We start from the raw sequence: 125887 nt of genomic DNA, 5'->3' as shown, positions 1-125887 counted from the left end.
CTACACCCAGACTTCATTAACCAAATTGTTAGTAAGGAAAGAAAAAAACATAATGTTGAAATCAACAAAAATATAAAGACTTATCATGTACAAAGATCATCAACATCATCAATACCTAATTTCTCAGCAGAATCATAAACAACTGAGGGTAGTTGCATGATATATTCAAAATACAAAACAAATGACCAAGAATTCTGTATTCCACAAGGACTGACTTTCGAAAATACAGCAGAACTTAACCTCGTCTCAAAATTTAAAAATAAAATAAAGGGTTGGGAATGTGGCTTCATGACTAAGCCCCCCTGGGTTCAACTCCTGGTACCTAAAAACGAAGAAAGAAAGCATCAATTAAAACATTTCTAGATGAACCAAAGCTGAGAGAATTGGCTGGTGGTACACTTTCCATACAATAAATGCTAAAGGAAATCTTGCAAATTAGGATGAAAAAACACTAAACAATAACTCAAACCCACATGAAGAAATAAAGAGCACCAATTAACTACTTAGTTAATAAGAAAGACAGTATCAATGCATTTTTTCCTTATTCTTTTCTTTCTTTTGAAAGACAATGATTTAAAATCATTGCAAATTATCATATTGACCTGCATATGATAAATAAAGATGTTATTCATCTGACAACAATAGTAATGGGAGTGGGAAGGAAATAGATCTATATAGTAACATTTTTTGAACTATGAAATTATTTTCATTAATCTGAACAAAACTTTTATGTTAATATTTTACAAGTAAATTATAGTCCCATTGCAACTATTAAAAATAATAAAAAATTATTGTAAAATAAACAAAGGAATTAAAATGGTACACTAGAAAATATCTACTTAACACAAATTAACTCAGTAATAGACTCAACAACCCAGAGACATACAACTCAAACAACAAACAGCAGAAAAATAAACATGTATCCTAACTTAGTAATTACATTAACTATAAATAGTTTAAATACTCTCATCAAAAACTGGTTAAATAGGATATAGGCATATGCTATCTATAAAAGATATATTTTATATTCAAAGAGATGAAGAAGTTGAAAGTAAAGATTGTGTATACACACACACACACACACACACAAACAAACAAACAAGTGTATACATTACCCAAACAGTAACCACAAGAGCTGAAATAACTACATTAAAATCAAACAAAACATATTTTATACTTCCTAGAAACAAGGAAGGATATTTAACATTTATAAGAGAATTGAATAAGCAAGAATATTTAACAATTATAAACAACATGCACCTGAAAAAAAGAGCCCTCAAATATGAAACAAAACAGGAAATATTTGAAGAATCTGAGAAAACAGGCAATTCAAAAATATCAATTGGAGATTTCTATGCCCTACTTTCAAAAATGAATATAATAATAATTATTAGAAGATAAAAGGAAAAGAAGACTTGAAAACTTGAAAAAATATTAGAAAAGGATTGAAATAATATAAAGGGTATTCTCTGACTAAAATAGATTAAAACTAGAAAACAAAAAAATTGGAAATTTTTTTAAAATATGAAAATTAAATGATCAATGGGTCAAAGCATAAGTCACAAGGAAACCTAGGAAGTATGTTTTATGAGAAGGAAAAATAATGTACAACATATTAAATGGGATATGTGCTTCAAGGGAAATTTTTTTAATTTTTATTATTGGTTATTCAAAACATTATATAGTTCTTGACAAATCATATTTCATACATTTGATACAAGTGGGTTATAAACTCCCATTTTTACTCCGTATACAGATTGCAGAATCACATCGATTACACATCCATGTTTTTACATATTGCCATACTAGTGTCTGATGTGTTCTGCTGCCTTTCCTATCCTCTACTATCCCCCCTCCCCTCCCCTCCCCTCCCATCTTCTCTCTCTAACCCCAACTACTGTAATTCATTTCTGTCTCTTGTTTTTTTCCCTTTTCCCCTCACATCCTCTTATATGTAATTTTGTATAACAATGAGGGTCTCCTTCCATTTCCATGCAATTTACCTTCTCTCTCCCTTTCCCTCCCACCTCTTGTCCCTGTTTAATGTTAATCTTCTTCTCATGCTCTTCCTCCCTGCTCTGTTCTTAGTTGTTCTCCTTATATCAAAGAAGACATTTGGCATTTGTTTTTTAGGGATTGGCTAGCTTCACTTAGCATAATCTGCTCTAATGCCATCCATTTCCCTGCAAATTCCATGATTTTGTGCAGAGTAATACTCCATTGTGTATAAATGCCACATTTTTTTTATCCATTCATCTATTGAAGGGCATCTAGTTTGGTTCCACAGTCTAGCTATTGTGAATTGTGCTGCTATGAACATCAATGTAGCAGTATCTCTGTAGTATGCTCTTTTTAGGTCTTTAGGGAATAGACCGAGAATGAGAATAGCTGGGTCAAATGGTGGTTCCATTCCCAGCTTTCCAAAGAATATCCATACTGCTTCCCAAATTGGCCACACCAATTTGCAGTCCCACCAGCAATATACAAGTGTACACTTTTCCCCACATCCTCGCCATCACTTGTTGTTGTTTGACTTCATAATGGCTGCCAATCTTACTGGAGTGAGATGGTATCTTAGGGTGGTTTTGATTTGCATTTCTCTGACTGCTAGAGATGGTGAGCGTTTTTCTATGTACTTGTTGATTGATTGTATGCCCTCCTCTGAGAAGTGTCTGTTCAGATCCTTGGCCCATTTGTTGATTGGGTTATTTGTTTTCATATTGCTTAATTTTTTGAGTTCTTTGTATACTCTTGATATTAGGGCTCTATCTGAAGAGAGAGGAGTAAAGATTTGTTCCCAGGATGTAGGCTCCCTATTTACCTCTCTTATTGTTTCTCTTGCTGAGAAAAATCTTTTTAGTTTGAGTAAGTCCCATTTGTTGATTCTTGTTATTAACTCTTGTGCCTTGGGTGTCCTATTAAGGAATTTAGAGCCCGACCCCACAATATGTAGATGGTAGCCAACTTTTTCTTCTATCAGACGCAGAGTCTCTGATTTGATATCAAGCTCTTTGATTCATTTTGAGTTAACTTTTGTGCATGGCGAGAGAAAGGGATTTGTTGCATATGGATTTCCAGTTTTCCCAGCACCATTTGTTGAAGATGCTATTCTTCCTCCATTACATGCTTTTAGCACCTTTATCAAATATAAGATAGTTGTAATTTTGTGGATTTGTCTCTGTGGTCCACCCCCCTGTTTTGGTACCAGCACCATGCTGTTTTTGTTACTATTGCTCTGTAGTATAGTTTGAAGTCTGGTATCGCTATACCGTTTGATTCACCTTTTCTGCTTAGAATTTTTTTTTTGGTATTCTGGGTCTTTTATTTTTCCATATGAATTTCATAATTGCTTTATCTATTTCTACAAGAAATGTCGTTGGGATTCTGATTGGCATTGCATTAAACCTGTAGAGAACTTTTGGTAATATTGCCATTTTGATGATGTTAGTTCTGCCTATCCATGAACAGGGTATATTTTTCCATCTTCTAAGATCTTCTTCTATTTCTCTATTTAGGGTTCTGTAGTTTTCATTGTATAAGTCTTTCACCTCTTTTGTTAGGTTGATTTCCAAGTATTTTGGTTTTTTTTGAGGATATTGTGAATGGGGTGGTTGTCCTCATTTCCATTTCAGAAGATTTGTCACTGATATACAGGAATGCCTTTGATTTATGCATGTTGATTTTATATTCTACCACTTTGCTGAATTCATTTATTAGCTCTAGTAGTTTCTTTGTAGACCCTTTTGGATCTGCTAGGTATAGAATCATGTCATCAGCAAATAGTGATAATTTAAGTTCTTCTTTTCCTATTTTTATGCCTTTAATTTCTTATAATTAAAATCAAAGCTGAAATCAGTGAAATTGAAACAAAAGAAACAATTGAAAAAATTGACAAAATTAAAAGTTGGTTCTTTGAAAAAATAAATAAGATTGACAGACCCTTAGCCATGCTAACAGAGAGAAGAAGAGAGAGAACTAGCATACAGGATAAAAAAGGTAATATCACAACAGACACTTCAGAAATACAGAAGATAATTAGAAATTATTTTGAATCCTTATACTCCAATAAAATAGAAGATAGTGAAGGCATCGATAAATTTCTTAAGTCATATGATCTGACCAGATTGAGTCAGGAGGATATACACAACCTAAACAGACCAATATCAATTGAGGAAATAGAAGAAGCCATCAAAAGACTATTAACTAAGAAAAGCCCAGGACCAGATGGGTATACAGCAGAGTTTTACAAAACCTTTAAAGAAGAACTAATACCAATACTTTTCAAGCTACTTCAGGAAATAGAAAAAGAGGGAGAACTTCCAAATTCATTCTACGAGGCCAACATCACCCTGATTCCGAAACCAAAGACACTTCAAAGAAAGAAAACTATAGACCAATATCTCTAATGAACCTAGATGCAAAAATCCTCAATAAAATTTTGGCAAATCGGATACAGAAACATATCAAAAATATCGTATCATGATCAAGTAGGATTCATCCCTGGGATGCAAGGCTGGTTCAATATACAGAAATCAATAAATGTTATTCACCACATCAATAGACTTAAAGATAAGAACCATATGATCATCTCGATAGATGCAGAAAAAGCATTCGACAAAGTACAGCATCCCTTTATGTTCAAAACTCTATAAAAACTAGGGATAACAGGAACATATTTCAATATTGTAAAAGCTATCTATGCTAAGCCTCAGGCTAGCATCACTCTGAATGGAGAAAAATTGAAGGCATTCCCTCTAAAATCTGGAACAAGACAGGGATGCCCTCTCTCATCACTTCTGTTCAACATAGTTCTCGAAACACTGGCCAGAGCAATTAGACAGACGAAAGAAATTCAAGGGAAATTTATAGTTGTAAGTAATTATATCAGAAAAGAAAAAAACAATCTATTTTAAGAAATTAGAAACTGAAGTATAAACTAAACACAAAGCCAGCAGAAGGAATAAAATATTAAATACTTCTATAAAATAATCAAAACCTATAGTAGACATTAGACAACAGAAGGTAAATTTCAATGTAACCTATATGTGGTTATTGGAAAGTGAAGCAAGATTGGCACTAACTCAAAGTTAGATAGGAGTAAGAAGTGCTAGCAACTTATTACGTGATAGGGTGACTATGGACAATGATAATATACTATGTATTTCAAAAGGCTAGAAAGAAAGGATTTAAAATGATTTAACTATAAGGAAATGATAAATATTTAAGGAGATATATATGTTTACCCTGACATATTGTACAATGTATCCATGCATCAAAACATGACATTGTATCCCATAAATATGTATAATTTTTATGTTCTTATGTATCAGTTTAAATGTTGAATAAATGAAAAAAATGTTGATTCTTAGAAAAGACTAACAAAACTGACAAAGATTTAGCTAGACTGATCAAGATTTTAATCTACACAATAGACAGCTATGAAACATTGTGAGCAAAAGAGAATTTTTAAAGATAAGCGTATCTATTGTGTAGATGGTATATTATTGGTGGCAAAAGTATAAAGAGAGTGTAAGAGACTATCACAGTCAACCAAGTGATAACGGACAATGACTTAGTGTTGGATAGGTGTGAGATTACATTCATATTTCTGGCACAAGCAAGCTGTATGATAGAGGTTCCTTTTGTTGACATGGGAAAAGATAGAGGGGGCATACCTATGGCAGTAGAGGCATGGCAGCAAGAGAGTGGTCAAGAGTTCATTTTCTAGTTTCTCAGAGATGATATACAATATTTTATGTCAAAACAAATGTATAATAACAGGTTCAATAAACTACTATAACTTCTTGAACCCAAATCAATACTTAATGTGCAAAAACACTCCTTTCAGTCGGAGGAATACATAAACATCAGGACCCTGAGTTCTAATGTAAAATGATTAGAAGTAGTAGCAAATCAAGAAGTATATGAAAAAAATGGGAACCAATTTGCAGGTTGTGTGTGAGATAGGCACCCTTGGACAAATAAGCTGAAAGCAAAAAATGTTTGGATGCATCTTCATGATGTATACTATAATGAGTAAGAGCATGAGTTCTGAAGCCAAATGTCCAGGTAATAATTCTGCTTTCATTTCTCTGAGTATCCAGTATGACATTAGGCAAGTTACATAGCTAGCTTGCTAGTCTTGTCTACATAATGGAGATAACTGCAACATCTATTTTACTGCATTGTTGTGGATTTTAAATACACTGCAGGATATTTAAGAATCCCTACGGAAATATTAATTATGATGATGATATTCATGATGATGATGGTGGTGATAGTAGTGGCAACATGACTAAAATGATAGCATTTGTCAGGACAGAAGTCTGGAAGTACAGAAAAGTAGAGAGCCTTTTATGTTAAAGAATTTGAATATTATCTTGTTGCAATATATCCCCATGGAAAGGGCTTGATTGTGAAGTAACAATCAATCATAGGTTGAAAGACTCATCCTAATGGCAGTATAGAGAGCAGGTGACAAGGGCACATAGCCAGTGGGAGAGAGGCCAAATAAAAAGACAATATAATTATTCATGAGCCACAAATTCAAAGCAGCACAAAGTCAACTCAATTACAGAATTTGAAGTGTTCCATCATAATAGGTTAGCAGAGTAGGCTTTAAGCAGAGCTGACTGCTCAGAGGAAAATTGCTTCTGTTCTAGACAGCAGCTGCTCCTGGAAACCTGCAGGCCAGCAGAGACTTGAGCTTCAAAAGTGGCCTCTTGCCAAGATGAGATCATTAGGAGGTATGGCTGTGTCATCTGGGACATTAGCCCCTCTCCAGATCTGAGCCTGTCTAGTCACCTACCCTGCCCCTCCAGGCCCCAGCAGAGGCCACTGGGAGCCTCAGTCAGCTGTGCTCCCTCAAGAGCAGAGTGTCTCATTATCAACTTTTTAATGAGGTCACAGACAGTGACTGTTCATTAGTGGATTGGTTAGTTTGCAAACCCAGGGGAGGAAGAGACTGAGGACAGAAGTCAGTGACAATAGAGCTAAGCCCAAGAGTCGCTACTTTGGAGGGAAAGAGGATGAGCTCCTCTTAGCAGAAACTCCTAGGCTTTTACAGTTAGGCCTCTGGGGTCCCTTTCAGACACTATGAGTCTGGAGAGAGAGAGAACTCAAGGGACCAGGACCTGGAAGGAGGAAGTGATAGAAGAGCCAAGTGGTCCCAAGCTCATCCCAGCCCTTGGTAGAGAGTCTTGGGGAAAATCAAACATTCTTCAGGGGTTTTTTGGATGCTTGTGTAGATGAAATAGTGCTCTTGAAATTTTAAATCCTCTTGCCTTTCGTAACCATGGATTTCCTTGCTATTTCCCTTAAATATCCATATGTAGATTTTTTTATTATATTTCAAATACTTTTAAACTATTTTTATCCTTAGGAGTCACTGGCCCTCTTCCCTCCTCCCTTTGTACTCTTAACATTTTATACACTCCCAGGTTCTCAAAAAACCACTGCTGTGGAGATGAAACTTGGGCATTAATTTAAATCTCCCTAGAGAATTAGTGCCAGAGCCTCCTAATTGGGAGTCCCTGCTTCCAGTTAAGCTACAGATTTTCATACACCTTATTCTAATCTATCCTTTATAGTCTCCCTAGAGTTCTTTCCAAATACACATGTGACAATCCATCATTGCTATACTTAAAACCCTTATGATTCACCTTCATCTTCAGAATAAAACTAATGTTCTAAGCTCCCTTATTATAAAATCCTATCTTTCCAATTTCAATTCTTGCCATTCATTCATCCATTCAGCTATGGTTACATTGAATTATTTTCTTTCCCCTTACACATGCATTATTAATCTGTCTAAACATAGTTTTTTAATTCCCCTCATCAATTTAGAGACTAAAATGCCTATATCTACTACTTATGTGTTATGCAAGTTCATACCATTACTCTAAAACTCTATACTTTCATTTTCTTTTAATTTTCAATTGGGATATAATACAATAATAAAATTATATAACATATACATACTAATACTTTATGCAACATAATATACAGTAAAATAAGAATAATGAAAGCCAATCAATTCCACTTGTAGAAAACAATTAGCATTTTCTACAAATCAAGCTGGGAGTTTAGTTATGCAGAATTCTCAAGTAGGTTTACTAAAATTTTATCAGAAGAAATATATGTGAACTTCACTGAAGTAGGGTAAACTAAATAAATAACAATTATTGGCAAGTGAATACGAATTACATATTGTTGAATAAAGTTTCAAGTTATTACCACTGTTTATAAAATAGGATACTTGCTTACAAAGCATAAGTAACTTGTTCCGCAGTAACAATTATTTAAGAGCCAGAGCTAGTTTTCTAATGTATGTCTTAATCCTAAATATTATGTACTTTTAAATAACTACATATGCTTTCTCTAAAATTTAGAATTAGAATCTGAGAATGAGTTAAAGGGGAAATAAAATAAAGTTTTAGAAATTAAAGGAGCCCTTAGGAGAGCAATAACAGGAATTGAAAGAAAATCTTGAGATCAACTTAAATGGAAATGATCTTAACTATTTTATGTATTTGTGGTAATTTACAATACTTATAAAGTAACTTTTATTCTCTGAATGAAAAGGTCATTTGGCACAGAGTAAGAGTTCACTAAAGGGAAGAAATGATTGAGCCTTTATAAGTTTATACAGTTTTCTCTTTAAAATTCCTCCTTGTAATATCTCCTCTCCATAATAAGTTAACTTGCATTGATCTTACAAGATTCAACCTTGATTCTATTCTTCAGAATACAATTCTAGAACATTTCTTCTGGAGAATCTGATTCCTCTAGACAAACCTGAGTTTATTCACCTTTTAGTATCTTGGGCTTATTTAAAGTATTTAAGATAATGTAATTGCACTTTACATGCATTTTATATCAACTGAGTATATGAACAACCTCTCAGTCATGTTCATATTCCTGTAACTGGTGCTCAAATTACACTTAAATGTATGATTAATTCCCAAATTATTATTTTAGCAGTGACATCTCACCCAAATGTATCATCTTTACAAATCCTCCCAAGACATTTCTGCTTAGTTGGTGAAGTATCTGCCTAATGTAGTGCTGTCAAACTAAAAAGCATGAGAGATATCAATTCTTGGTATTAAGAAGTAGAGTACATTGTTGTGAGTACACTGACTGTGTGATTAGAAGACATTGAAAATGGTTTGCAGGAGGGATTTTTAAAGTTTAGAGTTGCAATTTTTAAGGTTTAGAGTTACAAGCAGGAAAAGTTTTAGAATGTCATAAGCAGAGCTTAATCAGCAATTTTAGTGAGAGCTCAGAAGATAAGAATGCTGATAGGAATGCAAACAATGCTCATGAGATTCCAGAGGAAATTAAGGATTCTATTGGGAATTGTGCCAGAAGCTACTCATGTTATAGTCTAGGAAAGAATTTGACTACATTTTGCCTGTGTTCTGAGACTGTATGAGACTGACTTTAAAGTTGATAGACTAATAAAACTGATGGTAGCTAACAGCTTGGGAAGCAGAGGAATCACAAGTTCAAAGCCAGCCTCAGCAATCTAGTGAGGCCCTAAGCAACTTAGTGTGATTCTGTCTCAAGATAAAAAAAAATAAAATTAAAAGACTGAGGTATGCCTCAATGCTTCAGCATCCTGAGGTGCAATCCCTGGTACCAAGAGAAGGAAAAAAAAAAAAACTGGTGGAGGAACTTTCAAGGCAGCACAGCACATTCAATTAGTGACATGGATATTGCTGACAACTTTTAGTCAGATTTACTGTAAGAAATGGGAGCTTTTGGGGCTGGGGATGTGGCTCAAGCTGTAGCGCGCTCGCCTGGCATGCGTGCGGCCCGGGTTCGATCCTCAGCACCACATACCAACAGATGTTGTGTCCTCCGAGAACTAAAAAATAAATATTAAAAAAAAATTCTCTCTCTCTCTCTCTCTCTCTCTCTCTCTCTCTCTCTCTCTCTTCTCTCACTCTCTCTTTAAAAAAAAAAAAAAAAAAAGAAATGGGAGCTTTTTTGTTTTTTGGTTTTTTTTGGTTTTTTTTTTTGAAATTTGGCCAGAAACCTGGGGCCAAAGAAGGTGTGCTCTTTGAAGAGATCACAGCTCCCTAAAGAGATGCTAACTCCTTTGCACAGAGACAATAGGAAAGATAGCTTAAGAGCATCTTAGGAATTTTCAAGACCACATCCACTACAGTAAGGATACATAAGGGGAAAATCTTATGTCTTTTATGAGAAAAGTTCATGGGAGCACTCTGCTTGAAGTGGGGCTTGGGAAGTTGTTTCAACATGCTGAGCCATTCAGGCACTCAGAAGCACTGCTACTATGATTCTGTGGACCCAGGTACTACCAAAGCTCACAGAAGACCTTGAACTCATCCACATGGTGCTGGTTCTGTAGACAAGATACTGAAGTTAAAAGTCATGGAGACTTTTTCTGAGATTCAAAGTAAGACCTGGGAGGCCAAGAAAGATGTAGCAGGGTCAGAGTCCCTCAGACTGCTCCTGAGAGGGTAATGCATAAAGATGTGAAAGGGAAGCCAAACTGCAATGGAGAATTCTGAGGTTAAGAGATGCCAATGTCATGGATTCACTGCCGAATAAAGGTGCTGACATGGAGAGACCAAACTAAAAGAGAGGCTGTTAGGTGCAGGACAAGCTGAGGAAGTTGTCTGCAGGTCATGCCAAACAAAGTTAGCTGCAGGATGACCTGGCCACTCAAATCCTCTGTCTGGTTCTTTATCACCTATTTGCTTCAAGCCCAAATGCCCAAGACCCTGCTCAAGGCTGAGCACTTCGAAATCCCCCTACCCCACCCCGCTCAAGGCTGAGCACTCAACTCCCCCGCTCAAGGCTGAATACTTAACCTCCCTTGTGCCAACAAGGCAGCTTGCAGACCCAGAAACCCCATTAGATTTGGGCTATAAAAACTCCCTCCTGCTGGCCCCTCTCTCTCTTGCTTTCTCTGTCTCTCTCTTGCTCTCTCTGTCTCTCTTGCTCTCTTCCTCTTGCTCTCTCTTTCTTCTTGTGTGATCTCTCCTCCTCCTCCTCCTCCTCCTCCTCCTCCTCCTCCTCCTCCTCCTCCTCCTCCTCCTCTTCCTCCTCTGTTTCACTGCTGCAATAAAGATCTCTTGGTTGCTCCAAGTGTTGTGGTCACTTTCCTTTCAGAGGCCATGTGTATAACCTGTCAAGGCCAGAGGGGTCAGGCTGCACAAGCCCTTTGGAAAGCATATTTCCCTGCCACATGTCCTAAATTCTATAAGCAGAGTTTCCAAACTGGTTTGCCTGACTGGGTTTCAGTCTTGCTTTCCCCATTTCTTCTTTTCCTGCTCCTAATTCTCACTTTGGAATGGGAGTGTTCACCCTGGCCACTATATATTGGATATAAATAACTTGCTTTTGATTTTTACAGAGGCTTATGCTAAGAGTTCAACTTGAATCTCAGAGGACATTTTTAACTTGGGCTTTGGGGAAATGCTAAAACTGTTAAGACTATAGGACTCTTGTAAATAAATGAACTAAATGTTGTTTTGTTTTGTTTTTGCTTTGTGAGATTGACATGAGTTTTTGTGAGCCAGAGAGAGTATTATGGTTTGGATATGAGGTATCCACCAAAAGTTCCTGTGTTAATACAGGATGTTTGGAGATAAAGTGATTGGATTATGAGATTGTAACTAATTATTCCATCCAAGTTCAAATAGACTGACTAGGAGATAACTGTAGGCAGGTGGGTCATGGCAAGAGGACGTGGGTCACTAGGGGTGTACCCTGGAAAGGTTTATCTTGCCTGTGGCCATAACCCTCCCAACTGCCCCTTTCACTCTGTTTCTTGCCATGAGCTGGGCCCTTTCACGGTGATGTGCTGCCTCAAGTTAGACCCAGGGCAATGCAGTCAGCTATCTATAGACTGAGACCTCTGAAATTATGACTAGCCTAAGGCTGGACAATATAAATATAAAAATCCTATACTAAAGAAGTCTATTTAATAGTCTTTCAGTAATTGCCTATTTCTCCACTTCCGGATTTTGTTTGTAGTAACTACATTATCTTATGTACTTAAAGGTTTATTCATTCAGTGCCTGGTTTCCCACATTCAAATGTAATCTTTATGAACACAAAGAATTTTTTGTTTTGTTCATTTTTGTATCTCAGCATCTAGAGCAGTGCCTGACATGTTGTAATCATTATATATATATATATGTTTAATAAATGTACAATTTGCTATATGATAAGTGATAGTAACATATTAATTATATATGCAATAGTATAACATTAAATAAATATTAATATGTCCAATGTCATCATATCAACCCTCTAAAACAAGCCTAATTATCTTCATCTAAACACATGGAAATTGAAACTCAGTTCAACAAATCACTAAACATAACAAGTCTACGAGTTTAAGAGCTGGCTTTAAACATAGGTTACTTAGAATCCAAAATTTTTTCAACACAATCCTACATTCCTGGAGTATAGTTTTCCTTTCTTGAACTTCATCCTTTTGCTGTCTGACATTTCTTAGAGCCCCAAAGGACAGTAGATTCAAGAGAGGTCAGGTTCTCATGAGGAAGGGAAGGAAAAATAACTAAGGTGAGCTTTTGGGGGGAAATACAGGTTCCAGCCCTTCAACCAGCCCCCAAGGACAAAGGGACACAACTGGGAATAATTCTAAAGTCAAGACTGGGAGCATGGCCAACCCATACAGTGTGCTTGCATGCATTTGACACAGAAGGCAGCATGACCTAGCTAAAACTATAGCCATTAATGGCTCAGCCAGGAGAGGGAGTAAGACATCTCTTCTTCCTCTCCTGGTTTTTCTGAAACACATTTGGAGCTCTTGGGTTACCAAAGGACATGGATGAAGCATGAATGCTGTGTAAAGTTGATCAAGGAAGACGGCCCTATTGGACCCAGGTAAGGCTCCTTACCAAGGGCCAAATCAACCCCAAGTCCCTTTCTAGATTAAGTTGCTCAACTGCACAAAGTTTGGACAGGTTTTGGTGAAACATCTATTTGTGTGTCTATACAAGATTTCATTAGTTCCTCTCTTCTTAGGTTTCTTTGCCTATGTCATAGAATAAAAAATGTAAGGCCACAGGGGGAAAAAAATTACTCAGTAATTTTCTTCTCAAATTCTGTCCTTTAAAACTCTCTGAGCTAGAATAATTTCAGTCCAAGCAGCTTCCACAAGACACACCCCCTCCAGATCTTAATTTTCCTTCCATTAACTCAGCCAAGACTTGCTTCAGTGAGCATTTGTGAGGCAGAAGACATCAGAGCACACTACTTCTATTGTGGAGGTTTTTAAACAGTGGGCTTCTATTCCTGGTATGGTCAAATGATTAGCAAAGGGAAGCTCCTGGAAAAATCCAGAGTGCCTGGCAAGGAGGCTTGGGCCAACAACGGAGCATCAGCTCCCTGGTTTCAGGCCCTGGTTTCAGCCATTGGCTGCTGGATGCTTGGGTCTTGAACTCGGTTCTGGCCCCTCTCAACTCCCTGCTCCTGTGTAACAACATATTCTGTTAGAACACTAGTTCTAACAGTTCCCCAAAGACAGCTCCCTGCTCTATGTAAGCCCAGTGAGGCAGTTGGCTTCCCTGAAAGTTCACATCTCCATATTTCTAGAGGTACTGGCAGGAGTGGCGGCTCAGTGCAGGAAAATTATCCAGTGCCCAGGCCAAAGCCTATTCTGGGTTCAGACTTGGTGGCATGTGGGTCTCTGGACATGCCCCCCTGGGAATCAGGGATCCCCATTTGACAGACTGCCATAACTTCAGCTTCCCTACCAGGCCAAGGTGTGTACCTGGTCTAGAAAAAGGAGCAAATCATTCAGTCTGTTATGGACTGCACATTTTTACAGTATTGTCCTGTAGTTGACCTCAGAAGCCATACCCAATTATGTGGGAGAAAACTTCATATGCTTCACAAATTGATTGAAGAACCTAATAGGATTAAGTTGCAAATGGAACAATCCTGAAGGCATTGTTGAAATTTCTTGGTTTTGATTGAATTCCATAGTGAAAATGTGGATGTGTGTGAGTGGGATGGAAGGCAGGCTCCAGTTCTTGGCAGTTTCAGTTCACTGTAAAAATTATCTCCTTATTTCGGATAAACATAGACAAATTAGCTGGGCTTGGTGGTGCACTTCTGTATCCCAGTGTCTTGGGAGTCAGAGGGAGGAGGATCTTGAGTTCAAGGCCAGCCTCAGCAAGGGCAAAGTGCTAAGCAATTCAATGAGAACCTGTCTCTAAATAAAATATAAAAAAAGAAAAAAGCGGGGGGCGTGGGGGAGGGTGGGGGGGCTGGGCATGTGGAGATGTGGATCAGTTCTCAAGTGTCCCTGGGTTCAATCTTTAGTATACCCACAAACCAACAAACACATAGTGTAATTATCATGTCAAATTTTGCACCCATTCCCAGCCCCCAGCCCACCCCCCCACACTGGTGCTAGTGATTTAATCTTAGGCTTTATCACTGAGCTTCCTCTTCGCCCTTTTTATTTTCTGTTTTGAGACAAGATTTGGCTAACTTGCCTAGGATGGCCTCAAACATGTTTTTCTTCCCTTAGTCTCTTCATTTGCTGGGATTGCCTGAATGGATCACTGCACTCAGCTAATTCTCCCCATATGTGCAGGGATTACCTGGTTTTAGAGACCAGACTTAGTGGTGCTGGATCATTGTCTTAAGACCATAAGCTAATTCATCCTGGAGCTGAATGGAGAAACTAAGTTTTAAAGCATACATAGCTAAGTGGGGAAATGAGTAAGGGAGCAGGTTGTGTTGAGAAGAGGAAAATGCTATGGCTATTTAGAATTGTAATTTTTCTAATCTATGTCCAAATTTCCTGCATCAAAGGGAATCTAAGTTTGCTATGATTTTTCTGTCTAAAGGGATAATGAATGGAGTTAATGTCACATTATCCACAGTGTTTTTTTCAGGATCCCCAACCTTTTTGATGTAAACATGCATATTTTATCCTGAGTTATTCCCCTTTACCTCCTCTCCCTTTTCATTGCAATTTCTCCCATTTCTATTTTATTTAAATGTGTATTTAGCCAGGTGTGATGGAGCTAACCTGTAATCTTAGTGACTCAGGAGCCGGCAACAGGGGAATTTAAAGTCCAAGAAGAGTCTCAGCAATTTAGGGACACCCGTGTGTGCACGCGCATTTGTTTGTGTGCATGCATGTGTGCATTTTCTTCTCCTAGCTTCAGAAAAAATTCTTTTCCAGTAAGGCTCATCTCAATGTGCCAGAGGGAGTTCATGTGTGGGTTAATTTGGCCATGAGATCTGTAAGTGTGGCAGTGTATCTTGGTTCCTTGTTCATCTGGATACATTAAATTACCAAAAAATGCACATCTAAACCCTCAAGTTCAGTATTACTTTCTCCATACTTAAGTATGTCTGCAAAAATTCAGCACTTTTTTAGGTATATGGACCTGTGTCAGCCCCATTGTTTGGCCTCGACACATCTACCAACTCTACCATTTTAACAGTGGAATGGCACAAATTGTTTTGTTTTTGTTTTTTGTTTTTGTTTTTGTTGTTTTTTTTGTTTGTTTGTTTTTGGTTACGAAGACTGATTCCAAGGGTACTTACTACTGAGTCCATCCCCAGGTCCTTTTTAAATTTTTATTTTCAGACAGGGTCTCACTAATTTGCATAAGACCTCACAAATTTGCTGATTGTGCCCTTGAACTTGGGATCCTCCTGTTTCAGTCTTTGGATTACAGGCATGAACCACTATGCCCAACCACATTGCTTCTTTAAAGTGACATTTTTCAGATACTTATTGGCCCTTTGGATATGAATACCCTTTATAGCCTTGGGAGTTTCTTTGTGTTTTAAAATGAATACAAAGATTTGGATCTCTTTGAATCTATCTGAGGTTGACATCTATTTAACAAGGAACTTTCAGATCTTCAAAGTCCATCTGTATCAAATACCAACTCTTTAGGTGGTAGGACCAAACTTTTTCAAATCCTGTCTTCATGCATGGGCTACTTAATGCATCAAAAGGAAGTATTTTGGAGCATTTAAAAAATATCCAGTTATCTCCATATGCAGAAGTAGGTAGCTATACCTTTAAAAAATTCAGTCTTTTGCTGAAATATGTTCAAAATATCATTTATTTGTGGTATGAGCAACAAAAATACTTGAATCTAATCAACACTTAGCTCATTTTCCGAAATCATGGGAAGAAAGAGTAACAGACTAAATTAAACAGCAAAGATACACACAGATAAACACAAACTGAGATACACCATAGGTATTTGAATTTCAAATTTGACTTTCAAACAAGTTAATGGCCCAAAAAGTAAAAAAGTAAAGGATCCTGCTCTAGATGAAAATTTCTTCATGTTAAGAATGACTTGACATTATGGTCTGGTCCCTGCAATTGAAAGGAATACATACATAAACCTTTCAAAGACTATTTTGTAGATAAACCAAGAAATTTGTAAAGGAGTCAGACATTGAATGACGGCTTTATTTTTATAAGACTAATGATCTATCATTAAATATTTCCCTAGTAGGTTTAGGCTGCTATAAAAAAATAGTGCCATAGATTGTCTTATAAAATAAAGATTTATTTCTCATAGTTCTGGGGGATAAGAAGTCTAAAATCAGGGTGCTGGCAAATCCAACATCTGGTGAGGATCCACTTCCTGGTTTGCAGACAGCAGAATCCTCCTTGTGGTTTCATGTGAGAAAGGCGGCTAGGTAACTCTCTGACCTCTCCTTAACTAGGCACTAATCACATTAATGAGAGCCTCCATCCTTAAGAACTAATTATCTCCTACAGGTCCCAATTTCTAATACTATCATGGGTATTAGGGCTTCAACATTTGAATAGGAAGAGGTGGGGGAGCTAAGGGTCTGTTCGTGGCAATTGTGATGAAGAAGATAATGGTATTGTGTGTATGTAGGTAAATATTCACATATAGTTGGAGATGTTTATACAGCAAGGTCTTTATTGATGAAATATTAATGTTTAATATATGCATTAAAATACTTCAGAATAAAATAGAAAAGAAACAAAATAAGGAGCAAGTATAGAAAATGCTGATACTTGTTGAATATGGATGATGTGTATATACATGTGGTATTATTATAGTATTCTGCTTACTTTCACAAAGAAACATTTGAACAACAAGAAAAGAGGTTCATTGTAAACACAGCTCACAGTTCTAGTCCTCCTTGGAGGTCATCAACTTTGGAGCTTAGGCTTTAAGAATTATTCTATGCCTAAACTGCAAGAAATAAAATCAAGAATCAATAAATGGGAGGGTATCCAATCAAAACGCAAAGGCAACAATCAAGGACGTGAAGAGAAAGCCCACAGAATGGGAGAAAATCTTTACCACCTGTATACCTCAAATAGAGCACTAATCTCCAGGATATATAAAGAACTCAAAATTTTTTTTTTGAAGACATTAGTCTCATTGTTCATTTTTTTAATATTTATTTTTAGGTGTAGATGCACACAACACAATGCCTTTATTTTTATGTGGTGTTGAGGATTGAACCCAGGTCCTTAACATGGGAGGGAAGGAGGGAGGGAGGGAGGGAGGGAGGGAGGGAGGGAGGAAGGGAGGAAGGAAGGAAGGAAGGAAGGAAGGAAGGAAGGAAGGAAGGAAGGAAGGAAGGAAGGAAGGAAGGAAAAAAGAAAACAATAACAACAAAAACACAAATAACTCAATAAATGGGCAAAGGAACAGAACAAGACTTCACAGAACAAATATAATCAGACAATGAATATATAAAAAATGTTCAATGTCTCTAGAATTAGAGAAATGCAAATCAAAACTACACTGAAATTTCATCTCACTCCAGTCAGAATGGCAATTATTAAGAATACAAGTTACAGGGGCTGGGGTTGTGGCTCAGTGGTAGCAAGCTTGCCTAGCATGCATGAGGCACTGGGTTTGATTCTCAGAACCAAGTTCAAATAAGTGGAATAAATGTCCATCAACAACTAAAAAAAAAAAAAAAGAATACAAGTTACAATAAATGTTAATGAGAATATAGGGGGAAAGGTAAACTCATCCATTGCTGGTAGGACTGCAAATTGACGCAACCACTATGGAATGCAGCATGGATATTCCTCAGAAAACTTGGAAGGGAACCACCATTTGACCCAGTTATCCCACTCCTTGGTGTATACTACAATGTATATAAAGCGCAATGTCTCTATTCTGGTTCCAGAGAAGAAAATCTGCTCCAGAACACCCAACCAGACACATTCATTGGTACAAGGGCAGGCATGTGTACTACATTGGACCAATGAGAGTAAAATCAGCATTCCACAGTGACACAGCCACATCAATGTTTATAGCAGTTCAATTCACAATAGTTAAACTGTAGAACCAATCTTGATGCCCTTCAACAGATGAATGGATAAAGAAAATATGGTACATATGATATGCACAATAGAATATTACTGAGCTATAAAAAAATGAAATTATGGTATTTGCCAGTAAATGGTTGGAACTAGAGATTATCATACTACGTGAAATTAGCCAATCCCAAAACAGTAAAGATGGAATGTTCTGATATGTGGATGCTAATAGGCAATAACAGGGGGGGTGTAGGGAAGAATTAAAGTACTTTGGACTAGAGAAAGGAGAATGAAGTAAAGGGAGAGGGGGTGGGAATAAGAAAAACAGTAGAATGAATAGGAAATTTCTTTCCTATGTTCATATATGAATACATGACCAGTATAACTCCACATCATGTAAAACCACAAGAAAGTTATACTTCATGAATGTATGTCAAAATACATTCTACTGTCATGTGTAATTAAAACAAATTTAATATAAATGTTTATAAAAAATCATTCTATGTATTAATAGTTACATAACTGTTCATGAGCTCATACATTTGCTCCATTTTACTTTGCAATTCTTACCGTGGAAAATTGGGTATGTATGTAGAGAGCTAATTCATTCTTCTTAATGTGAATGTGATTCCATTTCAGTTTTGTGTTTGTTACTAACATTAATATTTATTTACAATTGTGTTATTTCTTAAATTTCCTTTTTATTACGTGCATGCTGCTACTAGTTAAGTAAAACAAGACTAGTTCAGATGGTAATTTGTAGTTGGAGTTATTAAACAAATGTTAGAACAGTTTAATAATATTTAATAATTTTGTCATACTCATGATAAGTAGGATATTTCTAGTTGTTTTATCTACCAGTAATATTACTCTGAATTTCCTGCAGCCTAAGACATTTTTCTTCAATTTTATGCAGTTTTAAAATTGAATACAGTTAAAATAAAATGCACTTTGACTCTCAGCTCTGCTTTTATCAAGCCCACATTGCACTGACTCTTCGTATATTTACAAGGTGATGACAACATGCTAAGTAGTCTCTCATCAAATGCATTGGAGCACGGCACACTTAGGACTTCTGCTAACAGCACAGAAGCAGGTGTTAGGCTTAGGTAAATTTATTTTCAGATCTTAAAAAAAAACTGTCCACCCATCACAGTTTTAATAAATGTTGATTTATCTGTTCATTTTCATAATAGATAAAATGGATTCTATGTTTTTTTAAAAAAAAATCATTGGAAACATTATTTCCTGCTTTTCAATGAAGCACACATGATCAATTTGGCAAAAAAGGGGCCATTGAGCCTGGAGCCATTACTAATGGGAAAATCATACATTTTGACCCCTCCAGGTCTTCCATAACCTATTCAGAACATTGAGCAAATGGGTATGTCTGAGTAGCTGATAATTTTTTTCTTCTCAAAATTAATGCAATGACATTATCCTGTGACAAGAAAGGAACATATGTTCTGAGGAGAAAATACATTTTTCCCAAAGTGAAAAAAATACACAACCTTTTTAAGGAAGCATTTTTATTAACCAGAAAATTATAAATACAAAATTACTTTCAGGATGAAATGCATATTTTTCAGTTTCAAAGAAAAAAATAATAAAGATAAAGCTAGAATTCTTGTTTAATTTTCTCTTTTCTTCTGTAGGAGTTTACAGTAACATGAAAAATTGAATATTAAAAATTGTAATTGTTTAGGTTATTTTCAGGAAAGAAGACTAAATTTTAACTTTAAAAGCAATTTGCACTGTTTAATTTGAATATATTTACATTGAATCAGGAAATGATTAAATGACACCTAGAAACTCAGTAAGATATAACATATGATGGGAATTTGTTTTACTATCACCTAACACATGGCGGTGTGATATGATAAATTTATTTTTATCTACTAAGGGCTACAGATGGTACTCATCATCATCTCATACTCACCCTCATGATCATCAGACAAAAATTCTGTACATCATGTAGTTTTTTACCATTTAGTCAGCAATTTATCAGGCATTGCGAGAAGTTGGAAAGAGATACCCAAAATGCAATATTTCTACATTACTCTACTAATTTCCCCCCAAACCTCCATGTGGTCAACCTAAAACATACTTCTTGATCTCATGATGAAATAATAATTTCAAATGGATTTTAAAAATTGACAGAATTGCCTTCTGTTATAACTTTAAGCACTTGCTCCTAGAAGCTTTGACATCCCAGGCCCATGTCCATAGGATGTTGGTTCAGCCTTAGTTTATTCCCTCACATCTTACTGTGTTACTGAAAGCCTAAAGTAGAATATGAAATTCTTTATGTAGAAGGGGACTTGTGGTGACTAACATAATTCCACTAATAGTGTACTAATAATAGCTACCACACACTGAAGAAGTATGACCTCCAGGCACTATGCTGAAAACCTTTCTATACTTATCATTCAATCATAACAACAACCGTTTGCAATCACTATTGTATCCCCAAGGAACAGTAAGGATATAATGGCTTATAAATGTTCATTTTCTCATTCATGCTCACTCTATGAACTCATTAATTATTTGCTCAGTATCCACTCACTTTTCTTCTTACACCTCAATTATTCTTTTCAAGATTCTATATCTTCCCCACTCTCAGTCAAAATAAAGATGACTCTGTTCTGGCTCCAGAGAAGAAAATCTGCTCCAGAACTACCCAACTAGACACATTCATTGGCATGTGTACTATATTGCATTGGACCAATCAGAGTTAATTCAAGGAATGTTGGTGCTTTGGGTGACTATTATAGCTTGAATGTCAAATGTTCCCCAAAGGCCTATGCATTAAAGACTTGGTTCTCAAAGTGGTCCCATAGGGAGGCTGAGGAACTTTTGGGAGATGGAGACTAGTACAATGTCTTTAAGAGGACCTTCATTGGAGGAATTCCCAAAAAGGGCATTTTGGGACCTTAGCTAGCCCTGTCTGTTTTCCAACTCATGATTTGAGCAATTTCCTCCCCCATAAGCTCCCCACCATCGCCATGTACCTTTTCTCTTTATAAGTTAATTATTTCAGATATTTTACTATGGTAATAGGAAGGTGGCTAACACAGGGACTCAGTAGACTCCTTTCTGCAGAGATTGCTGGGCACTAAGATATAATTCTAGAGTTCATGGTGGCTATCTTGCCATAATTCAGGGAGAATCCAGAAGGAATGAGAAAATTTTTAGTATAGATCATGCCTGAAGTGAGACTACCCTTGTATTTGGGGTTATATACATAAGCAAATTTCTTTTTTTTTAATTTAAGAACTAATTGAATAGATTTTTCTGCCTTTTTGCACTAGAATGAATGACCCAGACCCTAAGCTGATACAAGGCAGAGTAGAAGTTAAACCCAGATTCCTGTTTTAATCCCCTTTCATCACAGTGTCTGGATTTAATATTTAGTTACTTCTAAGGAACTTAAACAAACTAGAAAAAAATCTAGTCACAGAAGTTGCCTTGGGTTATGTTCCTCAGAATCAGACATTGAGTCAAAGATTTATCTGCAAATAATTTATGAAGGACACATTGCCAGAGTAACTGACAGGAGTTGGGGGAGTAGAACATGAACAGAGAAGAAACCAAGCAAAGCTGAAATTTCCAGTAAAGTTCCAACTTCAATCTGATGCCCAAGGTTGTTTTGGGGTGTACGTTTCTTATTACTGCAATTTGTCCTACTTCCACAAGGGGAGTTGAGCTTACTGACCATGGACCAGTCAGCCACTAACTAATGGGCAACCCTGGGTGGAAGGAATGTATGTTCCCAATATCTGTCTGTTCTTCACAAGTCCTGGAGATGAAAGAGCACGAGTAATCCAAGAAGAGTCCCTTGGAGAAGGGCCATTAGACGCAAAGCCTTGACAGTCTACTACAGGAAGGTAGTCCAATTGGAGGGGTCTTTCCTGCATACATCTGGCATAATCATCTTTTCTTGACCAAGATCCTGAAAGTCAAAAGCATATCAACAGGTGATGTAAAGTACAGTTTGTTTCTATATCTTCATTTTCCATTGACGGAAACTTTCCGAATCTGTGATTTTCTCACATTTCCTTTAATTTTAGAGACCATAGGAGAGAGGTCTCAGGAGGAATCAAATATTCCTTAGACTTCGTAGATTCCAGACAGTAAAAAAAAATGTTTCCCTTATTTAAGCCACAAATTCTGTGGTATTTTTTATAACATCCCTAACAAATTAATACACATGTCTATCCAAACTATTATGTCCTTAGTTTTTTATTCCAATATCCATTCCTGGGTATGTATGCAGAGATGACTATCTGGCAGAATAACAATCTGTCCTCTGCTCAGTGTTTTGTGCTTACTGAGTTAGGCATTTCAGAAACAAACTCCAGAATGGAATGATATAGCTCATCCAGGAGAAACATTAAATAGACTTTCATTCCACATTCCCTGGTACTGTGTTCTCATCAGTCAGGAGATTATTCTCAAGTCTATAGCACTGAGAAACCAGCCATATCAGCATGAGGACCAGATGCACTAAAACTAGGATCCAAGTGCATTTTTTTTTTCAGAGCATTAGTTAAGGCTGGGATGGAGGGCAGGTTAAATGGCCCTTTAGTCTTAGGTCTAATTTTGGCTCACCAGTTCTATAAGTGCTACTTAGGAATGCTAGGTTAACAGAAGTCAAATAATCTCTGTCATGTCTATCATTCTGAAAAATAAATCTAGAAAATCAAAGTCATTCATCTCTTTTAACTGCCTTCCAAAGGAAAAAATTTCTTAATGATTTTTTATTGGAATAGTAAGTTCAGCAAATAAATCCAGAGGCCAAATAAAGCTTTTCTAAATAAGAAATAGAAAAATGAGTTAAAATATTAGAACAGAGAAAACAGAATGGCTAGGTGCATCTCTTTTTTAAATCCTAGTAATGTCCCTGAAGTACAGAGTGCCTCCGAGTAGGCACCCAACATCTTTCTTGACCTTCTCTATTTAAACCTCATAGAAACATGGGAAATAACCTGGGGAAGGAACTGAAGGGCAGAGAAGTCACTAGGTATCTTGCCTTGGATCAAAACAATAAATGAACAGAATAGAAAGTTTTAGAGCAGTTCTTATATGTAGCATCTAATGGAAATATTCAGAAAGCTAAAAGGCAATTTAGATTCTGGTTGATAATATTGTATCGATCAAGAACACCATATTTAATTCACTATATTAACAAAACCATAGTTTTTTATTCAATAAAACTTTAAGTTGTATTCCTCATAATTTATTAACCTTAATCAAATACAAAAAGCCAAAGGCAGGAATAGAAGCAAATTTACTAAGTGTAGGTCACTCTTGAGAATATGCAAAGAGAAAGAGCTGGACTATTTCCTTTAGATTCACAGGTGATTTAGTTTTTGTGATCTCATCAGGAATTAGAATGAGAAATTCACCAAGCAATTCTTTCCCATTATTTATTCAACTAGAAAAAAATCCAGCAATCTACAGATACCGGAAGGTCTGTATGAGTTGGAGGTACATATCAAGGTAGGAAACCACCCTAACTGTGATGGTCATGGTCTGTGTCAATTTGTATAGGCTGTAGTCACCAGTTACAGCATCAAACATCAATCTAGTTTTGCTGTGGAGGTAATTTGTAAGTCTGACTAAAATCCATGATCAAGTGACTTTAAGTTTAAGATATTATTCTAGATGAATGGGGTGGACCTGATTCAGTAACTTAAAGACTTTAGGAGCAGAAGTGCCTACCCTAACGAAAAAATCTCACCTGGGGACAACAGCTTGCATGCCTGCAAAAAGTTGCAGCCTACCCTTCCGGATGGGCTATTGTATTCAGAAGTGACGACCCAGCATCCACAATACTCTAAGCCAATTCATATACACAATTGGTTCTCCATGTCTGTGTATTCTGCATCTGAGGATTCAAACAACCACAGATAAAAAATAGTTTAAAAAATGTGTCTTTACTAAACACATATTGACATTTCTCTTGTCATTATTCCTCCCCAAATACAGTGTTACAACTACTTACACAGATGTCTTTTAGAGTATATATGAGGATGTATATAGGTAATATGCAAATACATACAATATTTTATATTAGAGACCTGTGCATCCATAAATTTTGGTATTCATTGGGGGTGGGGAACTGGAGCCAATCCCATGCAGATACCAAGGAACAACTATATGTAAATGCCTATGGACAAGCATGTGTGTATGTATACATATATATATATGTTTTATATAAATAATATATACATAAATATGTATGTATATAGATATATAGGACCCTCCTGGTCCTGCTTCATTACTTGAATTCTGTGTACTAATTAGAGAATTAAAAATAATTGTTAACTAAGTAAAAAGTTATTAGCTAGGTAACAGTGCAAAACAGAACTCAGAGCTATCACAGAGTTAAAAATTAAGTTTTAATAATTATTAAAATTAAAAATTAAGTTGTAATAATTATTAAAACTGAAGAGAGATCCAAAGGGCCTAATAATGGCTTTACTAGAGCCCTCTAGTAAAACTAGAGGACTAGTTGACTGATTTCAGTGTTTCTGAGTATACACTGTGAAAATAACTCACAGAAAATGAGAAAACTGAATTGCCTTTAGTTGCTGCTGACTGGAGTGAAGAAGCAAGGACAGATGATGCTCATGGGAAGGACAGGCAGACAAGTAGGAAGCTCAAAGGGGGATAGCCGCACTGTCTCCTACACGCTTCCATTCTCCTTTTAGTGCTCCCAACATTGGAACCTGAAAAGAGAATGCAGATGGCAAAAATAAAGTGCAGAATCCCTGTCTCAGCAAAGCAAGGTGGCTTAGAGTACACAGAGCCTGGTTTCCCACTGAAAGACAATTGCTTAATTATGGGATCAGAGTTCTGTATTTCTCAGAACATATACTTTTGGCAAAATAGCTTTCCAAAGTGAAACAAACCAACAGAAAGCACACAATTGGATATTTCTGTAGCTTACCATTTCTTGAGTTTCCCATTTTACTAGAAAGAATGAAATTTCCTACTTTTTTAAAAAAAGTAGTCACTTAGGGTGCGGGGGTTGTGGCTCAGCTGTAGAGTGCTCGCCTAGCACATGAGAGGCCCTTGGTTTGATCCTCAGCACCACCTAAAAATAAATAAAATGAAGGTATTGCGTCCAACTACAACGAAAAAATAAATTTTAAAAAATGCGTAGGCACTTAAACCCTCTTCTCCTTAACAATTCACTTCACATTCAAGACCTTGTAGATGAATTTTCATTGTGATCCTTAAATATCAACAATAATCTCTCTAATTGCCAAAATATTTTTTATAATACTTAATGAAGCCAATTATATTCTTTGAATATGGGTCAGAACTGAAGACAGAATAGGATTCAATGCAGTTTACTTAAGAGTTAGTATTCTCCCTGTTTAGGGAAACGTACTGGTGGGAATAGAAATCAACACAATTTAAAGAGCTAGATATTACAAAGTAATAAATGATAAAATTTGGACACCAACTCAGCATGAAGAGAAGAATAAAAGGGAAGTTGGGATCACAGCAAAGGTTTGTTTTATGGTTGTTAATTTTGTTGATTGGTTTTAAACAAACCTTGAGAAAGACAACAACAAATTTGGCAACAGGTCACTCCGTTTGGTTCTCGGGTGCTGATTGTGAAAATGTGTGTCTTCTGCACTCACCTTAGGGAACAGCCAGAAGTTTCTTGGAAATGACATGTGTGGGGCTGGGGTTGTGGCTCAGTGGGAGAACACTCGCCTATCCCGTGTTAGGCCCTGGGTTTCATCCTCAGCACCACATATAAATAAATAACATAAACATTTTTAAAAATTCATTAAAAAAAGAAAATAGGATGTACTATTCATAATTCTATGACTTTTCACAAGCTATGCCTTTTCCCTGGAATGCTTTTATTTCTTTACCTTTCCATGAATGACTTATTTAAATTTTTAGTCTCAATTCAGACTAGTATTAATTTAATATATAGGCATACTTCAGAGCTATAGTGGGTTGCTCCAGACCACTACAATGAAGCATATAATGCAATAAATTAGCACACACAATTCTTTGGTTTCCCAGTACACATTGAAATTTTGTTTCACAGTGCATATAAAAGTTATGAGCCTGTTATGTGAGTAATAGCATTATGTCTGAAAACCAGTACATGCACTTTAATCTAAAAATTATTGGTAAAAAGGCTAATCATCATCCCAGCTGTTCAGAAAGTGGTGATAATCAACTTCTTGATGCAGGGCTGCTGTAAACCTTCATCTGTAAAATAAAATAAAATATTTCAAAAAATGCAGTAAAGCAAAGTGCAATAAAATGAAATCTGCTTGTATAAAGGAATGAGAGATAAGCAAGGTCACCTCCAGTGTGGAATGGATATCATAAACACACTTGGTGTACAGCTTTGAAAGTTCCAAACTTCTGGCCTGAAAGAAAGTAAGAAACATATTCCATTATAACATAGATTGGAATAAACCACCTAATAAACCAATGAATGGTATGATCCCCATAAAAGGAAACCACAAACTGAAAGACGTACTTTTTAGGAATGTTTAGGTTGCAAGAAACAAAATACATGACTTAAACTACCTCAAATGACACTGGCAACACTTTTACTAACGAATGTAAAATCCGAAAAAGAATAAGTTTCTGGTCAGTCATGATCCAGTGGTTCAACAATGTCACTCAAAATCTAGTTTCTCTTCATTTCTCCTGTGCTTTCTGCTTAAACCTAAATTTACATTCTTTTCAGCTATAAGAAAGCAGTAGCAACTTTAGAAGGATTATGTCTATGTTGCCCCTAATTTCCAAGAGAAAGAGACTATCTCCACTGCAGGATATTGAAGCTGCTTTTCTGAGAAACCTCTTTAAAAAAAATATTTGCTAGCATTTCTAATCACCTGCCTATTCATCAACCAATCTCTATGGTACAAAGTATCAAATGTGCTTTTGGCTTAAGTTAATCAAGAGACATTATTGAAAGAGGGATGTAGACTACATGAGGAAGGGGTTGAGAAAAAGAATGAAACAACCTAATGGCTAGGGAAGCTAAGGCAGGAGGATCACAAATTCAAAGCCAGCCCCTACAAGTTAGTAAGGCCTTAGGCAACTTGGCAAAAAAATTGTCTCAAAATAAAAATTAAAACAAGGGGCTAGGGATATAGTTCAGTGGCTAAGGGTCCCTTGGTTCAATCCCTGGCTCCAATTTAAACAAACAAACAACAAAAAAAAAACAAGAACTAACTACTAACTTAGTAAAATTAAGAGTAAAATGCCATGATATGAAGTTTATTGTTAACTTCGAGGCTGGCATGGGTCCTTTAAAAAGCAGATTGTGAGAATATCTGATCTGAATAGAAGATAATAAAATTATTCTCAGATACATTGATTTTAAGATTATGATACAACAGCATCTAAACGGGAAATTAGTACGGGGAACTAAAGTCCAGGAAAATAAGTGAGGTCGAAGACACACTTGTGACAGTTTTGAAGCTGAAGTCAAGATAGCTGTCAGCATGCAGAAACTATCAAAACAACAGATTCCACCACCTTCTTTCAGCATGGCTCGAGTTATAGTACCAGTGTTCAGTTCCCAATCACTCAAATAAAGTGCTTTCATCTAATCAGGGCAGTATGCAGGGAAATCAAATTGCTTTGGTGAAATTGATTTTGCATTAGTGGTTTTTAATTTTTTTTCACAAAAAAAAGTTTGATGCTATAGTACTTTTAAAATATTGTGGCATAGAGTCAATGTGCCTTTCTTGAGGAATTCTTGGCTAATAGAGAAAAGTATTAATGATGCCTACTTATTTTATAACACGGTATAACTGTTGAGAGCTATGGCCGGGTCAAGATGGTGCCTGGCATTTTGCCAGAAGAAGTGGTTCCTGCTGCCTACGGTGCCCGCTATTTTTGAGCTCTCGTGGGGTTCCTAGAGAGTTCTCGAGGGTGGAATTCCCTGGTTGAGTTCCGGTTGATTGCTCCCGTGGTTCCAGTTCCGGTGGAGCCCATGGAGAGTTCCTGGAGAGTTCCCGAGGGCAGCCAGCTGAGTAAGTTCTAAAAATAAAGTTCATTCCTGCTGGAATCTTCAAGTGGCTTGTGAATGGTGCCCAGCCAGACTGCAGCATATAACTTATTACATTTTTTTAAAAAGTCAAATCAGGAAACAGTTAATTTTGAATGTGGAAAAATTCTAAATTTGACATCCTGGGTTGTCTTTCCCATTAATGGTTAAGGTTTACATTCTATTTAACCATCACCATGTGATGTTCTATAGTCATAAACCCTTCAACTGGATAGGCTGTGATGCAGGTAGACCACTGGCACAGGAAGAGAAGTTGGAGGAAAGATGAAAAGCAGTAGCTCTTCTTCAGTAGCATTAAATTGCAATTATTCCTGTGAAACTGGACACAACTACTACATAATAAATGGATTTGTTGTACATTATGTATTTCAGACTTGTCATTAAAAATTAATTACCATGATTTCAGAGTGTTCACTAATAAATAGTTTTGTATAAAGAAGTACTTATATCAAGACATATGGCTTAAAAGGAAAAGGGAGGGCAGTCAAGTACTGAAAACAAAATTTTGAATTATTTTCCTAAAGCATTATTCAAGTATTATACTAAATACATAAATTTCATCAGACCCGTTCTTCCATTTTATTGTATACATATTATGATCCTACATCTTATGATAAAAAAATATATATATCAAAATTTGTGGTTCATATAAGTGTTAAAATTCATCATAATGCTTGCTGATACATATCTTCATTTGGGATACCTGTGGATCTCCACCTTACCTTTTGAAGAGTTCAGATTTGCTGCCCTGCCATTGATATTATGTACTTAAAATTCATCTGTCTCTTCGCAGCCTTGTACATTCTAGTGGTAATCTTTTTATCAGAGGCTTTTTAAAAGTTTCGTATCTCAATCCTTTGTCTCTTTCATTTTGTTCTCACTGATATAGTCATAGAGGGATAGTCATGCTTTGAATATAACCAGCAGTATATCCATTGGCATAACAATTGTATAATAAAAAGACTACAGTAAATGCAATATCAACAGAAAATTAAGCAAATCAATTCTACTAGTGTTCACCTATACCTCATGAAACAGCTGCCCAGATAAACATACTGGGATGTCTAGGATGTTGTATGAGGTTATCACAAGCCAATATTGTGAAAACTGATTGAAACTTCATAGATTTTCTGTCACTAAAAAAAAAATTCACATCATTTCACAACACATTCTGTTTTAGTCTATATTCATTTGCTTTTCCAGACACAACATAAATGTAGAAGCTAGCTTAAGCTGAATTTCTAGTCTTTTAGAGAACAAATATATCACTATTGGTCATAAATGACATAATCAAGATCACATAATATAGGAGATAGATTTTAAAAACTTCAAAAATTTATTTATAATTAAATTTAATTTACCAAAGGGAAATTTCATCAGTAAACCAACTCTCACTAAGCTAACACTCCTCTCCGCTTCTTGGTGTTTTTTATTTTGTTTATAATCACAAAAATTTCTAACCTTACATCTATCATCTTTCATCTTCTTTGAATTTTACTGACCTGTAGACTCTTGAAGTTTGAAAGCTACATAGCACAGGGATCCCTGAGCATTCCAGACAGCTCCTCCTCAGTGTGTGGTCATATACTTGTGCACACCATGTGAACTTACAGACCTGGTCAACATGGGAGAGACCCTCCCAGGAAGTAACCAAGTTGCTTCCTCCAGGCAAAGGGCATCATCCCATTTACACATAATAATCATAGAAATTAGAAACCTTTGTATGGGTTGTTATGGTCACATAACTAGTGATAGATACAGAATTTACAAATTAAAACTCTTTACCTCTTCTGACTTTCAAGTGAACTCCACTCTTTAGAAAAGCATCTGTTAGGCCAGACTCCAGCGTTGTCTATTGCAGCATACTGTGTACAAGAAATTCAAGTGAATTTTAGGGAGATTATAAGAATAAGGTACTTTGCCGCAGTCTGGCTGGGCACAAAATCACAAGCCACTCACAGCCTTATAGATTCAAACAGCAATTCTTTATCCCCGAACTCACACCGGCACTCTACACACGTTCTGGGGAAATCCACGTTCTCAGCCAAATCCAACAGGCTCTGAATCCCAAATACTCTCTGAATCCCAGAAGAACTCAAGGAGAACTCAATGGGAACTCAAGGAGCAGGCGCCTGAGGCAGCAGGATACGCCCTATTCCCAGCAGGGTACACCTTAAACCTGGAACCACCCTAAACCCAAGGAGAGCCCTGAACCCTGATCCTCCCTGGTCCTTGAGCAAGGTCACCTTACATGCAATGTCACTGCAAATGACCTGGGTCCAATATGGAGAGTCCTTCCTCTAAGCAACATTAGGTAGGCTGACAAAGAAATTGCCATGTGTCATTCCTACTTGGCAATGGCTAGCAGCATCTCCCCCCTTCTAATTAATTAAACAACAAGCAATGTGGCTTAAGGACCGTGCCTGGTAGGTTGTCCAATTCAACATATGGTTCTTACCTATCATGGGAAAAACTGACCTCTAGGCGCCAGCCTCCTGTCTTAGGTTGATACCACTGCAATTGGATCATAACCGTCACTGACTACCGATCCAGCATACAGCCATACTTGTGGATAGGCCTATGCACCAGTGGGGGGGTGAGGTTCTTGCCTCACCTCTGTTGGCCCCCAAATTTGGCCTTGGTGCCAGTGGGGGGGGGGTGAGGTTCTTTGCCTCACCTCTGTTGGCCCCCAAATTTTAGACCATCACTAGCAGAAGGGAGTAGGATATACCTATTCCCAGCAGGGTCCGCCCTAAACCCCGATCCGCCCTAAACCCCGATCCGCCCTAAACCCCGATCCGCCCTAAACCCCGATCCGCCCTAAACCCCGATCCGCCCTAAACCCCGATCCGCCCTAAACCCCGATCCGCCCTAAACCCCGATCCGCCCTAAACCCCGATCCGCCCTAAACCCCGATCCGCCCTAAACCCCGCGATCCGATCCGCCCTAAACCCCGATCCGATCCGCCCTAAACCCCGATCCGCCCTAAACCCCGATCCGCCCTAAACCCCGATCCGCCCTAAACCCCGATCCGCCCTAAACCCCGATCCGCCCTAAACCCCGCGATCCGATCCGCCCTAAACCCCGATCCGATCCGCCCTAAACCCCGATCCGATCCGCCCTAAACCCCGCGATCCGATCCGCCCTAAACCCCGATCCGATCCGCCCTAAACCCCCGATCCGATCCGCCCTAAACCCGGATCCGCCCTAAACCCGGATCCGCCCTGGTCCTTGAGCAAGGTCACCTTACATGCAATGTCACTGCAAATGACCTGGGTCCAATAATGAGAGTCCTTCCTCTAAGCAACATTGGGTAGGCTGACAAAGAAATTGCCATGTGTCATTCCTACTTGGCAATGGCTCTCAGCAGTACTTAACAACAGATATTACTTGTGAAACATAATCCTATTACATTATTACATTAAATGATCCTCGGTTTACCCAGACCTTCAAGTGATTTGCATTCATTTACAACTTGTTATTTTGCTTGAAATAAACATGTACTGGTCTCTTTACTTAGTTCCACATGGTAAAATGAATCTTTCAATTCTCAGCTATTTTTTTAATTGAAAAATGCTTCTTCCCCTCTGGTTATAATATCACAGCCATGAGCAAAGTCATCTAAATGAATTAGGGGAAGATTACCCCCTCAAATTTAAGAGTTTTGGTTTAACACATTTTTCTAATGGTACTAGGTTTGGCAGTTCCCGGTTTTTCCAGGGCAGACAAAGCAAAGAGTTAGTAAGATTCTATTTTTCTGAACAAAAAGTTAGTTTGGGAACAAAGGCAGAAAAGGTGGAACTTCAAAAAGGCATTCCCTCCCTCTACCTGATAATATTGGTGTCATGGAAGAGTATTATTTAAGCCATACTCTCAAGATTATTGAAACTGAAGTCTGATTTATAAGATTTTGGTCTATTTATCTTATTTCATACTGCTTTATTCTATACTTTAATTTTGTTTTCTCTTGAAAAATATTCCAGGCACTATGATTTGTGTTTTAGGTCTTTACGTGGTAATTGTTTTATGCTATTGACCATTATGCCTCAAATCTAAACAGATCTCTATAGATATCTTTTCAATTCCCAGTAAAACCTATCTGTCCAGACTTTACTTTGGTTATAGATATCTGGGGGAAAAGATAAATCTCCTCAAAAAAAATCAACCCTAAACAGTAAGTTCTTTCATTCAGATTTACACCTTTACCTACTGAAGTGATATATGTTGTCTATACCTTTTATTTATACTATAGCAGGGAAAATTTCAACAAACAATGAGTACAATATCCAAGCTGTTGATCACCAGGGATTTTCCCTTCAGATATTAAGTTGGTTTTGACTTTGCATCTGAAAGCTGGAAAGTGGAGAACCATGTGGATGTTGAAAGAAGTATGTGGGCAGTTGCTGCCACAGAGACCCACACAGGCCTCCATTAGGACTGGTCAGTTTCTCTCAATGGCCAACACTATCAACACCAGATTAACATGTTACCTAGTTAGAGGAGTGACAAAGTTGAAAGAACATCCCCAAAAGCTGCTATCTGTATAAACTACTGTTTCTGGGAAAAAGAAAAATTCAAGAGACATTCATAAAGTGCATAAGCCCAAATAACAAAAATCTCTCAGGTTTTACTGTTGCATCCCTGGTGGTCCAAAAAGCAGGGAAGCTATAGGAAGGATCATGATTTCCAAAAGTGAGAAAACTGGGGGTCCCACCTGTGCTCACTTGGGGAGTGAATATTATAATGGCTGTAAGTCATTTTGAGAGTCAGTTTTAATCATCTAATCCCTGCTTTCCATAATTCCTTGTAACAGACAAACCCTGGCTCTAACCTGAGGCCTTCCCATTCTTGGGAATCTTAGAGGAGCAAGTCATGCAAGGGAAACTTCTATTGTCCCTGTCCACTGGATGTGGAACTGACTCATATTCATCAATATCAAATTCTATGGGTCTCAGCACAAGTTTTGGGCTCCTAAATATTCCTAAGTTTACATGGATGCATCCTAATCAGAGCAAAGATCTGGGCCACATGGGGACTGCCCAGGTAGTGTTCCTAACCTCTCATTTGGTAGGGGATCTGTCTAGGCTATTGCCTTGAGTTCTACTATGTAGATTGCCCAGCCACCTCTCATGCTGGTCTGGCTCTTTGGGAAAATGAAAGTCCTCTGCTTCCAACTAGTTTGACTTGTCCTCCTGTGTCCTGCCCTAATTCTGCATGACCAGGGAAAGGTCTGTTTTATTCAGCTTTTTCACTGACTAAAAGTACCTGACAAGACAATTTAAGTGGAGGAAACTTTTTTTGGGGGGCTCACCATTTCAGAGGTTTTAGTCCATAGACAGCAGGCTCCATTCTTCCAGGCTCACAATGAGGGTTAACATCATGGTGGAAGAGTCGGGTGGAGGGAAGTGGATCACATGATGATCAGGAAGCAGAGACTCAACTGGGCCGGATTTAAAATATATACCCCAAAGACATGCCCCCAACACCCACCCCCTCTAGCTACACCCTATCTATTTTCACTAACCACTCAGTTAATGCTATCTGGGAATTAATTCACTTGTTGATTTAAGACCCTCAGAACCCAATAATTTATCCTCTAAACCTTCTTGCATAGACTCACACATGAGCTTTTGGCGGACACCACACATCCAAAACAAACAGGGTCCTCAGTGAAGAAGCAAAGCATCTTCCCAGGGAACATCCCCAGTGCACCATGTGCACAAGCTATGCCCCACCTGTATATAGTTACCACCCAGTTAATACATCAAACAGGGTGGACTGATTAGGTTACAGCTCTTTTAATCTAACTATTTCACATCTAAATATGAATGCATTAACGAAGGATCTTTTCAGGGATGTCTCACACCACAACGGTAGTCTAACTAAATGTCCTATTTCCAATTTCTATGATTATTTGGAGAGAAACATAACTAGCCAAGTAGAGGAAGCACTCTACTGCCCTGCTCCTTCTAAAGGCACACACGAGATAATAGAGAAAACTGGAAACTCAGGGAGAATTTTCTTATTCATTTTTTAAACTGCTCTTTTTCGCTTGAAAATTTAAAATCAATTTCACTGAAAGAGCTCTCAAGTTTTGCCAATTTTCCAATCACTTCCTTCTTAATGAATGCACCCATCATTGGATCTCACTTTGTACCCAGCTGTCAATTCTCTCTCAGTTCCTTCAATCTGGAGCAATATCTTTCTCTCCTTGACCTTCCTGATATTAACATTTCCAGAGTTAAGGGACATTCTTTTTGTAGAATGATTGTCACTGTGGTTTTCTTTCATATTTCTTCCTGACAAGAACCTCATTATGCAATCTGAATGAAATTATCACAGAAGAGAGCTGCTATTCTCCTCACTGCCTCCTATCACATAGTACATAAGCGTATTGCTCTCAGTATTTCATGACATTACTTTCGACCACTTGACAAAAATGATTTCTGCCAAAGTTGCTCTTTTTAATTCTTTACTCTGGAATTACTGATTTGATTTTATGGGGAAAACTGAGGACCATTGAAATCTCCCATTTCTAATCCGACATTCTCGTACTACATTCAGCACTTACTTAATTATTATTGGTATGATGGATACGGAGAGGTGATTTTTCAATTGCTTCAATTCTTCTATCTTTCTTATTATACATTCAAATATAAAATTCTTTCTATTTCTTTTTGGCTATTCATATTAGTCATGGTTTATTTTAATGTGAATATATCCACATGAGTACTTCTTTGGATGCACAAAATTTCCCATATGTGGACAGCAGAAACCCATCAGGATTTTGACATTATTCTTCTATCATATATTAGCTCCTTCCTTTATGACACACATAGATGCTATAACTATTCTTTCCTTTTTTTTTTCTTTCTTTTCTTAGCTCTAGATTCGCCATTCCTCTATGAAGGTTTGGATGTTTGTAGTGAGAGTGGTGTTTAGAAATCAAAGACTGGATGCTAGGGTCTTTTCACTATGCTGGGGTGTTGCTATTTGCCTTGTGCCTTTTATTTACATTTTCCATTAAATGTCTTATTGCATTGCACTCCACAGTTCATCTTCATTCAGGTCTCCTATTCTGCCAAAATTGAATGGCAGGTCTGGAAGCTGCAGGAAACAAAGTGGAGTCCAGGGCGGGCAGGTACAGTGCCAGGCCAGCCACGGTGGGAGCAAAAGGGTGGCAGAGGGGCCTGGGGCCAGGACCCAAGCAAGGAGCCCAGGCTAGGGCCCTAGAGGGGGGGCCGTGCAAGGCCAAAGCAGGGAGGGGTCGGGGGCGTGCAGGCAGGCGGCACAAGGACAGGACAGGGCAGTGCGGGCAAGCCAAGGGGAGCAGGGAGGCAGGCCAAGCAAGGGCCCCCGCTTTCATCAAAGCCCACGGGCGCAGGCTGAGCCACAAGGGCCAGCACAGGCTCAAGCCAGGAGCCAGGTCATGGGAGGCAGAGCCAGGGGCTGAGGGCTGGGGCAGGGGACTCAGAGTGTGGACAGGGCCAGGCAGGGAAGGGGAAGGGGGGGGTGGGACGGGCGGGGGGAACAGGAGCTCGAGGCCCAGGTCTGCCGCCGGCCAGCTGTTGGGGTTCAGGGTGTGGGACCGAGGGTCCAGGCAGGGCAAGGGGCCCAGGCGAGGGGCAGGTCTGTCTCCCAGAAGGCGCCCTGGCCCCCTGGGCAATCGGGGGACAGGGACCTGGCACAGGGGGCCTGGCAAGGGACGGGGGCCTGGAGGAGGGTGACTGGAGGGCTCGGCCCAGTATCACAGTCGGGGCGGAGAGGGGTGAGAGCCAAGACCCAAGCAAGGAGCCCAGGCAGTGGACGGACGCGAGGGAGGACGACGGACCCAAGCCCCCCACCGACCGACCAACTGACGAAATGATCCATCCACGGAACGACCCACCCACGCACCCACCCACCCCGGGAGCAAAGGAGCAGGAGGCCAGCGCCAGGGGAAAGCAGGGAAGGGGAGGAAGGGGAGGAAGGGGCGGCGCGAGGATGAGGAGACAGCAGGCGGCGCAAGGGACACGGAGGGGAGCGCGGTAGGGGGCCCAAGCAAGGGGCCCCAGTTCAGACTGGACGCCCCCGCGACGCCCCGCGACGCCCGTCCCGCCACCCCACGCCAGGCGACGCGACAGGAGGAACTGCGGTCTGGGGCTCAGGGGAAAGCAGCGCGAAGGGTCGGGCTTGGGGAGGGCTGGGTTGGGGTGGGGGGCAGCCTGCCAGGCCAGAGGGCGTGGGCGGGGGCAGGGAGGGCACGGCGCGGGGAAATGGACGCAAGGCCCTCGTCCACTGCCAGGTGTCAGGGTTCGGGCGGAAAGGGGGCCCAGGCGAGGGGCAGGGCTGTGTTTCCCAGAGGGAGCCCGCAGGGCGCACAGGCCAGGCAGGTCCACTGCGCTGACGCAGGGGAACGGGGTCAGGAGCAACCAGGGCCAAAGGAGGGCACCACCATGTGGGGAGACACTGGGAACCCAGCCGGGGTGCGGGGAGAGCCCGGACCCAATCGAGGAGCCCAGGCTGGGGCCAAGCAGGGCACCGGCGGGGCGGTTGCGGGAAGCACAGGGATACACAGAGCTCCAGGGGCACAGAGGGGGCGCACAGAGGGGAGGCACAGGAGGGGGCCCAAGCAAGGGGCCTGAGATGACGGGACAGGGACACTTTCCTCCAGAAGAGCGGCCCGGGCTCAAGCAAGGAGCCAGGCCGTGGAACGGGAGACCACGTGTGACGGCCTGACTGGACTCAAGGGAAGGGACAGGGCCTGGGGGGGTGGGGGGAGGGAGGGGAGGGCTTGGCCCCTGGGAAGGTAGGCTCAAGGCCCAGGTCCGCTGTCGGGGCTGGGGGCTCCGGGCATGGGGCCAGGGCGCAGGGCGCAGGGCGCAGGGCCTGGGGCAAGGGAGTGCAAAGGGACCAGGCAAAGGGGTCTGGCAGCCGCAGGGAACAAAGTAGAGCCCAGGGCGGGCAGGTACAGTGCCGGGCCGGCCGCGGTGGGAGCAGAAGGGTGGCAGAGGGGCGTGGGGCCGGGTCCCAAGCAAGGAGCCCAGGCTAGGGCCCTAGAGGGGGGGCCGTGCAAGGCCAAAGCAGGGAGGGGTCGGGGGCGTGCAGGCAGGCGGCACAAGGACAGGGCAGTGCGGGCAAGCCAAGGGGAGCAGGGAGGCAGGCCAAGCAAGGGCCCCCGCTTTCATCAAAGCCCACGGGCGCAGGCTGAGCCACAAGGGCCAGCACAGGCTCAAGCCAGGAGCCAGGTCATGGGAGGCAGAGCCAGGGGCTGAGGGCTGGGGCAGGGGACTCAGAGTGTGGACAGGGCCAGGCAGGGAAGGGGAAGGGGGGGTGGGACGGGCGGGGGGAACAGGAGCTCGAGGCCCAGGTCTGAGGCCGGCCAGCTGTTGGGGTTCGGGGTGTGGGACCGAGGGTCCAGGCAGGGCAAGGGGCCCAGGCGAGGGGCAGGTCTGTCTCCCAGAAGGCGCCCTGGCCCCCTGGGCAATCGGGGGACAGGGACCTGGCACAGGGGGCCTGGCAAGGGACGGGGGCCTGGAGGAGGGTGACGGGAGGGCTTGGCCCAGTATCACAGTCGGGGCGGAGAGGGGTGAGAGCCAAGACCCAAGCAAGGAGCCCAGGCAGTGGACGGACGCGAGGGAGGACGACGGACCCAAGCCCCCCACCGACCGACCAACTGACGAAATGATCCATCCACGGAACGACCCACCCACGCACCCACCCACCCCGGGAGCAAAGGAGCAGGAGGCCAGCGCCAGGGGAAAGCAGGGAAGGGGAGGAAGGGGAGGAAGGGGCGGCGCGAGGATGAGGAGACAGCAGGCGCCTCAAGGGACACGGAGGGGAGCGCGGTAGGGGGCCCAAGCAAGGGGCCCCCAGTTCAGACTGGACGCCCCCGCGACGCCCCGCGACGCCCGTCCCGCCACCCCTCGCCAGGCAACGCGACAGGAGGAACTGCGGTCTGGGGCTCAGGGGAAAGCAGCGCGAAGGGTCGGGCTTGGGGAGGGCTGGGTTGGGGTGGGGGGCAGCCTGCCAGGCCAGAGGGCGGGGGCGGGGGCAGGGAGGGCACGGCGCGGGGAAATGGACGCAAGGCCCTCGTCCACTGCCAGGTGTCAGGGTTCGGGCGGAAAGGGGGCCCAGGCGAGGGGCAGGGCTGTGTTTCCCAGAGGGAGCCCACAGGGCGCACAGGCCAGGCAGGTCCACTGTGCTGAAGTAGGGGAACGGGGTAGGAGCAACCAGGGCCAAAGGAGGGCACCACCATGTGGGGAGACACTGGGAACCCAGCCGGGGTGCGGGGAGAGCCCGGACCCAATCGAGGAGCCCAGGCTGGGGCCAAGCACGGCACGGGCGGGGCGGTTGCGGGAAGCGCAGGGATACACAGAGCTCCAGGGGCACAGAGGGGGCGCACAGAGGGGAGGCACAGGAGGGGGCCCAAGCAAGGGGCCTGAGATGACGGGACAGGGACACTTTCCTCCAGAAGAGCGGCCCGGGCTCAAGCAAGGAGCCAGGCCGTGGAACGGGAGACCACGTGTGACGGCCTGACTGGACTCAAGGGAAGGGACAGGGCCTGGGGGGGTGGGGGGAGGGAGGGGAGGGCTTGGCCCCTGGGAAGGTAGGCTCAAGGCCCAGGTCCGCTGTCGGGGCTGGGGACTCCGGGCATGGGGCCAGGGCGCAGGGCGCAGGGCGCAGGGCCTGGGGCGAGGGAGTGCAAAGGGACCAGGCAAAGGGGTCTGGCAGCCGCAGGGAACAAAGTAGAGCCCAGGGCGGGCAGGTACAGTGCCGGGCCGGCCTCGGTGGGAGCAGAAGGGTGGCAGAGGGGCGTGGGGCCGGGTCCCAAGCAAGGAGCCCAGGCTAGGGCCCTAGAGGGGGGGCCGTGCAAGGCCAAAGCAGGGAGGGGTCGGGGGCGTGCAGGCAGGCGGCACAAGGACAGGGCAGTGCGGGCAAGCCAAGGGGAGCAGGGAGGCAGGCCAAGCAAGGGCCCCCGCTTTCATCAAAGCCCACGGGCGCAGGCTGAGCCACAAGGGCCAGCACAGGCTCAAGCCAGGAGCCAGGTCATGGGAGGCAGAGCCAGGGGCTGAGGGCTGGGGCAGGGGACTCAGAGTGTGGACAGGGCCAGGCAGGGAAGGGGAAGGGGGGGTGGGACGGGCGGGGGGAACAGGAGCTCGAGGCCCAGGTCTGTGGCCGGCCAGCTGTTGGGGTTCGGGGTGTGGGACCGAGGGTCCAGGCAGGGCAAGGGGCCCAGGCGAGGGGCAGGTCTGTCTCCCAGAAGGCGCCCTGGCCCCCTGGGCAATCGGGGGACAGGGACCTGGCACAGGGGGCCTGGCAAGGGACGGGGGCCTGGAGGAGGGTGACGGGAGGGCTTGGCCCAGTATCACAGTCGGGGCGGAGAGGGGTGAGAGCCAAGACCCAAGCAAGGAGCCCAGGCAGTGGACGGACGCGAGGGAGGACGACGGACCCAAGCCCCCCACCGACCGACCAACTGACGAAATGATCCATCCACGGAACGACCCACCCACGCACCCACCCACCCCGGGAGCAAAGGAGCAGGAGGCCAGCGCCAGGGGAAAGCAGGGAAGGGGAGGAAGGGGAGGAAGGGGCGGCGCGAGGATGAGGAGACAGCAGGCGCCTCAAGGGACACGGAGGGGAGCGCGGTAGGGGGCCCAAGCAAGGGGCCCCCAGTTCAGACTGGACGCCCCCGCGACGCCCCGCGACGCCCGTCCCGCCACCCCACGCCAGGCGACGCGACAGGAGGAACTGCGGTCTGGGGCTCAGGGGAAAGCAGCGCGAAGGGTCGGGCTTGGGGAGGGCTGGGTTGGGGTGGGGGGCAGCCTGCCAGGCCAGAGGGCGGGGGCGGGGGCAGGGAGGGCACGGCGCGGGGAAATGGACGCAAGGCCCTCGTCCACTGCCAGGTGTCAGGGTTCGGGCGGAAAGGGGGCCCAGGCGAGGGGCAGGGCTGTGTTTCCCAGAGGGAGCCCGCAGGGCGCACAGGCCAGGCAGGTCCACTGCGCTGACGCAGGGGAACGGGGTCAGGAGCAACCAGGGCCAAAGGAAGGCACCACCATGTGGGGAGACACTGGGAACCCAGCCGGGGTGCGGGGAGAGCCCGGACCCAATCGAGGAGCCCAGGCTGGGGCCAAGCAGGGCACGGGCGGGGCGGTTGTGGAAGCACAGGGATACACAGAGCTCCAGGGGCACAGAGGGGGCGCACAGAGGGGAGGCACAGGAGGGGGCCCAAGCAAGGGGCCTGAGATGACGGGACAGGGACACTTTCCTCCAGAAGAGTGGCCTGGGCTCAAGCAAGGAGCCAGGCCGTGGAAAGGGAGACCACGTGTGATGGCCTGACTGGACTCAAGGGAAGGGACAGGGCCTGGGGGGGTGGGGGGAGGGAGGGGAGGGCTTGGCCCCTGGAAAGGTAGGCACAAGGGACACTGAGGGGAGTGAAGGAAGGGGCCTAGTCTCAATCTCTTAGCCAGGCTGGACACAAGGGAATTGACAGTGCCTGGGATTCAAAGAGGGGAGGTGTTATCCCCTGGGACATAGGCTCAATTCCCACATCCACTGACAGGGGGAGGGGGGAGTGGTGGCTTTGGGGGCAGGTCCCTTGGTCCTGTTAAGAGCAGAATGTAAACATGCTAATAGGATATGGGCACAGGACTTGTGTAGGGAATGTTGCACAGGAATGTAGCAAGTATTCAAAGCAAGAAGTTTATGCAACAGTGTAAGGAGCCCCTTACACACAAAAGGAAGAGTGGCCGGGTTACTGGGGGCTTAGGGCATAACTATCTGTACCTTGCCTCCAGAAGGTCACATATCTTGCACTTGCCACTCACATTCCCATTCCAGTACCTACACTTGTGCTGTCCTGCTGGATCTTATTTCCTGCACTCATACCTACTCTGCACCTATGGCATTTCCTTATAACCCTATTTCTCACACTTGCATGGTGGAGCTGAGAGACCTGATTGCCTGTGATGTTTCAAATCTGCTACTTTGTCCCAGTGTTCAGTCGCAGGTGTGACAGGAACCCAGCAGTCCCATGGCAGTCCTCTCCCAGGAAACCCAAAGTCCTAGTCAACCCCCTACACCCACCTCACTCTACCACTATAGAGGGAAAGAGACTTACCATCTGAAGCAAGAACATCCCAGCTTGGCCACCAGTAGAGCTCCTTGTTCTGGAAAGGACTTTCCTCTTCTTTTCCTTCCGTCACATGATTCTCACACATCAGGTACCCAGAGAGCTTACTGCTAGGAATGGGTCAAACTGGCCCTTCTTGGAAATCTGACATGGGAGACTTCCAGGAGCCAGTCTTTCTCCTCAAATTTCAGTTTGTTCATGTGAGAATGATATAAACCCATAAAAAATTGCTGAACTGTTGACAAAAGGTTTACCTCTGTGGTCCCAGTTATAGTCATATATGACATAACATTTCAGCCAATGAAGGTCAGTTTATAAGTTGTTGGTCCCATCAGACTAGATCACCTAGTGATGTAGCCATCTTATGTAGGTACATACTCTGATGATTGCATATGGATGAAACCATCTCAGGATGCATTTGTCAGAAAACATTCCATCATAGAGCAATACCATAAGTGTAGGCCTGTAAACAAGCAACATTTTGTTCCAGGAAAATCCTCTATATAAATGACTCTTACTTAGATGCCTTAAAATTAAAATTATCTATTGTACTCCAAAAAGAAACTGAGGTAGAAAAGCTGCCTAAAATTTTACAGCCTGCTGCCTAAAGCTAGGAGTGTCAGTGATTGCTTGCCTAGCTTAGCTTGTACCAGGCCCTGGTTTTAATCACCAGAATGGCAAGAACAAACAAGACCTAGAGCCTTAGTCTGCTAATCCCACCAACAACATGGGGCCACCAAACCAGAACAAATTCAAGTGAACTTGCTCTTTCTCATCTCAGATATGTACCACTCTATGGTGAACATGTCAATCCTGTGTTAACTTCATAGGATCAATGCCCCTGCTATAACCCTGCCCCTAATAACCTCCCTCATGTCCTGCCCTGGGTCTCTGGGTCTCTTCTGATAATCTACACATTTGGACAATACAAAGTCATGAAACAAATTACATCATGAAACTCAGTTATAACAACTAAATTTTCCTAAAATAGAAGCAATAATAGAATCTGTCATTTTCTTTAATCCGGAAAGCCCATGATTAAGGCAATGCCACCATGTTCAGAGGTGAATGTTCATGAAGGTTCTGACTTTACCAGTTGGTTAATCTATTAGATGGCTTAATAATTTGAACAGATTACAGGAAGGTGGTGAAGAGTATAGTCATGAATGGAGGAAGAAGGTCATTATGGGTTTTCCCTTGAGGATAGGATTTATCTTTGGCCCCTTCCTCCTCTACCCTGCTTCCCTGATGCCAAGAGCTGAGCAACTTTCCCTGACCATACTTTCTTCTGCCATGATATTTTGCTTTATTTAGGTCTCAGATCAATGGTGCTAACTGACTATGGACTGAGTCCTCTGAAACCATGAACCAAAATAAACTCTTCTTTCTCCAAGTTGCTCTTGTTCAGGGCTTTTGATCACAGCCATGAAAAGTTAACATAGCATCTTTTATATTTTTTTCATGTGAGGTTATTCTTTTTTATTTTTTTTTATTTTTCATTGTCAGTGGATCTTTATTTTATTGATTAATATGTGGTGCTGAGAATCGTACCAGTGCCTCACACATGATAGGCCAGCACTCTGCCACTGAGCCACAACCCCAGCCTTGAACTTAGTTTTAAAAAATATTTAGCAAATAGATAAAACCTCAATCATATAACCAAAAATATATAATAATAAAATTATTAGCTACAACACCAGAAATATACCACTTGCCTGAATCTCTGCTCCTCACAATTAATATCCCGGAGGCTTTAACCTATAGGAACTTGATGACAAGTACCAATACAAAATTATTTTAATTTTTTAAAAATATATAACTGAAATTGTTAATTTTAAGATAAAGACACTTGCCTTATTTCTATGAAATCTTTATTCTGAAAATAGAAATGTGCCTCCCAGTAAGGAAATGCCTATCCAGTGGCAAAAAACATTAACATGAACCTATAACAAATGTATTCCTTAAGTACATCTTATATTCATTTTTCTTAGAAAACCTATATTCAACCATTTGAGTTAATAGTAAATGGAAATTAAAGTTGATCATTCCCTTCCATAGAAAGAAAAAAGAGAAAATTCAACTATTACTAACAGTTAAGCATAAAAACCAAAGTTCCTGAGCACTATAACCATATGGAATATAACTATTTTACTTCATTTGGCAAATGTTGCTGGTACTTAACCATGTGCCAGACATTACAAATAACTTCTACTGAATATCCATCTCAGTCCTAATGTGGGTCCATTATTTCTATCATTTTTGAAAACACACAAATTACCAAAATTCTTATAACTCCCAGGTCAATATTATGTGGTCAGTGCTCACAGGTCAAATCCAAACTCCAAAGCAAGACAGACTACTAAGAGACACACCAAGGGGTCTGTCACAAGAAAGAGGATTCACCTTGTTGCATCTGTGTGTGCCAGGCCACCTAATACCACTTCCCTTCCAATTCCTTCTTCCAGAAGCTCCTCACCCCCAACCACAAACCCCTGTGTGCGTTTTCATCTGCACTCACCCTAGGACTTTGTCCAGTGGGTTCTTCCCCTGAGTACTCACAGTTTATAGAGACCAACAAGGGCACTGGCTGTAGTGGAGGAGGTGAAGGAAGGAGGTGTGAAAACAGTCCAGTTTCACTTGAAAGGTCAAAGCTGAAGGACAAATGGAAGAGCTCATGAATTCCAGGCCTAGGAAGAACCTCAGTGTCCATTGTACTATCCCACTGCTTCCTCTCAACCCTCCGCTCAGCCTCTTTGCAACTTACTGCACTTACAAATAACTTCTACTGAATATAACTCTGAGGTTATATTCAGTAGAAGTTATTAATTTATTTCCTATTGCCCATCTCTCCCCCACTAGAGCATATACCCGGGTAAGGGCAGCATTTTGCTTGGTAAGGAAACTACTGAAGCAAGGGCCCTGCAGTCTAGACTAAAAAGGATCATGTTATGATTTGGACATAAGTGTCCTGAAAAACTGTTAATGCAGAACTATTCAAAGGTGAGATGATTAGACTTAGAGCTGTGACCTAAATCGGTTCATCTTATTTTGAATAGAGTAATTGGGTGGGAGTCATAAGCAGGTGGGGTATGATTGAAGGAACTGGGTCACTGGGTACCTATCCTTAAAGGGTCCATATTCCTGGTGGCCTCTTGCCCTTCCCCTCTTTCTGTCTCCTGGTCAAAAACAATGGGGTAGCACTCCTCCATCATGCCCTTCCACCATGACATTCTGCCTCATTTTGGGCCCAGAGCAATGCAGTAAGTCTACCATAGACTGAACCTCTAAAACTATGAGCCAAAATAAAATTTTAGTCCTTTAAGTTGTTCTTGTCATGGACTTTGTTGTTAGCGACAAAAACCTGACTAACATAGGCCACAAGCCTTGTCTAGAAGAGGTGAAGGATACAGGAATGCACAGACTAGAAAATGCCTCCTTGGAGGGCCAACCAGTAAATAATTCTGCCTCGTGGGTCATCCAGTCTGCACCATTTCTCAACTGTGCTCCTGTGCTAAGAAAGCAGTCATGACTGTTCCAATAAAACCTTACTTAGAAAAACACGTGGCAGGCCAAATTTGACTCACAGGTAGTCATTACCTAAATAAAATAAAGTTCAAGTACAGAGAAAAATGCCATGATTGGGTTGCATGGATCTGTCAAACAGCAACAAAAACAATGGCAGAGGTTTTAAAAAGTCTAACACTGACACAAATCCTGAAAATAATACCCCACGCTGGGAATAGTGGCTCCTACCTGTAATTCCAGCAACTCAGGAAGGTAAGGCAGGAGGATTATGAGTTCAATGCCAGCCTCAGCAACTTATAGAGGTCCTAAGCAATTTAATAAGACTCCCATCTCTAAGTAAAATATTAAAAAGTGTTGGCTAGGTGACTCGGTAGTTAAGCATCACTGGGTTCGAGTCCTTGGTACCTAAAAAAAAGAAAAAAAAATTAAAAGCGGCCACATTTCCAGCTAGAGATAAGACCACAAATGTAAACATTAGGAACCTGAATCTAACCTCACAGCCTCAGGAACATATTTTATAAGGTCAACACCCACTTGACCTGAATAAGAGTTTAACACATGTACAACTGAATTCTATAACCAGCTTCATGACTGCAAGCTAAAGATCAAAAGCACTCAGGGACCAGACATGAGTGCTGAAGAACATTTCTGCTACCTGGTGATACCTGCATTACACAAAGTAGCAAAAAAAAAAAAAAAATCATCATTCCTCATTCTCATGAAAATCATTAGAAAAATCACTGAAATCAGCAATAACCTCGTGTAAAAGTCCCTTTCAGGGCTGGGAATATAGCTCAGTTAGAGTGCTTGCCTTGCATCCACACTGCCCTGGGTACAATCCCCAGCACCACCAAAAAAAAAAAAAAAAAAAAACCTCAAAAAGTCCCTTTCACAACATATATAAAAAGTTCAAGCCCTCAGGAACAAATAACATAAAAGAGAGTCAAATTTCAATAAGGGGCACATGTGGTGACTGGAGTGAACACATGCCCTGCATGGGTCAAAAAACCATTTATTTTGAAAATAAGATGTCACAATGAATGTACTTTGAAATAACATCATAAACTTTGGGGGTAAGATAAAGTTGTTGGAAAAGATTTTTGAAGAGGTGTGGAGAAGGAGGCAAACCTTGTAAAGAGTAACTGTGATCAGTGGGAACCCGGTGGGAATGCTCTGTCTATTTCTGGACCCCACAGGCCTGCTGGCAAGAGCCACCAGGCTTTTTGGGTGTGGAGGGGAGTGGTGAGGGCAGTGCTGGGGATGGAACCCAGGGTCACTCTATCATGGAGCACCCCCGTGGCCATTTTTATTTTGAAACAGCATTTTGTAAGTTGCTGAGGCTGGCTTCCAACTTGCGACCCTGCTGCTTAAGCCTTCCAAGTCACTAGAATTACAGGCATGGTCCACCCAGCCAGTTGGGTTCTTCATCTAAGAACTCATTCTCTCTACCCACTTTTTCCTTATAGCTCCTGGGTAGCTTTTTCAGGCTCCAGAATGTAAAAAGGCTTGGAATTAGGGCACCTTGTGTCCACCTGTCCATGGGTTAAGCCTGGAACCAGGGCAGAGGGTGGCTTGGTTTTGGTGCTGGGCTGTGTGTTATGTAACTATGAAATGATTCTAAATACTTCTAAAGTTTGATGTTTTGGGAGCATGTTCCCTTCTCGCTACAGCATGATGTGTTGCCAGACCTCGTATGTCCCATCCAGACTCCCCACGAGTCAGCTACTGATCTAAACTACTGAGCTTCAGAAAAGATCCCAACTCAAGAGTCTGACAGACATCTTGAGAGTTTAGGTTAAGGTAGAGTCACACTCTGTCATGTGAAAGCCCATGACACTTCTCTGAAAGCCTGGAGCCAAACAGTGACCAGGCAAGGCCTCATCAACTGTGAATTAATCTCAGAAGCCTCACCCACCAATACCACCTGCTACCAACTTGCAATAAGAGTCCTTACCTGTTATCCTGACTGTCCACTGAGGTGGTCAAGCCGGCTTCTCCAAAAACTGCTCCTGTACTGGAAAACCTCAGCTTCAATGAGACTTTAATTTTCACAAGGCCTTTTTCCATATTAATTGAACAAATGGGCTTTAAGAATTTTGAAAATCCTACTATGTGGTTAAAGTACTTCATCTACAATGTATTCTGTGAGGGTTTTTTACATTATTCTCTTCCCTCTGAGCACTGTAAACCTACACAACAATTCTCATTTTATTTCAATAAACTCTGACTCAGTAAATCATCTCCTTGTTTCTGTCAGTCAGCAGGATGCATAGAGGTGAAGGGTTGAACAAAGTCCAAATTTTAATTTTAATGAAAGTATAGAGAATGGAAATTGCATAGCATTCTTCTTCATTCTCAATATTCCACTGTATTTTCACCTTTGATGTCTTGGGAAGAATTTCTGAAAGTGGCACAAACTGTAAGAATTCTGTGCCATTCTAACAAACACTTCTTTCAAATTAGTTGAGTAGCATAAACCTGTTCTCACTATAAATCGTGATATATGCACTACTCAGTTCCTTAGGATGATGGCATAATTGGGGCTTTTTTTGCAGTAAGTATATAAAGGTAAGTGAATAAATTATTATTCTTATTCTTTTCATTTTGAAATTTGGAAACTATTCTCTATCATAACAAACTAGAAAATTTTATTTACTTATTTATTGGGGTACCAGGAATTAAACCCAGAGTAACTCAATCACTGAGCCACATTTCCAGCCCTACTTTGTGTTTTATTAGAGATAGGGTTTCACCGAGATGTTTAGGACCTCACTAAGTTGCAGAGGCTGGCTTTGAAGTCGTGATCCTCATACTTCAGCCTCCTGAGCTGCTGAGATTATTGGCATGTACCACCATACCCAGAAAAACTACCAAATTTTAAATGAATGGTATACATAAAACAATAGGTTGGAATCCATGTATGGTGGTATTGCATGGAATCCCAGTGACTCAGGAGTCTGAGACAGGAGGATCACAAGTTTGAGGCCAGCTAGGAAACTTAGTAAGATCCTGTCTCAAAATTAAATTTAAAATAACTGGGGCTATAGTTCCATGGTAAGGTACCCCTATATCCCCAGTTCAGCAAATTAAAGTATGGAGATCTCTACTATCTATACCTAGTAAATTAAAGATACACAATTTCAAACCATACAGATGGTTCAACTAGAACCTGTCTACATCTCAGAAGAAGGCTTATGTAGGCACTTTAGAAGTCTCTTTTTTGAGTTAAGATATCAAGAATACACTCTGCCTTTTATGAAAACCCAAACAACTGAGTGTTGTGAAGGCATGCATCTCACAGGAAAAAATTTACATACTCATGGGCTGATGATGAAATTTCTACATTCTTTATATTCCTACTGCCACTGTCTCTATTGCATGCTTTAATACCTTGCTTAAATAGAAGCTTTAATTGCTTACTAAACCCTTAAAACAGAGGCAAAGACCAAACATCTATAGCAGGCTATAAAATCATTAAACAAAACAGAGAGCCAGCAGAGCCTTGTAATCCCAGCAACATGGAAGGCTGAGGCATGAGGAATGCAAGTTCAAACCCAGCCTCAGCAACATAGTGAGGCCCTAAGCAATTCACCAAGGCCCTGTATCTAAATAAAATATAAAAATCTGGATGGGTATATGATACAGTGATTAGGTGCCTCTGAGTTCAATCCCCAGTACCAAAAACCAACAAAGATATAGATACAATAGCGAAACTCCTGTGAAAACATTACTACCAGCAACAATCACCAATACATCTTATTATACATAAGATTACCACTGATTATCATAAGTGCTTGAAAAGTCTTAATTAATAAACATGAGAAGGCTGGAGTTGTGGCTCAGTGGTAGTGAGCTTGCCTGGCAGGTGTGAGGCACTGGGTTGGATTCTCAGTACCATCTATAAATAAATAAATAAATAAATAAATAAAGGCTCATTGACAAATAAAAAAAATTAAAAAACATGAAAGCCAGGCACAGTGGTAACTCTATGCTATGTAATTCCCTCTCAGTCACTGGGGGAATAAGGAGGGAAGAAAGAAAGTTAGTGAACAGCCTGGGGAATTTAGCCTTGTGCCAAAATAAGCAATAAAATCTTCCATGGCCAAGCAGGCAAGGTAGTGGAAACCTATAGTCTCTGTGGCTCTGGAAGCTGAGGCAGGAGGATTGACAGTTCAAAGCCAGTTTCACCAGTTTAATGAGTCAGTAAGCAAATCAGTGAGATTGAGATACTGTCTGTAAAAAAATATTTAAAAAGGGCTGTGGATGTGGTTCAGTGCTTAAGGGCCCCGGAGTTCAATCCCTGGTACAAAACAAAACAAAACAAAACAAAAAAATTAAAGGCTGTAGCTCAGTTATAAAACTCCCCAGGATTCAATCCCCAGGATCAAACACACACACACACACACATACACACACACACACACCACACACACCAAACACAAGAATGAATGTCCAACTTGTTCATGAGGTATATACCTTTCTAGTAACTCTGCAAACGGAGGAAGGAGGAACCAAAGTTTGAAGCCAGCCTCAGCAACTGAGGGAGACACTGTCTTAAAACAGAAAGCAAAAGGACTTGAATGTAGATCAGTAACAGAGAATATCTGGGTTCAACCCCTAAATCCCCACGGGGGTGGGGGGTGTGGAAAGGATGTTGGCCCATGAGTGAAGCTCTGAAATCAATCCTCAGTCCTGCCAAAAATAGAAGACATATATTATCATTCATTAAATTGTTAAAGTGGGCTGGGGTTGTAGCTCAGTGGTAGAGTGCTTGCCTAGCATGCTTGAGGCACTGGGTTGGATCCTCAGCAACACATAAAATAATACACAAACAAAATAAAGGTATTGTGCCCACCTGTAATGTAAAAAAAATTAAAAGACATTGTTTACATTATAAGAATACTAGAAAACAAATATCTTTATAAACAATAATAGCCAGTTAGAACACAATGGGGAAAACTTATTAGAAATAGATGTGGAGGTGGTTGGCACCACCCTGCACATAACACTAGCCATTAAACCTAGGGCCTCCACACATGCTCAACTTTCACCCTATACCCTCAGCACAGAAATCAGCAATTGTTAAAAATATATAACACCGGGCTGGGGATGTGGCTCAAGCGGTAGCGCGCTCACCTGGCATGCGTGTGGCTCGGGTTCGATTCTCAGTACCACATACCAACAAAGATGTGTCCGCCAATAACTAAAAAATAAATATTAAAATTCTCTCTCTCTCTCTCTCCCTTTCTCACTCTCTCTTTAAAAAAAAAAAATATATATATATATATATATAACACCTAAGAATAAACTCTCGGGCTGGGGATGTGGCTCAAGCGGTAGCGTGCTCGCCTGGCATGTGTGCGGCCCGGGTTCGATCCTCAGCACCACATACAAAGATGTTGTGTCTGCCGAAAACTAAAAAATAAATACTAAAAAATTCTCTCTCTCTCTCTCTCTCTCTCTCTCTCTCTCTCTCTCTCTCTCTCTCTCTCTCTTAAAAAAAAAGGAATAAACTCTCATGCAAGACCTATAGTTATAAAACTGCAAAACTTTTCTGATACCTTTTTTAAATAATGAAAAACTTCACCCAACTGGAGTCAAACCTCTATTTGGATGAAAATCATAAGGAAAATAATTTAAAGACAAAAGCCTAAACCTGAACACAAAAGGTACCAGCCTGTTTTCCCAGCTTCTGAGAAAGCTGAGACAGGAGGACAACTTGAGCCCATAAATTGAAGGCTGATCTAGACAACATAGGAAGACCCTCTTTTATTAAAAAAAAAAAAAAGAAGGAGGAGGAGGAGGAGGAGGAGAGAAAAAGAAAGAAAGAACAAAAATCAACAACAACAAATATGAAATAACTCTACTCAGGAGGTGAAGCAGAAGGATGAAAAGTTGCAGGCTAGCCTGCTTCTAAATAAAAAATAAAAAGGGCCAGAAATGAAGCTCAGTTAGCAGTAGATCACTACGGGTCCAATCCCTGGTTCCAACAACAACAACAAAAATAACCCTAAAGCAGTTCACAAAGAACAGGACAAGCTGGCATAGTGGCACACATGTGTAATCCCAGCAGAGCTTGGGAGGCTGAGGCAGGAGAAGCACAAATTCAAAATCAGCGTCAGAAATTTAGTGAACCCTTAAGCAACTCAGCGAGACCCTGTCTCTAAATAAAAATAAAAAACTGGCTGAGGATGTGGCTCAGTGATCAAACTCCCCTGGGTTCAATCCCTAGCATCAAACACACACACACACACACAAACACAACACAATGAATGCCCAGCTGGTTAAAGAGGTACACTCCTTTAATCCCAGCAACTCTGCAAAATAAGGAAGGAGGAACCAAAGTTTAAAGCCATCCTTGGCAACTGAGGGAGACACCATCTTAAAATAAAAAGTAAAAAGGGTTTGGGATTTAGCATAGTGGCAGAGAATCTCTGGGTTCAACTCCTAAATCCCTACCAGGAAAAAAAATAAGTTGGCCATGAGAAGAGCTCAGAATTTAATCCCCAGTTCCGCCAAAAATAGAGCATGTAATATTATGATTCTTTAAATTAAGTCATAAAAATGCTAGGAAACAAATATCTTTATTAACAAGAAAAAACAGTTAGAACACAATGGAGAAAAACTCATTAGGAGTAGAGAAGGGGATGAGGGTTTGGGGGTGGTTGGTGTGGCACTGCACGAGAACTCTAGAGATTAAACCCAGGGCCTCCACAAGTGCTCAACATTCACGCTATATCCTCAGCACAGAAATCAGCAATTAAAATTACATAACACCTAGGAATAAACTCTCATACAACCTTTACAGTTATAAAACTGCAAAACTTTCTTCACCCAACTGGAGTCAAACCTCTATTTGGATGAAAATCATAAGAAAACCAAAAGACAAACTCCTAAACCTGGACCCAGAAAGTACCAGCCTGTAGTCTCAGCTGCTCAGAAAGCTGAGACAGGAGAACAACTTGAGCCCCACACTTTAAGGCTAGCCTGGACAACATAAGAAGACCCTCTTCCAGAAACAGAAAACAAATAACTACAACAAATATGAAATAACCTCTCTGGAGGTGAAGCAGTATGATGGAAAGTTCCAAGCTAGCCTACCTCCAAACAAAAAATTAAAAAGCCCAGGGGTAAAGCTCAATGGTAGATCACCCGGGGTCCAATTTCTAGTTCCAGAAAATAATAATAAAAATAAAAGTAAAAAGCAGTTCAAAAACAACAGGATAGGCCCAGAAACAAACAAACCAACAAACAAAACATATATGTACAGTAGTGACACTCCTGTGGAAACACTACTACCAGCACCAATCACCAATACAACTTACTATACATAAGATTACCATTTATTATCATAAATGCTTTAAAGGAAAAGTCTTCATTAAAAAAGGTGAGAGCAAGGCACAGTGGTGACCATCTGTAATCCCCTCTCAGTGACTGAGAGGGAACTAAGGCACTAAGGCAGAAGGAATGAAAGTTAGAGAGCAGCCTAGGAATTCAGACCTTCTGCCAAAATAAGCAAGGAAAATTGTTATGGCTGAACCAGGCAAGGTGGTGCACACCTGTATTCCCAGCAGCTCAGAGGGTGAGGCAGGAAGATTGTGAGATCAAACTCAGCCTCAGCAACATAGCAAGTCACTAAGCAACTCAGTGAGAACCTGTCTCTAAATTCAATATTTTAAAAGGACTGGAGAATGTGGCTTAGTGCTTAAGCACCCTGGATTCAAACCGTGGGGGGGGGAACGCATAGCTGAAGCTCGGTGGTCAAACTCCTCTGGGTTCAATCTCCAGTATCAAACACACACACACACACACACACACATTCACAATGGAATGAATGTCCAGCTGGTTACAGAGGTACACTCCTTTAATCCTAACAACTCCACAAAATAAGGAAGGAGGAATCCAAGTTTGAGGCCAGCTTCAGCAACTGAGGGAGACACTGTGTTAAAAAGTAAAAAGGGGGACATGGTTTTGGCTCAGCAATAGACCGCTTGCCTAGCACATGCAAGGCACTGAGCTTCATCCTCAGCACCACATAAAAATAAAATAAAATAAAGGCAGTGGGTCCAACTAAAACTAAAAAAAAAAAAAAACTTAAAAAAAGTAAAAAAGGCTTGGGATGTATCTCAGTAGCAGAATATATCTGGGTTCAATCCCTATATCCCCACCAGAAAAAAATAAAAACAGCTAACCCATGAGTGCAGCTCTGAATTTAATCCCCAGTTCCACCAAAAATAGAGCATGTATATTATCATTCATTAAATTTTCTAAGTCATAAGAATGCTAGAAAACAAATATCTTTATAAACAAGAATAACCAGTTAGAACAGAATAGGGAAAAACTCATTAGAAATAAATGAGGGGTTGGAGGGTGGCTTGGCGCTGCATGTGACCGATAGACATTAAACCCAAGGCCTCCACACGTGCTCAACATTCACCCTACACCCTCAGCACTGAAAACAGCAATTGTTAAAAATAGATGACACCTAGGAATAAACTCTCATGCAGGCTCTACAGTTATACAACTGCGAACATTCCTGAAATGATGAAAAACTTCACCAACTGAAGTCAAACCTCTATTTGGATAAAAATCATAAGGAAAACAAAAGACAAACGCCTGAACCTGGACGCAAAAGGTGCCAGCCTGTAGTCCCAGCTGCTCAGAAAGCTGAGACAGGAGGACAACTTATGCCCCGAACTTTAAGGCTAGCCTGGACCCTCTTCCATAAAAAGAAAACAAAAAGCAACAACAAATATGAAATAACTCTACTCCGAAGGGAAAAAAAAAGCCAGGGATAAAGCTCAGTGGCAGGCACCTCTAGGTCTAATTCCTAGTGGAGAGGTGGGGAGAAGAACCATAAAGCAATTAACAAAGAAAGGACAGGCTGGGCAAGGTGGCACACACTCCAGTAATCTCAGCAGAGCTCAGGAGGTTGAGGCAGAAGTGCAAATTTAAAGCCAGCCTCAGCAATTTAACAAGACCCCAAGCAACTTAGCCAGACCCCGTCTCTAAATAAAATATAAAAAACCCGCTGAGAAAGTGGTTCAGTGGTTAATCTACCTGGGGTTCAATCCACGGGGGCCCCAAAAATATAAAAGTTAAAAATACAAAATGTTTACTACCACTCAGGTGCTGAACAGAATGCAAAGGAAATCTACCTACTAAACTGGCAGAAATGCAAGGACTGGCAACCCTGTTTATGGACCTTGCTGACCCAGTGATTCCACTTCCAAAAACTCATTTTGAAAAGTTAGGGCCAATTCAACAAATATATTCCAAAAACTCGCTTAAAGAAGAGCAAATAAAGTGGGCAAACTGGCTCATGAGTATGATCCCAGGTACTCAGGAGCGCGAGCCTTCAGGATACCAATTTTAGGCCAATCTCAAGCAAGTTAGTGAGACCCTGTTGATTCACAATAAAAAGTAAAATAATAAAAATGGGCTGAGGGGGCTGGGGTTATGGTTCAGTGGTAGAGCGCTTGCCTACCATGTGTGAGACAAGGAGTTCAATTCTCAGCACCACATATAAACAAATAAAATAAAGTTCATTGACAACTAAAACTATATTTTCAAAAAATGGGCTAGAGATGTAGCTCAGTGATAAAGTAGTCCTAGGCTCAATCCCCATTAGCAAAAATAGTTTAAACAAACAACGGCAGACTACTCTGAGGAAATATCTCGGTACACTGGCTCATTCAGGCTTCTCAAACAAAACCCCACTGCATCTCTATCTTACAAACAACTATTTTTCTTACCGTTTTGCAGGGGTAGAAGTTGGAGATTGAAGACTGCTTCCAAATTGCTTAAGACACCTTCCTGCAGGCTCCTCACAAAAGGGAGGATCACTTTGGGACTCCTTTATATAGCCACATCCATATCCTGGGGTGTGGATTCTACCCTCATAGTCGAAGGCTCCTCCCCCTAAGAGATAAGTTTCAGCACACTAATGATACACTTAGGTGCCACCATTCACTCAGCAACATAGTGAAGCCCTAAGCAACTTTGCAAGACCCTTCTGCAAGAAAGAGCAGGCTGCCTCTAAATTTAGTGGCAAAATAGCCAGGACCTAAGGGGAATGCTTAGCACAGTATTCTATGCAAATAATGTAAATTTCCAAAGGCACAACCCAGTCCTACAGGAGGTGAAGCACAAGTCACAATCTAGGGGGAGGGGAGATGTTCCCAGAACATCCAGAACACCCACCCTTTTTCTAATAAGACAGACAGCTCAGACCCTGAGGCATAAGCATACTTTTCATCCCTTTGCACCCACCATGAGATCAATCTGATGCTAAAAATTTTCAATTATAATCCCTCCACTCCACTGAAGAAGTGCATGATGCAAGTACCACCACCCTTGTGTTCACAAGGAAATGAAAGGCCAGGAGTTTGTGCTAGATTCAGCATCTCTCCCCACACTGGATTTTAAAGCCCTTCTTAGAAGGTCACCCATAGGCCAAGAACAGAGGCTCACGTTTGGAAGTCAACCACAAGGGGAGCTGAGGCAGGAGGACTGAGAATTCAAAGCCAGTCTCAGCAACTTATGAGGCCCTTAGCAACTTGGTGAGATACTGTCTCTAATTAAAAAAATAAAAAAATAGGTGGGGATATGGCTCAATGGTTAAGTGCCCCTGGGTTCAGTTCCTGGTGCCAATAAATAAATAAATAAATAAATTTTAAAATACCAAGGAACAAAATATGAGTTCTTTCAGGTAAATTTATGTATTCTATGTGCATGTTAAATACAAATCCAGGGTGATATTCTCAAATTAATTATGAAAATATTAATACTGGAGTCACATTCGACCATGATTTCCATGACTACTTCCTAATGAGACCTTTCTACATCACTTAAATTTTAAAATAAACCCTTTATTTTCACAATTTATTAAAATAAAATTATTTCATTTTCTAAAGGCACAAACATTAAGATCTACTAAGATCTTCTAAGGTGCTAGGGGCATAGCTCAGTGGTAGGGTGCTTGCCTAGGATTATGAGGCATATTTGATTCCCAATATCAAAAAGCAAAAAAGACCTATAAGGGGCAAACAAGGAGGAGATTAAAGCTGCAGACCTAAGGTTAGTTGAGGGTCATCCACAGAAAAATCCAGAAACAGCAAGGGGCAATAGAAGCAGATACCTTACACAGACAATGGGCAGAGCAGGACAGTTCAGAGAACCACAGACCAATCAGAGTCAGGAGAGGTAGGGAGGGGTTGAGTGGGCAACCAAAGAAGTCTGATTCTTCTTCACAAGACAAAAAAGACAAGGGAAAGAAAGAGCAGGGCTGCTCAGCATAGTATACTATGCAAATAATGTAAATGTCCAAAGGCACCACCCAGGCGTTCAGGAGGTGAAGCACAGGTCACAATCTAGGGGGAGAGGAGATGTTCCCAGAACAGCCAGAACACCCACCCGTTTTCTAATTAGACAGACTCAGACCCTGAGGTGTAAGGATAGTTTGCATCCTGGAGTTTGTAATCCTCCTGCCTCAGCCTCTGGAGTAGCTGGAATCACAATAATGCTAAACACTAAAGATGAATGAAAGCAGACTGGCATCTGCCTTCATGTCAAAATGATCATCTCCACACTAACAATTACTTATCCCTGTCCACCACTCCCTCAAATGAGTCGGTTATTGAAGCTCCAAAGGGAGTCACTTTTCCATCTGTTAAAGTTAAAACTGCCTGAAGAAATCATTACATTAAGGTAACCTCCAGGAGATCTGGAAGAGCTCCCCTAACCCATGTCTACAAACCAGGAGCTCAAAGCTCTTTGGAAGTGCAAAACTCCAGAGATTATTTAAACGTGATAATCCCTGCCCTCCACTCAAGGTGCATGTGTGTTGGGGAAGAGGAAGAGGTTACATTCAGGGTATCCCAAAAACAGGTAGAAAAGATGCTTAGTAATCCACAGCCATCTCATGTCTTAGGCTACTTCTTTGGAGAATATAAAGGCACTTTTTTGGAGGGGAGCGGGGACAGCACAGCCAGAGATGCCAAAGTCAGCAAGGTAGAGGTAGAAACAGCTCTGGAAACTTCCTTTCCAGGGTTTCTTTAGTTAGATTTCTGATTAGTTTCTTGTTTATTCACCCTTTCAGAACTGCCTACTATGTCTTCAGAAATCCGTGTACTCAGGGGAGAGTCAAGCCCATTAAATAAGAAGTTGAGAAGTTTAGGAGAGTTATGTACATGTGAGTAGTCCTTGAGGTCAGAAGGATAAATAGGAGTGGCAGATTATGGACATGGGGACTGGTGCTTCTTGATGGTATAGAACAAACCGGAGACTCACAAGGAGTTCAACAATGTAGAGGAGCTTCTGATACCCCAAGACTCAAGGACAGTTCAGTGGCCCCCTGATGCTGGTGAAAACTAGGGTTGGGGGTGTAATTCAGTGGTAGAATGCTTGCCTAGCATGGGTGATGCCCTGAGTTCTACCCAAGCATGGGGGTGGCTGGTGACACACCAGCTGAAAACTTTTGGGAAAGGGAGTGCATGTTGCACTTACAAAGTTTGATTATTGCCTTCCCTTCTCCAAGACAGGCAAGAATTCAATTCAAACTGATGCTCTAAGTGAGCCAGATTCTGTTTTTTAGATTTGTTGTTCTTTCGGTGAGTGTGTGTGTGTGTGTGTGTGTGTGTGTGTGTGTGCGCGCAAGCATGCGTGCATGTGCATGCATTCATGGTACTGGGGATTCCACCTGGGCCTTGTGCATGCTAAGCAAATGTTCTCTCACTGAGCTATACTTACCCAGCCCATCTTTTCCTGTATCAAGCCAGGGTCTTGCCAAGTTGCCTAGGGTGGCCTTGAAGTTCCTGATCCCACTGTCTCAGCCTCTAGAGTAACTAGGATTATATACAACAGGGCCCAGCCAGATTCTGCTTTAATTTTAGGTGTTGATGCTGTTACTAACAGACAGATAACCCGCCTGGCCAGCAACCCTAAGGCAAGACTCAGCTGCCCAAATGTATAAGAAATAAGGAAGCAAAGAAATACAAATTTTATGCCTGTTGACCACACTGGGAAGAAGCAGCTAGATTGTTTCTCTCCAGTCCCTTAAGAAACTGGTTACAATTCATAGAAATAAAAGACAGGAGATATATATGTACAGATGTAGCTTGGCTATGTAGCCAGAGAATGTGTGAATTTCAGCTTCCTTGGCAGGAGCTTGGTCAGGACTTGCTCTTAATTTCAAAGGGGATCTGTTTCAATGCTGTCTATACATTTGAACTGAACAGAGACTCATTCTGATCAACTTTAACCATGTCCCTATGAGCACTTTTCTCAACTAAGCCTCAATTTCCATAGCCCAGTTTAGACAGAATCTCCCTACCCTGGCTTTTTATCACTCTCAATATTTAATCAAATTCTTCACTCTCCCCACCCTTCATGTCTCATCACACCAGCCTGCCTTCAGCAAGAATCCTGTTTAATAATTTTAGTAAGAATCCCCCCTACCCTTGATGTGTTGTAGTAATTTTCCATCCACCATTACCACCAGCCTGTTCCTTGACTATACTTGTGCTCAATGTCAAAAACAAAAACAAAAAAATCTTCCATGCTGCAAAAGTCTTAACACTTGGACCTATCACAATATTCCTCAATAAAGTCTTCCTTACTCTGTTAACTAGGGTCAGATAAATTTTTATTAAAAAAAAAAATCCCTGACTGTTCTAGATAGCACTGACATGCAACTCCAAGAACCAAGAGATACTTATCAGGATCTTATTACTTGGTAACCTGAGGTGGGAGGGGGTACAAGACCAAATCAAAGGATATCACTTTCCCAGTATTTTTTCCATTTCTTTGATGAAAGAGAGAGAGAGAGAGAGAGAGAGAGAGAGAGAAGAAGGAGGAGGAGGAGGAGGAGGAGGAGGAGGAGGAGGAAGAAGAAGAAGAAGAAGAAGAAGAAGAAGAAGAAGAAGAAGAAGAGAGGAGGAAGAGGAGGAGAAATCATATCCTTAAATGCAATAAAGTTGTGATATGGAAAAACACCAAAGTGTTTCAAAATAACAACAATATCCCAGTAATCATTCCATTTACACAATAAGATTAAATGTGGATTATTAATTAATTTCATATTAATATCCTCCCATAATATCTTAACATGGAGTCATGCTCTTTAGATAAATGGCCTTGAGCAGGGGTTGGAACAATACCCTGGCCACATAGTTGTGTCACACTCTATCCCAACTACTTCTTATCACAGCCTGGGCTCCTCCAGGGCTGGAGCTCTGGTTAGGAGTGTGGGGAGAGGCAAGCTGCTCATCACAGCTGAGCACAGGCCTCTAATTCCATTATCACTTGAAGAGTGTCAGGTTCAGGGCTAGTGGTAGAGTGCTTGCCTAGCGTGTGTGAGGCATTGGGTTCAATCCTCAGCATGACATAAAAGTACATAAATAAAATAAAGATATTTTGTCCATTTAAAAATAAAAATTAAGAAAAAAAAGAGTATCATTTACAAAATGTGAACCATGAGAAGCTCCAGACAAAATTTTGGTTCCTTAGATATCCGATAATGTAAATAAGTTACTAAATTTGTGCCTGGACCTTTTGAACTTATAACTTTTATTTATTTATTTATTTATTTATTTTGTTCTGGGGATTAAAATCAGTGCCTCTCACTTGTGAGCTAAGCACTCTATCACTGAGCTACATCCCAGTCCTTTTTATTTTGGAATCACAGATAGGTACCACTACAATGCACAGAAATTTTTTTAATATTTATTATTTTTTAATACCTCTATTTCACTTATTTTTATGTGATGCTGAGGATCGAACCCAGGGTCTCACATGTACGAAACGAGCGCTCTACCGCTGAGCCACAACCCCAGCCTCCAATGCACAGAAATTTAATTCTTTTTTTTTAAATTAATCATTGTTGGACACAATACCATTATTTTATTTGTTTATTTGCATGTATGCTGAGGATCGAAACCAGCACCTCACACATACTATGTGAGCACCCTACCACTGAGCCACAATCCCTGCCCCCAAAACTGAATTCTTTATTGCCCCTCTGGTGTCTGGTGATATTTCTTTATATCATTATTTTATATCAGTTTTTTTTTAAAAAAAGAATTTTAAGAAAATTTAAGTCCCTGTCAGAGTAGTAATCACATTTCCTCAGTGGCAATCAACACAGACTGAATATTATTATATAGGCTTTAAGATTTTTTTAAAATATTTTTTTTAGTATTGATGGACCTTTATTTTATTCATTTATTTATATATGGTGCTGAGAATTGAACACCCAGTGCCTCACACATGTTGAGGCAAGCACTCTACCTCTGAGCCACAACCCCAGCCTCAGGCTTTAAGATTTTTTTCCAAAGATGTGTATGCATCTATGTGTCCATTGATAATGGATACAAATGAAGACTGCTCTGCTTCTATTGGAGTATAAATGGCAGATAATTGTAGCTTATATTTTACAGTTTTTTTGTTATTTTAGAATGGCTTATAAAGTGCTTTGTATTTGGTCATTCTATTAACTTGAGAGCAAATATAAATTCTTTTTTTCTTTTTTCTTTTCTTCTTTTTTTTTTTTTTTTTGGTACTGGGGATTAAACCCAGGGGCACTTAACCACGGAGCCACATCCCCCACCCCGCCCCCCCACACCTTTTTTAATGTTTATTTTTTAGTTGTAGATGGACACAATATCCTTATTTATTTTTATGTGGTGCTGAGGATCGAACCCAGTGCCTTGCATATATGTGGCAAGCCCTCTACTGCTGAGCTGAAACCCCAACCTGCCCAACCCTTTTTTATTTTTAAATTTTTCAACAGTGTCTTGATAAGTTGCTCAGGTCCTGGCTAATTGCTGGAGATGGTCTCAAACTTGTGATCCTCCTGTCTCAGCCTCCCAAGTCATTGGGAGTACAGGCATGTGCCACTGGACCTGGCATGAGTAAGAATTATTAATGGAATGATTTTTGTAGCCTTAGGCCTTAGCCTTAGCAACCCCATTTTAAAACTCCACTTTGAAACCTGCAGCCCCACCAGGCACACCTAAGGAGCCCTCCAATATGATCATCAGGCATAGCCCTGACATAAATAAGTCACTTTTCCCCAACCTGACAAACTCAGAGTGAGGTCTGTGTCATGTTGCCCTTGCCCCATAATGGGGAGAGGCAAGAATATCAGGGTGGGGACCACCTGATACTTTAACTATCAGATGATTTAACCTCAGGGCAAATGCCGTCACTGAGAAATCTTGTACTAGCTGACAGGGATTGAAAGGGTGGTCAGAAGCCCCCAAATTTAATATAAATGATGGAGCAAATGAAAAGACATTCAGCCATCCAACACTGATTCTCATGCCAGAGAGCCTGATGGGGACCTGGACTGACATCCCAACTCTTATCATCATTTGTCTGATCCTCTGCATCTTCCTCACCACTCTCAAACTCTACAGCCACATCTTGACCCTGGTGAGAAATGCAACTTCTCCCTATGATCCTCTCCTCAACTGGCCATCAGCACCACTCCAGGAGAAGCCTACATTGGTCCCTGACCTGATCACCATAGCCTGAGTGAGTGTGCATCTGGTGAACCCAGAGCCTAAGACTTGGGACTTTAGATATGACACTTGAGCTTAGCATATAGAGGGAATGTCTGTCATGAGCCTGTCATGCTTAAGAGGGTTTGCAGTGTTTTGAATTAATCTAGAACTGTTTGCTGTGGATTTATTATGTCTATTGCAATACCTAGCATCAGGATTGTCATTTTCTTGATTAAGAACCTATACAGTGATGGGGCTGGAGTTGTGGCTCAGTGGTAGAGCACTTGCCTTGAATGTATGACTCACTGGGTTCAATTCTCAGCATTAAATATAAATAAAAAATAAAGGTCCATCAACAATTAAAATGAATAAAATAAATAAAATTTTTAAAAAGAATCTATAGAGTAAAATTATATTGAGTGATTTGAGTGAATAAAGCATTGAAAGGGCAGAAGCATGTGGACATTCTTTATTTCTCCCCCTCGACTACATAAGTTGCACATTTGCCCATCACAACAGGTAGTGAAGTGGGAGATGGTGTTGGCCGAAAGTCCTCTTAGCCCTAGTGGGGGTAGATGATGGAGGAATGACATCCTCATGGACCCCAAGGGAAGGCAGTTATCACTGTCCCCTAGTACATGTATTGGAGACTTTTTCTTGAATGAAAGCAAGACAACTGCAGTTGGTGGCTCAGTTCCCAAGAAGTTCCTGGGTGCAAGACCAATAATCCTCATAGAGGTGCTTTCTCCATTGTAAGGAGCATCTGCCATGGACTTGTTGGGACATGCTGGGACTCATTAAGTTGCTGACCATAAGGAACAGCAGCCATAGGCATGCTTTGTCATGTCTGGTTGCAATTGATAAGGAGCTGTAAGCAAAACTAGCAATACAAGCTTAACAATGACTGGTTAAAATTGATAGGGAGCACAGCTCAATGGACATGCACAAAGAACATGCTTTACCACTTGGCTACATTGCCAGTCCTTTGCAAATATACATTATCTCACTGGACATAACCTGTGAATGTTGACTTTCACTGGATGAAAACAATCACCAACTTACACCACCAACTTGGAGCTACATTTAAATGATGTGTCCTGACACATCAACGAGGCTTTTCCGAGGATATCAGAGAGACTAGCCACCTTGCTTTCCATCCCCAGATGAACTCCACCATTTCCTGACATCCAATTGTTGGCTGGAGAGAACCACCAGACAAGGACAACTCTGCTCTTTGGCTAAGAAAAGTCACCTGGCAGAGGAGGTATTTTGGGGCTCGTGGTTGCCCTAGGATTATGTCATTAGCTTATAGTGTTTAATTAGTGTGCATTGAATTAATTGTTTATATTTGATGAATGGTGTGATCAAATATACACTTGCATTTAAAGACAATCTGCCCCGGAGTAATTATTAATAGTGCCACTGGTGCCATCCATCTACCCAGATTATCCTGGACGATGTTCTCCCCACTCTCTTTATATTGAGTGTGCTGGGTATTGAAGCCAGGAATGCTTTACCACTTAGCTACATTGCCAGTCCTTTTTTTTTTTTTTTTGACACAGGGTTTTACTAAGTTGCTTAGGGTCTTACCTACAAGGTCCTTGCTTAGAATCTGGATGACCATCTTAAGTGACAGCCTCCATTTTAAGGAACAAGTTTCTTTCCTGCCCAAGGGCATTTCTGAGAAAGGCTCACCACTCCCTCATACCAACCCAAACTTTAACTGCCCACATTAGGACCTGCTTGAATCTGATTCCTGAGTCTTCCCTATAAAAGTTCCAGAACCCAAGCCTGTTTTGCTTCTCTCTCCTATAGACAGATGGCCTTTATTTTTCAGCTCACACAAATAAACTGTCTGGTACATCTCTGCCTGGTCTCCGTCTTTCATTTCTCACTTACGCATCTCTGATCCTCACTTTGCCTTCACTCAATTGCTGAGCCTGCCCTCCAACTTGCCATCCTCCTTCCTCAGCCTCCACAGTCACTGGGATTGATTACAGGTTTGAACCATGGCTTCCAACTACTCCTTTCCTTCTCCTTAACCCTCTCCTTCTTTATCTTCTTGGTGGTACTGGTGGTTGAACCCATGGACATTTCACAGCAGAGATTTATACCCAAACCCTTTTTATTATTAATTTTTTAAATTTCTGAGTAGGATCTTGCTAATTTTCCCAGGCTGATCTTAAATTTGTGATCCTTTATCTTAGACTCCTGAGTAGCTGCAATTACAGGTACACACCATGGAGCTCTAACGTCTTAAGACGTCTTAAGAAACTTTTCCAGGCCCCCCAGCCCGCTCACAAATTCCAGTTTGTCTTTCCTTCATCCTCATGTATCCTATTGGTATTCGCATTTTTTTTATTTCTTAGACTTCCCTAAAGTTCTTTTTTCTCTTTCCCAAACCTAGTCTTTGTTCCTTCATAATACACTGAAGTACATTAAACTAAGAACCCCTTCCTTTCCTTGTCTTTAAAAATAGGGAGAAATTGACCGTCAGACCCTTTCAAGATAGGGGAAAATCATTCTGTATTAATTAGTCTTCTTATCATATTTATAATAATATAAAAGTATTTATAGCACTTTGTTATTATATTTTGATATTGTTAAATTATAAAGACTTTATTTTCTCATAACAATATTATATACTATATATAATAATTAATATAAATTTTATATTTTAATGTATAATATTTTATGCTATTTTAATGGTATAAGTTTTAAAATCTAAATTTAATAAACATTAATATAAAATATCATATTAATACTTTGTTACATCATCGTTCTATGAAACTGGCATAATCATTCTTATGTTTCCACACTGCCTACCGTGAACATAACTGTCTGAACATGGGATAATAGTGGGAATGGTGCTGCAAGATTATTTCCCTAATGAGACAGTATTCCATCATAGTTGCCTGTGTTAATTATCTAAAAGAGAATTTGAATCATGGAATTTTAAAAACACTTAACACTTAGTAGAATCAAGAATCTGTTGCCATAATTCCCTTACTCTATTTTCTCTAATATCAGCACTCTTGCCCTTTAAATATAACTCCCATTGCATTTTTTTAAAAAAATTATTTGTTTTAATTAGTTATATATGAAGTAAAATGCATTTATGCACTTTGATATATTATACATAGATAGGATATAATTTCTCATTTTCTGAGTGTATATTTGCAGAATCATATTGGTCATGTAGTCATATATACATATACAATAATAATATCTACTATCTTCATTCTACTATCTTTCTTATCCCCACTTTCCCTCCCATCACTTCCCTCTACCTAATTTAAGGTAACGCTATTCTTTTATAGCTTATTGTGAATTAGCATCCGCACATTAGAGAAAAAATTCGGCCTTTGGTTTTGTGGGATTGGCTTATTTCACTTATCATGAATTCTTCAACTCCAACCATTTACTGGCAAATACCATAATTTCACCATTCTTTAAAGCTAAGTAATATTTCATTGAGTATATATACCACATTTTCTTTACCCATTCACATATTGAGGGACACCTATGTTGGTTCCATAGTCTATCTATTGTGAATTGAGCTTCTGTAAACATTGATGTGGCTGTGTCACTATAGTGTGCTGATTTAAAGTCCTTTGGGTATAAACCAAGGAGTGGAATAGCTGGGTCAAATGGTGGTCCCATTCCCAATTTTCTGAGAACTCTCCATACTGCTTCCCATAGTGGTTGCACCAATTTGCCATCCTATCAGCAATGTATGAGTGTATCTTTTCCCCCACATTCTCACCAACATTTATTGTTTCCTGTATTGTTAATGATTGTCATTCTGACAAGAGTGAGACAAAATCTTAGAGTAGTTTTGATTTGCATTTCTCTAATTGCTAGATCTCTATATTGATCTCTATATTGATCATCAAATATATTTAAAACATCAAATATATTTAAAAAGTGTTGAACACTTTTTAAATATATTTGATGATCAATTATATTTCTTCTGTGAATTGTCTGTTCAGTTCTTTAGCCCATTTATTGATTGGGGTATTTGTTTTTTTTGGTATTAAGGTTTTTGAGTTCTTTATATATCATAGAGATTAATGCTTTATTGGAGGTGCATGTGGTAAAGATATTCTCCCAATCTGTAGGCTCTCTCCACACATTATTAATTGTTTCCTTTGCTGAGAAGAAGTTTTAAATTTGAATCCATCCCATTTATTGATTCTTGATTTTACTTCTTGCACTTACAAGTCTTATTAAGGAAGTCAGATCCTAGGCTGATGTGGTGAAGATTTGGACCTGTTTTTTCTTCTATTAGGTGTAATGCCTCTGTCTTAGTGCCCAAGTCTTTGATCCACTTTGAATTGATTTTATGCAGGGTGAGCCATATAGGTTTAATTTCATTTTGCTAAATATGCAGTTACACTTTTATCAGCCCCATTTGTTGCATAGGCTATCTTTTCTCCGGTGAATGTTTTTGGCACCCTTGTATAATATAACTGTATTTAGGTGGATTTTTCTATGTGTCCTCTATTCTGTGACATTGATCTACAAGTCTATTTTGGTGCCAAGACCATGCCATTTTAATTACTATAGCTCTGTAGTATAGCTCAAGGTCTGGTATTGTGATGCCTCCAGCTTCACTTTTCTTGCTAAAGATAGCTTTATTAACTCTGAGTCTGTTATTTTTCCAAATAAATTTTATGATTGCTTTTTCTATTTCCATGAAGAATGTCATTGGGATTTTAATAGGAATTGCATTAAATTTGTATAACACTTTTGGTAGTATGGTCATTTTGACAGTATTAATTCTGCCTATCCAGGAGCATGGGAGATCTTTCCATCTTCTGAGGTTTTCTTCAATTTCTTTCTTTAGTGTTCTGTAGTTTTTCATTGTAGAGGTCTTTCATCTCTTTTGTTAGACTGATTCTCAAGTATTTTATTTTATTTTATTTTTGAGGTTATTGTGAATGGAGTTGATTTCCTAATTTCTCTTTCAATGGACTCATTGCTGATGTACAAGAATGCATTTAATTTATGGGTGTTGATTTTATATCCAACTACTTGGCTGAATTCATTTATTAGTTGTAGAAGTGGAATATTTTGGATCTTTTAGATATAGAATCATATCATCAGCAAATAGTGATATAGTTTGAGTTCTTCTTTTCCTATTTGTATATCTTTAATTTCTTTCTTTTTTCTAATTGCTCTGTCTAGAGTTTCAAGGATGATGTTGAATAGAAGTGGTGAAAGATAACATCTTTGTCTTGTTCCAGTTTTTAGTGAGAATGCTTTCAATTGTCCTCCATTTAGAATGATGCTGGTCTTGGGCTGGGGATGTGGCTCACATGGGGCCCTGGGTTCGATCCTCAGCACCACATATAAATAAAGATGTTGTGTCCACCAAAAACTAAAAAATAAATATTAAAAAATTCTCTCTCTCTCTCTCTCTTTAAAAAAAATAGAATGATGCTGGTGTTGGGTTTAGCATAGATAGCTTTTACGATATTGAGGTGTGTTCCTACTATGCCTAGGTTTTCTAGTGTTTGGCACATGAAGGTGTGCTGTATTTTGTCAAATGATTTTTCCCATTGCATTTTTAGACAGTGCTCCTGTGGAATAATGTGCATTCAATGAATTATGGGATTCTAATGATGATAATCTCATTTGACAGTTGATCTAGAGTCTCCTTCACTAGACACTGAACCTATTTTCAACTCACCATTTTAGTGAAGGGTACTTAGCACCATGTCTGGGACATGGTGTTTCCTTCATATTTGTTCAACAGATAATGTTGCTCTATTTTGCCTTTAAAGGATTTCTTGAAAATTTTATCTATGTTTTAGCAATAAAGATGAAAAATATAAGCAGACCCAGATTGAATATGTAATCCTCCTATGCCCCACATCTCTGATTCTTACCCAGGAGATTTAAGGCTTCATCATACATGACATTTCACCAATTGGTTGAAGTAATCTAGGGCAGCTAGGCTAAGGTTTATGAAGTTAAGCATGTGCTCTGAAGGAAAGAGTCAAGTGCAGAGTGGCTGCATCCATGCTGATTACATACTTTCACATGGTCCCCCAGCTGAAAGGAAGTGGGACCAAGGCAGAATCACACATCTCCAATGTTTCACATGAACCTTTTTTTTTTTTAAATCTTCTTGAAAGAGGATCTCTGTGTGTTGCTCAGGCTGGCTTCCAACTCCTAGACTCAAGTGATCCTCCTACCTCAACCTCTTGCCTCAACCTCCCAAGTATCTGGGATTATAGGTGTATGGACCACCATATCCCACTTCTCACAACTTTTTTTTTTAGTTCAAAAGCTTCATGAGTCCAATACCACTAAAGCAATCTATCTATACATAAGTCCTTTTCTTTTTTACTTTAGGATTTTTCAGTTCAGCAGCATATACTGAACACTTACTGTCTTGGGAACAAGCTGGTTGTCCTCAGTGTTTTGTTCACCACTCACTTTCTTTTCCCCTTGGTGCTGGGATTGAACCTAGAGCTTCTCGCAGAATAGGCAAGCACTCTGCCACTGAGTTACACCCCTGAGTGTATGCATATGCGCACACGCTCACACACACACACACACACACACACACACACACAATCAGTCCCTTTTTTTTCTTTTGTGGTGACTCTGCTCTCAGTTTTTTCTGTGGCTGTGTGATCAATTAGTACTAGCATAATAATGAAAAACTAGTTTCTACATATAAGTGTATTTCTCATGGTAAATAAAAATCAAAGTGGTAAGTTTTCCCAGAACTTTACTGAACTGTGTAATATCCTTAATTTGTAGCAGCTAAACAGCTCTCAAAAGTCAAAAGTCATTAGGATGCAGAGATAAATTCTGAAATCCAAAAATAGTGACCAGTAATAAATAGTTTAGTGCACAGTTGCCAAACAGAATCAGATCTTCTTTGTCCGGGACCAGTGAGGATTTTTCTGTCATTATTATGCTCAGGTTAGTGAGGATGGGTGGGAATTACTGATCCTCATTACCAAACTAATCAAGTATGTATGTGTGTTGGGGGGAATATATAAAATATTTCCATAAAGGTCTCTCCCATACCTGTACTCTAGAAACAGGAATCTCTGGTTAACTTTAAAGAGATGAAATTAAAACACCAGTATCTAATCTCTTAGTCAGTTCGGACCATACTCCTTCCTGTCCTGTAACCACAGACACTTGACCAGCCAGGTATCGGAGATGCAAAGCACACAGTCATGTTGTTAGCTGTGCCATGGTGTTGTGCTCAAGCTGTGACCCAGGAAACGTATTTAGGATATAGACTCAAGGTTATAAACATGAACTTGTGAGCATGCACCCCCACTCCCTTATGTAATCTGTTGGCAGTATGCCTTCTTTGTCTGGATTGCATGTTAAAAGGGCATATGGAAATGGATGTGAGGAGGGGCTAAAATGGAACTGGCTAGGGACTGAAGCTGAAGCTGGGGGCTGGCTAATGGCTGCCTCTGAATAAAGGATGGCCCATATTCCCACCATGCATTGTATCTTCTTCCACCTGTTGAATCTGTTTCCTGGATCAAAGCCCCCTCATGATAACTGGCGTAGTTGGCAGGATGGTCCATGGGTGAGAGATGCCTTAACCCAGGTGGACAGGAGGGACCTGTGGCTAATAAGCAGCTTGTAGCACTAAGTTGCCAAGGTCCTATTAGCATGAATTCCTGTGTTGAGTTGGGATATGATGAATGGGTCCCTTGTGAGCATAGAGAAGACTTCTGATTGCCCTGTAGTAAATGTGGACCCACTAGAGCAGACTGTGAACTGAGCAGCAGAGCCCAGGTGCCAGCCCATAGCCAAGGACAAATATGGCAGTGGCGGTGCTGGTGAGATGGAGAAACAGCTTGAGGATCTGTGCGCCCAGCTGCTGGGGCCATGGATAAATGTGCCTTATAGTGCTGAGAGCAAAAACTGATGCAGCTATACCAGACACTGCCAAGATGAAGGAGTTCCAAGATAAGGAAGAGGCCTTGAGAGCCAGAGTATGGTTGCTGAAGGAGGATCTGCATGCCTTGAAAATACCCCTCAGCTCCCCCATCCCCATAGTGCTGATGGAGTCCCAAGAGGAGGAGGAAGGTTAACGTTTGGAAGTACAGCCAGTGGAAATGGATAAACTCAAATAGCATGGCTGATAGCTCCTATGGGTAGCTGCCAGCAGGGCCAGCCCAGTAACCAAGTTTACCACGTTCATCCAGTATACAGGAGTAGGAATTGGTGGGCTTGGGAAAATAATTTGAACAGAGGCCAAGAGAGCCCCAAGCCAATTTGTTGTTATGCCTGTGAGATTTAAAGGTGCTGCTGGCCAACAGGGGAAAGACACTCCATGTGCTACATGTTATGGATCCTGCACAAACTTCTGAATAGATGTGCTGGAGGCCAGCAGGAGCCAGGAGAGCCCTGTATACTAGAAGCTGGCAGGCACTAGAGAGCCCAAATGTGCCAGGAGCCAGCGGGGCCAAGAGAGCTCAAGTGTATTAGGAGTTGGCATGAGCCAAAAAAGAGAGAGGTGCTAAGGCCTATGTAGGTGAACCAGAAACAGGCCATACCTTAGAAGTAAGCCACTCATACTCTTCAGTGTTTGTTACACTAATGACTCAAGTTTTAGACTGCCTGTGTGGATGGCTGTGCTCTGGAGTCGGATACAGGCACTGTCTGGTTTGATACAGTTATAAGACAAGACGCCAGTACACTGAGCTGAATGGTGATAGCAAATGAAGCATTCCCCATAGTGACATGTACTGATAGTTGTGCTGTGTATTAGGGACAAGTTCTTTGTCAAAAGCCTTGGGAACATGTTTTGAGTGTGATCTCTTTGTAATGCCATGATTAATGAAGACCCTCCCCCTGGATGACTTGGCCCAGGTACCACAGGTGGGACACATATTTTAAAGTGAACATTTGTTATTTTCCTTTGACCAATTATGAGTTCCACAGTGCTGATGAACACTGAGCTTGCTGGGGTACAGGATCAAGCTGTACAAGTGTGATATCACCACCAGGGAAGCCGCCACAGGCAGCCACTGCTTTTTCCAGAAAAGCCCAAAGATGACATGGATTTTCCCAGATGGATGTGACTTACCTGTGCTAATTCTTGTAACTGCTTTGTTCTTTCATCTGTAGGTGTGTCCTCACCAACACCACTGTGAACTGGACACACACCTATACCAGAGATTCCTTCTGGGTATGCACTGAAATGCTTGCAATCTTTGCTGGACAACCCTGGTGAATCGAGTCTATCCCTGAACAACTGAACGTGGCTGGAAAGATTTAATTGCCACATCAGTATGGGATGAAACTGGCAAGGACTTTTAGTAATCATGGGGATGGGACTTGTCTTTTGATTGTATATTGTTGCAGCTTATGTTATTAATACAGGGCTCTGCTCTCCTTGCAAAGAGATCATTGCAGAAGACTTTAGATGTGTAGATTATAGAGTGAGGAATCCTAAAGGATTTTGAGGGCAGGTCAAAAATGACTATAGTTAGGTTGCCTCGCTGAGAATTCTGGTGGGCTATGTTATATAGCCAGGGCTAGGAATTGGCTATGTTATGGTTAGTCAAGGTCAGAAACACTGTGATTCAGCATATAGATTCAAAGTCATAAACGTGAACTTGTGAGCATCTCCCACCCCACCCCATGTAACCTGTTGGCAGTATGCCTTCTTTGTTTGGACTGTATTTTTTTTTTCTTTCTTTTTTTTTTTTTATTGTTGGTCGTTCAAAACATTACACAGTTCTTAATACATCATCTTTCACAGTTTGATTCAAGTGGGTTATGAACTCCCAACTTTACCCCGTATACAGATTGCTGTTTCACATCAGTTACCCTTCCGTTGATTGACATATTGCCTTTCTAGTGTCTGATGTATTCTGCTGTCTGTCCTATTCTCTACTATCCCCCCTCCCCTCCCCTTTTCTCATCCCTGTTTAATGTAAATCTTCTTCTCAAGCTCTTCATCCTTACCCTGTCCTTGTTGGACTGTATTTTAAAAGGGCCTATGGAAATGGGTGTGAGGAGGGAATAAAATGGAACTGGCTAGGGGCTGAAGCTGAAGTGGGGGGCTGGCTAATTGCTATGGCTGCCTCTGAATAAAGGATGGCCCATATTCCTACCTTGCCTTGTATTTTCTTCTACTTATTGAACCCTGAATCTGAGCTTGTTGGGGTACAGGACCTAGCTGTACAAGTGTGATATCACTACTCAGGGAAGCTGCCACAGGTAGCCACTGTGCTTTCCCAGGACTCAAAGCTGGCATGGAATTTCAGAGCCCCTGTACAACACCTGGTATAATTAAAACCAGGTTAGCATGCCAGTATTTTCTCCATGTGAGCTAATACTAGGACCTGGATATCTCTGAAATAGATAAACAGGTAAGAATCAAGGCCTGATATATCCTCTACTCTCTGTGAATACACGGCATGAAAAAAAGTTTCAGTTGAGATTTCAGGTAGGAACGAGCTCAAGGAAATCTTCCTCATTAAGATAAGGCAAGAGGAAAGATTTCTAAAAGCCCACTTTTCTGAAGATTAGAAGATTCAGACACCTGAGCCCTGGGTCAAACTGTTGGTGTGTGTGGCTTTGCTGACCTGGCTCACATTCCCTCTGAGGCACTGCATGGAGAGAAGGCCTTGAGGACAATTACTTGAGTAGGGTAAAAAGTTAAGATTGGAACTAAAGAATATGCATGTCTTAATAATATATATTTGAGGCTAGGTTCATGTTTCTACTTGAATTACATGACTAGGCCAAAGGACAAGACTAAGGCCAAAAAACATTTATTGTGCAAATTATCAGCATAATTGAAATCAATATTAAGCTGCTTTCAAGGCTTGATTGTATCATTCTATGGATCATTTCAGATATTTTAGATGTTTTTCATCCACAATGCTTTCATAAGCTCTCCTAAGTTGTTAAAAATGTAGTTATATTAGGGACTATACCCATTACATTAAATTTAATCAGAAATTAAGCAAAACTTGTAGACAAATAATGTGTACATTTACTAAAATAAATATGGTATATTATATAGATTAAAGTTGAGAGTAAGATCAGAATAAAGAATGATTTCCCAAATTGTTTGAAGAAATATAAATTTGGTCCTTCTGGAAGAAGTTATCCTAGGATCCCTCATATTAAAATGTTTATATAATTTTATATATTATGGTTTCAAATTTAATTTTACCTCAGTAATATTACTGAATTGTTTTATTTCTTTAAGCCAGGGTAGATTTTTGTAAGCTACCTGTTACACAATAACAATGCTAGCATTTCTCAGACTTTAACAACATTTTTTAAAAAACACAATAGGTATGGGCAGGAGGACTAAGCAGAAAGATTATTGTAGGGCAGATAAATCTTGCTTCAGGAACTAGTTTGACGCTGGAGAAATAAGAAGAAGCCAATTTTTAATAATATTACTTTCGACCAATGTGATTCTGCAACCTATACACTCAGAAAAATGAGAAATTATATCCTATCTGATTCAAATGTATGATAAGATCATTGTACTTTCATGTGTAACTAATTAAAACAAATAAAAATATATAAAAAATAATAATATGACTTTCAATATAACAATTATGCACATCTTCATGAGAAAAGATATAAAAAATTTCAGATTCTTATAAAGATAATAAAAATATTGGATATAAGACAAGTAAGAATGTTAGAAGCTATTCCATGTGCAAAAGACAAAAGGAAGGCTGCCAGTGGATGATAGAACTGAAGCTAGTGTACTCAGTGTATATCTACACCATGCAAATGATTCTTAATGCATAAGTCAGAGTTGTTATCGCAATAAATGATAAAAAGGTGATGTTTTCACCTACATAAATATCAGTCAGATATGGTGGTGCAGGAGGTTAAGGCAGGAGAATCACAAGTTCATTTCAGCCTTAGCAACTTAAGGAGGCCATAAGCAACTTAGCTGGGCACAAATCAGGAGCCATGAAGCAGGAACAAACTTTATTTTTGAACTGCAAGAAAAAACCTTACACACCCTCCTGGGGAATCCTCCCGAAAGCCATTTGAGGCTAGTGCAGGAACCCCCAGCCAGAAATTGCTCCATGGGAAATCCCTCCTCCTGCACTTAGCCAACCAATGGGAACTCCCGAGGAATCCCCGGAAATCCCCATGAGAACTCCAAAATAGCGAAGAAGTCCAAAATAGCGCCAGAACTCAAAAGTAGCGGCACAGGCGGATATTAATGCCTCGCCTGTCAATCAATACTGTTGGCAAAATGCCCAGGAGCCATACAGACTCGGCTGTGGCTCTCAGCATGTCTCAAAATAAAAAATAAAAAGAACTGGGAATGTGGCTCAGTAGTTAAAGGACCCTGGGTTCAATCTCTGGTACCAAAAGAAAAAGAAAAAGAAAAAATTCAGCAGTACATTCCTTTGGCAACCTCAGATATTATGATAAACTGCTCCTGCAAGTTGCCAACCTCTCCCTAGAGGGCAGTGTTGTTCCCTTCAAAAACACTGACCCATCTTCAACCTGTATACTCATAAAAATGAGATATTGTATCCCATGTGATTCAAATGTATGATATGTCAAGGTCATTGTACTGTCATGTGTAACTAATTAAAAAAAACACTGACCCAGGGCTGGGGTTGTGGCTCAGTGGTAGAGCGCTTGCCTAGCATGTGTGAGGCACTGAGTTCGATCCCTAGCACCACATAAAAATAAAATAAAGGTATTTTGTCTATCTATAACTAAAAACAAACAAACAAACAAACAAACAAAAAAACACTGACCCAGAGCCCCTGCAGAATTAACTGGTTGCCCTTTCCTCTTTACCTTCCTAGGCTTACAAGAGAGCAGGAAAAAGGCCTAGAGACATTCTCTTGCCTCTTTTCAGCAAGTTTTGTCTCAATCTTAGGTTTTTAATCAAGATTAATCATAGGTTTTTAATCAAGATTAAATGCTTAAATATGTCAAAAGCCCAAAAATTGTGCCTTGCACATATTGAACATTATTTTTATTATTATTTCTCTAAGCAAAAAAAAAAAACACCCCAGGTCCTCCATCCTCTTAATGGGCATTTGCTTTGTGCTCTAGAGAGTTTGAACTGACTCGATGATGCTGTTTCATCCCAGGACAATTGTGAGGAAGTTAGGGTCAGTTAGGGCTATTGTTGGTGACCAAGAAGCTGAGAAAACTTACTGTAACACTTGATAGATTATATCAGGTCTTACCCGTTCCCTTATGCCTCTCCTTACATCTGACCTCTGTCAAGAGGCTCTGTATTACTCCAGGACTGATGCTGATCCTGGGCAAAAGGAACTTGACCAGCTCTTGTCTGACATACTATTCATAAATAAGCCACCTCACAAATAACCTGTTCTGACTCTCCACACTTGTGCTCCATTCCCCATGTCTGTGATCTTCCCAAAGCTTGGTTATTCCATCCCAGCTCTGCTTTATCCTGTTCCGATTTCCCACTTCTACCCCTAGTCTTCCTAAATACCTGTCACTAGGTCTCCACTAGTCATAACTGATTCCCCAATCTCCTTTTCCTCCATGCCTGAAACTCTGAGTACTTTGCTTATAGGTTGTAATGTCACTGTGACCATCCCTCCTTTGTACACTTTCCTATTCCTATAAGCCTGCCTACTCTGCCTCATCTGTGAACTATCTTGTCTGCCTATGACATTGAACTTTATCTTGGTGTTTAAAGCAGTGTTTCTTCTTCATCTCCATCTGCTTCCTGATACTGTTATTTTATTTAAGAGGGTAGAGATGCTATGTGTTAACCAAAACTCATTTCTTCTGCCTTGTGAGTGTAGAGTTAGACTACATATTCTAACTTCCCTTACAGTTGGATTTGGCTGTGTCACTGAAATCCAACTGAAAAAAATGTGGGAAGAAATGATGTCCTGCCTTCGTTTGACCCCACATCTTCTCTCTCTTCCCCTATAAATTGTCTAGATTCAGGATTCTAATAGAGGGCTCCAAGGCGATACAAGAAAACAGAGGCAGGATGCAAGGAGCCTGATTCTCTGAATGATGGCAGACAAGGCTGCCTATTGACTAGGAATTTCCACACTGATCTTTAGGTGAATGAGAAATAAACTTTTATTTTGCTAAGGATCTTTTAATATTTTTAATATTCTATATAATTGAATGTTACCCTATTTTATATTGTGGGCCTGTCTAAATCCAATTCTCAGCTAATCTCCAGTTTTCCTATCTAATTTTGCTATAACTCTTCAGGCAGACCTGACTTGATTCTCTTCCAAAGTAAAATACTTCAAAGGTACATCTTTAATTTCATGATCCTCAAGCTTTAACTGACATGGGTGTATTCAACTTTTCCATACTCCTTAAATAATTTTATAATTATGAATCTTAGACCCCTTTGTAAACCTACAGATGATCTCCCAAAAAACAAAACTAAAAGAAAAGGAAGCCTGTAAAGACAAACACATGTTTAAATTGCCTGAGAGTTCAGAGATCCCTGAAGTTCACAGAGCCCATGCTCTAGGTGTAAACAATGACAGAAGTCAGTTTTATACCAGTTCTCTCACACTGGGTTGCCCTGTCTTTAGAATTAGATAAAAGCATTCAAGAGTCAGGGTCTTGCTAAATTGCCCAGGCCGGGCTTGAACTTGCTCTCCTCCTGCCTCGACCTCCAGAGTCACTGTGACTACAGATGTGCATCCTCATGCTCAGCTCATGTATCTATTTCTTTAGTGAGATCAAATTTTTAAAGGCTGATAATCAGTCACTTGAATTTTTCCACTTTTTGAGTTGCCTGTTCATTTTTTGCCCATGTTTTTATTGTGGGATTTGTCTTCTTTTTTAGAGGTCTTTAAGAACTCTTTATACATTAATGATAACAAGTATTTGCCACAAATATTGAAGATTTTATTCCCTCATATTGTTGCCATATTTTCCAAAATAAAACTATTTCTTTCTTTCTTCCTACCTTCCTTATCTTAACTTTCCTCATTAAAAATCTTTTTAATATTTTTTTATCAATATGCACCTGTTCTCATAATTGTGATTGATAGAATGGTTTGCATATAAGTATTCAAGTAATGAGCTGTTTGCAAGGAAGTGGCTAACATACTGGCAGCTGTAGGAACAATTGTTGCTGCAATAGTGATAGCAATAATAGTGGCTATGAGAATAGCAAGAAAACATTTGTGACTAAGTAATATTGGGAATAGACATTATATTATGGACAGGTAAGATAACCTGGAATCCATCCATGAGTTTGTTATTTTAAAATTATGGTTGTATTAATATTTAAAGTGATATTATGGGTAGAATAACAAGGGGCTTTATTTCCTTGAAGGGTATCTTTATAGGGCCATGGTTCAATAATTGTCATAGTGAAATAATTATCTTCTCATTTAAAGCAAATATCTACATGTTTTCTCAACAAAAGGCCAGATGATAAAATATTGTTGGCTTTGTGGGCCATATGATGTCTGTCACAATTATTGAACTCTGCTATTAAGGCATGAAAGTAGCCACAATCAATATGTAAATGAATGGTTGTGGCTGGGATCCAATAAATTTTTATTTGCAAAATGTGGCCCATGAGAAGAGGTTTTTGACTTCTGGGTTTTTCTCCTCCTCCTCCTCCTCTTCTATTATTGTTGTTGCTGTTGTTATTATTATTATTATTTTTATTTTGGTAAACCCTGTGTGGCTCAGGCCCCTGAAAACTTCAAACAACCATGGGGATGGGGTCACCATTTTTGAGGGCTGCGTCTGACTTGAGGATGAAGTGGGTGAAACCACTTTGCCGTCTCACTCACCATCAAACCATTGTGCATTGGACTGGTGGTTAGAGGCACAGGCTCGGGAGTCAGACCGCCTGTGTTCAAAGCCCAGCCTTGACAAAAACCAGTTGTGTGACCTTGGATCAATTGCCTCGGTTTTCTCCTCTGCACAATAGGGGATGGTGATTACATCCTGCCTGGGAGGCTGTGGTGGGGGTTAAATGAATTAAGAAAGAGAGTGCAGAAGTGGGCCTGGCACATGTGGTACTTGGTACAGGAAACCTTCGACTGTGACCTGAGCATCTGTCAAAGATAGGGCCTATACCTTGTGAAAGGTGTTTCAAAAATCATTGCTCTGGCCCCTCAAAATTTGACATGGGTGGGGAGTGTTGTTAACCCTGTTCTCCAGAGCAGGGAAGGAGACCTGAACAGGAAGGATCATGGGGGTGTCCTGTGGCAGAACAGAATACAGTGATGGTTTTATTTTTAAACCACTGGTTCTCAAGCAGGTAGATTTTGCAAACCCTCTGCCCACCAAGAGGACTCATGGCAATGTTTGGAGACATTTCTTGTTGTCACAACTTGGAGGAACATGAAAGCTTTGCTACTTGGCCATAAGGGGTGGAGCCCTCATACACTGCTCAGGCATCCTCCCATACAAGGGACAACCCAGTCTATGAAGGATGCTTCCAGCCATCACAGCAGCAATGCTAAGGTGGAGAAGCCCTGTCCTAAACACACTGCTTCATCAGGGTTCCCTCAGATAAGGACCCCATGTAAGTTGATAATTTGAGAGGTACTCCTAAGAAGCATGGGTATCAGGGAGGTCCAGTGAGACAGGGAGGTCCTGTGAGACAGGGTGGTAAAGACCAAGTGTAGAGGGCTATTCCAAGCAGGTTTCCATGAAAGGCAACCATGCCTAATCTTTTGGGCACCCCTGAGGGGTTGTGCAAAGCATACACATTTCAGAGCTTGCTCACCTGAGGTGTGAGGGAGCTGGGTATTTATACACCAACACTGTCAGCACTCCAGGGACATGCTGATTTTCTGACACTTTTAACATGCCTCACTGATGGGAAGAAGGGAGCCTGGTGGCCAGAAAATCTTTCAGGTAAAGGTTTTTCTCTGAGGTGAGGAGCTGCAATTAAAAAACATGCCCAGAATGGAAAGCGCCAAGGACTTTGGGTGTTCACAGCTGGCCTGTTCTTCTGGCCACACTGATTCCCAACAGGAAAACTTGAATATACTCCAAATGAGCATCTAGCATCCAGCCTTGATTTCAGCAAGAGCATGCAAATTATTTTTTGGATGAAAATCTGCAGAAAGCATTTCCTAAGAAGAGCTCCAGGGGATCTGGCCTTCACTGATTAGCAGGCTCACCAATGGGTTATCATAATGCATGGCAACCTTAGGGGTGGGAACCCAGGTTTTGGGAAATGGAACAGAAGCCAGCTCCACATCCTGGGGAACTTCACTCTCACAGATGGAGTATTTTCAACACTGGGGCAAAACAGTCTTGGTATGGGGCCAGGGCTACTTGAGAGACCTATTACCATGGGGAGGCTGGGAGGACTTAAAACCTGATACTAGTCAGCAATGGCCATGCTAGTGGCTCTATAAAACCTGGGTGAGGTGGGTACACAAGGCCTGAAAAGAACATCATGAGTGAAAATACAGTCTAGCCCAAGAGACATAATACCTGACCCCCAAGCCTGCTCCATACCCCAGGTGGTGCTTGGCTATGAATGAAAGCCTGGAAAGTAAGGGGCCTGGCTCCATGAGCCTACCCTTATCAGGGAGGACATCTCTCTGCTTTCCAAAGAGCAGCTCACTGCTCAGCACATGGTCACTTACCCAAATGGAGGTGTAGGGCCACTGTCCATCAAATGGGATTAACATGGCTGCAAAGGGTTAAACAAATGAGTTTAATAAAAAGAAGCTGGAACTCATACTGGTATAAAAGCCACCCAGGTGTGCCACCTAAGTGCCAGGCCCCTTTCTGTGTGCTTTTTAAAGATTTATTCATTGCATCCATACAGCACCCCCAAGATCATGATGAGCTGCCATTGGCGGAGCATCTCTTTACAGCAGTCACCATGCAGAGTGCGTGGCATCTACATTCATGATTCTATATTGATGAATCTAAATTGAAGATTTGACATTGATGAATTTATATCAATGATGTTTATCAATGAATCTATATCAATGAAATGGGATATTTTAGAATTCATATCAATTAATCTATATCAATGAAATAATATCAATGAATCTCCACCAGAGAATCTATATCACTGAATCAATACTGATGAATCTGTATCAATGATATTGATATTAAAATATCAATATCAAATGTTATGTGATAAATTATTATGAATGAATCATTATCAATTCATTGATCTCAAAGAGTCAGTATTGGGCTGGGGTCATTGCTCAGTGGAAGAGTACTTGCCTAGCATGTGTGAAGCACTGGATTCGATTCTCAGCACCATTTATAAATAAATAAAATAAAGTTCCATCAACAACTAAACAAAGTCCCAGAAACTTGTGAAATAAAATGAAAAAAAATGGAGAAGAAAGAAACACCTGCTCATTATTATTTACCACTAGGAAGTGTCCTCATCTCAGACCAGCCATCTGTGTACCTGCAGTTCCTGACACCCACACCCACCAGTGACAGGAAGTAAGTGGAGTCAGAGTGTGTTTAGAAAGGGTCAAGGAAAATGAATGACAGTGACTGAAGTTCTAAGATACAATCAGCAAAGCCCTGGAAGACTCAGAAACACCAAAGACAAAGTAGGACTGAGATTTACATTTATTAATCATAAAGAAACCAGAAGATTATAAGTGGGTTAATCATTTATATATTACTTCAGTGAGCATTTTTTTCGCTTAGTCATCAAACAGTTCATTTTTCTTTGTCATAAAAAATACACATGTATTTAAAAAAAAAGAGTCAGTATTGATAAATCTACATCAATGTATCTATATCAATAAATGCATATTGATGAATCTAAATCAATACATCAATATCAGTGTATTTACATCTCTAAAATATATTAATTTATATCAATGAATCTATATAGACCAGTTGATATCAATCAATCTACATTGATGAATTGATATAATGAATCCTTGTTGATGAATCAAAATCAATGAATAGATCTCATTGAATCTACATTGATTTGTCTATATTGATGAAACAATATTAAGAAACTATATTATGCTCTTAAGTGCCCTGGGTTGGACAAATACCTCAATACTGATACCAGAACTCAATGATCTTTTTATGATCCCTGTAACAGTACCATTTTGGGAAAGTCATTGAACCCTATTTACTGTAGTCACTGTGAGTCAAGCCATCCTTAATAAAAATGAAAAACTCGTTGATATTGTTCTTCAGTGTTCCTGTAATCCAGATATAATCTTGTAGTAACGAGTTCTGAAACAAATTGAAAGATTAGTTATTAAATATTAAACATTAAACAAGGACTGAAAAGGGCAAAAAGAAGAATTCAGTAAAAGAAAGGGAAGAAGAAAGAAAAAGTGGAAAGAAATAATATACACCAAGATGAAAGGGGAAAAAAAGAAGAAATGTACTTGCACTAGCAGCAGATAATGTAATGTTAAGAAGGAGACTAGGAGGAGCAAGTATAACCTAGGAGTGGGAAAACAAAGAGATGAATAATGATTCTAATTAATGTTTTAGAACATTAGAATACATTCAAATGTATTGAAGGTATGATGTTCACTATTAGGATAACAAATAACAATGAAGAGGAGAAATAATATACATGATCAAATTTGACTTTAGATTTTCTGCAAACATTCTTTTTAAAAAATATTTTTTAATTGTAGATAGACACATACCTCTATATACTTATTTGTTTATTTATTTATTTATTATGTGTAATTTTTATTTTTAATATGTAATTCATCACATCAATAGACTTAAAGATAACTATGCTAAGCCCCAGGCCAACATCATTCTAAATGGAGAAAAATTGAAAGCATTTCCTCTAAAAACTGGAACAAGACAGGGATGCCCTCTTTCACCACTTCTATTTAACAGAGTTCTTAAAACACTGTCCAGAGCAATTAGACAGTTGAAAGAAATTAAAGGGATATGGATAGGTAAATAAGAACTCAAATTAGCACTATTTGCTAACGATATGATTCTATAACTAGAAGACCCAAAAAATTCCACCAGAAAACTTTTAGAACTAGTAAATAAATTCAGCAAAATCAAAGGCATTTCTGTATATCAGTGACAAATCCTCTGAAGGGAAACTAGGAAAACTACCCCATTTACAATAGCATCAAAAAATAAATAAAATACTTGAGAATCAACTTTAAAAAAAAAGAGGTAAAAGACCTCTACAATAAAAATCACAGAATACTAAAGAAAGAAATTAAAGAAGACCTTAGAAGATGGAAAGATCTACCTTGTTCTTGGACAGTCATAATTAAAATTGTCAAAATGACCATACTATCAAAAACACTATACAGATTTAATGCACTTCTATGATATTTCTCATAGAAGTAGAAAGAGCATTCATGAAATTCATCTAGAAAATTAAGAGACCCAGAATAGTTAAAGCAATCCTTATCAAGAACAATGAAGCAGGTGGCATCACTATACCAGACCTTAAACTATATTATGGCTATTAGTAACAAAAAACAGCATGCTATTGGCACCAAAATAAACTTGTAGACCAATGGTAGCAAAGTCTCTTCTGCCATGCCATCCACATGCATGGGCTCTAATAGGAGAGGCTGTCAGAGTAGAGGGTTCTATCTTCATCCTGCTATGCCAAGATAAAATAGCAGTGTTTCATAGAGAATTCACCTCTAGTAAAATATAATATTGTGAGAGAAGATACCTGAAATTAAGCAAAAGTTTGGAATGAATTGACACAGCAATGTAAACAGAATGAATAAAACAAAGAAGAATAAAAGAAACAAAATGTCACTTGAAAATTAAACATTAACAGAAGGAATGAAATCACAATTACAAAATAATGTTTTGTGCCACACAAATCATGCAAAAAATTTAATAAAGAACTCCAAGACCAGATGGGAGATCAGTGTAAATATATATATATATATATATATATATCAGAGTTTAGAGCTCTGATACTAAACAAGTGCATAACTGAATAAGTAGCCTAATTTAAATTTGAAAGAAATAGAAGGGTGTCCTTTTCCCATTTGTCCTATCTAGAGGGGAAAAGGGGAGGGAGTGGAAGGGAGGGGGCATAAGGGTAGAAAGACTGTGGAATGCAATGGTCATCATAACCCTAAGTACATGTATGAAGGATGTGACTCTACTTTGTGTACAACCAGAGATATGAAAAATTGTCCTCTATATGTGTAATATGAATTGTAATACATTCTGTTGTCATGTATAACAAATAAAAATAAAAATAAAATTTAAAAATAGAAGGGAGCATAAAATTTAATATTTGGTAAATAAAGTTAGATAAAACAAGATGAAGCAAAAAAATGAAAAATATAATTCAAAGACTTTTTTTTCTTTTTCCCCCCAGGGATTAAACTCAGGGTGCACTGAAACACAACCCAACATTTTTAATATTTTATTTACAGACAGGGTCTCACTAAGTTGGCTTAGACCTCCCTAAGTTGCTGAAGCTGGCTTTCAATTTGTTATTGAGTTTACTACTCAAATGTAACCATTCTAAACACAAATTAGATGTTATCATAAAGGAATATCGTATCTATCCCTACCTATAAATAGAAGGCAAAATGGGTAGATGAATCAGACTCATTCAATTTTATAATTAAATATGCTTCTTTAATGCATATCAATTATACATTAATAAAGTTCTTAAAATAAATGCATGTAAGAAAAAAGAGATGATGGAAAGTGAAACAGAATTTATTTTCCAAAATTGAATGATAATATTTTAAATTACAAATTAAATTTAATAATATTTGAATTTGTTGGAAAAAATGAAAATGGCAGGAATCTAACAATGTTTTTAAACTTTAAATGTTTCATAAACACTAGTGTATTAATATTTAAAATCCTCCATGTAATTAAGATAAAAAGGTTTAAGATATTGAAAAGAGTGTGGTTTTACATCATTCAGGGAAGCATAAATTTAATCCTGAGATTTGCAATGAAGATATTAACATATTTTAACCTCCTCTGTGCACATCTCCAGGTTTTTGTAGCTATTTTCATTTTCTAAAACCTTTGAAAATTTACATTTTCTTCTCTATTCATAATTTCCATACTCTCCTCTCATTTTTAATATATAAATGTATTTAGTGTTCATCCCAATCCTTTACCATACTTTTTAAAGTCATTTCTTAGTTTACTGGATTTCACAATCAAGTTGATTATTTTGAATGCATTTTCAAATACAGTTCATAGACACTAAAGCATTAATAATTATGTTAGCTCTCAAAATCTTATGATTATCTATGTATGGCTTTGGGGTTGGAAAAAAACACTGGGAACCCAGTGTCATTTTGTGAGATCAGATATACACAGATACATTCCTCCAAATTTCTGACCAGAAACGCTTTTAAGTTGAACGAGCGATCACACTCACCCAACACAATAATATTTGATCCCAGGATGTTATGTGAGTTTTCAAGACAGGAGGAGCAATGAAATAAAAGCCAAGAGACATCATGTGGATATAACATGGGAAATGGCATAGTCCTGGAGTACCTTGTAAGACAGAGCAGGATGGAAGAAGAGTCTGCAGGTGTCATGTCTGACGAGGGCTTAAAGGACCTGAAGTTGGAACTCTATTCCTAGAAAACTATAATTCCCACCCTGCCTCACTTCTACCTGCATTCCATGATAATTCTAGTCCAAGTTCTCTAATCTTCTCGCACTGAAAGTTGAACTTACATTCTTTCTTGACATTTCCATTTATTTTTAATTTGGCTATATTACACAGTTAAGTTTTTAACTTATTTTGATCAGAAACAATAATTATTACTTTATTCCATCCTCTGACTTGTGTTTTTAATTTTTTTTTCTTTTTTGGTCAGACAAAATAGTGCATGTCTTTAACCCCGGGAGTCCAGAAGGATAAGGGAGGAAGATAACAAGTTCAAATCCAGACTCAGCAATTTAGCAAGGCCCTAAGCAATTTAGCAAGACTCTGTCTCTAAATAAAATATAAAAAGTGTTGAGGATGTGGCTCAGTGTTTAAGTTCCCATGGGTTCAATTCTTAATACTAAAAAAAAAAAAAAAAAAAAAAAAAGGGAGAGAGAAAGTTTTCTTTAAATTAATTATATTTTTGTTTCTTTTTCTCACTTTATGTAAGTTTATTTACCAAATATTAGACTTTATGCTCCCTTCTATCTTTCAGATTCTAATTAGGTTTTATATTCAGTTAGGGATTTGTTTAGCATCTCTATTTTTCAGAGCTCAAAACTCTCTATATTCTTTTATTTACATTTTCCTGTCATCTGACTTGGAATTTTTTTATTAAATATGTTTGCCTAGGTTTATAGCATGAAAAATTTTTTTAGCAATTGTTATTTTATTCCTCTTGTTAATTTTTAATTTTCAAATGCATTTTGTTTCTTTTTATTCTGCTTTTTAAAATTCAATATGTTTATATCATTGCTGTGTCATTCATTACAAACTTTTATTAAATTTCCAGTTTCAATTTTCATACTACTGTATTTGAATATATATGAATTCTCTCTGAAACCCTGTGATTTTATTCTGGTATAGCAGGATAAAGGAAGAACCCTTTCTTTCAACAGTTCCCCTGGAAATTTCCACTTCCTAATACATGAAACCTATGAATATATGACCTTGCATTGTAAAAAGAAACTTTACAGATGAGATGAAGTCATGAATTTTAAGAGAAGATTTTCCTAGATCATCTGGGTACAGCCAGGGCCATCACAATGTCCTTTATGAAAGGCAGCTAGGAGGTATAATCAGAGTGGACTTGTAACCATGGAAGCAGATATTAGACTAATGCCTGTTGAAGAACAATGACAAGAGCTAAGTATTGCAGGCAGCTTTGAAACCTGTAGGGGGCAGATGAAAAGCTTTTCAAGTTGAGAGACCAGATAGAAGCAGCCCTGCCCAAACCTTGATTTTAGGCCTCAAGTCCCATACTGGACTTCTGACTACCAGACTAGAAGATGATATGTTTATATATTCTTTAAAATATTTTTTTTAGTTATACATGGACACAATATCTTTATTTTGTTTATTTTTATGTGGTGCTGAGGATCGAACCCAGGGTCTCACTCATGAGAGGCAAGTGCTCTACAGCTGAGACACATCCCCAGCCCCTGTTTATATTTTAAGTGATAAAATTTTGGTAAATTTCTATGAAAGCAAAAGGAAACTGATACAATTAGAATAACCATTTTCTATGGATCTGGGGGAGGAGGGGTATGGACAGATGAGATATTCTCCGACTCACACCCACATTCCAGCATGCCTGTCACCTAGGTTTCTAAAGATTGTACTTATGAGACACAGCCTTTACTTTTCTAACATGGTGCTAAGCCTGACCCTCTTGTGTACTGCCATATTCACACCACTGGGGAGATTGAGCAATTCAGTGTCCAAAAGATACAAAGGATTTACTTTGTTTAATTCATATCACTTTTATTTTTGGTATCAAGTGTAAAGTACGAAAGTTCAAGTTAATGATAGCGTTTCCACTATATAAAATATATCACATTAGCTGATAAGCTTTATCAATGCTATACTACTATGAATATTGGCTGGATTCTTGGACTGTGTGATGTCTTCAATAGGTCACAATACATTGTTGAGACTTTAGTGATAGCTGGTCTCATAACAACCCAGATGTTGTGTTGGGCTCAGTACAGAGATTTAGTGAACACATAGCATCACTCCATTTTTTTCCTTCAGGTATGGATTTCATTCTTAGTCATCATCAGCTAAATTTTGGAGAATTTAGTTTCTGAGAGAAATTTACCTGATCTGAGTAAACCTCCAAAGAGTTGAACCATGAAAAGAAGGCAAAAGAGGTAACATCTGGAAAGATACCCATTCCCCAGGCTACTAATAAGTCAAGGAGTATGCATGTGTTGGCATATTCTCTGGACCTATGATAATCAGGAACTGCCTTCTAAAAAAGAGAAAGAGCATTTTTAGTCAGTAGAAAAGGAGGAGATAAGAGAGGGATTAAAAGAGCAAGAGATGTGACTCAAAGAGGAAAGAAAAGAGAAAGCAATATTATTCTACTGCCTGAGATTATCCTGAGGACTAATGGTTTTGTTTTGTTTTAATTTTTTAGTTGTTGATAGACCTTTATTTTATTTATATGTGGTGCTGAGAATTGAACCCAGTGCCTCACACATGCTAGGCAAGTGTTCTACCGCTGTGCCACAACCCCAGACCAGGGCCAATGTTTTTTTTTTTTTTTAATATTTATTTTTTTAGGTGTACTAGGCGAGCACTCTACCACTGAGCCACAATACCAGCCCCAATGTTTCTGATAGTAAAGAAAACATATATTGATCCAGGTTTTGTGTCTGGGGCTTTGGATCCAGACCACCTACACAAAGTCAGAGTGTACCTGTCAATGTTCTTTCGTTAGACTCTTCCTAATTAAACTGAGGGAAAATAATGTTATATATTTTCTAATAGAAATTTTTCCTTTTAGTGAAGATGAAAATGACTCATATGAATGAGGAAAATCTTGAAAGAAATTTAAACAATTTAAAACTGGCTGTTCAGGGATATATATATATATATATGAAATTAAATAGATTTTATATACTCAGGAGTGAAAATTGTTTTGTTTCAGACTCTAAGATAGAAACCTGGAGAAACTATGTGAAATGTAAAGAGAAAAAGAGACAAACACACAAACACTCTTTAGCTATGATGGATAAATTGAGATAAGATTTGACTTTTTAAGGGAAAAGAGATAATGATGGTAAATATACAGATTAAGTTTAAACAAATCACACTTATGTGATAGTATTATTCTTCAGTGGTGGTAGGAGGAGACAGATTGGAGCCAATCACAACATACAAAATTGTAGCTCATATTTCTGAAAACAATCTGATATTTCCTACAAAAACTTCTGAGGATGATCTGATATTTTCAACGATAGTTTGGACTTGTGTATTTCATAATGGTCACTTGGAGAGGCATGGAGAGCAAAGCTGTCTTTGGCACCTTCAATAAAATCATTACATGTTCAAGATGCTCAAGATGCTACTCTGTATAAACTGAGACATGCCAAGAACATATACCTATTCTCATCCATGTGGATTCAAACACATAAGTAGGCCAGAAAAAAAGAAATTTATATCTACCATAATTGTCCACCTATTATATACCTAGTGAGATTATTTACATCTACAAAAGAAATGTACACAATAACTTCATAGCAGCAGCTGAGACAATAGTCACTAACATGAGGAATCTCAAGTCAAAATTTAGAACATAGAAGCAGGTAGAAATGCTGGAAAGCAGGTAGAAATGCTGGTTTAATTCATGATTCATAGACTGGAATGGAAGAAAACTTTGTCATCATGATCATTAAACTATGTTGGCAACCTTGAGTTAAAACATCCCAGAAAGCTAGGAAAAAAAATAGCATGGAAACAATGGAATTTTTGTCTGCACACTTCCGGCAGTGGCACATGTTACTTCCACTCATTTCCAGTTTTAGAAAGCTTAATCATGTAATCAGAACTAACTACAAGGCAGCTTGATAGATATAATAGAGCAGTATGTCCAGGATGAAAGAATATAGCTGGCAGTCACTGTTCCATTCACAAATGAAATATTGTGCAAATAAAATCATCTGAGCATACATTGACACTGAAAGGAAAGTGAGGAACCAGGAGACAGGTGAGCAAGGAATGAAAGATGGAGATCAGGCAGAGATACACACAGAGTTTATCAGAGCTGACAAATAAAGTCCATCTCTCCATAGAGGGAGAGAGGCAACATAGGCTTGGGATTAGAGACTTTTATGGGGGTAACTCAGGGGTTAGAGCCAGGTGGGTCCTAATGTGGGCAGTTAAGGGTGGGGTTGGTATGAAGGAGTGGTGAGCCTTTCTCAGAAAGGCCTTTGGGTGGAAAGTGAAAATTTTTCTTTAAGATGGCAGCTGTCACTTAAGATGACCATATAGATGCTAAGCAAGGACCTTACATTCTCCCGGTTTTTGTTTGTTATTGGGCCCCTTAAGGGACAGGGTCATAGATCAATCTTATTTAGCTTCTTCCTGCTGGGAAGGGGAGGCATCTGGACCCTTATTAAGGGGTGCAGGGTGGCATTGAGGGCAATGGTGATGGTCAGGAGGTGCTGGGTGATGCTGACTCTGGACAGCTCGATTTTGGTGAGGGGTTGAAAATCCTGTAACAGAAGCTGGTTCATGGTTTGGTTAGAGATTGTTTGAATCTGGTCTACTAATGATGCAGGAGGCAAGCATTAGTAAAAGGCCTATGACAAGGAGAGAGGTCAGGAAGGAAGTGCCCCTGGAGAAGGCAGTTACTTAGCTGCCATCCTTCAGTTATAATGGCAGTGGGAAGCTTGGAGGCCTGAAGGAGATCAGAGATAAAGGGGGCATTAGTAATTTGTTATGCTCGAAATCTGGACCCCCAAAAGACCACCAGAGACCAAGATCAATGTAAGCAGCAAAGAGGTATTTATTGCGAGCTAGCTCTGTCCTCTGAGAGCACACAGAACTGGTGACGCTGAGAGGCCCCGAACCCAGGATTTGCAGCAGTTTTATACACTCTTTAGGGAAGACAAGGGACTTCATGTACATCGTAGCATCTCTTAGCAAATCATCACACACCACAGAAAAATCATAATACAACTCTAAAACATGATTAGCACATTCACTGGAGGGAACAAGTTGGGTAAGGGTGATTGGTTAGTACAAGAGGGGGATTCCTTTGAACTGATTGGTTTAAACCATGAACTACATGGTTTCCCAACATGTTATCAATCACCATAAACTACTGGGAGGGTCATCTGGCATCCTAGGTATTTTCCCTGACTCATGCTGATTGGTGGTTGCTAGGGGGTTGCTATGGGTTCTCACCTAGCCTGAGTCAGGGACACCTGGTACTGCAAATCTCTCCTGTTATTTGCAGATAAACAGCTCAGCAGGGTGGGTATGTGCCTAGGAGTGCTCTGTGGGTTTTTCTAAGGACAAGGGTCATGCCCCCTTCCTTGGACAGGCTTTGCTCTGAGGTAGAGACTGGTTTCTCAATTGAAGTTCCCTTGGTGGTAAGGAATATGTGCTCCTTTCAGATAGCAATGTGGGAGAGAAGTATGTGGAAAGCGAACTTTGAGTGTAGACAAAGAGAGAGGCTCCTTTTGCCAAAGTGAAGGTTCTGATGAGGGCAACAAGTTCAGCCTGCTGATTGGATGTATTATTGGGGAGGGGAGCTTCTTCCACAATCAACCGAAGTTAGAGAAACTATAGCACACCCTGCCCAACGAACTCCCTCCTGAGGGAAGGAGGAGCCATGTGTGAACCATGTGTATGTTGCCTGGAGCACGGGGCCTTCCTATATGTGGGAGAAATATGTAAGAAACTCCTCCAGAGTTTCAATGCATGAATGGGTAAGAGAAGAGGTGGAAGAGTCCTGAGGAGCGGGGAGGAGAGTAGCAGGGTTTAAAGGTGAACATGTGTGGAGAGTAAGACTGGGATCTTCCATCTAGGGAAACCTGTAGAGATAAAAGACAATAGGGGGGTGAGGAATGTAAACCCTTGTAGGTGAGCAGTTCCTTTAGGTCATGGGGAACCAGGATGGTGAGTGGAGCCCCAAAGGTGAGTTTTTTTGACTTGTTAATGAGTAGAGAGGCTGTGGCCCACCTTGATAGGCAAGGGTAAAGTTAAATACTTTTCTTCCCTTAGGCCTCCTATTGAGCCTACTGAGTCTGTCCTTTGTATTTCAAGGTTAGCTTCAGTGTGGCCTTGGCCAGGGATATTGCTGCCTAGGGCTTTACAATGTAGGAGAATTCTAGGTCCTTTATTTGTCTAGAAATAGGGTCTCTGGAGGAATCCAGAGGTGTTTTTTTAATATTTAATTTTTAGTTGTAGGATCGAATCCAGTGCTCTACCTCTGAGCCATAACCCCAACCCTGAATCCAGAGTTTTAGTGGCAGATAGAAGTTGAGGAGGAAAGCAAGAGGAGCAAAGGGGAAGGCTTTGAATGGAGAAAGAAGAAAGCCTGTGTTATAGGGAAAAATGAGGCAAGACACCAAAGATAGCAGGAAACAGTTTTATTTGGCTGCAGCCAGGTTCAGAGGGTACAGCATTCGCTGTAATCAATCCCCTGAACCCTGAGTTCAGGGAGTTTCAGAGTTTTATATCCAGCATGTAAGGGGAGGGGCTCAGAAGTTCACAGTCTGCAGAAGTTCACATAAAAGCAGCTTTTTCTTTCACTGTTCTGGACATGTTAACTCTTCAAGGACAACACCTGAGAAGGGGGGAGCTTCATCTCGCCTTTCTTTCCTCCTCCTGCCAGCTATTACCATGGGCCCATTTGTGCCAAATGCCAATGTCTCGGCTTGGCACAAGATCACAAGCCACCACACAGCTTTGTAGGTTCAAACAGCAATCCTTTATTCCCGATCTCACACCAGCCTCCACACACGCTCAGGGGAAATCCCCATCTCCCGCACAATACACATCCTAAATACTTTTTCTCCGTGAGAACTCACCAGGAACTCAGGCAGCAGGCACGCCCTACTCCCAGCAGCAATAATCTTCAACCTCCAACTTCCCTAAAACTCCTATTGTCTTAAACCGGGAACACCCTAAACCCAAGGACCGGGATACTTCCTCAAACCTGCAGGATACACCCTAATCCTGGATCCACCCTGGTCATTGAGCAGGGTCACCTTTCTCAAACACACATGCAAGGTCACAGCAAATTTCCAAGGCAAGTCCTTTTAACATGGGGTATGCTGGTAAGGATTTCGATGCGTCATTCCTACTTGGCAATGGCCCTCAGCACATTTGTAACTTATCTTAAAAATGTATACATCTCTGTGAAGCCCAGCTCAAGGCCAGAGGCCTTGTTTGCACATTTCTTCAAAGTACTATACTGGATACGGTTGTGAAAAACTAGTAAGGGGGTGTCCAACACCTGGAGTTTTGCTGGTATCTTCTCAGCCAGTGGCCAAGTAAACAGGGTGACATGAAAATAGGAAGTTTATCTACAATGGACTCTTTTGTTGACAGTCTTAAAATCAGCCATGGTGAAGAGGGCTTTTCTGTGGAGAAAGGGGGTGCCACTTCACCTGCACATAAGGGATTTTCTTCCAGTTTTCTGAGTGCTAGAAAAAATTATGAAGATTGGAATATTGAATTAATCAATGAGCCTTTAGATCAGAAGACAGAGTGCCGCTAAGAGGGCAAGAAAGCAGCCATGAATCAGATGGGATTTGGGAGTTCCCCATTACTGGGTGTGTGGGAGACTCCCCGTTGAAGTTCAGAACATCCCAGAATCCCTTACCCCTCCCACTCCTCTCTGAAGGATGCCAAGCCTAAGAGCGCCAAATTCAAAGGTTTTCTCAATGACAGCAGGACACAGTGTCTGCTCACTGTTCCTGAGTCACCCTGCCAATCAGCACCTGCCATGTCGCCTACACAACCCTTGTTAACCTGAAGTTTGCAAGCTCACACCCTGCCCTCTTCTCTCTTCCTCTCTGACCTCTTCCTATTCTTTCTCTCCTCTCTCTACTCTCTTTCTCTTGGCTCTCTTCCTCTGCTCTCTTTCTCTCTGCCCTCCTCCTCTCTCTGCTCTCTGCCTCTCCTTCCCCTTCAGGCAGCCCCCTAATAAATCTCTTGGTTAAATCTCCATCTCAGGTGAGTCACTCACCTTTCACCCATGGCGAGTTGGAGTCTGGGACTGAGAGAGAGAGTCACCTGCTACTTCCCTAATCCTGGACTTTGCCTGTAGAGAGTCTTGGTTGCCTGGCCAGGGCTTTCATGAGCTCTGCTGAGGAGCTGAGAACCAAGACCAAAGAGTGAACTCACCAAAGGGAGGCTACTTGGTCCCTTGAGACTTAATTCACTAAATAGCCCCTTGTGATCTGAGTAACTTCTATGACCCATGAATCTTCAATGACATGCATAGCTTCTATTGTGAAGCTCCTATCACCTGTGTAGCCTCCATAATGTCCATAGCCACTATGGCCAGTATAGGCTCTATAACCAAGTAATATCTATGACCTGCTTTTCTTGTGTGACCTGTATAGCCTCTGTGCCCTGTGTAGTTCTATGACCTATGTTGCCCTTATGGCTTCAGGCCTAAATAACTTCTTTAATCCCCTATGATCTCAGTAGCCACTTTAACATATGTAGCTTCCATGACCAAGAAAACACTTTGGCCAGCCTTTCCTCTTTTACCTGTGTAGCCTAACTAATCTTAGTAACCCTAGTCACCTGTGTTTCTTCTGTTTGTGTAGATTGAATGATCTGCATTGTTTCCGTGTCCTGAGTATCCTGTATAACTGTATATCCTTTATGTCTTGAGGTCTAACTCAACTGAGTAAAACCTGTGATCTTCTCTCTCAAGGGACCAAGTAGCTTCAATTTCCTGAATGGCCTCTCTGGCTTATGTAGCTTCTAGGACCTACCCATATCTGTGGCCTTAATTACCTGTACTACTTTCATACACTCTATAAACTGAATCTCCCAAATATTCTGCATATCTTCTGTGGCCTAAGTAGCCTCTACTACCTGTGTAGCCTCTATGGCCCAAATAACTATTCTGACCAGTATCTTCCATGAATTTTTAGACTCTATGATCTGAGTAGCCCCTATGACCTGGATAAATCTCATGGCCTGAGTAGCATCTATTACAAGGTAGCATCTATGACCTTTGTAGACTGTAAACTCAGTGGCCTCTGTCACAAGCATAAACTTTCTAAGACTCTTTAAAGTCTCTACATCTTTGTAGGCTCTATGGTCTGTGTAGCCTCTATGGCCTATAAAGCCTGTATGACTTAAGTAGCCTCTAGGACCTACAAAATCTTTTTGCCTGAGTAGCCCCTATGACCCAAGTAACCTCCTGGAACTGAGTAGCCTTTATGAATAGCATAACTTCTATGACCTGCATAGCGTATATGGCTTGCACAACCTCTATTTCTGGTTTATTCTGTCTGGTCTCAGTAGCCTCTGTGACCTGCATAATAACATCTATGACCTGCATATCTTCCATGATTTGCATATACTCTATGACTTAAGTAGTCTATATGGCCTGAGTGGCTCCTATGAATTATGTAGCCCCTATGACCAGCAAAACCACTATTACCTCATAATCACTAAGATTTTTATAGCCTGTATGGCTGTGTAGCATCTATGACCAGGACAACATCTAGGACCTGTATTTCTTTCATGACCTGCATAGCCTCCATGGCCTTGGCAGATACATGACTTGCATCACCTTGGGTTTGAATAGCCTTTATGACCTGCATAGCATCTGTGAATTCTGGCATTTCTATGGCACAAGTAAGCTCTATAGCCTGATTTGCCTGTATGTTCTAAGAACACTCTTTGGCCTCTGTGGCCTTTATGCCTTGATTTGCCTCTATGAACTGCATAACTTCTAACAACTGAGTAATAACTAATCCTCCTTAGCCTTTGTGACATAATAGCCTCTATATGATAGTATAGAGGTAGTATAGTACCTGCAGTATCTTTATGACTTAAATATCTTAATCAACCTATATAATCTCTGTGATCTTTGTGACCTAAATGACCTTAGCAGCTCCTATCATCTTTATAGCCTCTATGACATGTGTATGCTCTATAGACTGTGTACCCTCTACATGCTGAGTAGCTTCCATGACCTGAATATTCTTTTGGACCTGAGTGGTCTCTATGGGTATGCAGGGGGAAGACTTTATGACCAAACTCTATGTATTGAGTGGCCTCTGTTACCTGAGTAGCCTCTCTGACTTACAAAGCCCTTATCACCTGAGTATGACTACTGTAACTCTGTAACCTAACTATTCTTTATGGCCTGAGTAGACGAAGTAACCTCTGTAGCCTCTGTGCCCTTATTAGCCTAAATGACCTTAGTAGCCACAATGACCTGCAAATCCTTTATGACTTTCGTTGCCCTATGACCTGAATACTCCTTATGGACTGTGTAGACTCTATGGCTTAAATAACCTCTATAAACTGCATAGCCTCTTTGACCTATAGAGCCTCTATAACCTTAGTTCCTATGACTTGTATAGCATATTTCACCTGAGTAACCTCTATTGCTTTTGTATCATCTATGTCATGAGTAGACTCTTGGAACTGAATAGTTTCCATGACTTTTGCAGTCTGTATGGTCTGAGCAGACTTATGAAAATTCTAAGTTATCTTTAGATTTCATTACTGAATAGCTTACTCTATGTCCTCAGTAGTTCTATGAGCTTTGTATCTTCTCCTGATTTACTCAGCCCCAATGGCCTATATAGGCTCTGTAGTCTAAGTAGTTTTTATGACCAGGGCAATCTCATTGACAGACATAGCTTCTCTGATGGGTAAAGTCCTTATTGCCTGCATATTCTATGCCTAAGTAACCTGTAGGACATGAGTAGTCCATATGGCCTCCTTATAACCTATGGCTTTATTAGCTTCTATAGACTTCACAGCCTCTATGAACCTCTGGCTTTATGGTCTAAAATTACCTCAGTAGCCACTATGACCTTCAAAGGCTTTATGCTCTGAGTATCTTCAGTGAACTGTGTGGCCTCTATGATCTTAGTAATATTACCTGTATAGTTCTATGACCTTCATATTCTCTATAGCCTGTGTTGCCTATTATGACCTTGGTATGTGCTATGACCTCTATATCCTATATGAACTGAGGTGTCTAATTGACCTACTTAGCCTCTATGGCCTTAGTAAACTGAATGACCTTAGTATATTTTATGACCTCAGTAGCCTCTGTTACCTACATAGGCTATGCACTTGAGTAGCCTCTATGAACAGTATAGCCTTTATATCATAGTCTCTATGACCTTAGTGCCCCATATAATCTTAGCCCTTATTACCTGATGAGCCTCTATAAACTATACAAACTGTGGCAAAGAAGCCTCTGTGTCTTCTGTATTTCTATGAGTTTAGTACACTATGACCTCTGTATCTTGGTTTGGGTACCTTTTTTAACCTATGAAGATCATTATGGCTAGAAGAGCCTTTATGGCCTGTGTAGCTTCTATGATATAAATCACCTCTATTACCTGTGTTCCTTCTGTGACATGAATAGTCTCTATGACTACAGTAACCTCTATGACCTGCATAGAATCTAGGGACTGATTAGCCTCTCTCTATGGCTTGCACAGCCTCTATGACCTCTGTAGTCCTTATAACCAGTGTAACCTAAATGACATCAATAATCTCTGTGACAACAGAATCCAGTATGACCTTTGTAGTCTCTATGGCCTGAATAGCCACTATGAATTGCATAGACTCTATGAATTACAGAACCTCTATGGCCTGAGTATTCTCCTTGGTGGAATGGCCTGCATACTCTATTACCTGCATAACCTCTTTGGCCTTATTAGCCTCGAGAACCAACATAGCCTCTTTGGCTTGAGTAATCTTACATCCTAAGCATTCTCTGTAACTACATTAGCCTTTATAACCTTCATAGCCTCTGTGATTTCTAATGTCTCTGTGGTCAAAATGGGTTTTATGCCCATGAGCAGCCTATGTAGCCTGAGTACCATCTTTGGACTACACTACCTCTATGATCTGAGTTGCTGCTATTAACTGTGTAACCTCTGTAAGATGCTTCTCCTTTATCAACTGAGTAGCATCTATGACCTACATATCCTCTATGACATAGTAGCCTCTAATCAGCATACCCACTATGACCTGTGTAGTCATTATGGCATGAACAACCTAAATGACCCATGTAGCATTAATGGCCTTAGTAGTCCAAGTGATTTTTGTAGCTATATGAGCTTTGTAGCCCCTATGATCTGCATAGCCTCTATGATTTCTAGCCTCTAGGCCCACGTATCACCTTTGACCTGAGCACACCCTTTATGACCCCAGTATCTACTTTGACCTGCATATGCTCTATGATCTCTGCAGCCTTTGTGACCTAACTAGACTCTATGGCCTTTGTGATTTGAGTAGCTTCTCTAGCTTGCAATACCTCTATTACCTGAGTAGACTCTAGGATATGCATAGCCTATATGACATTGATGATATTTAATTATCAATAATTAGTACTTTCAAAGGCATTGTTCAGTTCTTATATTTTCTTTGTTTCCTCTTTGCCTCACTCACTACTACTACTCATCCCAATTTGTTCTCTTGCTGAAACTTCAAATATGATTTCAAATTTTTGAACTTACAACATCTCTTTATGGTTCCACCTAGCACCATAACAGTCAAGAATTCAGGATTCCCTGTGTAATCTGAACTCTCCTTTTCAAATCCCAGGCTCACATTATCCCCAAGCATCATTACTTTCCTGCTCTAGGAGAAACACTTATGTAGTTTTTAGGCAAGAATGTATCAGCCATCAGAATTGGGTGAAACGTTTGTGGGGGAAAGAAATCACTGAATATAGCTCTAGATTGCCAGCAGCAAATGTAACAGAAAAAAAAAAGATTAAGAAAGAAGAAACTATCTAGAGGTCCAGGAAGAAGCAAGTGTCTGGAGCTGCATTGGTGATACTAGTCACAGAGCTCCCTGCATCTGCAAGGACTATTCCTGGAGTTTGGGATCTGTCAAAGTTGTATGCAGAATATTTGTGCAAAAAAAAAAAAAAAGAAAGAAAGAAAGAAAAAAGAAACGAAAGCCCTTTGAGATGAAGCAAGAATGCCAAACTAAGAGTACATGAAAAGAGCTTAGGGTGAAATTTCAACCCAGGACACCAATACCAAGTACAAATACAAACATAAATGTCAATCCAAGAGACTAAACTTTTATACCTGGATTTAAAAACCTAGGAAACTACCATCTCATGTGTTGACTCAAAATCAAGCTCATTCATTCTCTTATATACTACAGGATATAGTGTTTCTGAAGCAAATGGAAGTAATCAATCACTTTACTTCTTAGTCAAATAGATGCTATTATTATACTATTCCTTGAATCCGCTTTCTTCCCAGAAAGACCTTAGCACAATCTAGCATAGGGAAATTGTTTGCCTTGTATTCATCACAATTACTTTATGTAATTGTTCTTTTTGTTATTTCACTGGAGCAAAAATTTTGCAACATTTTGACTCTAGGGACCTGAAGCATTGAGCTCTGATCCACTTTTGTAACTTTAATAACTAAACTCCTCTCATTTCACCTTTCTATTTTCCAATTTTCTATGTTACCCAATGTGCTGTGAGCCTTTCTTCAGTATGAAAGCTCTCACAGGCCCATGGTTAGTCAAAAAGATATTACTTTCAACCCACATTATGACCACAGCATGTTATTTTTGCTACTTCAGACACAAAATGAATTCATTCTCCAAAGTGTACACTCAGGCTTACTTTAAGAAACATAATGGCAGACCACATTAAAAGGAGAAAAGCAGTCCTGAGATCCATTAGCTGGGTGCTTACTTGACTATGCTCAAATGTGTGGCAAGGAGCTAGCTCTTGGTACTCTCCTACTGAATAATTTCACAGACAAGATCCTCTGTGCCAATAGTGAGTCAACATGAATACAAGAGAACTCTATAATCACTTGTGAACACAGACAAAATCCTGAGTATTGTTCTAACCACAAAAAAAATGACCAAATATTCCCTACTTTGGCTATTACCAGTGTTTGCTGCTGCTTCTTAAAAATTCTTTATCAGGGCTGGGTTTGTGGCTCAGTGGCAGAGCACTTGCCTAGCATGTGTGAGACACCAGGTTCCATTCTTAGCACCATATATAAATAAGTAAATGTCCATTGACAACTAAAAAAAAAATAAATAAATAAATCTTTACCAGTTGTAGCCTGTCCTTGAGATACCACTGGTTACCAGTGAGAAGTTCTGCTTCCTCACATGTTGAAGTTTGAACATTAGAGAAGCACATAGTGTTGAGTGTATGGGAGACTCCCCGCTGGAGTTAAGTCTCCCAAGAACATCACTGAAGCCCTTACCCCTCCCACTTCTCTCAGAAGGGCGCCAAGCTGAAGAATACCAGATTCAAAGGTTTTTCTCCACCAATCCCCCTCTTGGTTGAATCTCCCTGTCTCTGGTGAGTCACTTGCCTTTCACATGGAGGCAAGCATATAAAGCAGGGTTTATTTAAAAATGGGTAACACAGACTTCTCCCTCAAGGGAGAAGGGGGCCATAACTGGTATCCTGGTATCCAAAGAAGTGAGGTGTTCTGCCCTTTTTGTATGTCCTAGGCTTCCTTTGTTCTCCTGCCTTTTTTTTAATATTTATTTTTGAGTTGTAGCTGGACACAATACCTTTATTTATTTATTTATTTTTTGAGGTGCTGAGGATCAAACCCAGAACCCTGCACATACTAGCCACAACTCCAACCCTGTTCTCCTGCCTTTCCCCCTTATCTTTCTCCTTCCTACCTGTATGACTAGGCCCAGCACTAGGCCTAGGAATGTTTGGTGGGATGGCCCAAAGGTGGGAAACAGGTGGGCTGAAGGGGGAAGGGCAGGATGGAGTAGCCAAGGACACATTAACAACCTTATAGCTCCCTGTAAGGAGGGCAATTCCTGGGACAGGTTACCTTGGCAACAGGATGGAGCAGGGTAGGTTATTGATAAGAGTGGAGGAAGGGCTCTGAAGGAATTGACATTTCAATCCCTCAGGGGACAGTGTCCAACTTCCCAGACTCACTCAAAATGAGCCTCCTTGGTCCTACCTGACTCGATTTACCTATCTATACTGACTGCCTGTCTAATTCTGGCTTCACTTGACCTAGTCTTCATGCTTCCAGAATCCATTTCATTTTTCCAGAAACTGAATCTTTCAATCTTCCATAAACCAATTAGAGAATGCATTCTCTTTTTTCTTGCAGTGATGGGGTTGAACTCAGATCCTCACCCATGCAAGTGCTCTTCCAATATGCTTGTTTCCCTGGCTCAAGATATTAGTTACCCACAAATCCTCACAGTAGTCAATGCAGAGCAAATGGCCAAATCCAATTTTGTTTACAAGAAAGAGGACACTGATAGTGAGAAAATGATACTGAGCCAATTCATCAAAGAAGGGCTGAAACAGGAACTAAGATCTTTAAGCTACAGTCAAGACCTCAGGACTTCTAAGCTGGGTTTGGCTCTACACTTGGAGCTGACTCAAGGAAGGTCTTAGAGTTCAGACTTAAAAATCACAACGTGGAGAGGCAGTGGAGGAGAACACAGTGGTAGTCAGTGTCCAGCTCCATTGGTGATCAGTAGATATCAGCTGAGGAGTCATCTCCATTGTCACCATGCCAACTGCTCTGCTCTTCAACAAACTGTGCACAGTGCTGAAGCTCCAGGCATTTTGCCAGATGCTGGTAATGTGCAGGTGAAGGACATCATTGCCCATTAGTCAAGTCAGGGGGAGCAGGTGTGGAGACAAACTATGACATCAGAAATGACACCTGACCTATGAAGGACACACTCCAAGAGAGTGAGTAGCAAATATGGCCACCTGGAATCCATCCCCTTTAATTAGTATTTCTATTCTTTATGGAGAGACAATTAATTAGGAGAAATATTATATAGGCTTAAGCAGACACAAATATAAATATTAGTTTTGTGTAAAATGGAGACATTTCATATCAATAAGTGAAATAATATTGGGATTTGGAATTTTCATATAGAGATGAAATTGTGAACATCTCTACACCATACCCAAAAGTAATATAAGCCATAAATAAGGACCTAAAAATAAAAATTTAAATTTCACTAAAGAAAACACAGAATATCTATGACATAGCAATCAGACAGAATTTCTTTCTTTCTTTCTTTCTTTTTTTTTTGTACTGGGGAGTGAATCCAGGAACACTTAACCACTGAGCCACATCCCCAGTCTTTTTTTGTATTTTATTTAGAGACAAGGTCTCACTAAGTTGATTAGGGCCTTGCTAAATCGCTGAGGCTATGTTTGAACTCTCTATCCTCCTGCCTCAGCCTCCTGAGCTTCTAGGATTACAGGCGTGCACTATCATGCCCACCCAGACAAAATATCTTAAACAAATTTTGGAAATCAGATGTTATAAACTGGTGCCAGTAACAGGGCACTCTTGTGGTACTAAGAGAGCCGGAGTCGACACTGCGGCCTGGGTGTAAATGCTGGCGCGATATGGCATAAACCCGCAGGAAGCGATTTGTGCAAAGACTACAGTGATGCTGGCCCGCATAGCCGGCTCTGGAATTCTTAGGTTCAGTTCCCCTTTAGCTCCATTTATTTCGGTTTGTTATTTGGCTACGTTTTCCCGTCAAGTCTAATCTTTTCGGTTTTATGTGCGATCTAAATTTCTATCACATTGTTTTCGCCTACTGAGCTCCTGGAGTTTGCTATCACTGCGTTTTAGCGTCTCTGGCTTGTCTCCGCCCTCCGCCTGGAAGACCTTAAATACTCGGGATGGAGATGGTGGGGAGGCTCTGCCTCATCTCTCCATCAGCGCAGAGGCTTCTGCCCTGCTGGTCAGAGGCTTGGGATTCCGCGGAGGTGGCGCCAGAGCCACGGCCTCCCCCTGTGCTGAGCTTAGAAGCCGGTGGGCCTTGGTCTCTTTCTTGCTACCCTGTCCTAGGAGAGTTCTCTGTTGACAACTGCGACTTCACTGGGAAGGCTCTCCAGTCCTGTTGGCAGGGGCGCCGGGTCCACCTTCAAAACGGATTCCGCGGAGTCCAGAGCTTCTGGGAACCAACCCAGGCCGGGAAGCTGTGGTGCAAGAAACTGGAGGCTCAGGCAGATGGGGAGGAGCCCGCGGAAGAACCCGACGCATCAAGCTGTAGCAGATTTCACTTCGAAGGACGCAGCCCCGCACCCCCCTACCTCGGTGACCAGCCGCGGGACACTGAGACCTCTGCGGACCAGCGTCTCTCCGAGTGCCCCTGACTTGTCTTCTCCAACTGGTGGAACCCGCACCTGGTTTCCTCAGGCTTCCTGGCATGGATTCCCCTGTGTTCTCAACGCCCTGGGGGTGCTGCCCATCCTTCTCTGGCAGCGGGGCAGCCTTAGATCAGAGGAGGAGCCTCTCGGATCTTACTCTGTGAAAAGATTCTCGGTTACCAAGCGGCTTCACGTAGGAAATTAAAACGCACTGAGATGTCTTTAGTTGTTCTTTGTTAATTTTTTAAAATTCTCTTTCTCCTGACGATTCTCTGTAGCGTTTCAGGTCGCCTATTACTTGCATTTGTATTCGTCTTATTACACATTCACTTCCATAACTTTAGACTCATCCATTTCAACTTTGAGAAATGACCTGTACGATTTTAGAATCACTCTCAGAATTTTGTAGATTTAAAGAATGAATTGGTTTCTCGATTTTATTTCTTAATCTTTAATACTCACTGTTTTCTTACTTAGCGCGATTTGAAATATAAATACACCTTGACTTTTTCTCATTTAATTTTATATCCCTTTCATTTTTACATGTCTTTAAAATATTTATTAATTTATTTATTGAGACATCCTCTCGCTCTGTTGCTTGGGAGTCGGGGCTCACCAAGTTGCTGAAGCTGGCCTCTTGTGATCCTCCTGTCCCAGCTTCTGAGTCGCTGGGATTACAGTAGGCATGCGCCACCATTCCCGGCTCTAAAGCGTTTTTAAAAACTGATTTGGTTTACGTATTTATGTATTTTGTATATTTTTTTCAGTCCCAGTTCGTTTTATTTCTATTCTTACGCCTTCCGTTGTTTTTTTAAGGATGGCATTTCATTGCATTTCACACGGAGGAATTTTGATCCTGTCAAAAGTCCCGCGCGGGGGTGGGGGGGTGGGGTGTGGGGGGGGTGTATCAGTCTTACTATTTCTGGTGGTAGGAGCAGGCGATTGCACACATGGGACAAGTGCATAGATCACCAGTTTGAAAAGATTCCTTACTGATTTGCATGTCTAGCAGTCTTTCCACTTAGGTTTGCTGTGGAAGGCACGGTTTTCGCATTGAAGGTGAGTGTTACCATTACTTAAGTGTACTAGGACTCAGTATGACCATATCTGAGATTTCTTCGCCCAGGCAAGTGCGGGTAAGCCCACGAGGTCCGACTTAGCCTTGTCTTAGAATTTTCCACCTCATACAGGTGGGGTGTAGCCTTGAATGTGAACGAATTAAGGGGAACACGTTCCTGTTTATTCCTTGCCTGTGATTTCTTAGTCGTGCTTTGAAATTTTCTTTTTCTGAGCAAGTTCTGGTGAAAGAATTTTTTTTTTTTTGTAAGAGTAACAAGTCAAATCCAGCTAGCTATGCTTGAGATTTTAAGCACCTCCCAAGGTTGTGTTTTCAGGTCAGAACTTAGTGGAAGGAAACCAGTACTAGCCAAGCAGTGCCTCAGACTTCTTAGTCGCACCCAATTGGTGGATGACTGTAGGCATTGCCAGCTTCCTTTTATCCCTGCTGAGGATTTCTTGGTCGCATGAAGCCTCAGTTTGCAAGAGTCACAATTGCACAAGTGTACACAAATTCTGAAATCCAGCAGCCCCAGTTAGCAGCAACACCGGCTTAGTATGCTACATGGATAATGACATAGCCCAGTCTGAAACCCAAAATATATACCAAAGATCTCAGGTTAAGATCTTTGAACAGAGAAAGTCTGGAAGGGAAAGGTGTGAATGGTGACTTAGGATGTTGAGGAGCAGGGCAGGGGCACTCACTCAGTTTTGCTGTGGTCTTTCACTTTCCCAGTTTAGTGTTCTAGTGCCAGATTGCTAAATTGAAAGGACTTCAGAATTTGTGTACACGGATGCAACTGCAAGAAGCTAAAGTCTCAAACTGAGTCACAGAGCAGTTGCATGGCTTTCTAGATGTGTGACCCTCACCAAGTTCTCAAACTGTTGCAGCTTTTATTTCAACCTTCTCTGAAATGGAGGCCACGTCAGCTCTCATTTTTACAAGGAGGTTTCTTGAATACTCTTTGGTGGTAAAAGTGACTGATGAGCAGCAGATCCATGCTGGAAGTGACTTGTTCCAATTTCACCAATATCGTAATAACTGAAGTAAAATGGACCCTTCTTTTGCAGGTGCTGTCTGTGGGGTTTTCTTCCTTCTTTCTTTCTTTCTTTCTTTCTTTCTTTCTTTCTTTCTTTCTTTCTTTCTTTTCCTTTTCATATCATTTCCATGTTAGAAGTGTAATACAGCTTCATCTGAGTCAAACCTACTGCTGTAAAGGAATCAATGGATTTTCATATAGATCACTGTTGACTTAATAAAGCCTGATTGGTCACAGTACTTAGATCTTTGTATTTATTTAATTTTATGCTATTTGATGGTACTTAAAATTGATGTCTTATACTGTGATGTAATGGGTGCAGGACCATCTCTCGCTCTGCTCTACTAGGCATGGGGCTGGTGGTGGCTTGTGCCTTCTTAGAGGGGGTGGCCAGGGGCCATAGACATCCTGTTATTTACACACATTTGGCCTATCTAGCAGACAGGCGGCTACGCAGAGAAGTTAGCCTGGGAATAATTCTGCTGGATCTCCCTGACACTCCTTCCCTTGCCTCATGTGAGCCTCAAGTTGCTCTGAGGCCTCCAGCATCTCTTTTCTCCAAACACACCTCCAACCACTGGCTTCTGGAGACCCATAGTCTCTGGCTCCCTTGGGTGCAAACAAATTCCCACAACAAAATGTCCTTTCTATTCTCAGTTCCCAGTCTGGGAATCCTGCTCTATCAATCCAGCTCACCTGTGGAAACAGGGCTGAGGCGGACAGTTGTGGCAGTCTGGCCCCACTTTTTTTTTTTTTTTTGGTACCAGAGATTTACTCAGGGGCACTCGACCACTGAGCCACATCCCCAGCCCTATTTTGTATTTTATTTAGAGACGGAGTCTCACTGAGTTGCTTAGTGCCTGGCTACTTTGCTAAGGTTGGCTTTGAATTCTTGATCCTCTTGCCACAGCCTCCTGAGCTGAGCTGAGCATGTGCCACCACTGTGCCAGGCTTTGTCTTGTCAGCTTTTTCACTGCTGTAATAAAAAGATCGGAGAAGAACAATTATAGAAGAAAACGTTTATTTGGGGGCTCTCGGTTTCAGAGATGTCAGTCCACAGGTGACCAACTCCATTGTTCTGTTGCTCTGTGCCCAAGGTAGGGCAGAACACCATGTGTGGAAGAGAAAAGCAGCTCAGGTCATTGAACCAGAAAGGAGTGAGAGCAGGGGTGGGGTGGAGGGAGGGAGAGCACAAAGTAGCTCCACTTAATAAGGACAAAATATATACCAAAGGCAGCTCCCAGGGACCTACCTCCTCCATCCACACCCTACCTGCCTATAGTTACCCCTCAGTTAATACCTATCAGAGGACAATGCATTAATTAGGTTAAGATCTGCACAACCTAGTAATTTCATCTCCAAACTTTCTTGCATTGTTTCACATGTGAACTTTGCGGGGTTGGGGGGACAACTAATACCTAAACCATAACAAGCCTGAAAGCAGAGCAACCTGCCATCAGGTCATAAGAGTGCAGTTTCCCCCACCTCCTCCTGGTAGTGGGGATTGAAATCAGGGGCGCTATGACACTGAGCTACTAAGGGTTCCCAGCCTTTTATTTTTTGAGACAGGGTCTTGCTTGGAATCCCTACATCCATTAATTGGCTAAGGTGCCAGAACCTCTCAATAGGGTCAATAGGGAATGGAATAGAGAGCACCCACTGCATTCTGAGAAGCAAGAACACTAACATAAAATAGATGATCAGCACAATATCAAAGATATCAGAAGCGGAAATTACAGAGATGATGATCCTTCCTTTGGAACTGCTTCAAAATGTCGGGGCATTTAGATAGATCCCAGTCTCCAGCACATCCTCTTCTCCATTCTCAGTCACACTTCTCTGTGTTGCCTCTGTTGATGTGGATTTCATTATTGAAGAACCAAACACATCCCTGTTGTGAATTGCGAAGTATTACTTTTCTCCATGTGTTGCATTCCATTGAGGATAACTATGCATTTTCAGTATTCCAGGGAATATTTTAGTGAGTTTGTCCAAAGAAGACCTAGGCTAGGAAGTGATGACACAGATGTATGTTGGGGACACTGAAATGCCATTATTTAAAGACTTTAATTTACTTTTTTGCACTTTATTTCTCAGAAGGTACAGATAGGAAAGACTAACAGTAAGCAAAGGAAAGGAATTATTTCCTCAAAATTATTTTTCGCTTTCCTCCTCAACTATTTCTGGTAGTGACATCAATAAGACCTCTCACTGGAAGGTGAAGGATTCATGTAATATTCTTTGTTTTCACCAAGAGAATGGCAGGCCCCCTTAGACACTTTCTTTTTGTTTGGTACAGGGGATTGAACTCAGGGGCACTTAGCCACATCCTCAGTGTCCCCCCACACCTTTTTGTATTTAGAGACAGGGTCTCATTGAATTGATTAGTGCCTGGTTAAGTTGCTAAGACTGGCTTTGAACCCTTGATCCTCCTGCCTCAGCCTCTTGAGCCACTGGGATTACAGGCATGCACCACAGCACCCAGCTCCCATAGGATCTCTTGTAAGGAAGAATTTGGAGTACAGTTCAATGATTGTTCATTAGCAATACAATAATCCAAAAACGTTTTTACCTAATGTTTGGAGTATATATTTGACTGTGAAGCTCATTTGGTAGCCAAATGTGATGGAGATAAGTTGAGGCTATTGGTTTTAAAATCCCAGCTTACATGTACATGCATAGGAATGATTGGTTACTGGACACTGTTCGGTTTTATTCAGCAGAAGTATACATATACAAGCATAGAGCCTTCACGATTTGCATCCCATGGGGCTGCAGTGGATCGACCACTTAAAGCTGGGCAAATATCCACTATTGCTTTATCACTCTCGACACAGGGTCATTGAAGAAGCTTTGCTAGAGTTCTGTGGGGGACCTTGTTAAGCTGGATGTCTGATGCACAGTGCCATCTTGGACTGTGATATCCCCATGGCATGTAACTGAGACCTTTTCTGTCTAAACCTATATTTTCTAAGATTAAAAAGTCACGGGTATTGGCGACACCTACAAGTCCCAATAGCCGGTGTTCCCTGAGTTCTACGTGAGTAAAAAAATCACAGGCAGTTGCACGGCGGGGTTGGATACAGAGATAATGGAACCGGCACGACTGAGAAATGGCTTTGGTGGCCACATCGCGTTTCCTTGGGAGGTACAAACCCTGAAACGTAGTCAAAGCGGAACTCTCCGTTGCAAAACCAAACTTGTTGGGAAAAAGAAACTGCGAATAGTGCTAAAGTGGCAATTGTTGAACCGGCCTTTCAGAAAAATGGCATTCGCCAGTACCCACGTTTGTACCCTACGTAACCATCACCCACAAAGCTGAAATGGAGTTTGCTCTTACGAATCCGGAACTTGCTTCCACTTAAATGGCAGGAGCTGCTGCTAAACCCGACTACTTATGACTAAACACCGGAGGCTGGAATAAACGCTAAGAAATGGCCAATCCCGACTTGCTTGGACGAATCGATCGCCCTCAGGTGTTAAGCCCTAACTGGTCAAGGACAACCGGGGACTCCAAGGACCAGGAAACCCAAGGCGGGACTCCAGGACGCCATTCGGTTTCTAGCTTCGCCTACAATCAGGACACTTTTGGTACTTGGGCGGACAAGGAATGGAAATCACAGGCGCCTCTAAATCGAAGCTTGCTAAGCCAAAAAACGCAGGATGCAGGGAGGCCAGGGATCCTGAGGCAGAGGCACGGCCGCCACCAAAACAAAACTCGGTTCTTTGGCGGCAAAGGAGGGGAGGGGGCCGGGAAGACTGCGCTAGGAAAGAAAAAGCGCAGGTGCCACTATATCCAAAGGGCTCAGGGGCAGAGGCGCCGCGACCCTGCCAGCCGGGCTGCCGCTAAGGAACTCTGTTTCAGGCGACTGCAGAAACTGCACGTTAGAACCCATTAGAGCAGTGTATTTGGCGGTGCCACCGAGAAAACGCATACACAGAACAACTAGCTGAGCCGAGACCAAGAGAAAGTGGACGGGAGACAATGGTGCGCTGGGATTCCGCAAAGGACCTCAACTATCCTTGGTGCTGTTGGGGTGCAGCGGAGCGACGGAGGGGAGAAACCACACAAGAGACTCACTTCATGCAATCGCAAGGGGGAAGTTTATTGAGGATCCTGTTCCAGCGCGCTGGGACTCTGTGCTCACTCAAGAAGGGAGAGCAGCCCAGAGCCCAGAGCGGAGGTCAGGTGGAGCTTAAGTACACTTTTTGGAGAGGGTGGGGGGCTTTGCATGCATCAGAACAAATCATCATGAGGCGCGGGAAAATTGAACAACAACCCTGAGTCAGGATTAGTGCATACATTGGCGGGAACAATTTAGGCAGAGATGATTGGTCATTTCTAAGTGGGGTACACATTTAAACTGATTGGTTCTGGGGCCTAGATGCGTACGTGCCATGCTACCTAGAGCCCTTAGCTATTAATCAACCAGGGAATCAATGGAGACATTTACTAGGCAGTTCCCTCATTGTTCTAACAACTTTACAGGGATTACAAGTTCCGGGGGTAGCAGAGGAATTGTAACAATAGACTTGTATGATTGTAACAATTGTCTTTTACTTTTTAACCCAATCCCTGCACTTTGGAAACTTTAGGATGCCTGGTCTTTTACACTTTAACTCAGGCTCTGCGGCTTAGAATCAGCTTGGAAATTTTACCTTTACAGTGCCAGAGACAAACTTCCACTTTGGCGCCTACCACCGTGTTGTTACCTAGAATGTGGCGACGCAAAGAAAGGAGCCTTGGTGCAAATAAGTGCTGTGACAAGAAAACTGTCGGGGGGCCCCTGCTGGTCAAAGAGCAAATGGGAACAGCTACCAGGAAAGGCTGCACCAACCGGCCTAGGACAGAGAAAGGGACCGCCCAGAGTACAGATAAATGTTCTCTCCGCGCAACTAAGAGCAATGCTAAGGAGAAAAGCAGGCTCCTTTCCTTTTGGGTGAGGCGCTAGTGAACTGCGATTCCAGTTGCTGTCGTCACTTGTCCCTGCAAAAGCCAAACCCAGTTTAAGTGGATTTGCCGAGGCCAAAGGCATCGCCCGCCTCTGGCTGCATCCGCAGTGCAGCAGGTAAATCTATGCTAGCTTTGAGAAGGTAACGGCAATATCAGTGAGTCAATGTGGCTAGTGAGATTTCCATTCCCAGTGGATGTCCCCAAACCCGCGCTTCCGACATAACAAAACCTTCCTTTTTCTTGGCGAAGTCCGGGTCCCCAGGAACTGACCCAGAGGGCTGAGTAGCGCCCAAGGCGGGCACCAATCAGGATGGTCTAAGGGAAAGTAAGGCCTCCGGATACCAACAGCTCTGCTAGCAAGAAGCAGTGCTGGGCCCTCCTTGCATGCCATCCCTCTGCCTTGGTCTGGGGCCCCTCTCCTTTTCTAGACACCTCAGCGCTTTTAAGGCGAGTCAGAGAAATGCATCCCTTTGCGACAGGAAACTCTGCGCCCAAACCTTCAAACTAGAGCTCCCTAATTACTTAACTTATGTTCTCTCAAATTAACGTTTTAAATGAGTCATTGAAGGCTTCTCTGTCTTGAGATGCTGCAATGGTGGCAAAGTTTCAAGCACTTGAATCCTCCCTTTCCACTCACTTTTAAAGTAAGACCGATGCCTCTGAATTACTTTTTTCTACAAAGTATGGAGGTGCCACTGCACAGAAGGAAATTGCTCTGTCTCACGACTTTTTATGCTTCCCCCAAAGATCTGCACTACTGGAAGGGATGCCCCACGCAGACTGCAGACTCCACCATGTGTATCTCCATCAGCCCTTAAGATCTCCCACACTCCTCTGGCTGGTCCTATTAAATCAATTCCATCCTTTCCCCAGATAAACTTTGGCTATTTGCAGGAGGGGACAGGTGACCCAGAGAGGTAATGAGACCCCTTTTGGACGCTTATCTCACCTACTTTCAAGCTGACTACTTACAGTCTTGCCCCGACTATCCTACCATTTCCTCCCTTAGCCAAAACCCTCTCTGGTACATGAAGCATCTCCAATTGTCTCCTTTGCTGTGGGTCTGGAGAATGAAGGAAGAAGTGCCTTGTCCCCAAAGGAAAAGTTACAGCCACCTTATCAGAACCAAGAGGCCAGGGCAGAGAGCTGTTTAAAGCAAAACTGGGGGCCCATCAGTCCTATCTCCCACTCACCCATCCCTTCCCTACTTCATTCACACTTTGCAGTACCAGGTACTTGAGGCATGCTGGACAAGTGCAGTACCACTGAGCTAAATCCCCAACCCTTCCCCTCCACCCTAGCCTTGCATCTTAGCAGAAATGTTGAAATTAGCACCCCTAGTGGTAAGGGTGACCAACTCCAGTTTAGGAACCTAAAGAGGAGTTTGGAAGGCGTTACTCCCCTGAAAGAGTGTGCATCAGAGCCTTCAAATTCAGTCTAATTCCATTGTGGTGGTGTGTGCCTGTGAGAATGGCCAGAGACTGGTCATGGGAAGGGCATATTCCCCACGAGGAGACCCTAAGTCTTTTGCAGTCTGAAATTGGCTACATTCTGGGCAGGCTGGCAATGTCAGGTGTATAGGTGCCAGGCCATGGTTTCAATCCCCCAGGGCCAATTGTGGGACACAGAAAAACATGTGATGTGGAGCCTTTCACAGTGTCTGTCCTCATTTGTAATTGGAAAGAAGAAACAAAGTGTAAACAGAGAGAGATATGTCTGTAAAATGTTATTAAGGAAAGCTTCACCCAACCAAAATACGCAGCACAATAACAAGACTTGTTAGGATACTATTGACTGAAAGAAGGTGACACATAACAGACATTCTCTAACATTTGAAGCAAAAATGCAGAAAGGAAGTTTGGAACCACAGAAATGTGCAAAGGTGAAACTTGTGGGAAGTGTGGACATAGCTCAGAATCTATGAAGTAATGTCTTAGAGAAATAGAAATAATACAAGAAATAATACATGTCCATGCTTTCCAGGAAAACAAAGAAAAACTTTTCCTCTGCCTTGGTAGATTCAATGGCTGTGGTTGGGACTGTTAAATAACTTGGAAACAGCTGAACAGGACCAAAGGCATAATATATTTGTGAATTTTAAGTTTTGTGTGTATAGAGGAGTCACGGAAAGAACTAATTACTCCAAAGGAGTGGTGAAATTGGAGAACTTACAATCACCTTAATAGGGAATATTAAGTTTGTAGAGAATGTCTGAGTGTGGTGGCAAATTCCCTTATCAGAGGGAGATGTAATTGTTCCTGGGGTGAGTACTAATGATGATCAAGTTATTTGGGAAAGCCCTACTTTTAGGTATAAAGAGAGATTTCAGAAACTCAAATGCCTTTAGTTCAAAATAATCCTTATGCCAAAGTGGCATATATTGAGGGTGGCATATCCTGATCTTCTTTCATAATCCCCTTCATTAGGAAAACTCCTAATTGTAACAAATGTTTTAATTTGGTTCCTGTCACTATAACAGAATCTCAGAAACCAGGCAATTTATTAAGAAAATAAACACATTTTCTATGGGTTCTGAAGTCAGGGAGGTCAAAGAACATGGTGCAGGCAACTGACAAGGGCCTTTATGCTACCTTGTCCTATGATGGAAAGGCACAGGAACATGGGTGTGAGGGCCCAAAACTGAAAGCCCTTTTGTAAAGGGCACTGAAGACACTCATGGAGGCAGAGCCCTGCTGGCCTAATCACGTTTTTAAGGCCCCACCTTCTGATACTGTTGCATGGGGGATTCAGATTCCTATGAAAAAGCTTTCTGGGATACATTCAAACCATAGCAAGGATCTCCACCTGCTTCTTTCAAATGTCAATTTGAGGCTCAATATTGAGGTAACAGTGATCACCCCTGGGCCTGGTAGTTCAGGTGAAAACAAAGACCATGGCAACCAATGAGCAGCAAGTAAAAGAGAACATTCCCCACGGTAACACTAAGATAGAAAGTGCACAATCCTTCCTGTTGCCTCTTGTCTCAACAGAGAACTCCACTGTGTCACCTTATTCACCAGCCAAAAAAGAGAGCATTTTCTATTGATCTCCTGCATTGAAAATTCACCCTTCCCCCTGGCCATTTAGTGTCAGTTTTGCATCCTTGTTGCAGCTCAAAGGAGTTTGCTTTGAGATGCTCTCTAGAAGAGATGGATGAATTTTAAGTACCCTGATTCTCTGTAGTCTCTGCAGGGTGAAGAGGAGCTCCCTGAATAGCACTCCCAAAACACTTATGGAAGACTTTTTCCTGATCCTTCCTCATAGTGTCTGATTCCTGGTGCTACTTTTATTTTGGGTACAGTTGTTTCTAATAATCTAGGTCTGTATTCAGTTACTGATTCCAGGAGCTCACCCAGCTCTGGGTTAAAACTGTGTGTCTCTCCTCTGAAAGGAAAGCAGCATTGCGTGGGGACAGCCTGAACCTGGGCCTAGTTGAGTTCAGATTACACAAGGCATCCTGAGTCTGTGAATGTTATGGCATTAATGTGAACCACTAAGAACCTAGTGAGAATTTCTTCTTTTACCAAACTGCGGAGTGAGTCTTAGTGAACTTACCTGAGAAATATGTATTGAGGACAGTGAATGAAAACATCATTCCCCCCAGAATGTGTACATAGAGGGTGATATTAAACAAAACCCTTTTAAACTGAGGGTTCTCTGAAATCACTATCCATATTGGGCTGTGCCGGATGCTAGACAGAAAAGGGGCAGTCCCAAGATAAGGTCCACAACTACCAGCAGCAAGGCTAGAGTGTGGCTGGAAATTTGTATACCAGGCCTAAGAGCTAAAAGTATTTATCATGAAAATGTGAGGAAGGAAAGCATAAATCATTTTACATTTAGTTTATATTGGCTATAGATAAGAGAGGCTTTACAGTACAAAATGGGGGAAATTTGGGGACTAGAGGGGAAAGTTCACTTGTTGCTTCTGGATTGGTCTATGTTCATAATCCAGAAAGTCCACACATAAGCTAGATGTGGTGGCTCGGGTAGGCTACCAGATGGGGTTATGAGTGAAAATTTCAACATATATTCAGGAATGTGAGACATATCTATTAGTCTGACTCTAAGCAGTAAACTCATTGAAAATCTCTCTCTCTCTCCCTCCCCCCGCTCTCCATGCTCTAGCCCTTGTCTTGAATTTTAGAATATCTCATTTTTTTTTTAACCTGTGATAAGTAACATGGCATGAAGGGTTCAGTCCCTGGATAGAGTTAGAGTTAGGATTATGGTGAAGGAGGTAGGGAAGTTCAAAAGGAGAATAGGAAAAAGGATGCCAATAAAAAAGAATGAGAGAGGGAGGGAGGGAACATTCATCCTAGATCTCTGAGTTACTGTTAACATTTCTGGGTATCATTATTCAAGACAGGGAATCCACAAGGAGGGTAGGCTTAGTGTTGAGTTATATGAGTACATCTAGTGCAAGTGTTCAGTACAGAAAAAGGAATCTACTTTTGGAGTATCAGAGCTTGAGTTGGGGGAATAGATTCATGTGAGGAATAGATTTATTCCCCGGTTTGGTATTTCAGGACAAGGGACTGGATGGGTCCTTCAAAAGTGAGTGTATGGCATGAGAAGGATGCATATACAGGTCCCCATTGTTAAAAGCTGAATTTGTTACCGGATCCAAGTCCATGTACTCACCCCTGGTAAGTAAATACTTGGGAATCAAGAGTTCAGAAACAATCAGGTCTACTCAAGAGTTGGCACCCTGAGAAGTTGGGGTGCAGACATCTTTCCCAAATAGGCCACCTCAGGGAATTCAGGCGCATGAATAGTGTTGTAAAGGGAGGGAAATGACATGTAGCAAGCAATGGACATGAAAAAGGTATGATGGGGATGATCTTCGTCCAGGGAATCTGTCTGCTTTACAGTTTTTCCTCCTCAGAACGTTCCAACCAATCTGAACTCCTAGGAATAGTTTCTGCATTTCTTTAGCCAGAATGATTACTTTTCTGCAAGTTAGATCTCAACGCAATTTACATGATTTGTATTAACTGATGCACAGAAGTGAAGATTTAGGAGGTGCATTCCACATTCTGATGTAATCCGAAGGTCACCAAATGATCCAAGTTCTGTCAATCAAAGAAAGGCCTACTTAGCAGTGTGGTAAGTTAGGTGTGTAATGCCAGATTCATGGGACCCCAATGAAGCCAGATTTAAAGTTAGGTAGTTAGTGTAGTTAGGTAAATTGGGTCTAATACCGAGTGAAATCTAAAATGGAGGCCATGCTGAGAATGACTCCGGGAAAACAGGACAACTCATGGAATGTTAATAAGATCCTGAAGAGGCCCTAGGCCAAAGTCCACCTGGAAGAAGTATTAATGAATAGCCCCCAGCAGATTTGGAGATAGCCCATCACAAAGAAGTGATAATGAAGTCCTTGCTGCTCAGACTACTTCTTTGGCCCACCTGTGTCCCACCCCTCGGGCTTTCCAACCTACATTCCATCACTGAAAGAACTATAAAAAGGGGAAACAACCACACTTCCACGGATTCCACCTTCTGGGTCCCCTTCTTCCTCCGGGAGAAGTCTTCTGTTCTTTAATAAATTTCTAATCTCTACTCTGACCTTGCCTCGGCATGCTTCTTTGGTGTTATTCTTCAACATCTGGGAGCAAGAACTCGTCACCGGTCAACAGTGGTAACACCAATAGACCTCCAGGAGCAGAATCTGATGCAATCACACAAGAGTCTTTAATGTAAGCTCGAGCCTGGACTCACAACCATTTCTGATGCAGCGGTCCCAGGGAGTGAGTTTTGGTCTTTTGTTCAGTGAGATTTTATAGGTTTTGGGGGATACTTTATGTTTCACAACATCACACAGCAAATCATTTCACACTGTGGGAAAGTCAAACAACAACTCTTAACACTGATTAGGACATTCACTGGCAGGAACAGGTTGGGTAGGGGTGATTGGTTACTACAAGAGGGGGATCCTTTGAACTGATGGTTTAAGCCATGAGGGGTGCATGAGCTAAACTACATGGTTTCCCAACATGTTATCAACCACCATAAACTACTGGGGTGTCATCTGGCATAACAGGTGTTTTCCCTGTCTCATGCTGATTGGTGGTTGCTAGGGGGCTGCTATGGGTCCTCTCCTAGCCTGAGTCAGGGACATCTGGCTCTGCAAATCTCTCCTGTTATTTGCAGACAAACACCTCAGCAGGGTGAGTATGTGCCTAGGAGTGCTCTCTGGGTTTTTCCAAGGACAAGGGTCATGCCCCCTTCTTGGACAGGCTTTGAGGTAGAAGATGTTTTAAAAAATGGAATCACATCAGTTTCTCAAGATGCAACCTTTCTTTAGAATTTAGAATGCTTGGCAAAGGGAAGGGAAAGAACCTTACCAAGGAACAACTCACGTGACATTTACGAAATTGAAGAAAAATTGTACTTGTTTTACTTTCTCTATAACTAAGTAGGCCTTTCCTTGGACAGAATTTTACAGTTTGAAAGAGAATGATATGCATGAAATCCATTTAAAAATATCAAACCAAAATAAGTTTTAGAATATATTCTAGTTTGTTTTAATGATTTATCCTCACTTAGTAGGGCAATCTACACTTTGACAACATAAGGAGGACAGCAGTGGTGTAGTATTGTTACCTCTGTTTACCAGTGATGAGTCCTTGCTTCCCTGAATGCTGAAGTATTGTAAGGGTCCAGCATAGCATCGGAGGAAGAGACCACACAAGAGACTGGCTCCATGCAATTGGCAAAAGGGGATTTATTAATTCAGCATGCTGAGGTTCCAGGCTCACTCAGGAAGATAGAGCAGCCCAGAGCCCAGAGCAGAGGTCAAGCAGAGCTTAAGTATACTTTTTGGGGAGGGCTGGGGGCTTTGCATACATCAGAACAAATCATCATGAGGTGAGGGAAAATTGAACAACAACTCTGAGACATGATTAGCACATTCATTGGCGGGAACAGGTCGGGTGGGGGGGGGATTGGTCACCCCTAAGCGGGGTACACATTCAAACTGATTGATTTGAGCCCTGTGACAAACTGCACAGGGCCCTAGGCTAAATGGCCAGTAGGGCATTGTCTTAACTATCTCAGGAATTTCAAGTTCTGGGTGTAGCAGAGGAACTTAACAATACCTAGCTTTTACATTTTAATTCAGGCTTTGCAGCTTAGAAACTTTACCCTTTCAGTATAACACCTGAGGAGCATACAGAGGCAAGTGTACAGTAGAAAGTGGAAGGCTTTATTAAAGGACAGCAGAAAAGACTTCTCCCCAGAGGAAGAAGGGGACCCAAAAGGTGGAATCCATGGAAAGGTGAGGTCTTCCCTGTTTTAATACCTAAGGTCTTCTTTTAGTCTTCCCACATTCCTGTCCTTTGTTTCCCTTTATCTTACAGTGATAGAATGCAGGTGGGAAGGTGGGAGACAGGTGGGCTGGAGGAGTAATCTGGGCAGGAAGGGCCTGGGGTGGTTTGATTAGCACCTCCCTGCTGGCTGGGAGCTCTTTCATTAACAATTCCTTAGGATGGGTTCTGGGCCTTGGGGACATTAACATTTCAATTTCCCCAAGTGCTGCTCTGATTTCCTGGACTCCATCTTGATAATGGACTCCATTTTCTTTTTCCTACTCAATATTAGACCTGATTTACCTAACTACACTAACTGCCTATCTTTAAATCCGGCTTCAATATTTAAAGGGAAATATAAGGAAGCAACCCAAATTTAGAATACATCTATACTTCAAACCCAAATGTTAACTTTTTGGTCAGTGTACATTTTTCTGTCTGTCTGGTGCATTCTCTCTTTCTCTCTCTCTCTCTCACATTCACACACACCTACAAGCTGAAACGATCACAATCCAAACATTTAAATAGGAAAATAGCTGGCAATAAGGCATTAGAAATAAAATATTATGAATACAAATCAGAACATATGAAATTGGTGAACAAAATCTCACGATATGGTTACAACTTATTAAGTGATAGAAAGGTGGTGAAACAATGGTATGTATGTATCTCATAGTTCCACTTGTTTTATATGCATGAATATTTTGAAAATATACAGCTCCTTAATAGCTTCTCAGAACGTGAGAAGCACTAATTCCCAGAAGCACTAGTTCACCCTCCAGCCCCACCAAGACAGATATGCAGGCACATTGAGGACCAGGCCACAAGCCTGCCTGCCCCAGTCACCTACCTTTGGACTCTGGGATCCTCACCATACCAGGCCTCCCACCCCCTCTAGACCCTCAGCTGGAGATACAATGTTCCAGTAATACTTCTGTGGCCTGACCAATAAAAGAGTCCATCAAATGTGAACTCCTGCCACATGTGTTCCTCCTTATGCTGAAAGAGGCTCAAGATGAAGGCCTGCACTGGAGAGTCCTAGGGACTCAGAGTAAGGGCTTAAATCAAGAGCCAAAAGCTCCGAGTTTAAAGCAAAAAGAGTACAAACTTAACTGCCGTCAGTATGAAATCCTTGCCTCATTGGCTTCATGGCAGAACTGTGCCGAAACTGCGGGGAGGAGAGCCCATTTCAGAGGCTTTAGAATTCACCTTGCTTCAGCCTGGAATGAATAGGCAACTCATTCACCGACAGAGCCTAGTTAAGGCCTCACATTACTTTTGAAGCCACACGCACATAAATATAATTTCTTTCAAAAGCCACAAAGGGGGGTAGGGGTAAAAATGAAGGGGGAAAAAACAAAAACTCCAAGTTCAAAGAAAATGTTTCCTATAGTATAAAATTTTAACAGTGTTTTTGAACCAACGCAGCCATAAGATATGATCTTTCTCTTACAGAGGAAAGGACTGATGAAGGTAAAAATGCCGCTAGGGCCACGTAGAGACTGATGCGACCTTGCCAGTAGAGCGTGGGCGCCATCAAATCCTTCCTCCTAGGGCCACTGTCCCCCTACGTCATGGATGGTGCGTGCAGGCACTTGTGAGCGGGAGTAGGCAGAGGGCGGGAGAAGTGGTCTGCGCCTGAGCCTTCGCCTCTCCGAGGTTAGCTTTCCAGAAGGACCCCGAGATAGTTTAATTCATCTCATGAAAAGAATCCAGAAAACCAACTTCAATTCATTGCGTTAAATATTGATTTGAGATTTTTTTTGGCCACAATCCCAAGAGAATGTTCCGAAATGTCTGAGGTTTGGTTTTACAGATGCATGTGATTAAGTTTCTTTGTGGACTCGAAAGGGATATCGCTATGGATGAGTAGGTTGGAGAGCGCCAGTGAGGGTCCTCCAGAAGATCGAACCGGGAAAACTCCTTTCTGGACCGCCGGGAGCCCCGGCAAGCAGCCATTTGAGGGGAGAGGTAAGTGAGTGTAGGCTGGGAGCAAAAGGAACTCTTGGAGGACAGGTGGCCCTCTGAGCGGCCGCGCAGGGTAGGACTTCTGCAGAGGACTGGGGAGAAGGCACACAAGGAGTCTGTGAACTGGGCAGCTCTGTCCAGTGTCCTGGATTATGTACCTGCCAGGGGTGGTGACCAGCAGGATCAAGGGTTGCACATACTAACCAACGCTGAGCCTCGGAGACATGCAGCAGATGGCAGCCCTGTGAACCTGGCCAGGGAAAACACTGGAACTTGGTGCCTGCACCTCCTGAGTGCCATTTCTGGCATCTACCAGTTCTGCAGCCTCTACCACTTTAGACTGAAGAATGACACATGGTCGGGACAGATAGCTGATTCTGACCTTTGCAAACTACCTACAGAAGGTCTCTTCTCCCTCTGGTGGTTCCGGAAACTAGTCCAGAACTTAGCTCATGTGCCTAGTATTTAAAATGCAAGTGCAATATAAAGTCAGCCTCAAATTCTGAGAAGCAGTGGAAGTGGGATTAGGGTGGAAGTAGGGTCTGGTTCAGATTGAGACCTTTCACTTGGAAAACTTCCTTTCTGCATTTAGCTGTGTAGCAGCTCTTTGGTCTTCAGCTTCAGGGTCCACACTCCTGTTCCTGCCCCACCCATCAAGCAACACCACTCTTAGGCCCTACCCACAGAGTAGACTCAGGAGCCCAACTCTACTCTTGTTTCCAGAAAAGATTGGCAAAAATCCTGGCATGTCTCCTTGCATCCATGTTAATGAAGTAAACACATACAGAAGAGAACAAAGGATATTTATGTGAGCATTTTGGATGGAAGGGCACTTAAAAAAAGGAAAAACCACAAACTTCCAAGGTGAAATATGAGAGGATTTTTTTTTTACTTTGTCTTCATGTAGAAATAATGACCTGTATAAAACAAATATTTTGAAAATATCCTGAAAGTAAAGCAACCATGTTTTATGAAACAATTTATATTCACTTTCCAAAGATTATAAAATAGAAAAAAAGGGTGTGATGTATTAGTTGAATGTGGTGTTGGTCTCATTTCCTTTTGTGGTCATGGGTGTGAATATGTGTTTGGATGTTGAGAACACACCAAGAGTTAAAGCTTAATGATATTTATTACTAATATAGATCTATCTTGACAGAATATTGAAGACACAGATTTTCTGAGCTTTGGGAATACATCCCAGAACCACTCTGTAAAATCTCTGTCTAGGAGAGAAAGTGTGAGAAATCAGAATACCCTGAATTGAAATTACTGCCAGAATTGCCCTCTTCAGAACCAAGCTGCCCACAGAAATGTATTAGAATATGGTGTCATTCCAAGTATGTGGGGAAGCTGTGCATAGAATACCCATGCACTCTTGTTGGAATGTAAATGTAGCAGCTATCCCAAAGAACTATCTGGCAATGCTCAGTAACCCTTGGGTTATGTGTTTTTCCATGTTATAGTTGTGTTCTTAGGTATCTGTCCTAGACAAATTCTCTCTGAGTTCTGTAATTGACTATTGTATTTGATGATGGCCACCAAGTGGTAATCTGACTGTCCATGGGTGGATGTACAGTGGAGTGAGGCAAACTGTCACACACAGTCCCATCAGAAAGTAATATGCTGAGATGATACGTCTTGAGCTCTGTAATGTTTTGAACAATCAATAAAAAAAAAATAAATAAATAAATAAATAAATAAATAAATATCTTACTCCTTACAAAAAAAAAAAAAAAAAAAAAGAAAGTAATATGCTGGATCTGGAAGAGGCAGATGAAATGTGTATAAATGATCTTAGAAACATACAAATGAATAAAAAGTAATAAAGAATATATGTGAATCTTTTTAGTTAAATAGAATATACCCACACAAAAATTAAAATTTTATAAGATGGATAAAATACTATAATACACATTTTAAAATAAAAGAGTTTCTTAATGGAAGAATTCCAACAAGTAGAAGAGAATATAATTGGGTATGGGTAACAATACAAAGCACATAATTACAAAAACAGAATAGGAATTTGGGGAGGGGGACTCTTATGAAAATGTTGCAGTCACTCAGTTTGTTTGTCCTTGGGCCTGAAAATCACATAGAGTGAGTCCCCTTCTTGATTAAGGTAATCTACTGGTAACAAAATTAGAAAAAACTTGAAGCACTATCTGGGACACTCAGTACACAATCAAATTATGCATTCATTAATTTTCCTACCTGGCTTGTACGCTTGAGCACCTACCTTTTCAGCTCCAGCATGAACTACGATTGTGATTTTACCATCATCTGACCTTAATTGTAGTCTAACCTGGGTCTCATCTCAACCAGGCAATGTTCTCTGAGGTGACAAGAGAATGACAATGATTGGTGTACTTGTCAGGACATGCCTGACTCACACAGACTTTCTATACTCAATGGAAATGGAACTTCCTATACTCAGGAACTGGATCCCTCCCTCCAAACACCTTCCCTCTCCCATGTGTCCATGGAAACACAAGCTGATCAGACCATGCCTTCCAGGAAGATATAAATTTCACATTGATCCTATCAGGTTTCAGGGAATTTTCAAAACAAATAAACATCAATTCTTCAGATGAGAATTTGAGTTTTGTTTTCTGGCATCCTGTACCATGCAACGCAGTTTACATGTGCACTGTCTGTATCTGAGTGAATCATTTGCCTTTTTCCCAGACCAGTGACATCGCTTAGCCTGATCAGAAATCTGAAGCTTTGGAACTCCACCCATCAAACTGGGAAGAGTTCCCTTAGTATCAGGCATGTCCAGAGCCCCCTATTCCGTGGAGGCTGAGCCAAGCACACACCTGGGCCCTAGCACTGGATGAGTTCACTGGATGAAGTCAACAGTATTGCCAATTCCCTCAATTCTCTTTTTGGCTTTTAGTTTTTCAGCATTTATGAAATTAAATTTTAAATGTTGTCAACTGACACACAATAAACCTATAAATAAACATATTTATTAACTACAATGTGATATTTCTATAATATAGTTTTTGAGCCTGTGCCTGTCTCATCCTTAGGAGCTTATCTTGAGAAGTTTTGTTCCACGACCCAGGTGTGGAGAGTCCATTCTCTCCACTGAATTCTACAACCTGCCACTATTGGTGCCTGAACCACAGCTTACAATCATCTGCCTCTTCTGATGTCCACAGTTTGTTTCCTGCCTTCCTTCCTTCCTTCATCCCTCTCTCCCTCCTTTCTTTCACTTTTCATTTTTACTTTCTCCTCTTTCCCTCTTAATTTTTGTTATGACTCTCTTTTCTCTTTATTCCCTTATTTCTCATGATTATCCTTTTCATTGTCTCTTCCCCCCAACACAGCTCATATAAAAGCCTGGTTCTGATAGAGTCATCATGAACATTAGGTTACTTTGCACTTAACCAGCCACCATGGGATATGAGAGTTGGCTGTGTCCTGCATTGTCTCTTGACTTTAACTTGATTTTCTCTCACAAACATAAGCCCTTCAAAAGCAGGAAGCAGCTCTTCAAGTCTCTCTATATGCTACATCCATCACAGAACTTCACTCATGGCAGATTACCACTCATGCTCCTTAAATATTTGGATTAAACTGACTTGGTTCCATTGAAGACAAACATGTGGTTAAGAAAAGCTCTGCTTTCATGCACTCTTTTTTTTTTTAACAGTTGAAAAGCAGAATATATTTTTGCTCCCAGTTAGACAATTACATTAAAATATGGGCAAAGGATTCCCCCCATATCTAAGCCAATTGCTTGTTCTGCAGCTTTTCTTTAAATGACACTCATGGATTCTTCAGTTGTTAAAAGTTCAACATATAACCAAAGCAAGTTAACTATGTACCCACCAACTACTCCAGAATTGTAGAACTTCAATGCCCTCCCCTATCCCCACCCACAAAAAACAAAAGGAAAGAACAAAAAGATTTCCCCAATACCCCACAGAGGCTGCTTAAACTCCTGGCAAGACATGCAAATCATATTTGCTAAAAAAAAAAAAAAAAAAAAAAAATACACCCCTGCAAACTTCAAGGCATTTATCCAGCATTCTCGCAGGGCTTAAAGTAAAACCAAAAGATCAAGGGAGGAGTAGGGGAAATGTTGACTCATTCTGGGTTCCCCATGATTAGTGTATCACTTTAGTCACAGAACAAGATACAGAGATCTTTTAAGTGGATTTGCCTTTCCAGTGGGTCATTTGTTGCCCAAGTTGATGACAGCAGGAACTTTAGAACCATGCTTGTAAGTCTGTATTCATTAATCACTTGCATTCACACTTAAACAAAAACTTACAAATGAAAAGAAAAAAAAAGAGAGAAAACAAAACAACAACAAACTATTCAGTACCGGAGATTAAATAACCGTGTGTAGTCTCTTGAAATAAATTTGATTCCTTAAGAAGTCTAATTACTAGACTGTGGAACCAACCCAGATGCCCTTCAATAGATGAATGGATAAAAAAAATGTGGCATTTATACACCATTGAATATTACGCAGCACTAAAAAATGACAAAATCATGGAATTTGCAGGGAAATGGGTGGCACTAGAGCAGATTATGCTTAGTGAAGCTAGCCAATCCCTAAAAAACAAATACCAAATGTCTTCTTTGATATAATGAGAGCAACTATGAACAGAGCAGGGAGGAAGAGCAGGAAGAAAAGATTAACATTAAACAGACATGAGATGGGAGGGAAAGGGAGAGAAAAGGGAAATTGCATGGAAATGAAGGGAGACCCTCATTGCTATACAAAATTACATATAAGAGGTTGTGAGGGGAATGGGAAAATAAACAAGGAGAGAAATGAATTACAGTAGATGGGGTAGAGAGAGAAGATGTGAGGGAAGGGGAGGGGGGATAGTAGGGGATAGGAAAGGTAGCAGAATACAACAATTACTAATTGGGCATTATGTAAAATTGTGGATGTGTAACCGACGTGATTCTGCAATCTGCATTTGGGGTAAAATTGGGAGTTCATAACCCACTTCAATCTAAATGAAATATGTTATGTCAAGAGCTTTGTAATGTTGTGAACAACCAATAAAAAATGTTGTGAACAACCAATAAAAAAAAGAAAAAAAAGAAGTCTAATTACTTTCAGTTGCCTTTTTAAAAAAATATATTTATATTTGTATATATTATCCTGTGATTCTACTTATGGTTCCTCTGCTATGTTGAAGATCTAGGAGCATAAAAGCCTTGTGTCCCCCATGAAGAGTGGCTCTAATGCTGCAGAAAGGTTACAAACAGGCAGTCTGGTCCTTCATTGATCTGGACTATTCATGGCTTCATTGTAAGTGATTATCCTTTTGGGATCTTGCTTCTGCAAATTCCAAATAGATTTCATTTCTTTAGTGTGATATACAATAGCAGCCCTCAGGTCAAAAGAACCCCAGCTATCATTCCTTTCTAGGCCTCTCTGGTATCTCTGTTCTTTGGTGGAGCCTAACAAAGTGTTCCTAGGAGAGGCCAGAGGATTTAGATTTTCTATCTCGTAGTCCTTTGAGAGAAACACTAAAGCACCTTGACTACTGGTGTCTGCTTTCTGCAGGTCACCTATATGACTGGGTTCCAAGGATAAGGCTCCACTCTCATAACAGTCCCAGGTTTTAGAATGCTACCCAGAACTTGAGAACTAGTCCGTTTTTCCAGCTCATAAGCCTTGGGAAACACAGGATGCTCCGTTCCTGAGGGGATTATTTCAGCACCCTGTGAAACCAAAGTGGCAGGATATTCTCCTTGAAATGTCACCTCCATCACTTTATGATCTGATGACTTCCCAATAACAGTCTCAGGGCCAGCATTGGGCTCATTTATAAATGATAAATCCCACTGATTCTGGAAGATATCCCCCAGGTTTTGCTGATCTGTCTGAGAGGGCAGATCCACTTGTGCTGTGCTCAACAGCACAGTTTGCATATTTGAAGGATAGATAAAAAGGCTAGACTTAATTTGTTCAACAGCTGCTGAAGTTAAACTCATGTCTTGGAGTACTGAATCAGTTCCAGAAGAGACGGGTGTTAGAGTATTAGAAGCAGTAGTTAGCAGTGGCTGGCCCCCTGAAGGATACACACTTCCATCAGTCCCTGCTAAAACAGGCCCATTGGAAAAGTTGGCTGAAGTAACAGATTTCAGTGCTGACATAGGGACCTGGGATAACCAACTTGAAGACTGGGTCTGAGTTTCCCCAGTAGATGACGAAGAAGATGAAGATGAAGATGGAATTCTGTATAGTTTTGTTGAGGTTTTCCTTAACTTTGCTTGCATAACTTATTTTAGGAACTATTTTAGCACTGCTATTGTCCACTGGAAAAACTGGGGGTGGTTTAAATAGGGTCCATGAGTCCTCTTTGGAGGCAACAGCTGAGGCATGCTTTCCTTTGGGCCGATCATCAAACTTTTTGCTGCTCACACCAGGTTTAATATCTGAACTTTTACGAAGCATATCACCCATGGCAGGTTTTCCTCAATTTGTTCCTCCAGACCCAGTCTCATATTTCCAAATGGGCTTTGAACCATCTACTCTATTTCCCTTTTGTTCACTATAGTCAGGCTTTAAAGTTTCAAGTCCCTGTTTTAAAGTTGGGACGCTAGTCTCTTGTTGCATTATTTTGTCCTGCACTAAATTAAGGTTTTCACAACCCTTGGCACTATTGCGCCTAGCTTTATTTTTTTTAGGAGTAGTATATCCATTGTCAGATCCACTACCATCATTATCTGCTCCTTTGCCCATATAACCATTAGTAATGTAGCCTGAAATATTTGTTACGACACCATTTGGAATTGCTACAGTATCAGTCTTATCTACAAACTGGTTTTCTCCAGATTTATTTTCGTAAGACTTCCCATTCTTTTTGTCCATACTGTTTTTCTGAATGAAATTCTTGGTTTTAATTCCTGCTTTCCCAAAGGTGCTGGCCTTTACAGTCTGCTTCAGGCTAGTGTCTACAACTTGCTGGTTGCCATTGAGGACCCTGGAAATAGGGTTGGTAGCTTCATCAGAACCCAGGCTCTTTAAAGATATTTCTCTTTCTACAGCATTACCATTTATTTCACCATAGCCTGTTTTCTTCTTCGGCGTTTCCTGGTGCTGCTGGAGGGTGTGTTTCTGCTCATGTTTCAGTGGCTTTGCCTGGGCCTTGGGGCTGCCCTCAGCTCCATGCTGCAGGTATTGGTGAGGCTGCTGGTGATGATGGTGGGTGGTGATGGTTGTGGCTGTGGTTGTAGAAATAATAATGGTGGTGGTGGTGCAGCTGCTGCTGCTGCTGCTGCTACTATTGAGGATGATGGTGCAGATGGTGGTCATGCACTCCTATAATCATAATTTAACAACTAATTTTCTGCTTTGAGCTGTCTACTTATCACTGATGGATGAACTGAATCCATGATACTACCTATGAAAGGTTTTGTTTTAAGTTCACAGATGGAAACATGAAGACTACAGATGTTAGATCATCTGCTGAGTGTCACATCTATAAATTTATAGGAATGGAACTTAAACTTGTGAAATTCAGGACCCTTGGCATTGGTCCCTCTCTATCAGAGGTATTCACCACAATTTTTAAAAGTTCTCTAATGTAGTTATTCATTAAAAACAGAAAAATAAAAACAAAATAAAATTTGGAATCAACAATTTGTAATTCAACAATTACACCTGAACCCACCACATCTGAACACTCCATTCCACTCTCTCTGTGTGCCTCTCTCTCCTTGGAGACCAGGACACTCACAAGCAGGGAGTAGGAATGTATTGCACAAATGGCCAAGTTCTCAGACTCAAGCAGAATTGCCCTGAGAATCAAGGGACAGAAACCTATAAAAGTTATGGAACCAGCGTTTTCCTCTCCTGATGGGTTGAGGCACTGTTGGTCACTCCCCATGATCTGGCCACTTTTAAGTAGCTGAAGACAGTAGCCCCGATCTTGAGAGTAGTAAAAATGCAACCATATGTGTCTTCATGCTTAGGCGTGCCTTCCTGCAGCCCCATGGGTCAAGCTAGGCTCACCTCTTCCTTTGTGATATTAACTCCTTGCCCTATTTGGGATAGAATGTTCCATGGAAACACCCTTTGTGTGTCTCCTTCTCTTACTCTGCCCTTGGATGTGGCCTTCCTATATGTCAGTCAACCTGCTGATAGCAGACATCATGAAGCTAGACTCAGCCCCCTGAAACCTGACCCCTTTCCTTATTTGAATGACTTCTCCTCAAAGAAAGGGGTCAGCATGTGCTTGCTCTCTTTCTGTAGATCCTTAAGGTCAGAGGAGCCATCACAGCAACCCCAAAGAAAAAGATATTTTTATCTCTTATGTGGTTATTTCAC

At 41.1% G+C, this 125887-nt stretch overlaps 1 protein-coding gene and 1 pseudogene across 1 annotated transcript; both read right to left on the bottom strand.

The window, feature by feature from the left end:
* Positions 1-21823: 21823 nt before the first annotated feature.
* LOC120890003 (uncharacterized) lies at positions 21824-100550 on the bottom strand. The gene is made up of 8 exons (XM_078044914.1): positions 100443-100550; positions 33697-37420; positions 30171-30250; positions 26662-26727; positions 25975-26563; positions 24881-25418; positions 24060-24206; positions 21824-22268 (listed from the first exon to the last, which is right to left on the bottom strand). The coding sequence occupies exons 1-2, from the start codon at positions 100548-100550 to the stop codon at positions 35813-35815; spliced, it is 1716 nt and encodes a 571-aa protein (XP_077901040.1). The 3' UTR covers positions 21824-22268; positions 24060-24206; positions 24881-25418; positions 25975-26563; positions 26662-26727; positions 30171-30250; positions 33697-35812.
* A 22148-nt stretch (positions 100551-122698) lies between these two features.
* Positions 122699-124889, bottom strand: LOC101955062 (FMR1-interacting protein NUFIP2 pseudogene; annotated as a pseudogene).
* Positions 124890-125887: the final 998 nt, after the last annotated feature.

Source organism: Ictidomys tridecemlineatus, chromosome 4, assembly GCF_052094955.1.
Source record: "Ictidomys tridecemlineatus isolate mIctTri1 chromosome 4, mIctTri1.hap1, whole genome shotgun sequence".
In the NCBI taxonomy this organism is placed as follows: Eukaryota; Metazoa; Chordata; class Mammalia; order Rodentia; family Sciuridae; genus Ictidomys; species Ictidomys tridecemlineatus.
Note: the sequence above shows the minus strand (reverse complement) of the source record. Positions and strands in the feature narration are given on the sequence as shown.

Excerpts from the sequence above, each read along its gene's own strand:
- LOC120890003 (XM_078044914.1), bottom strand. The coding sequence starts at position 100,550 with ATGCGGGCCAGCATCACTGTAGTCTTTGCACAAATCGCTTCCTGCGGG. Across the intron at positions 37,421-100,442 it reads TGTCGACTCCGGCTCTCTTA|GGCCCTAGCCTGGGCTCCTT; the intron begins GTACCACAAGAG and ends CCCCCCCTCTAG.